General features: G+C 44.9%; 8 protein-coding genes and 2 long non-coding RNA genes across 15 annotated transcripts; 7 read left to right on the top strand and 3 right to left on the bottom strand.

Annotated features, from left to right (window-relative positions):
- The first annotated feature begins 1,980 nt into the window (after positions 1-1,980).
- Positions 1,981-8,612, top strand: LOC100826353 (MDIS1-interacting receptor like kinase 1). Of its 2 annotated transcripts, XM_024460673.1 has the most exons (4): positions 1,981-2,647; positions 3,944-3,978; positions 7,353-8,055; positions 8,153-8,612. In XM_024460673.1, exons 3-4 carry the CDS (start codon positions 7,392-7,394, stop codon positions 8,491-8,493), a joined length of 1,005 nt encoding a protein of 334 aa, XP_024316441.1. In that variant the 5' UTR covers positions 1,981-2,647; positions 3,944-3,978; positions 7,353-7,391; the 3' UTR covers positions 8,494-8,612. The 2 variants fall into 2 exon arrangements, with proteins under 2 accessions (XP_024316441.1, XP_024316440.1); XM_024460672.1 differs by lacking the exon at positions 3,944-3,978.
- Positions 8,613-20,615: 12,003 nt separating this feature from the next.
- On the top strand, positions 20,616-25,033 carry LOC100826042 (receptor protein-tyrosine kinase CEPR1). Of its 2 annotated transcripts, none has more exons than XM_014900223.2 (3): positions 20,616-20,770; positions 23,763-24,474; positions 24,574-25,033. In XM_014900223.2, exons 1-3 carry the CDS (start codon positions 20,627-20,629, stop codon positions 24,894-24,896), a joined length of 1,179 nt encoding a protein of 392 aa, XP_014755709.2. In that variant the 5' UTR covers positions 20,616-20,626; the 3' UTR covers positions 24,897-25,033. The 2 variants fall into 2 exon arrangements, with proteins under 2 accessions (XP_014755709.2, XP_024318003.1); XM_024462235.1 differs by lacking the exon at positions 20,616-20,770 and adding an exon at positions 21,646-21,889.
- Positions 25,034-25,187: 154 nt separating this feature from the next.
- LOC100825725 (receptor protein-tyrosine kinase CEPR1) lies at positions 25,188-34,226 on the top strand. Its single transcript, XM_024462236.1, is given in 4 exon segments — positions 25,188-26,008; positions 33,012-33,717; positions 33,829-33,982; positions 33,984-34,226. Coding segments are annotated over 3 exon segments (972 nt in total). The 5' UTR covers positions 25,188-26,008; positions 33,012-33,050; the 3' UTR covers positions 34,135-34,226.
- Positions 34,227-38,462: 4,236 nt separating this feature from the next.
- On the top strand, positions 38,463-44,627 carry LOC100825417 (receptor protein-tyrosine kinase CEPR1). 3 transcript variants are annotated; one of them, XM_024461838.1, is made up of 4 exons: positions 38,463-38,779; positions 38,854-41,666; positions 43,291-43,987; positions 44,083-44,627. In XM_024461838.1, exons 2-4 carry the CDS (start codon positions 41,592-41,594, stop codon positions 44,406-44,408), a joined length of 1,098 nt encoding a protein of 365 aa, XP_024317606.1. In that variant the 5' UTR covers positions 38,463-38,779; positions 38,854-41,591; the 3' UTR covers positions 44,409-44,627. The 3 variants fall into 3 exon arrangements, with proteins under 3 accessions (XP_024317606.1, XP_010234390.1, XP_024317605.1); XM_010236088.3 differs by lacking the exon at positions 38,854-41,666; XM_024461837.1 differs by having other exon boundaries at positions 38,463-41,666.
- An 8,882-nt stretch (positions 44,628-53,509) lies between these two features.
- LOC100841865 (U3 small nucleolar ribonucleoprotein protein IMP4) lies at positions 53,510-57,315 on the bottom strand. Its single transcript, XM_003573433.3, has 8 exons — positions 56,992-57,315; positions 56,794-56,903; positions 56,654-56,704; positions 56,362-56,505; positions 56,180-56,269; positions 54,073-54,179; positions 53,849-53,933; positions 53,510-53,752 (listed from the first exon to the last, which is right to left on the bottom strand). The coding sequence occupies exons 1-8, from the start codon at positions 57,185-57,187 to the stop codon at positions 53,654-53,656; spliced, it is 882 nt and encodes a 293-aa protein (XP_003573481.1). The 5' UTR covers positions 57,188-57,315; the 3' UTR covers positions 53,510-53,653.
- Positions 57,316-58,414: 1,099 nt separating this feature from the next.
- Positions 58,415-62,413, top strand: LOC100842157 (vesicle-associated protein 1-3). The gene is made up of 7 exons (XM_003573434.4): positions 58,415-58,749; positions 59,365-59,435; positions 59,522-59,603; positions 59,721-59,836; positions 59,949-60,149; positions 61,072-61,149; positions 62,006-62,413. Exons 1-7 carry the CDS (start codon positions 58,686-58,688, stop codon positions 62,114-62,116), a joined length of 723 nt encoding a protein of 240 aa, XP_003573482.1. The 5' UTR covers positions 58,415-58,685; the 3' UTR covers positions 62,117-62,413.
- A 4,848-nt stretch (positions 62,414-67,261) lies between these two features.
- Positions 67,262-74,220, bottom strand: LOC100841557 (protein NRT1/ PTR FAMILY 6.3). The gene is made up of 4 exons (XM_003573432.4): positions 73,950-74,220; positions 73,581-73,798; positions 72,298-72,896; positions 67,262-68,542 (listed from the first exon to the last, which is right to left on the bottom strand). The coding sequence occupies exons 1-4, from the start codon at positions 74,071-74,073 to the stop codon at positions 67,696-67,698; spliced, it is 1,788 nt and encodes a 595-aa protein (XP_003573480.1). The 5' UTR covers positions 74,074-74,220; the 3' UTR covers positions 67,262-67,695.
- LOC112272058 lies at positions 70,175-72,090 on the top strand. The gene is made up of 2 exons (XR_002965753.1): positions 70,175-71,241; positions 71,608-72,090. It is a non-coding gene; the product is annotated as an uncharacterized LOC112272058 (long non-coding RNA).
- Positions 74,221-87,537: 13,317 nt separating the features above from the next.
- On the top strand, positions 87,538-88,030 carry LOC112271924. 2 transcript variants are annotated; one of them, XR_002965463.1, is made up of 2 exons: positions 87,538-87,586; positions 87,671-88,030. It is a non-coding gene; the product is annotated as an uncharacterized LOC112271924 (long non-coding RNA). The 2 variants fall into 2 exon arrangements; XR_002965461.1 differs by having other exon boundaries at positions 87,541-87,591.
- A 6,800-nt stretch (positions 88,031-94,830) lies between these two features.
- On the bottom strand, positions 94,831-104,009 carry LOC100841250 (DNA-directed RNA polymerase II subunit 1). The gene is made up of 14 exons (XM_003573431.3): positions 103,690-104,009; positions 102,229-102,492; positions 101,103-101,405; positions 100,863-101,021; positions 100,593-100,754; positions 100,294-100,514; positions 100,068-100,209; positions 99,642-99,977; positions 99,279-99,565; positions 98,934-99,192; positions 95,701-98,843; positions 95,549-95,620; positions 95,386-95,445; positions 94,831-95,303 (listed from the first exon to the last, which is right to left on the bottom strand). The coding sequence occupies exons 1-14, from the start codon at positions 103,771-103,773 to the stop codon at positions 95,207-95,209; spliced, it is 5,589 nt and encodes a 1,862-aa protein (XP_003573479.1). The 5' UTR covers positions 103,774-104,009; the 3' UTR covers positions 94,831-95,206.
- Positions 104,010-109,118: the final 5,109 nt, after the last annotated feature.

The following is a 109,118-nucleotide window of genomic DNA, read 5'->3' as shown; positions in this document are numbered from 1 at the left end:
TCCCAGCTCGACGCCGCTTCGCCCTTTTTCCGGCCTCTGCAGGCAAGGAGGATGACGACGGTCATCAGAGCGTCGGAGTCCTCGGGGGTGACGGTGCAGGAAAATTTGTGGCAGCGCTGGTGCGTCCGGGCTGCACGCCTAGGTGGCGCACGACGCCGGAGCTCAGGAAGAGAGCAAACAATGGGCGGAGCTAGCCACTAGACAGGAGCGGAGTAGGAGGTTGATCTTGAGGGCGGCCGCGGTTTGGTGAGGCCCTTCCCTCTCTTCTCCTCCTCCCGCTTCTCCACCCTGCCGCCGAAAGAAGCCGAGTACATGGATCTCGAGGCCCGCGGTGACGAGAAACCGGCGGACTCCGGCGAAGGGACCCACGGGGTTGCACCCGCACGTGCGTGCGAGGAAGGGATCGATGAGGGAAAAAAGCTGATGCTTTCCGCGCCACTCTTTGCGCTGCTTAGCCCGACGCCATCACCCTCGCGCACGCGCTGTGATGCTGCTCTGCGCTTGCTCCCCCACCACCGCTTGGGAAGAACAACCGCCGCGACCCTCGCTCACGTGCTGTTGCCGGAACTGGTCATGGCTTGGGATTTGACTTGAGGGGAGAGTTGCAGGGGGGTTTCTGTAAAAATGTCATCACCCAATACCTGCCAGTCTGTGGGCCTTGTTTGTCAAAAAGCCGCCATGTCAGCAAAATACATGTCTCTCTGCCATATAGGATCGTATTGCACCGTATTTTTTAGTTCGATGACCCAAACAAGCATTTTCAGAATATAAGGACTAGATTGTACGGGCAACACAAGTTCAGTGACTAACGGTGCATTTTACTCGACCAAGAATATGGCCGCTCATCGAACATCCAAGGAAGTAGACAAGATAGGCTATGTGGCTCTGTGTCTCTCAAAACAATAAATAAAAATAAACCCGCTGCTCTTTTTCCTGCCTCTGTCTCTCTTCCCATGAATATGAGCTCAAGGTCGCCGTCCCCTCCCCCCTTCTCTCTCTGTTCCACATCGGCGCTGCCTTGGCCCGGCTTAGGTTTTCGTCGTCCGAAACGATGGGGCAGCCGGATCTGGCCAACCATGCCTCAAGGTCAAGGTCCCCAACGACCATCTTCATCTCCATTCGGTGGCGGCAGCATCAGCGGTGCTCAAGCTGCGTCCGGTGGGGGAGAGGAGAGACATCCGGACATTAGACAAGTTTGTCTTAATTATTCTAACTTCAGGTCAATTTCCGGGTCAATTCGAGAGCGTAAAATGGATAACATTATCGATCCTTATAGACTTGTACAATAAACAAGTTTTTTATTGTCACCCTAGGATAACAGTGTTGTTCATATATCCCACAGAATCGAGCAAATAGAAAGTGCACTGATGGCACCAATTTAGTTTGGGTTCCATCGACTACCTCGTCAAGCGTCATTTTGCTCTGTTTCGTGTTGCCGTCATGAAAATAAAATGTGACACATGCTGCTCATTTGTCAAAATTAACGCTATAATGAGATCCAGATCTGGAGCACCTACTTAGCACCACAATTACCTGTAAGAGCTTGTTTGAAGAAGCAACCTAAACTTGTTTCGTCTGGTCACTCTTGGATGGCAGTTTGTTTTAATTGTGTATATTGTAGCATGAGCGTTTGATTACGCAATAAAGCTTGACAGGTGATTATTTCTTCAACCCTTTTAATCTACTACTCTTTTCGTTTCATAATTTTTGTCTTAAATTTGTCCAAAAATGGATGTACTTATTTTAAAAAATCTCCAGATCCATATAATATTTCGACAAGAATTATGAAACGGAAAGAGTACTGTTTTGTTTGAAAAGATCCAATGGCCCACGTCGCCATGAGTAAAGGCCCACTAAAGATCCACAAGTAAACAAAAGAGGCCGCTAAATCTTGGCAAGAACAAGTAAAGGCCCACTAATGGTCCCCGTTACTGTACCCTAACTCGACTCAAAATTTGAGTAGCCTCAAATCCTGCACGGTCGGGAGCCGCCGCCTGTGCTTCGTCTCCTTGCTCTGCATCTCCCTCCCACCTGAAAACTGAACGGCAGCGGAGACGAAGCACGGCACCACCACCAAAATGATGAGCCAACACCTTTTCTTCGACGCTGTCGACCGTGGTCCGGCCGCCGGCTGAGCTCCACCGCGTCGAGGCGCGTGGGGTCATCATGTCCCGTTCCGTCGACCCATGTGCCATGTCATGTCGACCCGCCGCCGCCGGACTCGGCGGCACTGACCGGCCGGCTGCTGGTGCTACTGTCAGCTTGCCGGAGCTGAGCCTCCTCCCCTGGTAGGCTGAAGGCGCCGTCGGCCCTCCCCATGGTCAAAGCTGGGAACGGGATATTCTCTTCTTCAAGGGTAAAAGAGGGAGGTCCGCATTGCAGGCTTGCAGCACGGACCGGATTCTTTCGCAAGATGTCCAACTAATTGAGACGCGCGGGATCCACGTCCTCTTCCAGGTCAGCACCACCGAGCATGTGCTGCTGTAAAAAAGTGCTGCCGTAAAAAAGAAGAAGTATACTATATAATACTGGTGCGGTGGTGCCCCTGCGATACGGCCGTGGGTGTTTCTTCGGAGAAGGAGGAAGACGGGAGCTTCCAGATTGAGCGCCCTTGAGGAGCCACGGGTAATTGGCAACTTTATACAAGGTAACTATCATGTTCCTCCCTTCCTACTTCCTGATTCGCTCTGGCCGGTGTTTGTGGAGCTTCGGTTGTTGGATTCGCTCTGGTGTTATCTGGTTAATTTGGTTCTGAATTTGGAGCGGGGAACTCAAACGGGGCAAAGTAGTGGCTGGCGGCGTCAATCCGGAGTGGTTCCGCGAGCCGGTCGAACGGGAGGCGGGCCGCGCGGTGGCGGAGAGGTCGGGGAGGGCCTCCGCGTCGAGGAGGAGGAAGAAATGAGGAGCTCAAGCCTTCGTGGTGGGCGACGTCGCCGTTGGAGACGAGGAGGAAGAGATGAGTGAGGACTGAGGAGCTCAAGATTTCGTGGTGTTCGACGTCGCCGATGCTTGCAGAGGAGGAGGAAGATGCATGAGATGAGGGAGGCGGTCCAAATGTTCGGCGTGGACGGCCGACGGCGACTGGTTCGTCTCTGCGGCCCGCCGTACACGCGATGATCTTTGCGCCTTAGCCGTTCAAGTGCTGCTGCATGATAGCAGGGGATCGATCGATCATCACCAAATTCGATCAAAAAGAACATCGATTTAATTTTGGCCAGGCGTCGAGCTAAATCGCGCCCACGGTTTGCCAATCGCGCGCGCCACCGATTTCGAGCAATGCATGCATGCAACATGCATTGATGAGTCCGCATACAAACCCCTTCCGACTGGCGCCAATCTATTTTGGGTTCCGTCCCCTCCCTGATCAGATCATTAAGGCAGCAATGTTCTGTTTGGAGTTGCGCCCACGAAAAAACTAAAATGTCGACCCGTACACTCTTCTTTTGTCAAAATTGATGTCTCCATCAGATTCAGACCACCTGTTTACCTCTAAGGGACCTCTCCCCCGGCATTCAGCGTTCCTGTAGAGTCTACAGCCTAGATCATTGGCGACTCAGGTACTCTGTTTTGGAATCATGGTCAGATGGTCCCATAGACAGAGGCAACCTTGAAATAAAAGGAAATTACATTTAAGGCCACAAATAGTTTGTAGTGAAGTAGCATAATCACAAGTTCACTCAATTAATGTTGGATAACACTGTTGTTGTTTATACAGTACTCCACTACTAATAGTAGAGCGTCCTTCTATTGTGCACCAACACTTGAGAGGTGATTACAATTAATTACTCCTGTCTATAACAACCATTTAAGCATCTGCATTGAGAAAAAGCTTGCATTGGTTTATTAACTCCCCAGTGTAGCTCTAGTTGATTGGTTTGTCAGTCTTCTAATTTTGATTTTGAATCTTAGTACTAACTTAACTAGGATTCTACTACTTCTACAGACCTCACTGCTGAGTCCTAAGTAGTGGAGTACAAGGTATACTAATGCACGGCCATGTTCTGTACTTCTGTACTGTTGTAACTACATTCTTGGCTGGAATGTGATTGCCATGTGCATATGTGGTTTTTGCTCAACCAATGATGGTACTAGTGACATGTTGTATTCTTACGGTGTTAACTGAAATTCTGGGGACAAGCAACTCTGTGGCGTTATCAAATCGACTTCTTGGGCTATCTAACTTCAACATGAAATATTTAGTTTACCATGGCTCGGTGATTTGCTTAACTAAAATGGCTAAGGCGCACATGTGGACATTTACCCCTGTGCATAATCTGAAGGCTGGTTTCCGGGGTTCTGAACCTTTTTTCCTGGAACCTTTATATTTGCTACAGGGTACATCTATTTATTTAACAAGGAAATCTGCGATTACCTGTTCTGTGATCTCAAAGTAGTAAAGTTCAGTTATGCTATTCTTTACACTTTATTCAGATGAGTAAGCAAACAAGGCATTCATTCACAATGCAATCGCCACATCAGCTTTAGCTATCAGGAATAGGAGCTTAAGTGTATTTCTCGATTCACAGATGTGCTTGTGTATTTGTTCAGTTAGGAATCAAGAACATGTACTAATGGTAGTATCCATCTCTTGCGGATTTTGTGTTGCATATGTGTGCTTTTGTGAAGTTCGAAACTCCAGGGTGTTGGGCTAGTTATTGTTTGGTTCTGCTACTACGTAAATAGTTATCCCAGCTTTGCTAAAAACTCATCAACAACTGATACTACACTTGTCCTTATTAGTTTGGTGGTGTTGCTATCTGCTTTACCATGCTTTGCATAACTCTGGAGATATATGAATATGAGGGGTGCTAATGGAATGTCTCTACTGATAATTTTATATCAACCAGTTCATGCTTGTGATGCTGATTGCTTATTTTCGTCCCCTAAAATGCTAAATGCTATTGGATTGAGATTAGCTCTTCTAGTTAACTCCTCTGGATACCTAGTTACAACCTAAGGTGAATGATACTATTTCAAAACTTCTTAAGGATTGAGAGAGATTGATTCCTTGTCTCCTCTCCTTTTCGATCTTGCTGCAGATGCTCCTGTGATTCTTTGGATAGTGCAAAAGTAGAAGTTTTAATTAGATGGGCTTTGTTGACTCTGTCGATGGAGGTACTAATATGATCCAATAATGCTTCAGGTTGATCTTTTGAGTAACAGAAATTTAAAGTGCCTTTTATGTGCTTTTGAGCAAATGTCTGGACAGCGGATACAATAAATTTTCACATGACCTTGTTTAGTGTATACTGTTCAGCGTTTTTCTCTTCTTCTTTTCTCTTCTTTTCTTTTCTTTTCTTTTCTTTCCTTTTCTTTTTCGGCCTTTGCCTTTGTTTTGTTGCCTGTACTTGCGCTTCTTGTGCCCTTCTTCTTAATGGAAAAGACACGCCACTAGTAAATTTTCACATGAGTGAGTTGTATCTCTTTGGTGAAGGGAAGGCTAAAGCTGATACTTACAAACATATTTTCACATGTGACATTGGGTACCTTGCTATGAAATATCTGGTATCCCTGTTGATGATATTAGAATTAGGAACTCTTCCTAGAAAGCCACTGAAAACAGAGTGGAAAATAGTCAAATAAGGCCTAAGTAACATGCCCTTGTATAGTTGTATATGATGTCTTCCTACAGTTTACAAGTTGGTGTCAAGATTTCTTTTTTACCTTCTTAGGGCTTGCAGGAAACCAGAATGCGAGAAAGTATCATTTTGTTTGTTGGCCTTTCATTTTTTAGCCTAAATAACAGCGGGTTTGGGGTTTTAGATCTGGTGGTTATGAATAAAGCTTAGTTTGCAAAGTGGTTATGGACATTAGAAATAGAGAATGGTCTTCCGCGACAAGTTTTATTAGACAAATATGTCAAGAACCAGAGTATCACTGGTCTTAACCACAAGAGTGGAGTTCGTAGTTTTGGGCTGGCTGATGCAGATTAATGATGAGTTTTACAAGCAATGTAACATGTAAGTAGAAATGGGGATGTCACTATATTTCGGGAGGACTAAAAAAAACCCGACTTGCAAGAGGGGTAAGCCACCCCTTCGGTATTTGCAATAAGAAGAAGACCTTCTCAGGCAGGTTGAGAAACCCCCGAACCCCTACCCCACCCATCCACAACGACATCGAAGCTCGTGTGAGACCGGGCAAGCTCTGTGCTTAAGGCGTGGGACAGACAGAGGAAATTCGCTCCCATGGGGAGTCGAACTTAGGACCCGAGGAGTGATACTACAGTCATTCCCGTAACCATTATGCTAGGGGCTCATTTCAAGGATTAATATCTAAATGATGCACTTTTATGCATGTCTTTTCCTAGACTGTACAATATTTTCTTTAGCCATAACATTTCTGTGGTTAAAGTCTTTAATGACGGCTGCGAGATCATCCAGTTTAGGAGAACTCTCCGGGGGATACCTTACATATGTGGGAGCCAGTTAGACAGAAATGTGTTGATGTTTCTTTTTCAGATAGTAGAAATTCAGTGATGTGAACTCTTAATAATAGCATTTTTCTCTTGATATAAATAATAGCAGTGAAGTTCAGTTTATGCTCTACTTTGCACTTTTATTCAGATAAGTAGGCAAATTAGGAATTCATTCACTGTGCAATCATCATATCAGCTTTATCCTATCAGGAATAGGAGCTTGTGTATTTGTTCAGTTGGAAATCAAGAACATGTACTAATGGTAGTATGCTAAAGTGGAATAATTTCCTAAAGTAATATCCTTCTGTACACTATGCATTTCTTACATATTGTTTAGTGCATACGTGTGCTCTGTGGATGTAGAAACTTCAGGATATTGTCTTAGTAAACAGTTAGTTCTGTTACTTCATAAGTTATGCTCATTCCAAACATCGGAACGAGAAATCATACCACACTTGTTCTTATTATTTTGGTGATCTTGCTATGTGCTTTACCATGCTGTGCATAATTCTGGAGATATATGAGTAGCTGGGCGTTAATGCAATGGTCTCTACTAGTTCAAGTAATTTTGTACTAAATAGTTCAGGCTTGTGATGCTGATTGCTTATTTTGGCTCCCTAAATGCTAAATGCTATTGGATTGAGATTAGCTCTGCTAATGAACTCCTCTGGATACCTGGTTAGTGGTTACAAGTCATGTGCATATATGTAAACTCATCATGTGGTGCCCCTGTACCTAGCAATCTAGGATAATTGAGCTATGGCTGTTTTCGTGTGCATCCATTGTCGAGACTCGGGAGAGACCCTATTCTCTTTTATCTACATATATTTCCTTGTTATTTGTACTACTATGTTTTTTTTTTGGCTCAGAACTAATCGAATAATGTTAGGTATGCAAGTCAGTGCACATTGACACAAACCTGTTCACCTTGCAGGTAATTGATTATAGCAAAGCAGAGGTGCAGGTGCCGAAGATGAGTCCGGGATGGAAAGACTGCGCCGGCTGCTTCAAGGGCAGCGAGACAAGCAATGACTGTCACCCCCTGTTTGATCATATACTTAACAACCTTCGCAAGGACAATGTCATGAGCTGTATCGATGGTTGCACCTGGAGGTCGGAAGTGCACCGAGTTCAGCTGCAGAATCAATCCAAGGCGCTGGTTGTGAAGAAGGTGCAAAACGAGAGTGGAAATGCAGTGGATCCATGTCTTCACGACCACTGCCAGTCTGAGGTGAACCTGCTGGACAGCATTTGCCATGACAACATCATCAGTCTTGCGGATTATATTCGCCGGGACAACTTCATCCTGCTCATCTACGACCATGAGGAGAACGGCAGTCTTTACCATTGGCTGCACAACCCTGTTCCCCCCCAGCCGGCTGCAGAGGGGGTGGTGCTGGAATGGCCGACTAGGCGGGGCATCGCCATCCGCGTCGCTGACGGGCTCTGCCACCTGCATTACGGACGCAAGAACCCCGTCGTGCACCACAACATCAACTCTACCAACATATTGCTTGATGCTGACCTCAACCCCAAGATCGCTGGCTTCGATCTTGCTCGGGTCGTCAGCTTTGCTGGACAGCCGGTGCCAATCTCGGAGCTCGCTGCTAGCAACATGTTCGGCTACACGGCTCCAGGTAAGATCAATCCTCAACATACTTGTCCGCTTAATTTTACAAAACTGAACAATGTATTTTAAGTGAATAGATGGATGAATCAACTTAATTGCTGCAGAATATCTGACCACGGGGGCGACCGTCAAGGTTGACTCGTACAGCTATGGTGTGGTGCTTTTGGAGCTCGCGACCGGGCGGGTGGCCAGCAGGCCCCTGGTGACCAACGAAGCCATTGCGGATGGCCACTTGGGAATCTGGGCAGGGATTCATTCGAAAGACCTGGTGCGGAATGCTGGAGATTTCAGCACCGTCGTCGACATGGCCATCCCAGATCAAGCCCGATACCTCAAGGAGATGGTGGCCATGTTCAAGCTAGGCGTGGATTGCACCGTCGAGCAGCCGCAGGAGAGGCCAGACATGAATGAGGTTCTCCATCGCCTCCGCAACCTTGGCCGTTGATTCAGTTTCGCCTGCTATCATGTATCATCAACCTTGGCCGTTGAATGAGGCTGACTATTTTTGCTTGTGTTTCACTGGTCAGAGCAAAAAACACTGAAAATAACGTGTTTCTCGTGGAAGCCTCACGCGTGTTTTAAATTTGCTTTGAAGATTTGTCATCTTGTTTCGAAAGATTGTCCAAGATTTGACTCAAGTACAAAAATTCTAAACTGTATCTGAGCCAATACCCCCCCCCCCCCCCCCCACACACACACACACACAAAGTTCACCTGCTTTAGCTTTTCTGAACCGTATCACAATATGACCCAATTTTTTGGACCTTTTCTGCTTTTCACCTGGAGAATCAGGTAGTACAAACAACTAACTAGGTCACGAACAGATTTCCCACAGCATGGACTAAATGGAGAATGAACTTTGAACATTATTTACTGAAAGGTCTGATGCTTTACAAATATGCAAAATTTCTACAACCATTTGAAAATCAAATGCATCTGAAAGGAAATAAAAAATAAATATACAAATGAGCAATGTCAAGTAGTGAAGGACTACTAGTCATGTTGAATTTGCTTTGATGCAATTGAGTTTGGACTTGAAATTCTACACATATACTCCCTCTTTCAGAATATACAACGTATAACTTTTGTTGAAGGTCAAAATTTCTACACTCTGACCACGTTTGCCGCCAAAGAAATTAACATATAACATTTCAAAGGAATATACTACGAAAAAATATTTCATGATATATCTAGTGAGATTGATTGGGACGGTCAAACTGTAACAAGTTTGACAGTCAACAAAAGATATATACCTTACATTTTGGAATGGAGGAAGTATAAAACATCACTTCTCTAACATGTTTAATCCTTTTGAGAATTGTTTGATATGCCACCTAATATCCTTATGTTTTGAGAAAATAGCATTGGTGTTCCCGAACTTGGCAGAAGTGTTCGCTTTAGTACTCCAACTTGCAAAAGTCAAACCGCGGTCACTGAATTTGGTTGTGCCGAATCACCTAGTAAGGTCCAAATGAGATTTTTGATAGCTAACCCATGGTTAAGTGGCCACATGGCGCTGATGTGTACAAGGGGGGACCCACCCAAGGGCCTGGGGAAAGAGTGCCACCACACTTTTGCAGAAACCTCCCTCGATTTCTTTTTTGTCCAACCCACGGTCAATCCTCTATCCCCCAACCCCACAATTTGTGCATTAGTTCTATTTGGATTGCGGTAGTTAGGTCCAATACAGGTGTAACTTAAAACCCGGTAAAAAAAATTGCTCCCGTTGAAAAAACCCGATTGGATGGTCGTAACGTGACATGAAGGAAGTTTCCGTGTTTTCACCGAGTCCGAGCGTAAAACAAGACGCGTCGGGGCCTCCTTTTTTTTTTTTTCCTTTCCAGGGGTTTTATTTGGTGGAAATTTTCACCAAACTTCCAAGCGGGGCCTTAACAGGCGGCGTCTGGTCTGAGCGCCGCCGCCCCGGCCAGCGTCTTTTTTTTGGAAAAAAATAGGGTTGGCGCCGGGCGCACCCGCGCCCTGATGCGCTCCACGTCGCGATGGCCGCCATGTGCGCAGGCTTCGGATCGGACGGCAAAACGCGCGATGGCTGCTTTCCGAAGCGTCTCGCGGCTCGCCCAATGAGCCAGACGTGGATCGCAGCGGCTCGCCCATGGATTCCAGGACCTGATGAAGCCGACGCAGGGCACACGTCCATGCATGCATGTTTTGGGCGTGTAGCAAATTAGCAAAGGCGATCGAGAAGCGGGTGCTGGGCATCGATTCCGGCCGGGACTGGCGAGCGGCAGCTTTTATACCGGTTAACTGGCGAATTAGCAAAGGCGATCCAGAGGGAGTAGTTTCCAACGTTCTGGGTTTTCGATTCGGTCTGGTGTACTGTTGATGGTTCTGGTTTGGATCGGGCGTTGCAACTGGAACTCGCCGCCGCTCACCAAACTGAAATGCAGGCGCTTTACCTTTACCTCTGCTAGTTTGTCGAAATCGACGGACCACAATTGTCCATTGGATCTAGAGTATCTGTCAAGGGGACCTCTTCACCCTGCCAGGTGGATCGCCGCCGGCGTCTGTTTTGGTTTGGCCGCGTGAAGGGCGTCTGTTTCTGGTTTTGCGAATTAATGCAACGTCGTCGTCCTCTCCTCGCATTGGCAGACCTGCATACCGTCAGTGATCTGCGAAAGATGGGCAGTACGTAATTACAAGATCTGTTCATCACTAACAAGCCGCCGGTGGCATGGCATCGATCACCGACGTGCAAGTAGTGTGCGTTGTGTCATCCTAGTGCCGATCGGCACGCGCTCTGGGCGCGTCGGCTCAGGCTCCGCTGCTGCAGGCCAGGGCCTCGGGCTCCGGCTCAGCTTTCAGCTCGCCGAGGCGGCGTGTCGTTCTCGGCGACGCGCTCGTCTATATACGGGCTCTGGCGGCGGTCAATGCGCCTTGGGTCAAGCCGGGCCAGCAGCCTCCTTCCTCCTCGTGCTGACGGGCCTTGGGTCATCTTCAGTCTTCAGTCAAGCGTGTAGAAGGAGAGACGAGGGATAGGGAAGGCTTTGGAGGAGTTCCATGCTTATGGCGACGGGTTCAAGGTCGCAGGAGGGATGAGTGAGGCACCTCGGCGGCCGAGGCCGGAGCCGGACCATGGCGTCGTCAACTTGGGCAGGTTCATGTCAATGATGCAGGCCACGCAATCCTCAATCCAACTCCGGCTCGACTCTCCCTCGTACCCTATGCTCTGTTTCGCGTTCCTGCTCACCAGACTGAAATGCTGCTAGTCTGTCGAAATCGTTGCCGCCTTTGGATTCAGAGCATCTGTTATGCCCAGTGGATCGCCTCGCCGCTGGCGTCTTCGTCCTCTCCTCCCTCGCATTGGCAGACCGGCCCACCATCAGTGCAGTAGGACCGAAGTATTAAAATAATTAACTTCACTTTATAATTAACTTATCTCCCTCCGTCCCTTTCTTTATAATTAACTTCTCTCCTTCCATCCCTTTCTTTGCCTGGTGGACGCGACTGCCACGCGTCGAGCGGTTACAGTTGAAGCCCTGGATTGCACTGCCGGATTCAGGCCTGGGTCCGGCCATACCTGTCAGCGACCTCTTCGACTGGATGGGCTAATGGGCCGTCTTGTTAGGCTTGAATCCTAGGAATTGAACAACCTACATATACCTGAAAGAGGCTACGAGAAGAACCGGCTAGGAACGAATGGGTGGCGGCTTCGGCCGAAGGCATGATGTTAGCTTAGGAAGCTACTGTTCATCTTCCTCCTCTGAATCTCTGATCTCCACTTCCCTCTGAGTTTCTCTAGTGAATCGTCTTGTAATCATAAACCTTGTTCATTGAGTCGATCTAGTAGAGAGGTGCTCACACCTGGTATCAGAGCCATACACCACCCTTCCAAAATTTTTCCCCAAAATTCACAAATTACCACCAGAAAATCTCTCCTCGAGATCCAATCATGGAGCACGAGACCCTGCTGATGAAGGCTATGCGAGAGTTCGCCATGGCCGACCCCAACAACTGCCACAAGTAATGGGCTGCGTACATGGCGCTGGTGAAGGCGAAGGAGACGGCATCAGTCTCCTCTCCAACAAGCGCTAGCTCGGCCGTCGTCCCCGCCACCGGCCGCACAGCCACGGCCACGGCCACCAGGAAGGTAACCCACCATCATCGGTGAACATCACGGCGGCGAGGCTGCCAGCTGGCTCGAGGCCCCGCTGCTTCCCCGCCATCCGTTTGGGATCGCGTCCGTCCGCGAACTTGGGCGCAGGCAGCAGGCTGACGTTGTCGAGGGGCTGTTTGGTTTAAACAAAATTGGTTGTCAAAAATTTGGTTGAGATTTTTCTTGCCCATGAATTGGGCAACTTTGGTCAAAATAATGAAGTAGAATTGGTAGTGGAGTTTTGGCTCGCCAAATAGTTGTCTCTCATCCAAATAAGGACCAAATCTTGATTGATCAATGACCAAATTTGATAGGGTAAAACAGCCCCTCGATCAGTCGGACATTATGCCAAAGAATCCTTGCAGCAGTGCACACCTCCCATCTTTTACCCTTCCATCGGTCGCTGCCACTCTGCCCCATGTCCATCCCGGCTCTTGACAATCTCTTGGGCTCTTCTGCCTCAAGGATGCAACTAGATTGGAAAAGAACTTCAAAGACTAACTTGTTTAGTTACAACATTTTTGGACCAACAGTATTGATATGATTAAATAACTTATATACACTATTTAACCGAAAGCTCGTCCTAATGAAACAAATTTCGATGTGTGTTGGCATATTGGGATGGAGGTACGTATGAAATATACCTTTATGTAATAGGATCACTGGCCGAATCGATCACCTGATTTTACCGGACATGTCTCGCATCCCAAACTAGCAATCCTGAATAACATTACACCACTTTTCCAAGCCTGATCAATTTTATCATCGCAATCATGTTCCTCTATCTGACCTAGGTTCATGGCAACTGCCTGGTGACATCTATGACAACTAAGATCCTCATCTGCCTCCTCTTCCAATTGGCAACGTGAAAATTGATATACCAACCATTTATGCAAACTCAGAAGGGAAAACGATACTGGCCTAGAAGATTATAGACCACGAGGAGAACGAGCGGAGAGGAAGGGAGAGGTTAAGGGGAAATGCCACGTCATCCGTCAAAATCTCAATCGGCGGCTATTTAGATCAAAACCGTTCAAATATATACCATGTCAATTAAAAGGAAAGACATGGTTTACCCGGTATTACACATTTGAGGATGCAAATTTGACCATATCTTGTCGGTCTTTTATACCGGCAAGATTTGAATTGGTGTACCACACAACCAAGGATCACCGATAGTAACACCTGAGACACCGATTTATACAGTTCGAGCCCTCAAGTTCAGGTAACATCCTACTCTTTATTTGTGGCTTGTTTGTACTGATCTTGCCTCGAGGTGATCAAGCAACTCGGGGAGAGGATCCCCAAGGCTGCTGAGAATACTCACTTATTTTCAGTTTGTAAAGCCAAGAATTACTCTATGGAATACTCACTCATTTTCAATTTGTAAGGTCTATCAATTTTTTTTGGAAACATATATTATATTAAAATAAAGGGATTACAAGGTTCTCAAGAAGAGAGCATACATGAGTGCAACTTTGCACATTCTGAAAACTAAGACAGCGATTAGCAAACTAAAGATGGGGAAGACTACAACCGGAGTCTTCTGACGGGCCAGATGAGAGAGGTCTGGCGCGCAGCCACAACTGAAGTCTTCAAAGGCCTCTTTCGTGCTTGCCCTCCATAGCGCCGGCGACTCTCCTGGCAATCGAGAGGGCGTGTGCACTAGAGGTAGTAAGTGAATGAGCTGTAGATTTCGAAGAAGCATCACCGAGCTCAATCTAAAACTTTCTCGCTTGATTATGTGCCACGCCAAGTTTTAGTGTAACGTGCATTGTCACTTGTCCACTTCATGCATTGCTTTATTGGACAGCGAGAATGAAAATTATGCAGAAATCAGTGACACTTATTATGGATCGGAGGGAGTAATTAATTTTGGATATGCACAAAACAAATAGGATTACAAACTGACACTACTACAGAAACGGTTATCAGTAACGGTCAAAAAAGCATATCAGTAACGGGCGGGCCGCCCATCACTAACTTCCTATCACTAATGTACTGAACATCAATAACGAGCATACGGACCGTCACTGATGTGGTACACATCAGTGGCGGGCACAAGTAGAGGGACCGACACTAATGAGTTGTGGCCATAATTAAAAAACTCATGGCTAGCATATAATTATATGCTAGCCATGTTTATTTTGTTTTAATCGCACACAAATTGCTGGCATAATTGTATCAGCAGAGATAGTAGCCGAGTAAGAAAAATCAAAATTAAATCATCGGATGCATTCACAGCAGAACACGCTTAGCAATCAAAATGACTTCACATGGATTGACAACAGAGAACACAATTAAAACTACAAATTACATCGCCTCGTTGCAGCCGATTTAGAAACGACCTCCTCGTCTACAAATCGACGGCGACCTTCTCGTCTACCGGCGGCAGCGTCTACACGGAGGAAGCGGGGAAGGGCTCCTCCTATCCACGTACGGCGGTGGCGTGAGTCGGAGCCGTCTCCTTCGTCGATCTGCAGAAAGTGAGAGAGAACACACAAAGAGGGAGAGAAAGAGAGGTCACAGAGAGATAAATCAGAGGGAGAGAGAGACGAACCGAGAGAGCGAGAGGCGGCCGGTATCCGGCGGCGGGGTGTCGTGGCGAAGAGAGACGAACCGAGAGAGCGAGAACGTACGGAGAGATTACCTGCCTGCGGTGGAGGGAGGGGGGGGGGGGTGGACGGCAGCCGGATCCGGCGTCGTGGCGGCCGGATTTGGCGTCAGGGCAGCCGCATCCGGTGTCATGGCCATCGGCTGCTCCTCCTCCCGTGCTGCTGCTCCTACACGTGCTGCTGCGGCGCTGCTACTCCTCTATACGCGCTCTGCCGTCGCCGGCCGCCGGTGTGGGAGGAGGAGAGGGAATCACAGTGAGGGAGGAGGGGCGGTGGCGCTGGTGAGGAAGGAGATAGGGCTGTTCATGTATGAGGTAGACAGGGTGAGAGATGGGAAGGGCAGAGGGAGAGATAAGCATGTGGCGGCTGGGGGAGGAAAGATTGGGCATGGGGGAGATGAGGCTAGCTTTTATAAGGTATCCCTCCAAACCCTAGGGCCCTCGGGCTGGGCTGGGCCTAAATGGCCATTAGTGGCGGGTATCACAACATGAACCGACACTGATGGGTTCATAATTTGTATTTTTCATTTTCATATAATGCACAAATATTCTAAATAAGTAAATTGGTCTATGAGTTCATCAATGTGGTCTATTTCTGGAAACTTGATATGTGCCATTTTTAACCATTTTATTTGTATTTGCTTCACAAAATACCTCATTCCCTGAAACACATAAACATTCATACCTAATACTGGTACATTTTGTGCAGAATTTTCAAAACCTTTGGACATTAGCAAAGAAACAAGTTCTACTTTGTGTGAAAAGTGTATAGGTGCCATTTTGAACCATATTAATTTACTTGCTTCACAAAATATCCAATTTTTCGCATTTGGGAAATGGAAAATCATTTTTTAAAACCAAAAATTTGTAAACATCTTTAAAATATAGTTTGTCATGAGAACATGCACACTTGTGAAAAATATGAATACATTATCATGAATTATGGCATAGAAATGGACAAACTTTGGTCACTTAGTTTAAAACCTAAAGTTTAACTACGGGAAGTAACAAGATTGTATTACATAGGCCATTTTTCAAATGTCACCATATGGTATTATTGTTTCAATATGTTAATCAAGAAAAAATAAGACTTTAGCAAAAAAAATTCACATTTTTCTTATTTTTTATGAATTAGTTATGATTTTTTCAATCTTCATAGGTCCCCAAGGATCATCAGTGGCGGGCCTATACGCGAAGCCCGACCGTCACTGATGAACCACTATCAGCTGCGGGCCTGCTAGGGCGGTCATGAGCAAAGCCCGTCACTGATGTCTGTCAGGTCCAAAATTGCAATTCTGCAACTGTTTATCAGCGGCGGGCGCGTGACCATTCGTCACTGATGCTCGACATCAGTGGCGGGCTGGCTGCACCCGCCACTAATATCTCGTCACATATATGCATTTTTGTAGTAGTGTGAAAAGGAGTCAGGTCAGGCTTTGAGGCTTGGATTTCATCATTTAGATAGTTCATTTAGCTAGCAACGTCCCCGGCCGCCGGCGCGCGGCAAGCAGCGAGCTTGTACTAGAGCAGGTAACTCCTCCTCCTCCAGAGTGCTTAACTAGCGAGTTTGGGTGTTCGAGTTGGTCTTGTTTGATTTCGTGCGGGCGGGGGTCGAATTGGGGCAAGTGGGCGGCGGGGATCCGCCAATGCACCACCGGCTCGCCGGCGATGGAGGACGTGCCTACTGCCTGTGGTCGAGCTGGGCTCCTTTTCTACCTCCGGACGCAGTCCCGTAACCTGCCGCTGCCCATCAAATACGTGTTCGTCTCCGTCCTCGGCCACGGCATAAGGGGTGTGTGGCATTGGCCTCTGTTCTCGTTCTGGCCAACTTAAACAACTTCCTCCTCTTGGACTAACTTACATGCTGTTCAAGGGCGTGCACCCGGCAGCTTCTTCGCGCTCTCAGCCGACAGCTAGCTTCCGTGGGTGTGGCGAGCTCGTCAGCCTCGCGCTGCCAAGCTGCGTCGGCGTCTGCCTCGAGTGGTGGTGGCACGTACGAGATCATGATCCTCCTCCCCGGCTCTTCATTGGTGCTGTCTGCTTCCGTTATCACTAAGCGCCAATGCTCTGTTTCGCGCCGCGGACTGAATTCTCGACCTCTTTTGAAACTTCTTCTCATTAATTTGTCAAAATTGATGCTGCCATTACACTCAGAGCACCTGTTTACCCCGGAACTCACCGTGCCTCTGTGCCGCCGACCGACGTCTGTCTTTGGGAGTTTGGGGCCCGCCCCCGACGGGTTCCTTCTTCTTCTTTAGATCTTCGTACCGTGAGGCAACTTAATAAAATAAAGGAAATGTGCCAAGTTGGCCAAAAAGAGCAGGCTAAAAGCAAAGAGGTCAAAATGGTCGGGTAGGACGATTATCGGATTTCCCCCAAGGCACAGGACCCACATGCGATTAAATAAATCTTTCTTTTTTTATTATACAGCAAACGAATTGCTAATCTCATTATACGAACCGCTGCTCTGTCCAACGAGCTGCCGCGAACGTGTTCAAGGTGGGGCGCGGGTGACGCTGAGTCTCACAGGGGCTGACCAGAACTTGAGGTTGAGCTGTGTCTAGTAGTAGGATCATGTCAGTTTGCTAGGTTTGGAGCACTTGTTGCTGTTGCTCGGTCTAAGAGCATCTTCAAAAGCTTTCCATCAAATTTGAAGATTTTGGACAAAATAAGAGATAAAGCAGCTTTCCCATCACATCCCCTAAACCCCAGCCGATTCCTATATCGCCTTGTGAATCCCCCAAACGGAGCAGCCCGATGGGGGTAATCCCAATCCATCAACCACCCCGTCAGAAGGTTCCGTGTCCCACCAATTTGTGATCTTCTCCTCGTCTCCCTGCTCTGTTGCCACCGCCCACCGCCGCATCGTCGAGGATGGAGCCCGTCCCGAATCTTGGACGGAGGGAGAGGGGGCTCTGGAGATCGATGGCGCCGATGGGCGACGGCCATTGTTGTTGCTGCTGCTTGCTGGGGATGGGGAATGGGGATGAGAGCGGCAGCTCTAAGGCCTTGTTGGTTTAAAAATGCTTTTTGATTTTTGGCTATAAGCCACAAAGCACTTAAATAATTGATTTTGACTTTGGGTTTTTGCTTATACCATCATCTAACAATATCAAGTCAAATGTTAAAAGCCGAAAGCACCTAATTTAGTGCTTTTGTGGCTTATAAGTCAAAAGTCAGAAAGCAGTTTTAACCCCAACCAAACAGTGCCTAAGGGCACCAGCGGTGCTGGGCTTGAAGTAGAGGGGTTGCGGCGTTGGGCATGGCAGGGGCGGCGCTGAGCATGGTGACGGGCTGGTGCGCTGGGAAGGGGCTGGGGCGCGACGGCGACGATGTGCACGGACAGGGGCGCAGGCGGACTGGTGGAGGAGAGGAGGTTGGGGATGGGGAGAGAAATGGTTCGGCTGGGCCTGGAAGGATGGGAATGCACTGCTATTTGTATCATGTATGCATATGATTTTCTAAATTGAAGCAATTTTTTTGTAAAAATATCACTGCAATTTTTTAAAGATGGACTTATGGTAATTTTTATATATTATTTAAATAATTTGCTATTAATAAAATCAAAACATGTTGACCTCAATTATAAGCATTTCAAATATACGATTTCAAACCAACTCATTTGAAATATTCATGTTTGGAAAATCGGCTGGTAGATATGAATATAATATAGACAAATGAATTATAGGGATGGGATTTGGGATCTGCCGAAGAGAATAGAAATTTGAGGAAGAATCTCGGATAGGGAATCCCCATATTGAGGATTTTGGGATGATATTTGGGGAAGCTCTTGGAGATGCTCTAAGAACCTATGGTGGTCAAAACTAGCTTGATGTACCGTGTGTTTTTTTGTTTGTGTTATTTCGTCTCGGTGTATCAGACACTTGGTTTCCTTTAATGTAACCAGAGGAGTAAAACAACGATGTGGTTATTTCTCAGTCACTTAACTTTTAAATGAAAAGGTTGAATATAAATCGCCGACGTATTTGAACCATTGGGTTAAGATCTAAAGTGTGGACCGGTAATTTTAAGAAAAAGAGGAGAGGCCCCAAACTAAGCTTGGGGCGGTAAACCTAGCTTGTTTAGTGAGATGATTCCTGCCTGCCATTTGCACTTACTCCCTCAGTCCAACAAAAGATGTTTCAAATTTGTCAAAATTTAGATGTATCTAGATGTGACCTAGTGTATAGATACATTCAAATTTAGTCAAAGTTTTGACATTCTTTATTGGAAGGAGTGAGTATGCACATTCCTAACCAAGTGGGGCCCACCTAGAATCCGCCTCGGCACTTGTGCACACCCGGTGGAGTACCACAGTTCGCATGCAGTCGGTCGCCTGCACAGTCAGTAGGCCAGGCGCGGCGGCTGAATCCAGATCAGATGAACTTTCTCCTAAAGCACTGGCTCGCTCCGTCCCGAGGTGCTGTCGGAATCACACGTCCGTGCTCAAATTAGGCGTCCTCTGCTTCAGCCTTCAGTATATATAGCAGTAGTACTGCATGTTAGTTTGACGGTGAGCCAAGACGTCGGCGGCAGCGGCGGCGCTCAAAACAAACGCCGGCGATCCATGCCACATGCACTGTGGCGGCCGGGGACGAGGTCTAAACGTGCAAGTGCTCTGAATCTAATGGAGGCATCGACTTTCCACAATTGAGCGAAAACAGAGCATTTCCCGCTTAACGTGATTGGCATCGATCGCCGGAAACAGAGGCGATGGAGACCCAAGAGAAACCGAATTAAACTAAAATTGGGACACTGCAGCTGCAGCAGGGATGGATTGAGGTGTGCAGCAGCCAGCAGGCGAGCAGGGATTCTTTCGCACAACGTCCAGCTGACTGAGACGCCGGCTGAGTGGCTGATGCAAGTGTCCGAGCGGAGCTTAAGAGCATTTCCATCCGGCACAGTCAATTCGTTTGGGATGGAGCCGGTTCCCAGCCGCACCTCAAACATCGGCCACTAAATTTTGTTTGTCTCGCCGACAGAGGTGGCCCGTGCTGCCTTTTCGTTTCATCCGGCGCCACTAGCCCCCCTGTGAGTAGGGTGCGTATTGAGACGCAAACTAAATTGACGCGTCACGTCGGCTACTTTTTGGTTTTAGTGAGATGGACTGGATCGGTTTTTTGACGTCGGCGCCCCCATAACCTGTATGTTCTAAGCACCTTCACTAGAACAAGGTTCAAGATTACATGCCAAGTATACTGAAAAAATTTAGAAGAAGATTGAAATCAGAGAAAAAAGATTTTTAATTTTTAACGGAGAAAAAAGATGAACAGTAACTATCCCGAGCCAACGCCATGCTTGGGCTGAAGCCGCCTTTCCGTCTAGTTTTTTTTTTTTTGAGAATCCCTTTCCGTCAAGTTGACAGCCGCCTTCTCGGTGTGTCTTGTGTGATTTGATACCAGGCCGTAGCCCAATAGCGGTGGCTGACTGTCCAGCCCAGCGAAGGTCGCTGACAGGAGCGGACCCACGTCCATTCCAGAACCTTCCCCTCCATTATTTTTTAATTGGTTCTTTTATTGCCTAGAAAGTTGAGTAAGAAGTTATTTTATTCTATAGAAAAATCACTTTCTTGTTTTGTTTTTCTGAATGTATAAAGGGAATATCACGTGATAGAATGAAAGAACTCGTAAAGGAATTACGAAAGGTTCATAAATGCTATTATAGTCTCTCCATATAGTAGATAAAAGGAGAGTACTCCTTAATATTAAGGGAAGAGAAAGAGACAGGGGGAGGGAGCCGACTACCACTGTTATGTCGTGGGAAAGAAACTAGGTCACGCAACTAACCAAAGAAAAGTTCGACGCCCGGTGGGGGGGGGGGGGGGGGGGGGCATCGGACGGCTCGTGAGCAATGCAGAGCGAGCTTTCAGTACAGACGAGCTGCCGAGCATGCAGAGTGAGCTTCCAGTGCAGAGAGCTGCTGCCTGTAGATCGCGGTTTTCGACGCCGAGGAAGACGGCAGCGACGTCCCGGGCGGCGGCAGCTTATACGCAAGGTAACAACTTGCTACTGCTCCTCCTCTACATCGTTTAACGTAGTGGGGCATGTTAGTCTCGCACTCTCGCCCGCCAATCGGGTCAACTGCTGGTTCGGCGTGCCGGCCGCGGCTGTTGAGCGCCGCCGCCAACGACTCGCTCGCCGTGTTTGGATGGGTGCGTGCGGCGGCGAGGAGGTTGAAGGCGTGTTCAAGGTGTTAGGACGTCGACGGCGAGAAGGAGGAGAATGATGAGGGATCAAGGTGTTGGACGCGGACGGCGACGGCCTCATCTCCGCCACCAAGCTCAGGCCTGAGGTGCTGAAGCAGCTGGGGCTTCCGGAGGCCGGCAATTTCGCCGCCGTGAGGAGCGGAAGCAGCTGGGGCTCCCGGAGGCCGGCAAGTTCGCCGCCGTGCCGTGCGTGAGATCATCCGCAATGACGATTCGAGCAATACGAAGCGCACAGGTCGGCGAGTTTTCCGTCTGCGATTTGCTCCCTTTGACTCGCACCAAACTTAATTTGGTTCCCGTCGCCACCCTCATCGGCAAGCATCAATGCTCTGTTTCGCGGTTTCGCCTACACTGTTCAGTTGTCGAAATTGATGCCACCATTAGATTCAGAGCACCTGTTTACCCCTAAGCAGACTCTTTCCCCTGCCTGTGTGGGCTGTGGATCGCCGGCGACTGTTTCGGTCGGCGCCGCCGACGGCCGGAAATCTTCGTGCCGCTCCTGTGGTGGAACGCCAGTCAGCACTCAGCAGTACTAATTTGTTTGGAGATATATAAAAGGCGCCGATATACGATCACAAGGGCAGGAGTAGGACCCACCAGGATATATATACTCATACTCTTTTTGGAGATACTAGTACTAGGGAGTAGATAATCTCCTTTGACCACTGTCTTTTTGTCCCCATTCCGTCCGGATCGAGCGGCGGCGGCGGCGCTGCCCCGTCCTTAGGTTTCCGTCGGCCGGACCAATGGGGCGGCCGGCTCGTGTCCCTGACTGAGCTCCAGGTGTGGTGTCCTGCCTCCGAGCTCGTGGTGCCCCGCCGGCCGCTGGTCATGTCTCCAGGGCTCCAGGCCGTGGCGGCGACCATCTCGTCCCCGCCCTTCTCCATTCGGTGGCGGCATCATCAACGGTCTTGCTCGACCTGCGTTCGATTCCTTTTAATTGTTGAGACCCGGTCATAAGCTTAACCTTTTTCTTTGCTCGTTTCCATTTACACAATAAATGCAGGATAACGCTGTGTTGTTTATGTTTATACTCCTGTATGATTAGGCACCAACGCTCAAGAGCTGATTCTGTATTTTAAGCACACATACATTATTATTATTTTAAAAAAACACCTTCCTACATCGGGAAGCTTCCGTTGGAGTAGATAAAAATTTACCCAGGTGCTTGATAGGCTTGACAGTGTTCTAACTTGATTCTGAGTATTAGTTAACTTAACTAGTGGAGTATACTCTACTTCTGCAGACCTCGGTGCTAAATGCTGTATACTAATGCATATGCATAGCTATGTTCTGTACAGTTGTAACTATAGTCCTAGTTGGGAACTACCAATTCCTGGGCACGATTGATTAGTTCTAAAGGTTCTGGTTGCTCATCTTATAGCATAAGAAAATTCTGTCTAAATACTAGATTGAGGTCCTAGAACAACTGATTCTATTATTGGGTTAAGTCAACAGTTCCTGCCTGGGAGCAGTTACACAAAACCTGATTAAGTTTCTACTCCCTGCTGACACTAATTTTGGTAATCATATACCTACATTAATGGTTGTGATTGCCATGTGCATAAGTCATACGCATCTTATTTTTCACACGAGACACTGGGACTCTGGGTCCCTTGCTATGAAGTATCTGGGTATCCCTGTCGATGAGATTAGAATTAGGAATTCTGTCTGGAAAGCCACTGAAAACGGTCAAATCAGATATAAGTAACATGCCCTTGTGGTGTCAGGATTTCTTTTTTTACATCCTTAGGGCTTGTGTCTTGGCAGGCAAACCAGAATGTCGAGAAATTAAGATCTGGAGGTTATGAATGAGCTTAGTTTGCAAAGTGGTTATGGACATTAGAAACAGAGAATGACCTTTGGCAACAAGTTCTATTAAACAAATATGTCAAGAACCAGTGTATCACTGGTCTTAAGCACAAGAGTGGAGATTCGCAGTTTTGAGCTGGGCTGATGCAGATTAATGAGCACTGTAAGAGGTAGTTAGAAATAGGGATGGCACTATATTTCAGGAGGATTAATGTCGTAATGATGGCCTTTTATGCATGTCTTTTCCTAGAATGCACAAATTTTCTTTAGCCACAACATTTCTTTGTCTAAAGTCTATAATGGAGGCTGCGAGATCATCCAGTTCAGGAGTAATTTACTGATGTTTCTCTGTCAGATATTAGAGATGCAGTGAAGTGAACTCTTAATAAGAGCGGTTTTTTTCTTTCTTGAGATCAATATTAGCAGCGTTTTCTCAGTGAATTCGTTCAATAAAGCTTTGAAATGAGAAATGTTTGTATCCACATAAACTCTTGCGGCAAATCAAGCTTCCCTTAAATCGTTAGTGGTGAGGAATAGCACTTTAACCATAGATAAGCTGTTGTCGACAAGCTGGAAAGGAGAGAACATTTGTCAGTTTTGTGGGCAAGATAAAACTATTGATCATCAATTTCTCTACTGTTCTCTTACTCGTTTTGTTTAGAATATTATGCTCATTATGCATTATGTCATTGTCCGGCTGTGTGCAACTGTGCATCAACCGAATGCAGAGTTCCTGCCTTTTCGAAAAGATTAAGAAATAATCCTACCATTGTGGCAATCTGTTTGTCATCTTGGTTTCTCACTGAAAGTCGATTTGTTAGGTTTTGACGTCCATGGCCGGAAGAGACCCCTTCTCTTTTATATCTATATATTTCCTTCTTACTTGTACTTGAACATTTCGGCTCGAGGCTGATTGTCTGTTACACATGCAAGTGGTTGCACATTGACACAAACATCTTTCTGTTGCAGGTTATTGGTATTAGTGGCGTGGAGGTGCAGGTGCTGACGATGAATCCAGGACGTCATTTCTCGTTGCGTGCATGCTTCGGGCTAGGCAATGGAAGCGGTGGTGGCCCTGTGATTTACAATGAGCAAGATATACTTGATAACCTTGGTGATGCTGAAGTCATCAGCAGCATCAATATTGGTGGCATCTGGACGTCTGTATTGTACCGAGTTGAGCTGCAGGACACATCCAGAGTGGTGGTCGTGAAGAAGCTGCAGAACGAGAGGGGAAGCACAGTGGATGCTAGTCTTAACGACCGCTGCCAGTCGGAGGTGAACTTGCTGGAAAGCATTGGCCACGACAACATCATCAGTCTTGCAGGTTGCATTCCGGGGGACGACTCCATCCTGCTCGTCTATGACCACAAGGAGAATGGCAGCCTCAACCAGTGGCTGCACCCTGATCCCCCCCAGTTGGCGGCACAGGGTGTGCTAGGCTGGCCGACAAGGCGGGCCATCGCCATTGGCGCCGCCCAAGGGCTCTGCTGCTTGCACCATGGACGTAACCACCCCATCGTACACCACAACATCAACTCTACCAACATCTTGCTTGACACTGGCCTCAAGCCCAAGATCACAGGTTTCGATCTTGCGCGGATCAACCTCGCGGGACCTGACCAACCGGTGCCAATCTGGGAGCTCACTGCTGCCAACATGGTGGGCTATACGGCCCCTGGTGAGATAGATCCTAAACATACTTGTCTGCCTAATTAACTACAAAACTGAACAAAGTATTCTAAGTGCATAGATGGATGAATCGACTTAATTGCTGCAGAATATCTGACCGTCGGAGCCACCGCCAAGGTCGACGTGTACAGCTTTGGTGTGGTGCTGCTGGGGCTTGTCACTGGGCGGGTGGCCTACGAACCCATTGAGGATGGCCACCTGGCAGCCTGGGCAGGGACGCATTGCAACCGTCTGATGGAAAACACTGGAGATTTCAGCGGCGTCGTCGATATGGCCATCCCACATCGTGCGCGATACCTCAAGGAGATGGCCGCCATGTTCAAGCTGGGCGTGGATTGCACCGTCAGGGAACCGCAGGAGAGGCCATCCATGCACGAGGTTCTCTACCGCCTCCGCAACCGTGGCCGTTGATCCAGTCTCGCCTGCTATGTATCATCAGTGGTGCATGAGAACGAACAACACCAAACACAGGAACTTGTTTTGTGGAAGCCTCACGTATGTTTCAAATAAAAATTTGCCGTGGTCTTGAAGATAAGTCATCTTGTTTCCGAAGGTTTTCCAAGATTTGACTTACAAGTGTGTTTCATAGAAATTTCGCAAAATAGATTCCTTTGGATTTGTGGGGATCAAACGAGATCGAAGTAAAAATGAACAACGGTCTCACTCAATTCCTACTATTCCCTCTGATCGTTGCAGCAGGATGGTTCAAATGAACCAGGCCTAAGTGTACGGAACTCTTCCCCGGCGGCCAGGGTGGATGTGCCCATGGATCGCCGGCGTCTGGTGTGAGCCACTGCGGGACGTTTGGCACACCGTCCACGTCACCCAGAGGCAAAGCCTAAAGTGACCGAGACAAAAAAAATGTGTGCACAAGCAGCGAGGCGAGGAAGGTAGGTTGGACCAACATCTCAAGGTACCGGTAGTACTCCTAAAGATCAGTTCAAAGCAAGCACAAAGGCAGGGTGCGACCCCCATGCCAGCGTTAGCAAGCACAAACGCATACCTTTCCCTTCCCCACGAAGAAACCTTCCGTCGATGTTCCCCTGCCTCTCGCCTCCGCCGCCGTCTCCACCTTCCTCCCATGTCGCTGCCGCTGAGCCCGCTTAACGCTGTGGTGGGACATGTCGGTGGCCGGTTCTCGAGACCGGACGGCGCGGGGAGACTCCGAAGAATTTCACCTCGCCCGCTCCCACCAGGGCGGGAGGGGGAGGGGACCTGCCCTCCGCCATCTGCAACATCAAGGCCTATGCCACCCTCACCGACCAGCAAAAGGAGGAGTTATGGATACGGCGCGCTGACCTCTGGGTCGGCCATCGAGGGTGTGCCGACTCAAAGTCATGGGTCGCCCGACCGAGCCCAAGCTCCTTCCGAAGTCCAAGCTAAACCAGCGGTTCCGCGGCCTTCCGCCGCTTCCATTCAAGTTCAGTTGGAGGAGACGCTCGAGGTTACCGAGAGCAGTGAGCTCCTTGTCAGCCAAACGAAGTCATTGCTGGAGGCACGTGCTCGTCGGCTAGCCTTCTTTGGTACGGCATCTTCTTTCTTTGGTACGACGTCTTCCTTAGTAATGGATTCGTCTTTTTTCGTGCTTCTCCAGTCGGCTGCCTCGTGTAGTACCGGTTGGGACGTTATCGTCAAGGGTTTTCACCGGGAGCTCACCAAACCCGAAGACGTGTGTCCGACTCCCACAGATGCGTTTGCACTCTGCGCTGGAGGTCTGGAGTCTGGACACTAGTACTGGAGTTTTGTCTTAAGTACCGGTAGGCCTCACTCCCGCACCTGACTCAGCGGTTCCCTGCCCTTTGCACATGTACAACATCGTCGTGTATGTTTGTGTACTCTTACTCCTGGGCATCACATAATCCTGCGTACCTGTACATCCTCGGTCATCAGGAAACATGAGGTGCATGCAGCGGGTAAATTTCCATCGCATCCACCTTTTGGACGACTGTGTGTCCCGTAGCCATGCATTCGTGCTTGTCCTCTTTTTCTTATTAATAATGAATTTAACAATGTGTGAAGTAGACAAGTGTGCTCTCTGATATGGTAACCTTTTCTTTAGCCTTCACCTGGTCCTCGAGCTGTAACGAGAAGGGTAGAAAAGGACCCATGGGAGAAAAAATAAGCCGCACCTCAGGGACGATATATGGAAATGAATAAGAAAGTGTGTGCCAAGATACTACTCCGTAGTTATAGAACATAGGCGAGACCGCGAGAGGTTGCTTCGAGTGGAGACAAGCTCCCGCATGTGGCTACACGTACCAAAAAGAAATAAAGCTACGAGCCTGCGAAGCTCTTTGCTGGCGGTGGAACCCACGCACGTGCCACTGGCCCTCTTCTCTTCTCTTCCAGTGTCCGTTCAGTCTGCAGTACCAAATTTGACCCCTGTTTTATCGATGTTTGAACTCGAAGCAAAAATTACGCTACACTCAAATTTGCGGATGCTGCTGCTGCCCTCTGAACTCTGATCCAGAGCGGATCGGGCGATGCTGATCCAGGAGAGCGCCATGACCATCTATGCAAAGGCTGGACTCGCTGGCTGCAGCGTCGTCCCGGACTAGCACCTGCCACCGCGTGCACGTACGTGTATACGGAACTTGGCGGAAATTCACTCAACATGACACCAATTTATTAATGGACGCGACTAGCGAGCAAACGTTTGCTCGACTAGGTTTCCGAGAGGCCTTCTAAAAAGAAAAGTTTTCACTAGCCAGAAAAAGCTCCGCATATTCTTCATCGACTGTCCGTGTGCCGCGCTAAACTAATGACATACATGCAACCTGGTTGCATGCGAAGTACTAATACCATCACGTCAATCCTTTTCCTTTGAATTTTTTCAAAAAGGCATAACTTTCAAAATAGACGTCAAAATTCTAATCCGTTTTCACCATTGATTTTCTCATGACGAGCTCTTCAAAACTAGACCCCATGTGAGTATGTTTCGACAAAATTTTATTGGGTAGCAACTTTCTGTGAAAAGTAAGCAACTTAAACTGATTTTCGCAACTCTCACACCTATGCTAACAACTTTCGCTTTACCATACCCATTGAATTAGGCTCCTCTATAGAAAACGTTGGTTCATGTATTGTTAACTTTTGCTCCACTACGAGCAACTCTTTCTAGTGTAACAACTTTGACTATCATACTACAACTTTGGCCGTTATACCGGCAACTGTCAATCACATACAGGCAACTTTGGTTTTTATACAGGCAACTTTGACTATCATACTAGCAAGTTTGTTTTCTATACTGACCACTTTGACACACATAATAGCAACTTTAGCTGCTATATCACAACTTTCACTCACATACTAACAACTTTGACAGCTATGTAGGCAACCTTCAATCACATGCTGGCAACTTTGTTTTTTATATCGACAATTTTGTTTTTTATATCGGCAACTGTGACTATCATACTATCAATTTTTGCTGCTATACCAACAATTTTCACTCATATGCTAGCAGTTTTGGCTGCTATACCGGCAACTTTCAATCACGTACTAGCAACTTTGGTTGTTATATCGGCCACTTTATGTCACATACTAGTAATTTTGGCTTCTATACGGACTACTATACTGTCAACTTTGGTTTCTATCGACACTATCATACTATCAACTCTTGCTACTACACCAGCAATGTTCACTCATATACCGGCAACTTTCAATCACATACTAGCAACTTTGGGTGTGATATCAGCTACTTTGTCACATACTAGCAGCGTTTTCTTCTATACTGGCAACTTTGGTTTCTTTATCGACAACTTTGACTATCATACTATCAACTTTTGCTGTTGTACCAGCAAATTTCACTCATATACTAGCAGCTTTGGCTGCTATATGCCTGCAATTTTCAGTCACAAACTAGCAACTTTGGCTACTATATCAACCACTTTAAGTCACATACTAGCAATTTGGCTGTTGTAACGTCAATTTTGACTATCATAGTAGCACTTTGTCATCTATATTGGCAACTTTGACTCACGTATTAGCAATTTTGGTTGTTACATCGGCAAGTTTCACTCACAAGTAGCAACGTTGACTCTCAAATTAGTATATTAGTAACATTGACTTCTATATTTGCAATGTTGTCATTCATAGTAGCAACTTTGGCTTCCATACCAGCAAGTTGTAATGTTGGCTCTGATACTAGCAACTTTGGTCTCCGTATTGGCAACTTTGGATCACGTGCTAGGAACTTTGACTCTCATACTGACAATTTTGGCTCCCATGCTAGCGTCATTTGTTGCTCCAATTTATCAACTTTCACTCCATCACAGACATGTGCGTGTTTGGTCGCAAATTTTTCGTAAGACGGCTTTGTCTATTATGTTGGAAAATTTGTCTTATAAAGCCAAAGTTGCCAGTAGAGGAGTAAAGTTGTGAGCACATGAGTCAAAGTTGCCAATAGTGAAGCGAAATTCGGTAGAAGAGGAGCGAAAGTTGCGAAGCATGATAGAACATTGTTTGGCGAGAAGCTAAAGTTGCCTGCTATGCAACCAAAGTTGCTAGCATATGAGATATTGTTGTCTTTGATGTCATGGGGGAAACGTTCTCACTAAATGAGACAAAGTTGCAAAACAATTAGCCGAAGTTGCTTTCTTTTAACAAAAAGTTGCTTTTCAACAAATTTTTTTTTTGACGAAACACACCCATGATTGGTCTAGTTTCGAAGATCTCGTCGAGCAAAACGCAACCATGGAAGCGGATCGTAATTTCGACGCTTGATTCAAAAGTTATTGCTTTTTGAAATACTTTGGAAACAAAATTAAATGCACGATATCAATTCCGTTGACACAACCTCGCATGCTTGCATGTCGTGCACTGTACTACATGTGCGTGGACCAGTTGACTGTTCTAATTTTGGAGCATGGATGCTTAACGCGGAGATTTTTTTTCCTTTCTCGGGTGTGCGCCCGCGGGATGTAAAAAGTGCAGTTGCACGCCCTATCTGTTGGGTTTATTAATTGCAGCAAAAATACTCGAATGCTAGCTTGATTGCACAATATAACAAAACACATTGGTGTACTTTGAGATTCGGTTGGTTGGTTTATTGCGAACACAAATGAACCATCAGATTTTGCCATCTTCTATTAATTTCCTGATTTTAGTTGGATTAGCTGAGTTGATCTTCTCTTTCAGTTTCTTGGCTCCGCATTGTTCTTCGCTTTTCTCTCCTAAACACTTGTTGTACTGGCAGTTAAATGCTTAGAAGAAATGAACAATGATCAATGCTCATTCTCCTTTCTAGTCAGTAACGGAAATTTGTCATGGGTCACGCTTATCATCCGTTTCATTGCAATGGTTAAGTAACTAAAGTAGATAAGTAGTAGAATCTACCAAGGTGCATGTCAGATTTTTGCAACATCTAGTATTACTCCCTCCATCCCAAAATAAGTGACGTTGATTTGTATAAGAATTCATACAATAATTACACGTCACTTATTTTGAGACGGAGGGAGTATAAAACATCCGCAGAACCAAAACTTCTGCGCATCATGTAAAACATGTCTGAAAGAAGATGACACGTCTTCAAAAACATGATGAAACAAATTTGGAAACTACAAGACATCCAAAAAACAAGTATAGCACGTGTTTCGGCCCTCACAACTAAGCAGGGCCGTAATCAGGAATTTAAGGCCCCTGTGCGGAATGCAAAATAAGACTCTTAAATTAGAAAATTCATATAACAAACACATAAATTTTTTGGCATGATGGTAGCGACTAGCGACGGAGTGTAGTCCATATGTTGCTAAACATTGCAATCATTTAGAAATCACAAAACCCTAATTTTTTTTCTTCAGAAACACAGTACAAACACGGGAGATTTTGCACGTGGGCTCGCTGTTGACAGGTACATCACTTACCACTACAAGAATAGCGTAAGTTCAATCTTGAAATAAATCCAGTTAATGTGAACACCCATGTCAAGTTTAGGATTTGAATCTGGATGGGTTGGTTCCTAAGATCGAACTACCACTAGTCCTATGGTGACGAGTCCAACCTAAGACCGAATTCGGGCATGATGCTTACACTTGTCATTGAAGTTGCATGTGCCATCATCACATTCACATCACCGCCTCCGGACCGGCCGCAACAGGCATGAGTTGTCATGCGTAGAACCTTTTCCCGACAAAGTCCCCGCCTTCAACGAAAGAAAACAAAGCCAAAGCCCGAAAATCATCCGCTTTAGTTTTTCATTAAATTGCCATTGCGGTAGACTGAACCACACTATGACCCATGCATCATGCCCGAAAGAGTTGAGGATGACATCATGTAGAAAAAATAAAGGTTCAGGACGACATCCTGTAAAAATTAAAAAGGATTCAGAATGATATGGCACGTCCGATGAACCCCGCCGGCGGCGGTGCCCAAACAATAGATACCGGGAAGAGAGGCTAGATTTAACGAAACATGGACATGGTGCTTTTGTCCAGCACGGAGCGACCGATCGATCAGCACGTACGAAGATCCTCTTCTCCCGTTGCTTTTCTACGTGTAACTTGTTTTTGTTTTCCCATCTTTTCCTTAATTTAATGGGCTGCATTTCGTCCAATTTTCTCTAGCACCGCCACTGCATGCAACAAAGCACAAAGGACAATCCAGCCAAGCGCTGTTAGTGTTGCGCACGCGAGTCACTCTGGTGAAATTCATCGTACAAACGACAGGCTGGGACTACCGCTCCTTGTAAGTTCTAGCTCAGCTCACACACTTGGTCACGACTCCCAAAAAACTGTCCGCTGCGTGGAAGGGAAGGGGGCTTGCTTTGATTGGACAACTTCCAATGGCAAGCTAGTCGCTCAGAAGGTAAATTAGCGACAGCAGTTGGTCTTGTTTGGTTTCTAGCGGGCTGGTGATCGAATCGGGGTGGGGTCGATTGATCGATTGAGTGTAAAAATGGAAGGACAATGGGATGGCGTCTAGACGGACGGACGCGATGTCGCGATAGGCCCACGGCGAGCAATCAGACGGCGCGGATGCTTTGCACAAAACTTGAGACGCGGAGACGGGTGTGAGAGCACGAGCAGTGGCATTTGGGTCTTGTACTCCTACTGCCGATCTTTCTTTCTTTTTTGAGGGAACCTACTGCCGATCTGGTGCACTGTCTGTAGTAGCGTCTCCATTTCCCCTCGCAGGAGGAACTACCACGCCGGCGTCAGAAGCTTTCGAGGAGGAAGAGATGTGGGAGGCGTTCGACAGGGACAGCAAAGGGGGTCGGACGGTAGATAGGGGCTTGGCGTTCGATGGTGGTGGCGTTCAAGGTGGACGTGGTGGCGCGCAAGCTAGCGTACATCAAGGTGCTGAAGAAGCTGCGGCGGCCGCGGGCGCGACGGTCTGCGGACGCGCCCGTGGATTGGCGCATGATGATCACCGTGAGCGAGATACGTCAGTCTAGCTACATTTCTGACAAAACCACACTTAGTTTCTGCTCCCTGCTGTCACTAACTTTGGTAGCCATATAGCTTCATTAATGGTTGCGATTCCCATGTGTGCATATGTTGATCTGGTCGATCAATGGCAGCACTACTAAAAGCTCACATACGTATGCTTATCACGGTTCAGTTAACTGAAATTATGGAAAAGCCGATTCTGCAGCATGATTGAATTGACTTCTTGGGTGATCAAGCTTCATCATGGAACATTTCTTTTATCATGTCCCATTGATTTTCTGTACTAAAATGGCTAAGGAACTCATGCTGAAATTTTGCCCTTGTGGATAGTCTCAAGGCTGGTTTCCAGGAACCTGAATATCTGCTCCAGAAGTACCTACACTTACCTGTTGTCTGATCCCAAATTAGTCAAGTTTCAGTCTATGCTATTCTTTGCACTATATTCAGATACGTAGGCAAACAAGTCATCTATCCAGACCACAACGCAACCGTCGCATCAGCTTTATGCTATCAGTAATAGGAGCTTCAGAGTGTATTTCGCGGTTCAGAGAACAGGAGCTCAAGTGTATTTCTCGGTTCAGAGAATGAGAGCTTGAGTGGATAGCTATGCACCACTTACATATGCTCCCTCCATTTCATAATTTTTGTCGTGGTTTTAGTTAAAATTTGGAATAAAACCACGACAAGAGTTATGTATGGAAAGGAGGGAGTACTTATTAGCGCATATGTGTGCTTGTCTGAGCTTAGAAACTTCAGGATGTTGGGCTGGTTCTGCACTTGTTCTCATTAATTTGGTGGTGTTGCTATATATGTGCTTTACCATATGTGTGCTTGTGATGCTTATTTTGGTCCCCTAAATGGTAGACACTATTGGATTGAGATTAGCTCTGCTAATTGACTCCTCTGGATAGCTAGTTACAAGTCATGTGCATTTAAAATCAATCATGTGGTGCCCCACTGCCCCTGTACCTAGATATCAAGGATCATTGATCTATGGCTGTGGTTGTGTTCGCCATGGCTGGAAGAGACCCCTTCTCTCCATTCTATCTACATTTCCTAAATTACTTGTACTTGAAGGTTAATCGACTTCTGTTCCGCAAGCAAGTGATTGCACATTGACACGAGCATCTTCATGTTGCAGGTTATCGGTATTAGTGGCGTGGAGGTGCAGGTTCTGAAGATGAATCCAGGACGTCATTTCTCGTTCCGTGCATGCTTCGGGCTAGGCAATGGAAGCGGTGGTGGCCCTGTGATTTACAATGAGCAAGATATACGTAACAACCTTGGTGATGGTGATGTCATCAGCAGCATCGATGGTGGCACCTGGACGTCTGAATTGTACCGAGTTCAGCTGCAGGACACATCCAGGGCGGTGAAGAAGCTGCAGAACGCTAGTGGAGCAGTGGATGCTAGCCTCAACGACCGTTGGCAGTCGGAGGTGAACTTGCTGGACAGCATTAGCCATGACAACATCATCAGTCTTGCAGGTTCCATTCCGAGGGACGACTACATCCTGCTCGTCCTTGACCACAAGGAGAATGGCAGCCTCTACCAGTGGCTGCACCCTGATCCCACCCAGCTGGCTGCACAGGGGGTGCTGGGCTGGCAGACGAGGCGCGTCATTGCCATCGGCGGCGCCAAAGGGCTCTGCTCCCTGCACCACGGACGCGCACGCAACAACCCCATCGTGCACCACAACATCAACTCCGGCAGCATCTTGCTTGACGCTAGCCTCAAGCCCAAGATCGCTGGCCTCGATCTTGCTCGGGTCAGCCTTGCCGGACCTGACCAGCCGGTGCCAGTCTGCGAGCCCACTGTTCTAAACATGTTCGGCTTGACGGCTCCAGGTGAGACTCGATCTACAACATACTGAGTACTAAATTGTCCGTGTGCCTAATTATGAAGCAGAACAAAGCATGTTAACTGCATAGTTACATGGATCAATTTTATTGCTGCAGAATATGAAACTGTGGTGTACGCCAAGATCGATGTGTATAGCTTCGGTGTGGTGCTGCTGGAGCTCATCACTGGGCGGGTGGCCTACGACTACGAGTATGAAGATACCGTGGATGGCCACCCCCACCTGGCAACCTGGGCAGGGAGGCATTGCGACCGCCTGTGACATCGCCATCCGAGATCAAGCACGATACTTCAATGAGATGGCTGCCATGTTCAACCTGGGCGTGGATTGCACCGTTAGGGAGCCGCAGGAGAGGCCTTCCATGCGTGAGGTTCTCTACCGCCTCCGCAACCTTGGCCGTTGATTCAGTCTCGCCGACGCCTGCCATGTATCTACTGCTGATGTGAACTCGCAGGTTGAGTATTACTGGTTGTGAATTGTGATTCAGTCGTGAGAACGGGCAACAATAAACTTAACTTGTTTTGTGGAAGCCTCACGTATGTTTCAACTATCTTTTGTTGTGATCTTGAAGGTGCGTCATCTTGTTTCCCAAGATTTGACTCAACAGTGCTTCTCAGTGCAAAATTTTCTGAACTTTAGTATAGATAAGTAGATGCCACGCACAGAAAATGATCACCTGCTTTAGCATTTCTGAGATTGCCATTGCGAGAACCGTATCACAGTAAGATCCAAAATTTAGGTGGATGACTGTGGGTTTGTTCTGAGAGTAGGAGTTTTTCTGTTAGGGACTTTTCTCCCTCTTGTGTTTCTTTTCTTTCTGTTGTGGACTGGTTTCGTTTGTATCTGTCGGCTTAGGCCTTTCACCTTGATACAAATTTTGGACCATTCCCTAGGTAATCAGGTAGTACAAACAACTAACTAGGTCATGAATAAATTTTCCACTTGGACTAGGAAGGGAGAATGAAGATTGATCTTCTAACCATTTGTGTCAGTACAACTAGTATCTTGGAGAGAAAAAGTGAAGAACAGAAAGGGGCAAAGTAAATGGACGTATTATTTCTTCTCCAGCGCCTGACCCCTGAAGCTAGTAGCTGCAGCAAAGAATATGGATCGGCTGGTGTTGGGGGTCCGCGCCGATAACACCAGACAAACGACCTGCAGCAAAATAATCCAAACATATCAGCAACAAGTGTCAGACTACAAAGAAAAGCACAAGCCGAGTTGTTTAGTGGACATTTGCACTGGTACGGTACATTCCTGCCCATGTGGGACTAGCTAGCATCCCCCTCGGAACTTGTGAACAGTCAGTTCGCGTCAGTAGGCCAGGCGCGTCGTCGGCTGAATCCAGATCAGATGAACTTTCTCTAAAAGCAGTGGCTCGCTCCGTCGCACGGGCGTGCTGTCCGATTAATTTGGCGTCTCTGCTTCGTTGTAGTGATCCATACCTCATGCACGGTACCTGGCGCGCGGCCGGGGACGAGGTCCAAACATTCCAGTTTAACTCGTGACCCAACAGAGGGCGACGGAGACCCAAGTCCGACCTAATTAAACTAAAATTTGGGACACTGCAGCCTGCATATTCCGCCTTCCTAATCCAGTCTGCAGCTGCAGCAGCCAGCAGGCAGCAGGGATGGATTGATGTTTGCAGCAGCTAGCCAGCAGGGATTGTCGAGCATAATGTCCAGCTTACTGAGATGTCAGCGCGTATCAGCGCACAGTAAAAAATCCCATATCCCAGCTGGCATCCACAGGGATCCCATATTTCATAGTTCTTGGTCCAAAGTTCGATCGAGTCACGCATCAGCGCATAGTGAGAATCTATTAATTTCCAATGTGCTTGCATTAAAAAAAATCAATGGGTATTTAGGTTAAATGTTTATTTATGATTGGAAGTAATATTAATTCGCCCGTAGGTTCCACCCGTGGCCTGGAACACAAAATTAAGCATTTTAGCTTGGGTGGGGGTCCAACAGTAGAACGTGATGGAGCAGGGTGGGTGTGCCATGCAAGGTGGAGAACGTCTCATGTGGTCATGTGCATTACCGCAGCGGTGCACCGCTTGGGACTCGTTGCACAGGATTCGTTCTTGTGCTGCCGTTGTGCGTGCCAAAGGGGATCGAGGACATTACGACAACGTGCCACCGTGGTACGGAAGTGCCGCCGGCGATCCATGGAGGCCGGGGAAGAGGTCTCTCTAGCTTGGGGGTAAAAAGGTGCTCTGAATCCAATGGTAGCATCAATTTTGACAGGCGAGCAGCGAAACAGAGCATCAACGCCGGATGACTGGTGGCCTGGTGGCAGTAGAAATTAAGGGATAGTAGAAGAACTCATCGGTTGCACTCCTGACTCCTTTTATATTGCTCGCATATATCGGTGGAGAACGGGAAGCAGAGGCACGGTAGCATGCAGAGGCTGGAGCTGGTGCGGCCATGCGTGGAGCTTGGAGGCGGCCGCCGTAGATACTTCTCACGCAACCCAGACGGTGAGTTCAGTTCAGTACCACAGTGCCACGTCATCTTCCCCTTTGCCGGCACGCACAAGAACGAACGGCCCAGATCGAGGTGCACCGCTGCGGGAGGTGTTCCACATGACGACCTTCTCCCCGGGCCCTAGCTTGGGCGGCCTTCGCACGCTCTACCACGTCTGTATTGTAGGACCTACGGCCAAGCTAAATTGTTTAATTTGGTTCGTATTACAGCCAATCCCTATTCTTTCCTCGTTGCATGCAGTCTTGCATCGTCGGCAATGCCCTGTTTCGCGTCGTGCAGGTCATGAAACTGAAATGTAGGTCCAACCTTAGATTCAAAGAGAACCGAACCGGCCTGTGGTTAGCCACCATAACCGCACTTTTTTTTATTCAAGTTGTCCCAGTCAGCCCAAAACTGGGTGGTTTGCCGATTTTGCTTGTTTTTTTTTATTACCGGTGGGGTCCACCCTTCAGACGCCACGTCGGCCCTGGAAACTTGCAGGAGTGAAGTGAGAAGGGGCCGGGGGGTTTAACTGCGGGCCGATGGGTCGGATTGGGGCAGAAGTGACGTCCGACATGTGGGCCTCACTCGTAAGAAATCAACCAAAACCATCAAACCACTCGCTTTCGGGCTAACTTAACTTGACTCAAAAATTAAGTGAGGTTCTGCGGACGGTTTTCCGTTAACTGTGGTTCAACGACACGACTGCCACAAAAATTTGTGGTTTTGTGAAATTTACTATTTTTTAATCACTAGTGGTGTTGGTATTTGAACGGTTTGGGTGTTCACCCAGGGCAGAGATAGAGAAAAAAATATATCCGGGTGCACAATTTTGTCATTCACACGAAAGTATATGCAACTTCAACCGAAAATCGTTGAACCTGGTGCATTGCTACTGCTAATCACTAGTGTAGCATTAAAAATTAGGTAAAATTCCTCTCAAAAAAAATTAGGTAAAATTAACACTATATTTTTTTTTACCCTAATGCCGGTGCACCAATAGCTCCCCCTGTGTGTTCACCCAAAAGTTTTAAAAAACTATTCCACCCAAAAACACTAGTATGAAAAATGTTTTTAACTGATATAAGAAAATGAGATGTTTCTCAAAACTATTCCACCCAAAAACACTAGTATGAAAAACACTAGTATTTGAAGTTTCTGGTTTTTTATTTGAAAAGGATGATATTCTAAAAACAATAGAAAAATACTAATGCCAAACAAGGCCTAACGGACCTTCGATCACAGCCCGCCACCGTGCATGTGCATGGATTTCCGGCGCGGGCGCCGGCGTCGTGCGGGATCGACGTCGATTTCCCCGGCCATGTCAACCCACAGGCAAGCCAAAAGATGTAAGCCTAGTTTGTCTCTGCTCGCGTCCACCTCCCCTCCCCTTTTCTCAATGCTCGCTTTACTGAGCATAACAGCATCTTCCAAACATACAGAAAAGGCGTAAGACGGTTGGGTCCTGCTAACCTCGAGAGGAAGAGAGACGGCCTCGGGCCTCCCCCTCGATCACCTTTGTCTCTGCCACAGGACCGCGTCGTGGAGATTCAGGGGATACGCTAGCTGAATTGGCTTGCCAAACGGCCAGCCGTCCGATCGGCAGCGCGTCACGCCGATGACATATAGATGCCGGGCGTCGCACTCGCAGGAGGACGCGTCCATGTAACTTTATATAGGTATGTATATCCCACCAGCGCTCCTTGCTTACTCATACTTTCTTGTGAGGGTGGAGCAAAGCAAGACGAGAATTTGAGTTCGAAGCGGAGTGGTCGTTATCAACGTACTCCGGCCGGGAGCACGGGAATAAGCTCAAGCTCATACGTAGGTTGATTTTAGCTAGCGTTTTGATACCACCATTAGGTTGATTTTAACGTTTTGATCAACCTACGTATGAGCTTCATTGTGCGCTCCACACCCTTGTTCAAATTGATAGAACCACCATAATTAGATTTCGATCGGAGCTAGCGAACCCCTTCCCCGTACTCTGCTACTGCCCACCGTCTCACGAGTTGGTGACACACGCGACTAAAACAATGACGCGCTCAAAATATATTATATCGATGGCAGCCACGCGTGTCGTGGTGAATGGTGCATTTCCATGTAGAAATATATGTACACCAAGTGCTTTTTTGGTTTTGGTTTTGGCAGCGCAAGGTGTCGTCGTCCTCTCCCACTGGCCGACCGGCCCACCGTCAGTGCAGCAGGACTCGCATGTGGTTAAAATAATTAGTTTTTTTAGCACTCCGTTCCCGTAAAATAATCGACCGTCGCTTTCCTCTCAAGTCCAATGCAGCCGTGCCCCTCCTCGCCAAGTCACCAACCGGATCGAGCGGCGGCGGCGCTGCCCTTGCTTAGGTTGCTAGATCGGCCCGGATCTCGTGTCCCTGGCCTCCCCATGTCTTTTCCTGCCTCCGACCTCGTGCTGCTGCCCCGCCGGTCATGTCTCCACCCACCACCATGGCGGCGACCATCTCGCCGCCGTCCTTCTCCATTCCGTGGCGGCACCATCAAGTTGGTTGCTTGGTCGACCTACGTTCAGATTTGGTTTAATTTCTGAGACCTATCAACAAGCTTCAGGTCGATTCCTAAACTCTCTTTTTTTCCAGTTCCGTTTAAACAGTTACTGTATCAATGGCAGTTTGTTTGATTAGGCACACCTCCTGCATTGACAAGCGAAGCTGGTATTGGAGCAGATAATTTCTTTTAACCCAGATGCTTCAAAATGTAGCCATATTGTATCTTCAATTCACACTATTCATGAACATATTCAGGATGAATGATTGGACCTTTCTTCTATTTTGATTTTGAGTTTTAGTTCTAACCTTAACTAGTATACTCTACTTCTACACACCTCGGTGTTAAAATACGTGGTGCATGCCTATGTTTGGTACAGTTGGAATCTTGGAACTAACAATTCCCAGGCATGATTAATTAGCTCTAAAGGTCCTGGTAAACCTAGTTGTTAATCTAATAGCGTGAGCAAATTCTGTTCAGATACTGGATTTTTATTTTCCCTCTCGAACACACACCTAAACGTGTGCTTTTTTGTATTAGAAGAAAGCACCAAGATGGCGCCGGGTGTTACTTAAATACTGGATTGAGGTCCTCGAGGAAATAATGATGGGTTTAAGTTAATGGATTCCTGCTTAAGAACATTTCATTTAGACCAAAACCTGACCAGGTTTCTACTCCCTGGTGACACTAATTTTGGTACATTAATGGTTGTGATTGCCATTTGCATATGTGGTTTTTGGTTGACTAGTAACATACTCAAAGCTCACACAAGTATGCTTGCAGCGTTAACTGAATTTCTGGGGGACAAGTAATTCTAAGGCATCATTAAATTGACATCTTGAGTGACCAAACTTGGACATGAAATGTTCAGTTATCATGACTCATTGATTTTCTTGACTAAAATGGCCAAGTTACATAACCAGGGCTGTAGGCTAATCTTAAAAATAATCTCGTACGCTAACCACTGCTCTGTGCGTCTGTCTCTCTTCCCATGAATTTGAGACTTATTTGGGTTCCGTCCCCTCCCTGTCCTGATCGTATCATTAAGCGGCGATGCTCTGTTTCGAGTTGCGCCCACGAAAAACTAAAATGTCGGCCCGTACACTCTTCTTTTGTCAAAATTGATGTCACCATCAGATTCAGACCACCTGTGTACCTCTAAGGGACCTCTCCCCCGGCATTCAGCGTTCCTGTAGAGTCTACAGCCTAGATCATTGGTGACTCATGTGCTCTGTTTTGGACTCCACCGCTGCCGACTGAGGCCGGATGGTCTCATAGACAGAGGCAACCAATAAATAAAAGGAAATTACATTTAAGGCCACAAATAGTTTGCAGTGAAGTAGCATAATCACAAGTTCACTCAATTAATGTAGGATAACACTGTTGATGTTTATATAGTAGTACTAATAGTAGGGCGGTTTTATTGTGCACCAACACTTGAGAGGTGATTGCAATTAATTACTCCAGTCTATAACAACCATTTAAACACCTACATTGAGAAAAAGCTTGCATTGGTTTATTAACTCCAATGTAGCTCTAGTTGATTGGTTTGTCAGTCTTCTAATTTTGATTTTGAATCTTACTACTAACTTAACTAGGATTCTACTTCTACAGACGTCACTGCATATCTGTAGAAGTAGAATCTTAGTGGCCATGCGTTAGTATATCTTGATGAGCTTGTAGTTACAACAGTACCGTTTTAGAATCTTAGTACTAACTTAACAGTACAGGCTGGTTTCAGGGGTTCTAAACCTTTATTTTTTTCTGAAACCTTAATATTTGCTACAGAGGTATATATTTTTATTTAACAAGGGAATCTACAATTACCTGCTCTCTGATATCAAAGCAGTAGAGTTCCGTTTATGCTATTCTTTACACTTTATTCAGATGAGTAAGCAAAACAAGGCTTTAGCTATCAGGAATAGGAGCTTATATGCATCTCCTGGTTCACAGATTTGCTTTTGTATTTGTTCAGTTAGAAATCATGAACATGTACTAATGGTAATCTGCTGGAAGTTACACAATTTCTCCAGTACTATGGTTCTCTTACACATTTTTTTATTGCATATGTGTGCTTCTGCGAACTTTGAAACTTCAGGATGTTGGGCTACCTATTGTTTGGTTCTACTCCCTCCGATCCTAAATTCTTGTCTCAAATTTGCCCAAATATGAACTTATCTATTCTTAAAAGGTGTCTAGATACGTGTAATATTTCGACAACAATTTACGATCGGAGGGAGTAGTAAACTATTGGTTCTGCTACTACGTAAATACTTATGCCCAGCTTTGCTAAAAACTCATCAAGAACTGATACTACACCTTGTTCTTATTAGTTTGGTGGTGTTGCTATGTGCTTTACCATGCTTTGCATAACTCTGGTGATAATGGAATGTCTCTACTAGTTCTAATGATTTTATATCAACTAGTTCATGCTTGTGATGCCGATTGCTTATTTTGGTCCCCTAAAATGCTACTCCCTCTATTCCAAAATACACCTCATATAGATTTGTGCACTTGGATCAAGACAGCTCTAGTTTCTAGTGCCTGACCACTCATATTGGGTTAATAATAAATGGATGTGAGTTGTTATTGGCTGGGTGCGGGTACCAAGAGAAAAATGAGGTGTATTGTGGAACAAATGAGAAAAATCTATACATGTTGTATTGTGGAATGGAGGGAGTAAATGCTATTCAATTGAGATTAGCTCTTCTAGTTAACTCCTCTGGATTCCTAGTTACAACCTAAGGTGAATTATACTATTTCAAAACTTCTGAAGGGTTGAGAGAAAATGATTCTTTGTCTCCTCTCCTTTTCGATCTTGCTGCAGGTTCTCTTGTGGTTCTTTCGATAGTGCAAAAGTAGAAGTTTTAATTAGATGGGCTTTGTTGGCTGCGTCGATGGAGGTTCCAATATGATCCAGTATGCAAATGATACGATTTTCATGCTTCAGGTTGATCTGTTGAGTGCCAGAAATTTAAAGTGCCTTTTATGTGCTTTTGTGCAAATGTCTGGACACAAAATAGATTTTCACATAAGCGAGTTGTATCTCTTTGGTGACGCGACGGCTAAAGCTGATACTTACAAACATATTTTCACATATGACACTGGGTCCCTTGCTATGAAATATCTGGGTATCCCTGTGATGGGATTAGAATTAGGAATTCTGCTTTCCTGGAATGCCACTGAAAACAGTCAAATCAGGCCTAAGTAACATGCCCTTGTATAGTTTGCATATGATGTCTTCCTACAGTTTACCGGTTGGCGTCAGGATTTTTTTTGTTACTTTCTTAGGGCTTGTTTACTTGGCAGGAAAACCAGAATGCGAGAAAGTATCAGTTTGCTGGCCTTTCATTTTTACCGTAAATAACAGGGGGTTTTGGATTTTAGATCTGGAGGTTATGAATAAAGGTTAGTTACCGAAGTGGTTATGGACATTAGAAACAGAGAATGGTATTTGGCAACAAGTTTTATTAGACAAATATTTCAAGAACCAGCGTACGGTCTTAAGCACAAGAGTGGAGATTCACAGTTTTTTTTTAAGAAAACATAAGAATATATTGAAATCAATTCCCCTCACACAAACGTGAGTCAGTTACACGATTCACAGTTTTGGACTGGGCTGATGCAGATTAATGATGAGTTTTACAAGTACTGTAAGAGGTAGTTAGAAATGGGGATGGCACTATATTTCAGGAGGATTGATGTCTTAAGGATGGCCTTTTATGCATGTCTTTTCCTAGACTGTACTCCCTCTGTCCCATAATTCTTGTCGAATTATTACATGTATCTAGACGCTTTTTAGGAATAGATACATCCATTTTTGGGCAAATTTGAAACCAAAATTATGGAACGGAGGGAGTACAATATTTTCTTTAGCAGAACATTTCTGTAGCTAAAGTATTTAATGTAGGCTGTGATATTATCTAGTTTAGGAGAACTCTCTGGGGGATACCTTACATATGTGGGACAGTGGGAGCCAGTTAAGCATAAACGTGCTGATGTTTTTCTGTCAGGTAGTAGAGATTCAGTGAAGTGAACTCTTAATAATAACGGTTTTTTTTTCTTGAAACAAATAATATCATTATTTTCTCAGTGAATTCGTTCTATAAAGCTTTGAAAATGAGAAATGTTTATATGCAAATCAAGCTTCCCTTAAGTGGCTAGCGGTGAGTAATAGCACTTAACCATAGATAAGCTGTTGTGAACAAGCTGGAAAGGAGAGAACATTTTCAGTTTTGTGGGCAAGATGAAACTATTGATCATCAATTTCTCTAGTGTTCTCTTGCTCGTTTTGTTTAGAATATTATCCATTGTGTCATTGTTAGCTATGTGCATCAATCGATGCAGAGTTCCCACCTTTTTGAATTTTTTTTTAAGAAATATTCCTACCGTTGTGGCGATCTGTTTGTCATCGATTTGTTAGGTTTTGACATCCATGGCCAGAAGAGACCCCCTTTTCTCCTCTTTATCTACATATTTTCTTATTATTTGTACTTGAACATTTCGGCGCAAGGCTAATCGTCTGTTACGCATGCAAGTAATTGCACATTGACACAAACATCTTTATGTTGCAGGTTATCGCTATTAGTGGCGTGGTGGTGCAGGTACTGACGATGAATCCAGGACGTAATTTCTCATTCTGTGCATGCTTCGGGCTCGGCAATGGAAGCGGTGGTGGCCCTGTGATTTACAATGAGCAAGATATACTTAACAACCTTGGTGATGGTGATGTCATCAGCAGCATCGATGGTGGCACCTGGACATCGGTAACATGCCGAGTTGAGCAGGACACATCCAGGGCGGTGGTCGTGAAGAAGCTGCAGATCAAGAGTGGAAGCACAGTGGATGTTAGCCTCAACGACCGCTGGCAGTCGGAGGTGAACTTGCTGGACAGCATTAGCCACGACAACATCATCAGTCTTGCAGGTCACATTCTGAGGGAAAACTTCGTCCTGCTCGTCTATGACCACAAGGAGAATGGCAGCCTCCACCAGTGGCTGCATGCTGATCTCCCCCAGCTGGCTGCACAGGGGGTGCTAGACTGGTCGAAGAGGCGGGCCATCGCTGATGGTGCCGCCGAAGGGCTCTGCTTCTTGCACTATGGACGTGACCACCCCATTGTGCACCACAATGTTAACTCTACCAATATCTTGCTTGACGCTAGCCTCAAGCCCAAGATCGCTGGCCTTGATCTTGCTCGGGTCCGAGCTGACCAGCCGGTGCAAATCTGGGAGCTCGCTGCTAGCAACATGTTCGGCTACACGGCTCCAGGTAAGATGGATCGTCAACATACTTGTCCACCTAATTACAAAACTCAACAAAGTATTTTAAGTGCATATACGGATAAATCAACTTAATTGCTGCAGAATATCTAACCATTATTGGGGCCACCACCAAGGTTGACGTGTACAGCATTGGTGTGGTGCTGTTGGAGCTCGTGACCGGGCGGGTGGCCAACGAAGCCACTACGGATGGCCACTTGGCAGCCTGGGCAGGGAGACATTGCAACCGCCTGATGGGAAACACTGAAGATTTCAGTGTCGTTGTTGATATGGCCATCCCACATCGTGCACGATACCTGAAGGAGATGGCCGCCATGTTCAAGCTGGGCGTGGATTGCACCGTCAGGGAACCGCAGGAGAGGCCATCCATGCACGGGGTTCTCTACCGCCTCCGCAACCGTGGCTGTTGATTCAGTCTCGTGTGCTATGTATGATCAACTCCGAGGCTGGCTATCATTGCTTGTGATTCAGTCCTGAGAGCAGGCAGCACTAAACATAACTTGTTTTGTAGAAGCCTCACGTAGTACGTTTCAAATTTGTTTTACTGTGGTTCTGAACATGTGTTGTCTTGTTTCTGAAGGTTTTCTTAAGATTTGACTTGCAAGTGTTTCATAGAATTTTTTGCAAAATTCTAAGCTGTATCTCAGTAGGTACTACGCACAAAAAGATGTCACCTGCTCTCGCTTTTCTGAAATTGCCATTGCGATGACCCAACTTTTGGACAATTCCTAGATAATCAGGTATTACAAACAACTAAGTAGGTCATGTACAAATTTTCCGCATGGACTAGAAAGGGAGAATGAACATTGATCATTACTGTTCTTCTAACCATTTGTGTCATTAGAACTAGTATCTTGGAGAGAAAAGTGAAGAACAGATGTACGTATTATTATTCTTCCAACCATTTATGTTTGCACAACCAGAAACTACAAGAAAAGAAACCATCAATTTAATTAATCCAATAAAAACCAGATAGTGCTCAAAGTACAGCAATGTGCTTTGTTACAAGCAATCAAGCATTTGAGTAGTCTGCTACAGATAAAAAATGGAGTCATGTTGAGCGACGTGCCCAATATTGGAAAAAACAAACAAGTTGAAAGAGAACTACTCCCTCCATCCCATAATTCTTATCGCTGTTTTAATACAAAATTGAACTAAAACAGCCACAAGAATTATGAAACGGAGGGAGTAGTATATAAATCTATGCCTCTCCATCTCTTCCGAATTAGAGAGGCAATGTGATGTGTGAGGAGGCTTTCATGCAATGCTAATTTTGTGTTAGCATCAAGAAGGTTGCTTCCACAGTTCCACATGTGGAGCTTGAGCTGATCAAACTAGGCAGCAGTGGGATAGGACGTGGTTCTTGTTTCGAGCCAACTTTGTAAATTTTGTTGCAGCAAGATGTTGGTGTTTGTGCAACGAGATGCTGCATACAGGTACTGGTCCACAGAGATACGATGCATGGCTTCTCAGTTTTGTTGCATAAGGCAAATGTTTTTACTTCATAGATGAAGGCATGTTGCATTAGCTTAAACAATTTGTTGCAATCAAAAATAAATATGCTGCCCACATCATCAACATTTGTTGCAAATTATTTAACTTTTGTTGGTCCATATTTTTTTGCGACTAATTATCCTCCCTTCTTGATTCTTGTTTCTCCCCTCTTCTCCCGAGTCTTGAGCTGATCTCTGCCAGACGGGACATCTCTCCCATTGTCAGGATACTACTCGGTTTCCTAAATGGGTTGAAATCAATATCGACCTCTGCTCAAGAAAACAGAGCCATCAAACACCAAAAGAGGAACTGTACCACATTCTCTCTCAAGGACAGGAACTGCATGTCAGGACCTGAAGAACATCGTGGGTGTCAATGTTGAGCATACCGGTTCGTCAGTTATCCAACGATCCAGGTTGACCCTGGCGACTTAAGTGAAGATGGACGGCTCAGACACCTTGTCAGGTTTACTACAGGCTTTACTGTATCTGTTTTACCATTTTCGTTTCTTTCAGTTAAAACTGTTGTTCTGTTCGGTTAAACTCTGAACTACCTCGCTGTAACTCTGTTCCAGCTCGGGATGTTTATAACCCGATGCTCTGGAGGAATGAAGGCAAGAAAGAGAAAACCTATCTAGTTGTCTATCTTAGTTAGCTCGTAGCTAGGGTTTCCTCGTTCCTCACCCAGCCGTCTCTCGGCTTTACCCCCAATTCTCCACCAAATTCGCTGAGTTCGTATCCTGGATCGAGCAAATCGAGCCCGGGTCTTGACAAAGGCATCAGAGCGCAGTCCAATCCTTGGATTTGCACAACAGTTGGCGTTGGCGGTGGTAGACGGCGGCGAAAGAGTGAGTAACGGTGGCGCGTGGCAGCGATAGACCGGCGGCGAAAGGAGGCGGTAGACTGTTGGAGACAGAGCCACGAACCATGCCTATCGGTACCAGATCCCACGATGGTGATGCCATGGATTACCGTGCCGAGATCTTGGAGATCCACGAGGAGCTTCATGATCTTCAGGGCCTCAGGGGAGAAATAGCAGAAATCAAGCAGATGCTCCTCTCTATGGGAAAAAGACCTGCAGTTGAAGATGTTGGACCTTCGACTGGCAACAGATCGTCTGGTAATCCTCTGCATATCCCTCATAGTGGTGAACATATCAATCTTGAGATTCATGATGTTGATCCAAACCCAAACCCCAATCCAAACCCCAACCCAAACCCACATCCCAACCCAGCCCCTAATCCACACCCACCCCCAACTCCCAGAGCTTCCCGCACTCCAAATCCTGAAGGAGAAAACAGACAACTTTTCAATCCTTACCAACCATCCCACCATACTGCCTACCAAATTCCATTGAACCAGCCACAGAACCATACCCAAACTTTGCTTCACCAACATACTCATATTCCTAAAACACAACACCCACACCACCACACCCAGATCCTAGAAACCAATTTCCATCCTTATCATCCACCAGGACCCCATTTTGGCCATTTCCAACAACCCATGGGCTATTTCTACATGAACCCTGGAGTGAATCTTTATGATCAACAAAGGCATATGTATCTGAATCACACACATACCCAACATGGATATGCTGAAGCTGTTCTGAAAGGTCCTCGATTAGAAATACCACTGTTTAATGGAGATGATTGCCTCAATTGGTTGAAATCCTATGAGAGATTCTTTGAAGCTACTGGGACACCTTTTGAACAGTGGGTAAACTTAGCATCAACACACTGTCAGGGAAGAGCTGCTACTTGGCTGGAAAATGTGGCATTCCCTGGCAAATGATGTCTTGGATGCAGTTATGTGATTTTCTTAAAAGGAGATTTTCTACTGAAAGTGCTCATGATGCAGTAGAAATGTTACAAATATGAAGCAAGGGACCATGACTATCAATGCATACATTGATAAGTTTGAAGAGTGTGTTCAGTTGGTCAGAAGAGATCACAATTACCTCAGGGAGAATTTTCTTATGAGCTGTTTCATTAGTGGTCTTCGAGATGAAATCAAGTATGATGTGATAGCACACAAACCAATGGGTATTTTGGATAGTTACTGGTTTAGCAGAGTGAAAGAGAAGGCAGCAGCAGCCAGAAAAGCCCTCCATTTTCAGAAGAAACAATACACTCAGCCTTATGTGCGGAACTACAAACAGCAAAATCCTGTTCCTAAAAATACCCAATCCCAACTGACCAATGGTCCTCAGAATACAATGCAAACAAAAATGGTGCCAGACCTGAAAGAGCTGAAAAGAAATGCTATTACTGCAAAGGTCCCTGGCATTATCAGCACAAATGTAAAGTGGGTAATGTGGTCCACATACTCCAGAAGGAAGAATTTGATGAACCTGAGTATGAAGCAATTGCTGACGCTACAGATCAAGCCCAAGCAGAACAGTTGGCCCAGGCAGAACAAACAAATGAAGTACCTGACCAAACTGAAACCCAGGAACAGGTATTCCAGATTTCTGCAGTGGCAGTCTCTGGCATACCAGGCCCTCACACAATCTCTTTGTTAACTTCCATTGGTTGCAAAAGAGCAGTGGCTCTAGTGGACAGTGGCAGCACTAACATTTTCATGGATCAATCCTATGCTATAAAAAGTGGTTGCAGAATGTACAATGTGCCTGCTAGGAAAGTTAATGTTGCTGGTGGAGGCCAATTGACTTCTGAAGCAGAAGTGGACCAGACTGCTTATCAGATTCAAGGAATTTCATTCTGTAATTCCTTCAAAGTGTTGGAACTGAAAAATTATGATATCATCTTAGGGGTGGATTGGTTATACAAGTTTAGTCATATTGGCATGGATTTTCCTAACAGGACTATGAATATCACTAAGGATGGAAAATCTATTCAGTTCACTGATCACCTTTTTTCAAGCAAGCAACATACTATCAGACCAACAAGATTACAAAAAAAGTTGAATAAATGCATACTGGGTTGCATGATCAAGGTTCAAGAAGTGGAAGATCATACACTTATCAAACAAAAGGACACCATTCATCCAGAAATAGAGCAAGTTCTTCACTCTTTTGCTGAAGTGTTCCAAGAACCTACTGGACTTCCACCAAAACGACCTTGTGATCATAGCATTCAGTTACAACCTAATGCTACCATCCCAAATTTAAGACCATACGGGGTGTCTCATTATCAAAAGGCAGCAATGGAAGAAATCATTCTCAAGATGCTGGATAATGAAGAAATAAGGCAGAGCATGAGCCCATATTCTTCACCAGCTGTCATGGTCAGAAAGAAAGATGGAGGCTGGAGATTGTGCACAGATTACAGAGAACTCAACAAGATCACTAACAAGAACAAATTCCCAATGCCTATCATTGATGACTTACTTGATGAACTTCATGGTGCAACTATCTTTTCAAACTTGATTTGAGATCTGGATATCATCAAATTAGGATGGTGGACCAGGACATTCCTAAAATTGCATTCAAAACTCACTTAGCCCATTATGAGTATTTGGTCATGCCATTTGGCCTAACTAGTGCTCCAGCTACTTTTCAAGCTCTTATGAATGACATCTTTGCTCCACATCTAAGGAAGTTTGTATTGGTATTTTTTGATGACATTCTCATCCATGACGGCGTATCCGGTGAAAACCTTCATTCGGTGCAAACCGTGCAAACTTCATGAAAACCATGTTTAAATGTTTTTAAAAAAATCTAAAAAACATCATAGTTGGGAGTGTGATGTTCTACAAACCTGCAAAATTTTAAGTTCAAAATCAAAAGCATTTGGGAGGAATTAAAAAGAGAAATTTACAATGAATAATGTCAAACACTGAAAAACTACTATTCATGCAGAATTTGTTTTTTTCGCTGCTATCAGACGCCATTGAGTTTGGACTTGAAATTTTACACGTATATAAAACATCACTTTTCTAACACGTGTAATTTTTTTGAAAAAATTTCGATGGAGTTTTCACAGTTTGCACCGTAGAGGTGGTTTTCACCGGATATTTCGCCCTCATCTATAGCACAGATATGGAAACTCACAAGGAACATCTACATGCTGTGCTGTCCATATTACACAACAATCAGTTATCTGTAAAGATGAGCAAATGTACTTTTGCAGCCCCTACTGTGGAATACTTGGGACATATTATATCAGGAGAAGGAGTAGCTACTAAATCAAGCAAGATTCAGGACATCCTCAAGTGGCCTGTGCCTGTTAATGTGTCCAAACTCAGGACTGACAGGTTACTACAGAAGGTTTGTTCAGGGCTATGGCAAGATCTGTAGACCACTCCATGATGTTTTGAAGAAAAACTCTTTTTCTTGGGGTCTTGATCAACAGGCAGCATTTGAACAGCTCAAACACATCATGACAAACTGTCTTGTTCTTACATTGCCTGACTTCACTAAACCATTCACAGTTGAAACTGATGCGTGTGGTATTGGTGTTGGAGGTGTTCTTATGCAACAGCAGAAACCAATTGCTTATTACAGCAAGGCTCTTGGTCCTAAAGCACTGGCACATCTGTGTATGAAAAGGAGGCCATTGCTATATTAGAGGCATTGAAGAAATGGAGACATTACTTGTTGGGAAATAAGGTCATAATCAAAACTGATCAACACAGCCTCAAGTATATGACCGGCCAGCGATTAACTGATGGTATTCAACACAAATTGCTGTTGAAGCTTCTAGAATTTGATTATACCATTGAATACAAAAAGGGTAAGGAAAACTTGGTGGCTGATGCTCTTTCTAGAAGAGATAGCACTGATTCTACTTCAATGCACACTCAAGCCATAGTCACTGTCAATCCTGACTGGATGCAAGATGTGCTAGCCAGTTATTCAGGCGACACTCTTCATGAACAACTCTTACTCAAAGCCATGGATACTACTATCATTAACAATGAATATACAGTTCATGCAGGCATTCTCAGATACAAAAGAAGAATTTATGTGGGTACTACTACTGATTTGAGACAAAAACTCATGGAAACTTACCATGCTTCTGCATTCGGGGGCCATTCTGGCAGGAGGGCAACATATCATCGTATCAAGAAGACATTTTACTGGCCTGGTCTCAAGGCTCAGATTGAACAAGTGGTGGCTGAATGCCCAGTCTGTCAGATCACAAAGGCAGAACATGTCCACTCTCCTGGTTTATTGGATCCACTAGAAATTCCTGAGACACCTTGGAGTCAAATTTCAATGGACTTTATTGAGGGCTTACCAAAATCTCAAGGGAAAGATGTCATTTTAGTGGTGGTGGACAGACTCACCAAATATGCTCACTTCCTTCCTTTGACTCACCCTTTCATTGTCCATCAGGTGGTCAAGTTGTTCACTGACAACATTCAGAAACTTCATGGGATACCTGATGCTATAGTCATAGATAGGGACATAATTTTTACTAGCAATTTGTTCAAGGAGATTTTTAAGAATTTGAACACCACATTGAAGTATAGCACTGCATATCATCCTCAATCTGATGGCCAAACAGAGAGAGTGAACCAATGCTTAGAAGGTTATCTCAGAAATATGATATTCATGCATCCTCAGATATGGATGGACCATCTGGCACTAGCTGAGTGGTGGTACAACACTACGTATCACACTGCACACAAAGTCACTCCATTTCAAGCTCTATATGGTTACCCCCCAACACAAATTGGTGAACTTAATCTTCCTGGTTCAGCTTCAAATGAAGTGAGAGCTGAAGGGACGCGTAGAGATAAACAAAAAACTTTTCCTACGCGAACTCCCAAGATCTAGCCGAGGTAGAAGGCCACGAGGATTACCACTAGACGCGCAATTGCGGATTATCGATGCGGCGCCTTGATGCAGTGCAGTCCCTCGATCCGATCCAGCCGATCCAATCCCGCGATCGTCGAAGTGCTGAACGTACAGCACCTCTGCCGGTATCCACACGTGCGAGGAGGAGCTCCGGCGGCGGACTGCTAGGTCCGGTGCGACGGTTGAACTGAATCGGGCTAGGGTTCTCAACGCATGAGAGTGGAAAAACCGTGTACCTTAGGCATCCCACGCCCCTGCTTATATACCGAGTGGAAGTGGGCTCCAAGCCTTGTGGCCCATCCACCCTGCGAGTCCAACTCGCATTGTCAGCCCAATTCCAGTTCGGGTCCAACCCGACTAAATACTTGCTCCCGCTCTTAAGTGTGTGACCCCGCAGGCTCATGGCAACTTGGACACGATTGGAGTCCGACTCACAATCGATCAATCGGTAGCGGCTCCTAGCAGAACGTGCCGACTCCCAAGTACCATCGAGTCATGACGACGTACCTTCCAATGTGACATACGTCTTAGTCCCTTTTGCCTCACGATATACCTTGTCGAACTATAGGCGATTAATCGTCATCCCTTTAATAGTTCAACTCTCTTCTCGATCTGTGATATACGATTCATCCGACTAACTCTTAGTCGATCGACCCGGTTAACAGTTAACCAAGTCGCGCATGGCCATGCTTTCCAAATCATATCACTCGAGAGGGCCCAGATAATATCTCTCCAGTCGGAGGGGCAAAATCCCATCTTGGTTATCCACATCACACAGCTTGATTCTCAGCCAACCCGAACTCTGCCTTTATAACTGCCCTGTTACGGAACAACGTTTGACAGAACCTAAGTTGGTGATCCACAACTCGGATTGTGCGATAACCTCAGGTCTAAGGATTACATTGATTGAGACATGCAAATGACGACCTACTCGTTGCATCTCAATATGGGTCAGTCCGACTCGCTAAACTCTTTAGCCGAGTCCATGTAAGCTGGAATGACATCACCATGCCCATGACAAGTGGAACCGAGTCATCAGCCAACTTTCACATTAGTCTAGGTTATGTGTCCAGCACAACCTCAATGACTAAGGACAATTTAGTATGAACAACATGAATACATAGTTCCACAATCAAATCACATATTCAATGATACATATCAGATGTTCAAACAAGGACAACTTAATAATATTTATGAATACATTGGGAATTACATCATACATGATTGCCTCTAGGGCATATTCCCAACAAGAGCTACTTTACAGCAAAGAGAGGATGCTAGAAAGTTGTTAAAGGAAGAACTTCACAAAGCAAGGAACATGATGAAACAATATGCTGCCAGATTGAGAACTGAAAGAACTTTTGAAATTGGCAAAATGGCATATTTGAAGATACAGCCATATCGGTAGAATGCTTTTGGTCTGAGAGGTTCTTTGAAGCTCAAATCTAAGTATTATGGGCCCTTTCGAGTACTTGCAAAGATTGGAAATCAAGTTTATAAGTTACAATTGGCAGAAGGCTCTGGTATACATGATGTGTTCCATGTCAGTCAACTCAAGAAGCAACTTGGCAGAAAAGCTGTAGCAATGCCTTACTTACCTCTGGTGGATGCTACTGGCAAAATCAAAACAGAACCACTGTTCTCCAACGGCGCATGATACCAAGGACAATGCTGCAGTTGTGCAATGGTTGGTACACTGGCAGAACCTAGCACCAGAAGAAGCAACATGGAAAGATGCTCGTTTCATCCAACGCACGTTTCCAACTTTTACACCTTGAGGACAAGTTGAATCTCAAGGGGAGCTATTGTCAGGACCTGAAGATCCTGAACTAAAGAACATCGTGGGTGTCAATGGCATACCGGTTCATCAGTTATCCAACGGTCCAGGTTGACCCTAGCGACTTAAGTGAAGATGGACGGCTCAGACGCCTTGTCAGGTTTACTACAGGCTTTACTGTATCTGTTTTACCATTTTCGTTTCTTTCAGTTAAAACTGTTGTTCTGTTCGGTTAAACTCTGAACTACCTCGCTGTAACTCTGTTCCAGCTCGGGATGTTTATAACCCGATGCTCTGGAGGAATGAAGGCAAGAAAGAGAAAACCTATCTAGTTGTCTATCTTAGTTAGCTCGTAGCTAGGGTTTCCTCGTTCCTCACCCAGCCATCTCTTGGCTTTACCCCCAATTCTCCACCAAATTCACCGAGTTTGTATCCTGGATCGAGCAAATCGAGCTCAGGTCTTGACACCGCATCAAAACAGCCCAACGAGGGTAGAAACCCTTCAAACTTGAAAAAGATTTGAGGATGAATCAAAAACATCATCAGGCTATAATGTTACACATTACAGTGGGCAAGGCCGAAACAGAAATCAAAATTGCTGTGCAAGTCAAAATCAAATCAAGCCCCAAGAGACTTCTGCTTCTTGGCGGTATTGATGTACGGCCGTAGCACAAACTCGTTCTGAGCTTCACTTTGGTCCACAGTCCCTCTTTTGATCTGTGCCAAACAAAAGAAATAAATTGATATGATAGTCAGCGGCCAATGAAAAGCTTCAAACAGTATAACAATGGCCAGATGGAATCCTTTGCTCACCTGGTACAGCCGCAACTCAAAACGGGGCCCAACCTCCTTCAGGTCGATGGATTTGGGGCCACCATGTTTTTCGTAGATGTGATGCCTACCACAACCAGGCAAAATAAAGGTTCAATGGGAAAAAAAATCAGCTAGCTGCTTAGTGTATCTAGTATGAACCTGTGGAAGAAACTGCCAACAACAAATACCTCTATAATAAGGATGATAAAATGAGTAAGATGTACCTGAAAGAGATGTAGTCATCTCTATTCGCAAAAGTGATTAGTCGCTTTGAGTCTGGCTTGGGCACAGGAAAGAGATGCTTCATTATATTAGCAGTCCTTTCACCAGTCTGCAAGGATTAAAGCTAATCAGACAGAGACAACTAGCTGCCCAAGAAAGCACAAACAGAAAGACAGCAAAGAAAACTGTGTGATACAGAAATATAAGCTTTTTTTTACAATAACCAAGTATTGCATCAAACAAACAGAGTACAATTAATACAAATACACGCGGAAACTGCTAGACCAACCAAGAGAAGACAAGAGTCCGAGAAGCAATGCAGAAAAAACTCCAAGAAAGTAAAAAAAAGAAGACAAACAAGACAAGGAGCAAAACCCCAAGGTAGATCAATCCAATAATGCAATTAACTAAGCTAAATATCTATAGGACAAGGCAGGGAAAACAATTGTCTGACAGAATCAGGTCTCAAACCAAATACCAAAGTGTGTAACTCCTAAACGCAAGCCCAATAAGCAAGTGCAGAAGCTCAGTTCAATAGTTTTGAATGGTTTGAGTTTGTCTTCATATTAGTAAGAACATCTCTATCTCAGGTTAACGAGAAAAACATCACCGCAGACTCCAAACATCGCAACAAATGTAATAGCAAGGAACAAAAACTAAGGAATTTCGAACCCACATCCACACCTTCAGAAATAAATAGATAAAGCAATATCGCAAATAAAACTGAAGGTTCTGAGTCTAGTTTTTTTAATGGAATGGAGTATCTTTCATAAGAGTACCAAAGTGGCACACGTGCTGAGATGCAAGGCACCAAAACAATAGAAGGAAAATATTATTGGAAAAAATTGTACATCATCCTGTTACATCCTAGCATAATGACAAAGCTGCTCAGATACATAGTTTTGAATGGATATATATTATCCTCATAGGTATCAGGTTAACGAGAAGACCATCACTGCAGCCAGCCATCCAACATAAGAAGCAAATTACCAATTCTTTTAGGTGAAACAAGTAAACGTCTGTAATGAACATTACTGAACAATATAGGCCAATTATTACCTAGCTGCTCAGTTAAATAGTTTTGAATGGATAATATTATCCTCATAGTAGGTCTCAGGTTAACGAGAAGTCCATCATTGCAGCCAGCCAGCCAGCCAGCAGAACCAAGGAGAGAATATTGTCTGAGAAAACACAAGCAAAGTCCTAACTGTAGTGTGAAAAAATCTCATGAACAAAGGTCAACTAATACCAAAGCTGCTCAGTTAAATAGTTTTGAATGGATATTAATCCTCATAGTAGGTCTCAGGTTAACGAGAAGTCCATCATTGCAGCCATCTACTAAACCCACAAGCACTGTTTAGAGAAAGATAAGCAAACTACTAATTGCATGGTGAAAAATTCTTAACAAAAAAGGTTAACTAATGGCAAAGCTGCTCAGTTAGATATTTTGAATGATTAAGTTATCCTCATAGTAGGCCTCGGGTTAACGAGAAAACCATCATTGCAGCCAACAAAGATCAGAAGCAGACTACTATTTGTGGTCTGAGCTGCATAGACCACAATAATAGAAAAAAATGCATGCAAGGATGCAACCACAACAAATATGCAATTACAACAGCAACTACAGAAGAATCAGTGGAACTGGAGGTGCTCAGATTCTGATGAATAATCATGAATCATGATTCAGCTATTCACATAACAAATTGTTATGCCAGTACCCAGGAGTATATATGCATGTATGAGTACCCTGTGTAAGAGTGATATCACCCCCACAGGAACCAGAGAGAGAGAGAGAGAGAGAGAGAGAGAGTTAATCAGATAAGAAGTCATCACAGCAGCCTCCAGTTCCTGTTTGTGTGCACACAAGTGTGAATGAACTTATTTTTACATGGAAGGTTTTGGGGACTCTGATCAACAAATAGAAAAACCATTGTTGCAGCCCTCACTTTAGTATGTTCATCCAAACTCTTTTTAAAGGGATTCCATGTTCTGAAATGCTAACACATATCTACTTTCCAGGCACAAGGATAACTGTTTTCTGTGTGCACGAAATGAACATGGACAGATGCATTAGAACAAAGGGACCCAAAAGTTTCACGTATGGAATACCTTGGTTGTGAAGTTGTCCAGTATCAAATGAGGATAAGCTTCTGACATTTTGCCCATGGCCTTCCTGTCCTTGATATCATGTCGTGTCACCTGCCCAAGAATGTAACCTCAAGTTACCACCAAGCATGGCCTCATAAATTGTACACCCCCCAATATCAACCAAAACAAACAAGCATACTTACCACATTGAGTAACCCGAAGTATGCAGTTGGACCTAACGGCAGATGACAAACAATCAAACCATCAGGCTGCCCGCGATGCTCGTGCACCAAAATAAGATCAGTGATCTCATGCGAGCGGCAGGATTCGACGATCTCTGATATGACCTGCCAGTAAGAACAGGTTGGATCAATAAGATCCACAGTGGCTATCATAACAAATTTCATTTTGTCCACGTTTTAATCGTCCAAAACATTTGTAAGTGTCCATCTGATAACCGAAGTAAACACGATCCAGAAGGATTTCTCATTATACCTGACCACCACGGTTCATCCTCTGCGAGTTTGGGAACACAACTTTCAGCTCCTAGCAAACGAACAAGATAGAGCAGTCAGCATTCACGCTTTTGACCTCGTGGAAACATCTTCGAAGTCGCAGCATAAACAACAACACACCTTCACAAACTGGGTCAATGGAGCGCTCGGGTTGCGCGAAGTGGTCAGGAGGATCTTGGGCTCACGGAGCGCGGCGCCAGCGTACTCGTCGTCGATGATGCTCCTCGGAACTGCCACCGATGAACCAACCATTATGAGAGGAACAACAACAAAAATAAAAGAACATGAAATGGGAAGGGAAGGGGATCGGAGGGAAACCTGCCCGGTCCTGGTCGTCGAGGTCGATCTCGCGGCGGAGTGCGAGCTCCTCGTTGCGGAGCTCGGTGGGGATGGGCTTGCCCTCCTCGAGCGCCTCCCGGACGCGGCGCTTCTTCTCGTAGTGCAGCCGCTCCTTCCCCTCCAGGCTCTTCCGGTACAGGTACTCCCGCCGGAGCCGCGTGTTCCGCCGCAGCATCTCGCCTCACCTCGTAGAGAGCCCGTCAAAACCCTCGAAGCTTGAAGGCCATATAAACCCTAGCTAGCGGCTCCGAAGTTTGGCGGCGCGGGGCGAGCTCTGGACACGGGAGTGCTGGGAGGAGAAGAGAACGGGGTTTGTTTTAATAGCAACGGGTGTGGGCCTATATGTGCCTTCCCGACCGGGCTCCTCCTGGTGGGCTGAGATCGGAAGCACGGTTCGTGGGCCGAATGTGAGACTGGCGCAATTGAGCTCTTCGTGTCAACGAGTTTTCGTTTTAAATTTTGAACATTTGCAGTGACACAAAATCTAACAAGGAACTATGATAATGATAATACCAACGACACAAAAGGTGTGGTTCAAATGGTCGTAAAACACATGAGTTCATTTCATGTTAGATAATCAATACGGACTACCATGCAAAAAGTCAACCAAGAAACAACATCAAGAGAACAAAAAAGAAGTTTCTCCTTTTTTTGTCTTATTTCTCAATAAAGTTTTCATTTTCCTCAAGAAACAACATCAACATAAAGTTTTCACTTATATTTAGTTTTAACTTAAAACTTGAACTAACATGCGGTATTTAATTCGTCAATATTGTGAAAAAAAATCATGATAATTTGGACTGCATTTTTTTTTACATTCGTATCATGTCATCATTTGAAACTTTGTATCTATATGGCATAGTTAGAGTGTCCTTTTCCCCTCTTTACAAAAGATTGTCCAAAATCCTACCTGAAATCATCAACCACAGGGAAAAAGTCATGATTTCAGAGGGTACTTTAGCTTCCACAATTGCCATGAAAGGGTCCTTGCCTGGATATCATTGTACATAGACCTAACAGTAAAGCCTTCCCACAATTGCCCCTAAAATCTATAAAGAGATTCTCCCAAAGTGTGCCCGGAGCTAAATAAAACGATTTAAAAAAGATGAGTAACAGATCGAGTAGTACAGCAAGATCCAAAAATTCCAAATGGTAAATGATGAATGGATGTAATAAAGCGGCAGGTCATTTTTAGCAAACTGCCAGCTGCGCACACGCCCTATATTAAAGCGCCACGTCACGCTCACGCGCGCCCACAACTCAGCTGAAATACCAACTTTACCCTCCCCACGCACCCACAAACGCTATTCTCTTCTAGCTACAGCCCTGAGGGCATTACAGTCATTTACTCTCAACGAGCACCAGTTCGTCCGTCCGGTCAATAAACCATAATTCCATTTTTTTTTTATTACTACAACCATTTCCCCGTGGAGAACTGTTTTACGCCCGAGACAGCAGGAGGACAAAGAGAGGAGGGAACGAGGGCGACCAATAAATTCCTCTTCTTTTCCCCCACATTTTCCCTGCCCCTGGGATCTCTCTCGCCTCCGATCGATTAGCGGGCGCCCCCTTGTTCCTGGCTTCCCCGATCGATTCTGCGGGGAGCCAGAAATAATTTTTGTTCCCCTTCTCGCCGCGCCGCGTTCCTGATTCGTTTGCGAGGAGGAGCCACCATGAGCGCCGGAGCCGGAACCGGGACGTTCCTCGAGATCCAGCCCTCGGAGCTCGCATTCCCCTGTAAGTTTGTCCTCCCCAGATCTCGCATCCGGATCGAATTGCTAGGATTCGCGTTACGGAAGAAATTCTTGCCGCGGCTGTTCCTTCAGGTGGATCTTGGTCAAAGCTGGGATCTTGGGATGGCGACGGCGCCGTTTAGTCCCTGCCGGTTGATTCGCGAGTCTGATCAGCTTGATTTGTGTGCCGCGCCGTAGATTCCAGCTTAGGATCGTTGACGGATGCGTGTTCCTCACACGCTATACGCGTAGCGCGAGGTTGTTGTGTTCATTGGTCCACATGGTATGTGAGATTGTGCGGAGCGCATGCTTCCAATGTGCATTGTCGTGTAGAATCACCATTACGGTAATCATTTGGCCTTGCAAGAACCCAGGATCTCGTGTACAAATACGTGTCTGTTTTCTAGTTGCATTGATCTGGTATTTTGCGAGTTGCTTGAAATGAAATGTGCCTGTCAATTTACATGGCGTTTAGGATTGATCCTGTCTGATCATGGTTCTGTTTGTTCAGCTTGGCTGGCTTTAATGTTTGTGTTGGTTAGCTATCTTTGCATCGGATATATAGATGCACTGTCTTTGTTGATCAAAATGTGCCTGAACTTCTGCTTTGTACATGCAGTTGAATTATTGAAGCAGAGCTCATGCTCTATGCAACTCACCAATAAGACTGACCATTATGTAGCATTCAAGGTAATCCATTGTAAATGACCATCATGCTTTTCTAGCTGTTCATTTATGCTCTTCTGACAGATGCGAAATTGTTCCATGGCTCGCAGGTCAAAACAACAAACCCGAAGCAGTATTGTGTGCGCCCTAATATTGGCGTTGTATTACCTGGATCGACTTGTGATGTCACGGGTACCTGCCAATCCATTACATAGGGAAAGAACAGCTTAATGCATGACAAATCTGCTTAACTTGCTCAGTTTTCGAGTTACAAGTATTCTTAACAATTGACATTTTATCTGATGTTAGTGACAATGCAAGCACCGGCTATGGCACCTCCTGACCTGCAGTGCAAGGACAAGTTCCTAGTTCAAAGTGTTGCGGCTGAGAATGGTGCAGCAACTCAGGATATTACTGCAGCAATGGTAGCCACTCTGATTCTCTCCATTTTTGTTTTTGTCTTCTGTCAGTTTTCTGCTTTTATTCTTTTCTATCGCATTGCCCATATCTTTCGTTTATGCGGTTTCACGATTGCAGTTCAATAAGGAGCCAGGGAAGGTTATTGATGAATGCAAGCTGCGTGTACTTTATGTGCTAACAACTGCACCTGGCTCGAACCCAGAAGAATCTGAACTAGGGAGTTCTTCTCGGTCATTTACACAAGAAAATGGGACCCCTAATTCCACATTGCTACCATCTAGATCATTTGGTGAGACAGGAAAGGAGAAGTCCTCAGAGGTACCCTTTATCTCTTTATCTAACCTTCATGATTACGTCTCTATTTGATACAACCACTGCCCTGGAGAATTTGCATGAACAACTGGTTGATTGCATATTAATAAGAATTTTAGTATATGCCCTTACTTAGATCTTACCTAACCGTGTTAAGAAATTTTTGGATGAAACCATAGATAATGCTGATCCACACATTCCTCTGGAAGCATATGCTAGCTTGCAATCTGCAAGTGATTGTGAATCCTGCCTGCTGTGTAGCACGACCGGTTCAGTGACATCTGTTTGTGAAATAAAAAAGCTTTTGTACCCACAGCAACTAAGCACCACCCTTCACCTGGTGGGAGGCTTGGTCTGAACTCTGAAGTATTCCATCTATGATGTGCTATCTTCTTGGATATGGTTTGCAATCCCATATGTTTGTATCACATTCCACTTGGGAAGCTAAAAAAAATATTCATCATTACTACCGATCCCCATAATTTTGAAAAAAAGGAGGCATGGCAAGCAGCATATGATGCATTCTGTAATCTGTATTACTCCCTCCGTTCCATGTTAGTTGGCCCAGATTTAGTACAAGTTGTACTAAATCCGCGCCAATTAATATGGAACGGAGGGAGCATAAATTTAGTGCCCTGTTTTTCATGAATTACCTGTTTCTTGCAAACTTTTCTACTGCTTAGAGCCTTAGACTGTATCTGATGAATTGTAGTACATACAAGAACAGAACCATGTGATCTTGATTGTATTGCCTGCTTTATGTTGTATTGTCTGAAAATTCTCTGACAACCAAAGGCCAAATTACACGATGTAAATGAGTTTCGCTGTATTTTGGGTGTATCATTTTTATTTACTAGTTTTTATCTCAAAATGACTCTGAAGATATGTTTTGATAAGATGCGCTAATGTCGGTAATTGTTCATTCTAGGCAACAACCATGATCTCCAAGCTAACTGAGGAGAAAATGTCTGCTATTCAGCAAAACCAGAAGTTGCGACAAGAGCTGGTAATTCCTTTCACAACTGTGGCTTAATGTTGTATTCTGGGGCATAATCCTTGTTTTCCTTTTCTTTGTTTCGCTGTTTAGGCTAGTTTTTTTTTGGCGGGTACGCTGTTTAGGCTAGTTATTCATGTAATGTTCGACAATGAAATACATGTTCCTCGTTTGACTTTCTACATGTGGGTTGCTTACTTGTCCCAACAAACAGAACATTGCTACCACCATTGGTGTCTATTACGAGCCATGTAGATGCCTCTGTTTAGAGCATTAGTCAGATTGTCAATTGAAGGAATCAAGAGTTGCAAACTCATAATAGTATACACTTACAGTTAAAGGCAGTGTTCATTGGCCTAATATGAATATACGAGCCATGTAAATGCCTCTGTTTAGAGCATTAGTCAGATTCTCAATTGAAGGAATCAAGAGGTGAGTGCTCATAATAGTATACACTTACAGTTAAAGACAGTGTTCATTGGCCTAATAGGAATATATGAGCCATGTAAATTAGCTGTTTCTTTCTTCATGTAAGTGGTCTAGATTTAAAAGTAATGGATGGAGGACTTATCTATGGACTTCAAATTTGCAGTGCATATTTTGGAGGATACAAATAGTAGTATAAAAGACGTAATGGGTATCTGGCAAGTACAACATATATACGAAAAGTACTCCCACTGATAAATTCAGATTTTCATTTGCGGGGTTTTCTTGTTAGAAACATCATTTTCATCGATAAATTCAAAACTTACCGCATCTTTGCATGATGATGCACAATTGCATATATCTGTAGCCTGCATGCTTCTATGAATTTGAAAACCGTTTATCGCGTCATGTCACATAATCTCGACGTCTGTTTTAATTTCAGGATCTTCTACGGAAAGAGAGCAGCAAGAGCAACGGCGGTTTCTCGCTCACCTTCATGATCGTCGTGGGCCTTCTCGGCATCGTGGTCGGCTTCATCCTCAAGAAGACATAGAAGAGGTAGTCCCCCCCTACAAAGTTATACCTCGCAGGAAAAGGATACCCGCGTATGGGTATCCCCCCTTCTCATCCCTTGTGTTTTCCCCCTCCTAAAAGGAGTGCCTGTTCTAACTTGTAACAGCAGCCCGTCTAGAAGGTTTGGTTTGGGTGTGTGTGTGTACATTACATGGTGGTTTATTGCGATTTTTAATTTTATTTTTACATCGAGTAGACTCGGTTTTAATTCTTAACAGCCGCAACTTACGTCACATGCACCATAACCTTTATTCATTCTGATCTTCCTTCGTCTCCAGTTTCTTTGTTTGTCGGAATTTTCTTTGCTGATTCTGTCGGGTGCGTCGGCATATCTTTGGGGTTCATGAACCCCTTGATTTCCTCTGCAGTCCATGCATCCTGAAGTTGTAAATGTCTGACGATGTGTGTTGAAATTAGATCATTCATTCAGTCAGCAAAGATAGATATATTTAAAGTCAGGGTGATGAGTATAAGCAATGATGAGTACAACATGGTTCTGGTTTCTGCTCCGGCTGTGGGCTGGGCCGTCCGCTTGTACGACATGAGAGGATAAAAAATCTTCTTCAGGTAGGGAAGACCCAGACGAGTTCTTCCGGACGGCCAGGGGGCTTGAGCAGCAGCCATGCCGCCGGCGATGAACCCTAGGAGCAGGCAGGCGCACCTCGCCGCGATAAGCCTGACCGGAGAGCATGGCACGCCGGCTCGGTCCACCGCCGTAGCCTCGTTGTCTGTCTCAGCCGCCATAGTCTTCCCGGCGGCAGAAGCTGCCATGGCCGGCCTCTCCCTCTCCGTGGTCACCGTCGACATCATCCCGTCTTCTTCCTTGCTGCCTTGGCACCGGCATTGCTCGTTCCACGCCGCCGATTCTGTCACGCTTGATCCGCAGTCATGCTCGCCGTCGCTCCTGTACATGTTGCCGCCGTGGTCTCGGTCGCCGTCTTTCATACTTGGTAAAGTACTCGCGTCCAGTTTTTGCCGTCCGTCCAGACGCGCGTCCCCGCGGCTCTGCACCATCGGATCAAGATCCCGTGATCCGCGGAATCATGGCCTGATCCTTTGGGATGATGTCAACCGACACGGGCCGCTAGGATTTGGACCAGAAAGTGCAGTACAGTAGCATCGCAAGTTCACGGACGAGGGATCGCTGCGCGTCACGCAGGCCGGCCCGCTCAGTTCGTGCCTTCTATTCCCTCAAAAAAAAAAATCGTGCCTTCTATTATCGCTGGAGATTTCTCCGGAAAAGGTCAAAAAAATTCTCAGGAAAGTGAAGCTGGTTGCCAGGAAGCTTCGCTCCAGATTTCTGGTGGCCAATCCTACACCACCTGGATGCACGGATCATTCCCGGCTCAGTTCAGTTTCCTCGCGTCAAGCTTCCATTTTCTTTTGTGTTCCCGTGATGCTCCTGCACGTTCATTTATTCATGGTCCACGTTCTATGCACCGTTTCTGCTGTAAAATGTTTTTACAAGGCGTGGATGAATCAATCCTGGTTGGCTCCACGTAATGGTGCAAGTGGGATATCGCATATGTTTCTTTACTATTTCTTAATTCCCAGTCACGTCGGTCCATCGTACGTCAAACTCGAGCAAATTATCATCGATGCCACCGCGTCCTCGCCTCACTTCCCTGCCCCAGAAGAAAAAAAAACTTCACCCAATCCAAACCCCTCCTTCCCCCCGTGCCGCCCTCCCATCTCACCCGCAACCGCCGCCATCCCCATCTCCGTCCATCCCGGCCAACGGCGGGTGTCCTCCCCCATCAACCCTCGTCACACCGCCCTCCCATCTTCCCCGCAACCGCCGCCATCCCCATCTCCCCCAGATCCGCCGCCGCCTGTACGGCTGTACCGCTCGTACCACGAGCCTCGTCGCCGGCATCCTCGCCGGTCTTCTCCTCGCGCCGCCCTGCTTCCCACCTTCCCGGATCCAGGAGCTCGTCGTCGGCATCCTCACCCTCCCCTCCGTCCACCTCCTCCTCCTCCCCGATCTCCCCCAGGTCCGCCTCCCCTAGATTTGCTGCCCCCTCCCTGCATCCCTCCGGTTGCGGCCGGTTCTGTAGACGAGGTCGCCACCCTGCTGTCTAGGAGAGCGCCGCCGATCCGATCAGAGCTCGAGCATTGGTTCTCTCTATTTTTGCCATTGTCTCCATGTGTTTTTGCCACTGTTTTGGTCATTTTTCTACTTCGTATGTAAAAATGAGATGATGAAGGATTCCAGTGTTTATTGTTTGCTTCGTAAAAATTATATGGTGAATTTTGTTCATGCTATCTATCTGCAAACAATGTGCATTTTTGTTTCCTTAAAGTGTACACAGTGTTTATATATGATATTGTTGATCCTATTACCAATCTGATATTTGGCTCTGTTATAGACCCATCATATGCTGGTCAAGTAAGTTAACAAGGCATTTGGTCAAGTAAGTTGACTTCTCATATGTGATCTCATCTTCTGACTGTACAGCCTGAAATTCTAATACAGCGGCATCCATGCAGGGAAGATGGATATGTGAAATCAGTGGCCGAGTTAATTGAGAAGGAGATATCATTTTTTACAAATTCCGAAGAGGTTTGTGCATTCCTTTCTCCCTCCTTTTGTTTTGCTTTTACTATTTTCTGTTTATCAAATGACTTTCTATTCGATTTTTGGTAAAGTAGAAGGTAATAGCTGTTACAGATGTAACATGATCTTAGTGTTAGGCATCCTGTGGCATATCTCTTTTCAAAAAAAATTGCAATCTGGCAACTTTGGGAAATCATTTATTCATTACGGTTTTATTGGATTTTGCAAAATCTGTGCTACCTGTGTGTGTACATTCATCTGGCTTGAAGGTTCAGGTTATTAGGTTTCCTATCAGGCGTTCCTATCAGGCGTCCAGCCACAAGACTTAGCATTGTCTTTCCATTTGAAATTTCTACATGACTTAAGAAACCTTGCATGATATACTACTTTCTGCGTGTGTTGTAGATGGGAGAATTGACTCTTTTTAAGAGAAATGGTTCCAGTTTTGCCTTTACTCAGTACAATAATCATGGCACAAGACTTATTTATATGGCAGACAATATGCATCTACTTCCATCTTGAATATGAAAAAGATAATGTTGTTCTGGTGATACCTCAATACCTCAAAAGAACACGCGCCATCAAGTGTGAAATTCTCTGGAGCTTGCTTCAAGGTTTCATGTGATATTCAACGATGCATATTTGCACCGGATGCATCAAGCTCTTGTGCCTTAGCTTATTTTACAGTCTTTTTTCCTGAAAAGCAAATCTCTTGTGTTGATACACCAAGCCAGTAAATATTTTGTGCGTTTTCTGGCAGCAGATAGCGCTCATCCAACTCAAGTGAGAAGGATTGTCTTATATGCCTAGAGATAACATTGTATTTTCTCCAAGACTATGATGGTTTGTTCCAGCTGCAGGGTTGAAGTATTCTTGATCACTGACATGGTCTGCTGAAGTATTATAGAGAAAAAGGAGACCTCTAATATGATTTGTTGAGCCATGAGTTTTATTGAACGCGACTAATAGAAGAATTGGAGGTTTGTTCAGCTGGCCAGAGCAGAAAAACATAATTAGTCTTCTAAAACAATAATGTGGATGAAGTACATGTGTATTAGCCTCCTAATCATTTCTTTTATTTGTTCATTGCGTCAAGGAGAGTTTTGTTTTCTGTAGTCATACAACTGTGTTTGCGTTGTATTTTTGTATGAATCCTCCTTGCTCATTGTGTAGTATTATTTTTCATTAGAGAAGGTTTTGAGTTTTCTCTTCTATTTCATTTCCTGCTGCAACGCATGTAGTGCCGGCGGAAGGAGATGGGGCTGAGTCAATATAAAGGGAGAAAGGAAGATGTTATGAAGTAGAATGACAATGAAGTGAATCGATGTTGGAGAAAGAGAGGGAATAGAGTGCTACGGTGAACCAAACTGTAAGGATGTCGCGAGTCTTCTGGTTGTTGTAACATGCCTTCTTAATGTATGTTTTTTCTCCATCGCAATGCACGGTACCCACCCGTGTCATTCTCAAGAATTGTCATTAGGTTGACTGTTTTCGTAAGACTGCAAATTAAGCATGTACTCCGTTCCAAAATTCTTGTCGTGGTTTAGTACAAATTTGAACTAAAAAGTACAAATTTGAACTAAAACCGCGACAAGAATTTAGGAACAGAGGTAATACATTACTTCATATTTAAGCAAAGGCTGGCTATATTGAATTAACTTATGTACCTTGAATATGAGAGTAGCTCCAAATTTCGTTTGTACCTCTTTTGAAAGATTGTATTGTTTTGATATTTGATCATGGAATGGAAGCCATCTTTACCATATAAAAGAAACAATATATAGTGTGAAAATATTTTTCTGTGGTCTAACCAAAGGTCCTTTATGCAATGACTTGACTTTTTTTTGCGTATTTTTTGGATCCTTTTGAATTTTAAAAGCTACAGCTCACACAAAAAACTTTTCTGTACATAGGGAATTGTTTTCATCTGTTCATAGAAACACATTGTGTTTTACTCATATTTTGTTTTTCCGTTGCAACGCACGGGCACTTAACTAGTCGCTTCTAGTAGTTCAGCTTTTAAATGCACTCGTCAAGTTTTGAGTCATCTTTTTAAAATTTAAAGTAGCATCCCTATATTTTCCATGCCATCGTGTTTTCATTTCCTGTGCAAATCATTGAGATTGTAGTTAAGTTTGTCGTCACGGAGTTTCACTGTGTGTGTTTAGCTAGTTGATTTGTGATTTGTTAGGATTAATGGGCGACATATCCAGTGCAGATCTTAATTTGGTGCAAACTTGCAAACTTTTCATATGGACTGTCGGATCTAAAAGGTACGTGTTGGTCGAAATCATAACACCTGCTTAAAAACGTTTTTCACATAACCCGCTGATTTCGATTCCCACTTCTTATCTAGACCATGCATCAAAGCTCCAGTGACCGCGGACGGAAATTTTAAGTTATATTGTAAGAGTGCCCAGGAACGGAGAATGCAAAATAATTATAAGTTAGATCATTAGGAACTGCTTAGTTCTCTTATACCTAACTCGGCGTCCAAAGCGGTACTCGCCACCCCTTATTCCGAATTTTTGGCTCATAGTAAACAGATATAATTTGGACACAAGAATATACATCGACCATGAAGTTTGCTGGTCAATCAAAAAGCACACTTTTTTTTATCCTTTTTTTCTTCTTTGGAGCAATTTTACATTTCGGTCGAGGAACTTTCACAAAATGCAGCGACATTCAGTCACTGACACCCCTGCCCCTCCCCACCTCCCTTAATAAATTTATCACATTTTGGTCCACTAAAACCCTTCCCCATTTCACCGTTTTCCTTTTCCCCCTCTACCAAGTTATTAATTTCATTATACTACACTTAGACACACGTACGTGGACCCAGGCGGCGCGACACGTAAGTACTCCCGTGCCACGTCGACGGCCCATACTACCGAGTATGGTACAAACATCCGTCCCGGAGAAGAAGAAGAAACCAGAGCCGTCCGATCAACCGAATAACACACGAACGGACGGATGAGGGGGACACGTGGCGCGAAGTCAGGTCAGTGGAGGCAGGGCTCGGCGTCGTTGACGCTGCCGTCGGCGCCGGGGCGGCCGGCCTTGTACTTGTACCACCGGGCGGCGAAGAGGTAGACGACGAGGTTTGCCAGGCAGAGCCCCGCGAGGAGCCAGTAGAACTTGTGGAGCTCCCCCTGGTTGAGGTCGTCGGCGATCCAGGGCCGGCGGTGGGCCGTGAGCTTGTGGACCGCGGACACCAGGGCCGAGCTGACGAAGAAGCCCAGCGAGAGCGTGCTGAGGAACAGCCCCGTGCTCATCGTCTTCATCCCCTTGGGGCACTCCCGGAGGAAGAAATCCAGCTGCCCGATGTAGGTGAAGGCCTCCCCAGATCCGACGAGGAGGAACTGCGGGATCAGCCAGAAGACCGTCATGGGCACGACCCCGTCGGAGGTCGGGTTCTCGCGGGCGATCCGGAGGCGGCGGACCTCGGTGAGGGCGGCGGCGGCCATGGCGAGGATGGAGAGCACGAGCCCCACCCCGATCCGCTGGAGCGGGGTGAGCCCGTGTGGGTTGCCCGAGAGGCGGCGGGAGATGGGGACGACGATGCGGTCGTAGATGGGGACCGTGAGGAGGATGGAGCCGACGAAGAAGACGGTGAGGGAGCCCGCCGGGATCTGGAAGGAGGACCCGATGTGGCGGTCCATGGTGGTGGCCTGGGACACCGAGAAGGTGGTCATCTGCGCGTACACCGTCCAGAACATGATCGTCGTCGCCCAGATCGGGAGCATCCGCGCCACCGTCTTCACCTCCTCCACGTCCGTCAGCGTCGCCAGCTCCCATTTGCTCTGCTCGCCGGCGGGGTCGTTGTTGATCGCCGCGTGGTCCAGGAAGCTGCAAACACATTCAGATTCAGGTGCGTTCGTCTGTCAGAATTCAGTAACAAGAACTAATACTTTTGTACTAACAATGAAAGTTAACTGCGAAACCATCTCTTGGAGTAATTCTTAATTTACATTCAGCAAAGTGAGTTGGAGCATAGTTTTGCATAAGGAAGTTCAGGCATTTCAGAATATGTTTCGACTTCAAATCATTGGACACAGAAAGCATACATACATACATGCAAAGTTCCTTTCACTTTTGGGAATAAAAATGACCAAGCAGCTAGGCCGTGATGCAACTATACAAACTGAAAGCAGTGGTCACAGGAATCAGATTCGATTCTTGCACAGGATGGAGACACAAATCCAATCAAAACACCTAAACAAACAGCAAACATCATCTAAAGGAGTCCTAGCCAGCTTATATATGCTCCATTAAGCAGAGCATCTTCAGTCAAACAAAATTTAAAAAATCCCAAGTTCTTGGGGGTAATCGTCAACATGGGAGTATGGGACATGTATGAAACACAGGGGCTAAACTAGTGTGTTTTGTACATTTAATCAGGTGGCAATATTCTTCCCCCATTTGCACATGCTTAACTGGACTGACAGCCAATTAGGATCAAGGAACAACACCTGTTCATGTGATGCAACCAATGATGTAATACATTATCTGTATGTGCAGTTCCATGCAATCCCGGCCCAGGTAGAGCCTGGGGGGAATAAGTTTCATAACATAGTGATCCGCAAATTGTTGATAAATCTATGTGATTAAGACATATGATCATGTGATTATCCTTGGGTTGGCACTATCCTATCAAGATATGGGTTTTGTACTGCTAAACTGACCTGACCACCTAATCATGTGATTATGCAACAAAAGGAACAATATCTTGCCATGTGCACGTCACCATGAAACTGAATTCATGGCAGGGAGCTTGCCAAGAAAACACTACCCCAAACCCTCTAGAAAAACTCACCCTCAACAATGTCCGTGCTGAAACCGACCTCCATGGAAAGAAAAAAAAAAGATTTGATCCCGTTTTCTCGCTAACCATCGTTATTCTCGACACGTGAGGCACGACAAGTGTCGCTTGTCGTGCTCCACGCGGCTTTAAAAAAGTATACTCCTATATGGCAACAGCGCGTACGAAGTCGACCGTTCGTTCATAACCTTATTAGCAGTGCTCCATTAGGAGCTCGACTGGTCGATTAATCGAATAACTAGCCAGGGTAGTGGATCTCATTTCACCTCTCCCTCTCCCCATCAACCTCACCAACCCTAGACAATCATTTTTCAAGACTCAAGAGAAGGCAACAACCACAGGCTGCAAGCATACAGATCACATGCCTCCTGCCCTTTCCTTCACTGCTTTTAGGGGGGCCTCTGCATATCTGCAGCATGGTCCATGGAATGACCTCCATTGCTTTTCCCAGCACGAGTTGGACAGATGTGGCCATGGATCCTTAAGCTTCCTTCCAAGTGAGCCATGCCAAAAAGGAAGAGCAGATGCATGTGAGGGGGAAATTAAAGGCTTGCTTGGATCTCCTTGTCCCCATCAGCACCACTGCTCAAGCTTAGCTAGAAAGGAGGAAATTTGCTGCACACATACCACTAGTACCAGTTCTTATGTCTAGGTGTTTCTTGGCGAGCTTTTGTTCGTTTTTCTACTGCCCAATCATGCAGACCTTTCGGTATGCACACGTCTCAGTTCTCTGCAGAAACATCCACCTAATAATTGAGGGAATATGGCAGATCTTACTTGCTTCCATCTAGCTCTCTACTGGGGGGCCCACCATGAAGTATTAGTCAAAAAATAGCTACCAACCATTTCAAATTCTGTTTTGGTAATTCTCAGTTTGACTGAAACTCTTTCGTAAAACCTCGGTGACCTGCCTAGAATTCCCATACTAAAAGTGTGCAATCAAGCGTGTATCAAGTGTTTTAAAGCTTGAGCTCATTGTGGTTGGAATAGCATATGGAAAGCATAGCATAGCTTCTGACCTACTATGCTTTTATGTTGTGACATTCTGGATGTCAGTTTGATGTTGAGAAATGCATGTCGGCTTGATTGATTTGATAACAACAGAAAATATTTCAAGACTTTTGGAGGCCACATAAGACAATAGGGAAATAGGAGTCTCTGGGCCAAATCGATGTCAGTGGTGTATTGCATGCTTTATTTTTAAGTAAAAAAGAAAAGGCTGATGCAGATGGCACTGGCAAATCTTCTTCTGTCTACCCAAGCTAGCTTGTTTCTTACTTAGTGATGCACGCATTGCATTGCATACACCCTTGTCAAGTGCAGAAGCATTAATCCCCCCTTTGCCAGAATCCAAGCCATCAAAAGAAGACAGCAGGACACGGTCGTGCTTTCCACGCAAGTGGTCGACAATCTAGCTCCTCCCTATGAATGAATGAATTGGTACAGGCTGATTATGGGACGAAAACTGTAGAGCTCCTTTTCTTGATAAGCTTGTGCCAACCACTGCTACATATGAAGCCTAGGACATCTCAGAGCTCAATTGTTCCAACTGGTAAGCTTACCTAACAATTTGAGTTAACTCCCCCCTAATTAATTTATTTTCCACAGATCGTGGGCAGGCAGCAAAAAAGCAAACGGAGCACCATTGCTGTTCCTATTTGAGTACTACTACTCTCCCTATTTTTCAACACAGGAATTCCATGAGGATTCTTCTGACTTTTGAGAGGTAAGCACAGCAAGCAGTCGTTCTCGATTTCTCTTTGCATGGTTGAATTGACTAGGTTTCTTTGGAAATTCCCACAAGAATCCTCCACCCGTTTGCTTACAAAGGAGCAGCAGGTGGGAGGAAACCCCCCAGCCAGGAATCACAAACCGAATAGGAGTAGTGCTACACTTAAACAACAACTGTGGTGGTGGTGTTGCTGCTAAATCCCAATGCACTAGAAACACATGGGGGATCAAAATTAAAGCCGGCCAGTTTGGCCTCGCCTACCGACCAGAGCCCATCAGGGGACCTATCTCTATCCGATCCAGGACTACCAGTGTACCACTGCACTTGCACCAATGCTTATTTTTCTGAAGGTCAGTTCAGGTTTTGCATGCAGGTTCAGGTTCAGAGAAAGATAGGGACACAGACACAAGAAGAGGAATGGGGGACAGGAGCACGGGCCCGTGACCGCCCAACGTCCTATTCCTCTCCATTTGAGATTACAATAGCCTCAATTATTGGCTGGCTGCCCGCCAAATCTCCCCATTTGTTTTTCTGGGCCTTGGTTTTGGAAGATCGAGAGAGCTCGAGCGTTTGGGATACATACACACCATTGCCATGTGACGAGGCAAAGGCAGGTTGGGAGAAAACGATGAGCCGGATTTGGATTGGAACCCCATTTTTCTTCTAGCAGAGGAGAGGAAAGAAAATGGAATTTAGTGATCGGGAATTAAATGGCTCTCGCTAGCTACTCCTTGTTTCCTTGCCCTTTATGAGGCTCCTTGTCCTCTTGCTTCCCAGTTGCCTGAAAGGTGGGTCCCTGTCAACTATAGTCAACAGTGCCCTAATGTGGTCTCGGTTTCTTTACTGTCCATGTCCATGCAAGTTTGACTCAGAGATATGGATGCCCGGCCTCTACAGTCACTGGCTAAATCAATCTCTAGCTAGATAAACCCCTCCACTAATCCAGTATTATTAGAATTAAGCAGCAAATGAAGCAGTAATCAAGCAAACATAGCAAGAGAGTGAGCCGTTGATTAACTAATTTGAGCTAGCAGAGCTTAATTAGCTTACCGGAACTGCTTGGTGTGGGGGATGCGTTCCTTGAGCTTGCTCTTCTTGCCATTCCCGGCCTCATCGGCGGCGGCGGCCTTCCCTACGTCGATGTCGTAAAGCATGTCGGGCTCCGCAGGGAGCGGAAGTTTCCTCTTCCTCCAGGCAGCAACCACCACGGCGGCGATCTGTGTCAGCGGGCTGCCGGCGAGCTTCTTGAACCGGTACCGCCTGGTGCCGGCAAGGAAGACGACGAGCCCCACGGCGATGGCGGCGGCGCAGGCGCCGTACCCCCATGGCCGGCCCAGGTTGTCCTGGACGTAGACCAGCACGGTGACCGCCAGGAGCGACCCCAGCGAGATGAAGAAGAAGAACCAGTTGAAGAAGCGCATCATCTGGGACTTCTCCGTGTCGTTGGACTCGTCGAACTGGTCGGAGCCGAAGCCGGACACGCTGGACTTGAGCCCGCCGGTGCCGAGCGCCGTCAGGTAGAGCGCGGCGTAGAGGATGCCGAGCTGCGCCCCCGACGCGCGCGCGCACACCGGAGACGAGGAAGACGGCGTGCACGACGCCGGGCGCAGCCCCGGCGCCGCCGTCGAGATCGTCAGGATCGTCACGCCCTGCATGGGAGATGGACATATTTGTTTAGAAAATTTTACAGTTTCCTTATTTGCTACTGCCACCACTTCGACCGATTCAAAACTGTTTTTGAGGGATGAACGGATTAATCAAAGCTTAATAAAATGAGCAAAAATATCTGGGCCTGATCGATCTTATCTGAATTGGTAATAACTCTCAAAAAACAGACGAACAAATTTACTTTTGGGTAGAGAGATTTAAATGCTTTGCAAATTGCAACTGTGTGTCATGCTGTATGGACCCATACGGCCGGCATGGATGGATCGATCCATCCGTTTTCTTGGAGGTATTAGGCTCGTGAATAATCAGGATGAACGTGCCCATGATGAGTAAACATAGTAAGTAAACACTGTTCTTCTGTTGCCCGTTCTTTTTCACAAGAGCATCTTCGTTAACTAATTATGTACACCGTAAAAAGTAAATTTAAAAACGCCCAGATATTTCCCTTATTTAGCTAAAATAACTAACAACTAGTAGTAGCAGTAGTAGTACTAGTAACCACCTTCCTATGCTCTAGCTCAAGAGACAGAATCAATCAACAACAACAATAAATTAAAACGAATCTTTTAAAATCTTAAGCACGAGTCTGCAGCTTTCACGGCCGGCCGGCCAGGAGCTGGCAACACGAGAGTAGAGTAAAAGAGGGAGCAGTTGTATGTACTCACGGATGCCTGGATGGCGGTGAAGATGGCGATGGTGAGGAAGCGTCCGAGGAAGGAGTCGGCGACGAAGCCGCCGAGGAGGCAGAGCATGAAGGACGTGCCCATGAAGTTTGTGACGACGTTGGCCGCCTCCGCGTTGCCGACGTGCATCGTCGCCGTCAGGTACGTCACCAGGTTCACCGCGATCCCCAGCGTCGTCAGCCTCTCGTTCAGCTCCGCCACTGCAACGACCGAACAAAATTCACACATTCACCCCCCAAATTAATCAATTAAATCCCATCTCAACCAATCAATCAACGACTCCCTCGATTCAAATCCCCTCCTCGAACTAGAAACAGATTGTGAGGGAGGGGGTTCCGTGTGAATAAATACCTAGGATCATGGCGGCGGCGCCCCAGCGGCCGGTGGAGACGCGGGCGGCGGGGCGGCCGCGGTAGTCCCAGGCGTCGCCGAGCACCTCCGCCGCCGCATTGGTCTGCGGGATAAGCCCCACCATCTTGCCCTCTTTGCCCTTCGCCGGCGAGGATTAGGAAGAGGATCTGGCTGCGCCTGCGGCGAGCTCTGGAGTACCGTTGAGGACTTGATTGGCCGATGTTTGTGTGTTTGAGTTCTCTGTGGCGGGTTTGGGAGGGGCGGCGGGCTCGCGTATATATACCCGCGCCGCAGGGGCAGTTCGGGGAGAATCTCTCCTCCCGGGGGGTCGTCTCGCTTTTCTTTCTTTCTTTCTCTCTCTCTCGCGGGGGCGGAGGAAGAAGGGAAAGGAGTTAATTTACAGATTACGTTGCGTGGTTAAACTAAATAACTACTATTACTGATCATTCCTCAAAAAAAATTACGCAGTCCGTACTGTAACTACTATCCAAAACGGACTGATATATCTTTGCCTTTATCCGGGGTAGGGTGAGATGAGATAAGGGCTGTTCCTTTTATCCTGCAGGGAGGAAATTATAAGGGCAGTTCCTTTTATTTTGCCGAGAGGAAATAAAATAAGGGCGGTTTCTTTTTTTCGTTACGCTGCGCCTTCGATTCGCTGGGACGATAAGGGCTTTTGTTTGTTTTTGCGAGAGAGCTAGGGGGGACACGTGGACGGCTGGGAGAGTATCATGTTGGGGGCCTTGGGGCCATCGGTCGTGAGAGGCGTACGTATACAGCAGTTAGCATAGGAGTACAGCAGGACACGGTCACCCAGATACGTACGCACGTATGTCGCCGCGCTATACGCTCGTCCCCGTTGTACGTATATATACCACGCCCTATCCACAATAGTGTGGGCCCCCATTTTGTATACCTGTGCTACCGCTGTGTTAATGGATTTTCTTTCCTTAAAAAAAAGTGTGGGCCCCATTTTACGTGCGTGATGCACGGCAGCACGTGGCACGTGCAAACATTCGTGTTCAGAAAATTTAATTAGCAAAACATTCGAAAAGATTTAGCAAAACATTCTACGGAAACCGTTGGGTATTCAGAAAATTCGTGTTGCCGGCCGCCGAAACCTGTTTGAAAGTTCATACACGTGCACATTTCCTTCGCTTGTTTGATACTCCTCCGTCTCATATTAAGCGACTTTCTATTACATGTATCTAGACGTTTTTTAGGTATAGATACATCCATATTTAGCCAAATTTGAGTCACTTAATATGGGACGAAGGGAGTACGATTCTCGTTTTACGACATCTGACTCGTGCTTGTTTCATGGGCAACTCCGCCTACTTCTTTTGTCACATATTTGTCTGCTCTTCTCTTCATCATCATAGTGGGCCTACGATTTCAATATTGAATGGGACAAATGTCATCTATCCCAGCAGAGAATTTCAAACGGCGACCCCTTCTCTCGTGGCCCTGCACAAACCCTAGCCATTCGATCAAATGCAGCTCACCACTAGCAACCTCATTTTGTGTCGGTGCGTGCTTGTGGCATTCTTCGATGATGTGGTCATCCTCTACTTCCGCTTTCATGTGACTTGGACCTGCCAGCATGCGTGCATCCAACCACGAACCCTTGGGGTAAGTGAACCCCACCTCTCCCTCTTGGTTGCGTTAGCGGTTCTTCGCAGTGGCATCATAGTCAGGATGGACTATCAGGCTGATGTTGGGCCCTCTGGTACACCGTGAAGCTAGCCTACCATGCTCGATCAACGACCGCAAAGCCTGCATATGTTGCCATCAACTGATCTCCCAACCAGAATCAAGCACCACTACCCACATAATAGCATCTCATTGGTTGTCGTCTAAATTTCAGGGAGAGAACATAATGGATCTTGGATGCCCATCATCATCCTCCACACCGTTGGCAACTGACAAGCGGGATGGAGTCCCGTCACCACAATGACAAGTATCTTTGGTGGCCGGTGGGGGAGAAGAAGAGTTTTGAGGCTTCGACTAGGGCTTTTGCCCCCGGTGCCCCTCACGGGAGGGACAAGATGGTCGAAAGCGCGGGATGCATTGCCTAATTTTTTTGGGGGGAGAGTTTCACTTCCCCGGGTGCCTTCACACCATCCAACGAGTACACAACCTTTACATATGAGTATCAAGATCTAATCTTGGTAGAAGGAGTAAATACACTAACTCCTCCATATCACGTTATTTGTGTGTATCAAGATCTAATCTTGGTCATTGTGGAAAAAAAAGGAAAACACTCTGTGCAACGGACATATCATGTTATTTGTGTGTGACTTTGCACAACGGATTAGTGGTAAAAAAACATGATTGTGTTCTTACCGAGGCCTCTCCTAGTGCATTTATCTCTTATATTGTTTCTTAATTGGTGCACGATAGATATCAGGTACAACCAGACCAATGCATTGTCTGCTGTTGTATCTAAATTAGTTGTGTGATTTAATACATTCGAGAGAGAGATCGAGGTTTGATAACTTTTCTATTGATTTGTGCACACTATCTAGCGTAAGAAACGGTTTCATCATATTTCCTCGACGACTATATGTTACATAGGTACAAAACGCTGATATGGGCACTGTGGGTATGTCTGGTCCCTTGTCTGGTACGTAGACCCAAAATATCTGATGATGCTCCTTGGTTGCATGTTTTATAGTGTGATGAAGAGCAGCTAGCGTCCTTCGCCTGCGGGCGCAGCATTTTCAGCTCGCCCCAGCCTAGCTAGACGAAAAATATTCGAGCATACTTAGCTGAGAGGCTTCTCTTTTTGCACCTTGACTGTAGCTACCTAGCTACCACGGCCAGCCAATATCTTGTATCGCGGGTAAGATATCTTATGGGCAGAGAACAACTAAAACTACGTCTTAGCAGCACGTACGAGCAACGGGAGAGGGCAGAGATTTTGTATGCCGAGTTATTTGAAAGCTTCTGGAAGAATAAGCCCAGTTGCCCAGGGAGTAGGGCTGGCTGTAGCTAGTAGCCCGTGCCTCAATTTGGAAAGAAAAAAAGGTGAGTGATCTCACGTGCGAGAGCGACTGATCGATCGGGTCACAGATTCTGGATCAGACGGTCGAGAAGCTACCGACGATTCTTAGCCGCAGAATTATTATTTTTACGCTCTTTTTTTATATTTTTGTTGGCGGTAAAATATGAGGTTAATTTCATTGGCAGTCGATACGAACATTATCCGTAGCCAAATAACTCTACAGTAGCCGAAACTATGTTTAGGTCAAAATTAATGGAGAGGATTTTGCGATCTTATTTGTCTTAGAAGAATGCTGAAGATTTCTGTAGAAAAGATATATGCAACCAATATATACTGATTAATTACGGGATAAGGCCGAATAACAGTACTACTCCAAGAACATCAATACGCGTGTAATTATCAAATAATGACAGGCAATTCCTTTGTTCCCTCTAGAAATTGGTGTACTACTGGTGAATACGACTTTATATAGGGAAAAGAAGTGAACAGAATGTACGCATGCATGCCATTTTTTTTCCTGGAGCGTGTAATTATAGTGCCGGTGATGAGTACCATAAATCTTAACTACTCACTTTGTTCCTAATATAATGCTCTAGCTTTTGTAGATGTGGTACTCCCTCCGATTCTAAATTGTTGTCGAAATATTACATGTATTTAGAAGCTTTTTAAGAATAGATACATCCATATTTAAGAAAATTTGAGTCAAGAATTTAGGATCAGAGGGAGTAGTATATATTTCTATGAATTTTGTCAGACTTTATAAAAGTTTGACATAGAACAAAGTACATATCTCATACTCCCCGGGCGACACTTTTTATGGATCGGAGGGGGAGAATTAAGAACAGAGTAGTTGTTTATATTTTTGAATATAGTGAATATAGGGGGAGTACCTAGCTCTTCTGTAAGCACATTCGCTTGTCTTACACATAGCTCTCGTTGCTCACGTACTCGTTTTCTCCTTTTACCTTTGGCATATGCACATATGCTCGTATCGATCGGGAAGGCGTCCAACCTATCGAAACACTGCACCGGTCAATTTAGCTAGCGCAGTGGAGGAGTGAGGTAGACTGAGATCGAGAGCGATCCAAGGTAATTAAGCATATATGCGCTCGCAGGCCCATCGATCATCAGGTGCTCGCCCAAAAAGACTTTATTTAATTGCCTGCCTGCATGCTGCATACGTATCACATGCTTGGCTAGCTCAGAAGGACGAAATTAAAGGGAGCAGAGAACCACACGAAAGGGAGTTTTTTACGGCGATGCGATGCGTATATATCCATGAAGACGACCACCTGCACCGGCCGCAATGGTGGGCCAGCGTGGCTTTACAGCTAGGCGAAAGGCGGCCACGTCAGCCGGTGCTTGGTGCTGGCTTGTCAATGGCGGAGTGGCCGGAGCACGATGCGTTGTCTTCTACCTGGCGGCCAGCTCTGCAGGGGGGGATTCGGATTCGAGGCCCCGCTGGGGATGCATGGAGCTTTGCTTTGCTTGGTTGTCACCTTGTCAATGGATCATGTCGCCCGGCCCTGGCCTGCTGGGAAGCAGCGCACTCCTCGTGTCATCTTTATTAGGCCTTTTTTGCCTGGTTTGGTAAATTAAAAAGAGCACGTGCTACTCGTGCGTTTTTTTTTCTTATACTACTTTTTTTTTCGTGGTTTTAAGGGCTTCTTTCATTTGATTTGAAAGAATTTTTGTTAGGCATTTTTTTGGAGAAGTTGTATCTTTAGAAAATAATTATGTCGTCCAGATCGTTTGATTTTCAGGCAGATTTGTATCGTTGAGACTGTTTTCTCTAATGATTTATTTGTGGGTGCTGAGGTGTCCAGCCCCAATCTAGGTGTTGTGGTAGGGAACCTGTGGGGGAGTTTGTCCCCTCGGGTATAGTAGGGGGAGTGTGACGGGTCGGCTGCCGCAGCACAAGTACGGTCATTTTTCGTACCCGTGACATCGTTTGGATGCTTATTTGAAAGAAACCACGAGGGTTACGACCCCCGAGTAAAGTAAGGGTTGCCTCAGGTGCTGCTGTGGTCCTACCGTGGCAGAAAAACGGCCCCCTCTGTCCCGCCGCACTCATATTGCCTCAGAAATATGTTGCCTCCCTTCGTTTGTGTTGCCATCATCACTCCCACACGTTGTGGACCTTCGGTACCGTCCGCTTAATACACCCGTCGTGCTCTGCACGGTGGGATGTGCTTGTATGGCTTGACCATCATGGCTACGTTAGCGCATGGGTTGTCTTGGACCAATGTTTGCCGGCAGAACCCCCCCCCCCCCCCCCCCCCGCCGTTGTGCGGCCGAGTACCGGCACTTGTGTCCTATCAACGTTGCATGGACGGCTTTTACTTTGCTGTCTTACCGGAAAGTGCTTGTATGATGGTCCTCGACCGATGGAAGTGGTGCCTCGTAGAGAGTTACCTCGCCGCGGACGCCTGTTGACGGTGCGTCAAACACTTTGTTGTGTTAATTCTTGTAGTTTTCTAACCTGTTGTAGAAGTTAAGAGTACACAACATTCGAATCGTTTATTCGTTTTAGAGACCCCTTAAATCAAAGAGGCCCTAATCCTGAACACAAGTAGAGCTAGAAAAATTGTTTTGAGTGGCGGAGGCGACAAGTCATACAAAAAGCATATTTATATTGGTATCGATGATCCAGGAATATAAATCGATGTTTAATTTCACATAATATTTAAGCGAGATTAGTGGGATGCCATGGGGAGGAGGGGGGGGGGGGTAACCATGGCTTGCACTCTTGGTCCCTTCCTTGGGACCGATCACGAACCGACAAGAAAGAACCGCAAGAATGAAATTTGTGCCAAAGAAAGAAGGCAAAACCCATTGACCAAAAAGCTATATATGGACGCAAAACTATCAAGTCCTCAAATTGTCTCCGTGCATAAAATGTTTTCTTTAAATTGAAATTTCATATGAAGGAGCCATGTAGGTTCCTGCTCCTCCCCACTCCAGGCCCCTTCCCCAAACAATACTTTTTCAATTTTCACCATTTCTTGGTTTGAGTCAGGGCAAGAAGATGAGCACGAAAACCTGACTCAGCAAATTAAGTTCACTTCCAACCCACTGCGACCAGTTAGAAAATATCAGAAAAACAATTTCTAAGCTAGGATTGAAACTATAATTCCTCTCATAGTCCCTGAATTTTTTTCCTCTGGGTAGTGAAATATTGGCCATGAAAGGTAGGGCCGTTTAGATTCTACCCCCGTTGATGAAGAGATCCAAGAGCTGGCATGGTGTCTATGTTCGAATAGTCGCCTAAAAAAATCGAAGAGTCAATTCATTGCTCGAAGAGCCTCCAAAAATATTCTTTAAAAGGAGGAATATTGGTCATGAAAAGGTGGTACGTACATGCGGATTTCTCCCCCAGTCACCACCTCCAAACTTCAAAGGTTTCCAAGCCCATTCCTTCGCTGCTATCAACTAAGAGAACAAGAACACATGCAATCAACATGGGAGAAAGATACTTTGGTCCTGAGATGCACCGTAATCACACCAATTTTACGCATTTGTGCAGCGTCATTTTCTTCCATCGTCGTTGGAATTATATTCGAGCTAATCCCATTGGATTTGGAAGTGAGACAACTCGTTGCCATGGCCATGGAGTTGAAGGAACATTTTTTGTTTGAGGTTAGGACCACGCCATGATGGTGACACCAGAACCCTAGCTATAAGGGTTTTGATCCGGACACTGTCGACGCACACAAACAAAGTGTTGCTTCTCTCCAAGCAACAATGTGGAACCATTCCTTTTTCTCACTCTAATGGGGTCCATGCTTAATTGATTTGATATACCCACTAAAGGAGATTAGCAGATGTTTATTCTTTATTTTATTTTTCTTTGTGCAAAATCTCTATGCTTCTTAATATCAACATCTTTATTGAGGATTTAACTCTCATGATACCGAGCTGGCCACTGAATCTATCACATTAGCACAACCATCCAATGTGTGTACATGTTGAATCATCCATACAGAAGTATTTTGGATGGGGTTATTTTGTCTAACACGATGTATATTTGATCAGAATAAACCTTTATATAGTTCTAAAGGTAGAAGGTTGGACTAATTTGTATGGAGTTAACGGTTTAGGTACCCGTAAAAAAAACGGTTTAGGTAAGTGTGCATCGTATTATACCATGCATTTCCTGCTAAACGTATATATCATGCAAACGTATACTATCATGCACAGAAAAAGATAAAATATCCAACAGTAATAGTTTTCAGCAGTGCAAACTATAACTCACGATAATATCGTGCACTTACAAATAGTTATTCCTGGGCCACTTTAGAAATAGCAAAACCGTATGGGAAGTTTTTGCATGCACAAACCCGTGAACCATAACTTCATTCATTGCCCTTAATTACATTTATAGGTACATTTGCCTTTCCTTTAAAGACAGAGAAATTTAGTACGATGGCCATCTTTTTACCTGGAAGAAAAAAAAAGGAAGAGATTGCATGCCGGACTTTGGGCGATGATTTGCTAACACGCACGGCACGTGTGACATTAACTAGACGTACGCGGGACGACCTTATACCAAAGAAAGAAAAATAGAAGAAAAAGAGAGAAAGGAGATAAAGAAAATGAGAAGACCAAAGTTACATTATTGCCTGATATGTACATGCGTGCAATGGGAAAATGGCGAGACCGGTCGATGGAGTTTTACGGCACAATTGAAAGCGACATCAAGTACACTTTTTGTCTGGATATATGCTGCTGGAGCTATAGCTCAAGTCAACTTGGCGGTTGACCTAGCTAGAAGATAGATGGAATAATGTTTGGTGCAGGTGGCCTGGTGATACATACTTGCATGATGTGGAATGTATGTACTTCTCTCCGTTCAATAAAGGATGTCTTAATTTTGACTGAATTTGAATGCACCTATTCACTAAGACATGTCTAGATACATTCAAATTTTAACAAACTTGAGACATTTTTTGTTGGACGGAGGGAGTACAACACATGTCCACGGAGGAAGTTGCATGCACGTACGTGTTATTGGGCGTAAAAGAAAACATTTTTCATCGTTTTAAAATAAGAAATGTACTAAATGTAGCAAAAAAATATTCTTTTTAGACACTGCAAGACATGATTCGGACCAACATTTACTTCATTAAAATGCAGTTTTGTACAAATCACATTCATAAATACTCCCTCCTAAATCAGCGACACTTATTATGGATACATGGGAGTAAATAATTTTGAAATTACGGATCTAGTGGCATCAATTTTATGCCAACATAAGTTATATACTAATGGAGCAATTGTTGGTAAAAGTATCTTGCCTTGACCAATCAAATACACTATGTATACACAGAGGGAGTATGATTTTGAGGAATAGAGGGAGAATGTAATAACAACTAATCCTTTGTTCTTTCTTGCAGGAAAAACAATTAGTTGCTTGTAAAGGGAAAGATCTAAAGGGCTTACTTATTTATTCAGCTTAAGGTGTTGCCGTTGTTCGTGCTCTTATCTGTAGATCGCACTATGGCCAGCATGGTCCTTGTTAATGCATATTGCAATCACTTTCTTTTCCCTTCAAGGCATATCAGAATCATCTTTTTTCAAGGCATATTGAACCATGGTGTTTCCTTCTTTGGTGATGGAGCTTGCGTTCTCTTCTTTGGTCAGTGGTTGTGTTTGGTGATATGGAGCCGGGCTAAAATTGTTGCTCCAAATGCAACACCAATCGCATTCCTATTTTTCATGAAGAAATAAACTGCTCCAATATTTGGACGACTGAAAGTCATTCCGATCAAATTAGGATCAAATTATACTCATTTTGTTCTTGCCCCCCAACTTGATAAAAAAAAAAGCTGTGGTAGGATCACTTGTCCCAGAATAAGAAATTAGAAAAATTTAAGGAACCACACAAGCAAACTTAATTTGAAGTCTCCCACCATTGTTCTTTATTCCCCCAAGGAGAAAACGGAAAGCAAAGCGACTAATTTTAATATACATTACGCCAAAATCTAGTAAATGATATTTTCTTAAAAAATACTGTCAATGTCTATCTTGTCCGTTTCTTTCCAGGATTGTTAAGCTTAACAATCTTTTTGGATGCCCCAAGGAGCAATGGGAGCCTCCTTAAGTGTGTATGAATCAAAAAATAATTGATTTGAGTGTACTGTGCATGCCTAATATAAACATAGGAACATCTAGGTGTATGGCCTTCGTTCAGAGGGAATTTGTTGGCTTTAGCCTTTAAGCCCATTCCTTATCACCCCAAAGAATCATGCATCCTAGCACTATAAGTTAACCATTGCATAAACATACCTGAATCAAGTAGACCAATCTTTAGCAACTTTTCCAAAATATATAAAGATAGGTAGCCCACTATAAGGATTTTGAACCCCTGATTTTTTTTCCAGAAGTTGTTCATATATAGAGAAGCGATTTTCTTGCGGGAGAATGGTATACCCAGAAGCATCTACTTCTAGGTGAAGAACTATATTTTAAAAATATTAAATATTTTGTTACACATGTAAATGCTCGATTCTGTTATATAATTGTAAATTTTCACAGAAACTTATTTGAGTAAAATGCAACCGAGGTCTCTATTCTTTCTCAAAGGTGTCAATTAGGTCCCTAATCTTTGAAAATGCACGTTTAGGTCCACTTTGTTTGTTAAGTGGTTCATCCTAGGTCCCTCGCCTGTATGCACAGCTCCGGCCGCATGACGTGGCTGCCACCTAGGCTTTGGGCCCACATGTCAGGCGATGACGTGGCGTTACAATCTTACAGAAAACCCCCCGCGTGGTAGATCTTCCTAAGAAGAAAAATGTGGCTACCAAGAGAAGGATGAGTTCTGCAAGAGTGGTAAAAATATTCCAATTTTGAATACATGCAGATGTCACTAATTCTAGGTGGCAGCGCCACGTCGTCGCCTGACGTGTGCGCCCAAAGCCTAGGTGGCAGCCACATCATACGGTCAGAGCTGTGCATACAGGTGAGGGATCTGTGATGAACCACTTAACAAACAATGAGGAGCTAAATGTGCATTTTCAAATATTAGGAACCTACTTGACATCTTTGCGAAAGAATAGGGACCTCGGTGCATTTTACTTAACTTATTTTGGTGCCACTCACATGCTTGCCTGTATATTTTTTACTTTCGATAATGGGTAATTTATTAATATCAAGTACACCAAGACTCTGCAACAACACAATATACCAACACCAAACCTGGAGAATGTACGCAAGGAAAGAAATGGCAGAAGCGAACGACCACACAGAACTGTCAATATTTGGATTTACGTTTCACCGCAGTAGCACGTGCACCAAAAAGTTATTTTGCTGTTCTCTTCTTTTCTTAGCCCCCTAGATTTGTGGATAATATAATCAAATCTTCGTTGTTAGCCACTAGAGCCTACTTGGTTTGGCTAATTAAACTAATTGTGCAAATATATCATAATATGAGTAGTGCTACAACGGACAAATATCGATGTAATAACAATCAAAAGCAAGATGGTGCGCTGTTTATGTGGATTTAGGAAGTTTTCTGTCTTTTTCCGGAGAAAGTAGAAAAATGTGCAGAGGACATACATTTTCATGGTGCTAGTGATCATGAACCTAGATCGAATATAGTCTTAGGTGTAATTAATTAATTAATTAGCAATGAACTATTACTAGAAGAGCATCAGGCTTCAGAAAGCAAATATTCTCTTAAGAGAATTTTCTTTTGGAACACAAAGATAACTGCAAGGGGAACACTCATAGGTGTCATGAAACAAAGTAGGACATTATTATTTTTTTGCAGGGAAAAAGTAGGACATTATTAACGCAAGTCAGAATTAATTAATTGTGTGTGTTACTGGTATGTTGGTACGAGTGTGCATCTCTCATTTTGAAAAAATGTTTCATAAAACAGGTAAATATATGTTCCAAAAGAATTAACCATCCTTTGTTATCCCAATATTTTCTACTACATCAAAGTAGGTTTATGAAAGTTCGGACCGAACATATGCTATCACAAATTTCTAAACGGACGTTACATCAGCTTTTAGGTCAAGCCCTCAAGTCCAAGCGTAACTCCTAGTTTGGATCATTGCCATCTTGTTCTCTATGAGATCCGAAACAATGCGTATAGAGTTAAAGCCTCTCATAGTCTCATTATTGGGCTCTCTTGCCCCCACAACAAACAATGAAGACTGTCAACTAATAAGCTCACATAGCTGATCAAACGGTGGGCCCTGAAATCTCACCGAAACACATAGAACAATTGCTTGTTCACATATAATCCTAATTTTTCTGTGATGGTGAGCAAAATGCTGCAAGGACAGACATACTGACAAGATTCTGCGATTAACAATTTCAGTAGTGCTAGCACTCTGCATGGCATGGGCTCGATGGCATTGTCTAGCTTTCACACATATATTAAGAATTCTCCAACATAATTTACGTGTGCTTTTGACTAAGCTATTCGAATTAGCGTGCCTACGTATCATTTTGGATCGTTTCAGTTTCTGCAGCCGAAGAAGGATTTATGAATTAACCCATTTAGAATGGAATACTTGCTGGGTAATGTTAACTCCCTGCTGCATGATTGAGATTTTCTTTTGACTTCCTTGATGGTGATGCTAACGCACATTTCTGTGGCATAGCTGCAAGGCAATTCTTAGCTTGCATTATTGGACTAATCCACTAGTGACAGTTGTAGCTTTCTTTTCTTCTTCTGTGAAGCAGGACAGGCTTTCGGAGCAGCAGGGGCAGGGCACTACCTTAGTAGTAATAACCTTTTCATACCTGGATAAGAATTGAGAACCATACAAGTGTCCATCTGCATGACATGACATCTGGAACCCAGAGCATGCATTTGCTGTTCATATACAGTCACAGGTCAACTGAAAGTTACTCTCGTTTTTAGAGAGAGATGATGGCAGTACTGGCTGGCTCACAATGTTGCAAGAGTTGTCATGTTTGTATTTCAATAGGTTAAATATATATTATTTTTTATTTGAATAATAACTGATTAGGAATGCTAGATCGGAGGCAATGCTAATTGGGTGCTGCATTATTGAACAGATCCTGTTGACACATGCCTCAAATGAAAGCCACAAGCACTTGGCAAAAGTGCAGTATTTTTGCAGACACTGTTTTGAATGATGGACACTGTTTCTTTCAGTGATCTTCTTATGATTGCCCTTGTGATCATCTTTCTGCACCTTCATTTGCCTTATCGGATCATAATAGGTCTCTCTCGTGCAACAGAAACAGCATTGCAGTCTGCAATTCTGCGCAAGGTTCAAGGAGTCCCAGCTGGTCAATTGTGTCACTGTAGGAGCAAGTAGCAAGTCATCATCTCTACTGCTAAGATGATTTGTAGGATAGGATGAGTATGTGTGCAAAATTAGGCTTCTTCGGAAGAACTTCAGGCCCTAGACTGAGTAGGATTAGTTAATGCCTGGCATTAAGACTCTTGTGGGGACTTGCTTGCCACATTTTTCAAACGCAGAGACGTCTGAAAACATAAATTATGTGTCAAGTAGAGATGTAATTGGCGGTTGTAGAAGATGTTTGTGTACACAAAATGAAGTTGCATGTCATCCATCAGCAAGTCCCTGTTATGAACTAAGAAGACCATTTTGTTTGGTGACTGCAGAGGTGTTCTAGCATGTAATTTGATAACCTATCTAGCACATCTTCCAGGTAGGATGCCGGCTGAGTATATGATTTTGTTACTGCATTATTGGTCCTGAAATTGTTAAGTATGGCTATTAATAAGTATACTTGGTATTTGGGAAGTCCAAGCATAGGGTCTACATCACATCCACATGATGTATAGCTTTATATGATTAACAAAAGAACATAATAAAATGTGAAAAATTGTCACATCTCACCTCCACAAACTAGTATGCATATGAGAATTGGATATCATACTGTAAGAGATCATGACATCGTTCATTTTGGGTAATCTTTTCTGATGAACTTTTTCCATTTTCTTCCGACGGTATACAGTATACTTAGGCGCCACCATTACTGCTATTCTCAAGTACTTGCATTTATATTTATAACTATAGCTACTTTATGCATATTTTTCAACAAAGCTATTCTTGAGAATAAATATTTATGCCTAGTTTTATTGGATAAAACCTGATTTGCTTCTCAGAAGGTACCAGATGTGAAACCCTTACTGTAAATTTCCTGAAAAACAAACTGGCTGTAAATGTAGGAGTATAAAATAGCCTGATAAACTTCTTGGAGAATCGACTACCAAATCCAGGACGATCAATTTCCTAGAGCATTAAATTGATTTATTTTGCTAAGTGTCACGATCTTCTTTCAAATAGGACGCCTTTTCGGTACTACCATGTGTAGTTACCACTTCTTTTTCCACCTTCGGATACCACCGGCCAGATCGGGTACAAGGTTGTTGTATAGACCCGCTAACCCAACCGCGCGCGTCGATGCGTAGAACCTGGAGACAAAAAATTAGCTGGATAGAGTGCCTGGTTTTTAGGGAGGTTAGAAACTGCAACCAACGCCACCTATCCAGCAATATCGTTGGGTTTGGTGCGTACAGTACTTGGCTATATATATCGGGCCAGAGTGAGAAGGGTGGGCGGGTGGTGGCAGAGCACTTGGTAATCTGGCCGGCGATGTGAGTATGCATATCGACGTATGGTTAGCAGCTCTTATTCTAACCATGGCTAAGTAGTACTTTTGGTACAGTATGTGATGTACTGCCTTTTTGGTAGCTCAGCCATGGAGTTTTCCAATGACGTAACATGCATGGAGTCTGCAGGCCGGCCGGGAGTATCTAGTACGGAGTATACAGAATGTTGTATCAACACAAGGATGGAGTATATTGTATGTACTGAATATTGACAACAGATGTATGAAGTACGTAGGATAGAGTATATAGTATGGAGAATATAGCATGGAGTATGTAGAATGGAGTATGTACAATGGAGTATGTAGTATGGAGAATATTGTAAGGAGCATGTAGTATATAGGATCAACGATGATCGAGCAAATCTGCTACTACAGTAGGTACTTTCTTTTTTCGTTTTAGTAGAATCCAATAGGCAGTAACTAATTGATTTTCTAATTAAATAGTCTAGATAATCATGTACTAGTATAACAAACTTCTTCTTGGCCGGATGGATTAGATAATCATGTACTAGTACAACAAACTCCTTGGCATGGCAGAACACTGTTGTTTCGCCAGCAATCGATGTATATTCAACGTATGCATGTACATCTCCGGCCGGCCACACGCATGCATGTACAGCGGGGATTATCTTCATCGAGAAAGAGAATGGTCGTGATCCTAAATTTTTGATTCAAATTTGTTCAAATTTGGATGAGCAGGTAGAAGGTATATAGTACATATGCATGAGAAGGTAGAATGGAATATATATGAGAATGTAGAATGGAGAAGGTAGAATGGAGAAGGTAGTACATATGCATTAGAAGGTAGAATGGAGTATATATGAGAAGGTAGAAGGTAGTATATATGAGAAAAAAGAATAGAGTATATTGAATAAAAGCAGTATATAGTATATTCAAGAAAAAGAGTACGTAGGTTTCAAAAAAATAGTACGGATCATTATTTTAAAATAGTGTATGAAGTACATATCACAACAGAAACCAATCAGAGATAATCATCAATGTAGAACAGTGTATGGAGATAATTGATCAATCGTTGTACGTAGTATATCAAATATAGAAGGATCGAAGCCATGCAGTGAAAATAAAATGAATTGCCCGGTGTGTGGCAGCTGCATTTTCCCCGCCCCTAATTTTCCATCCGAATTTGCGTCTCCGCTCCGTCCCCAGGCCTACGTCGCTTGTGCCGTAGCTACATAGCATGTTACCGTTGGTCATAGCCGGATGCCTATGACCTCCATTATTTGTCCTGGCCGACGGCCACACCTCCCACACCCCCACCCACCTCTCCCACACACAGACGAGCCGCGGCGACGGTGCCCTTCCCAACCTCCACCAGGCGAAGCTGCCCACCACCGTAGGACGCCTCCTCTCCAGCAGCTCGGGGGGACAAGCCGCCGCGGGGGACGAGCCGCGGCGAAGGTGGCATTGGACCAGACCGATGGTCACTGGGTCCGGACTTTCTCCGCCGGTGCCCTGAGATCCACGAACACGTAGGTTCTGGGAGGACCGACCCAGAAACGGCTCCCGGTTCCAGGTTCGATTTCTTAGCACTTTGTTGTTTCCATCCTCATGGTGATGGGATTTTTGATTTTTGGTGCCTTGTTTCGGTGCCAGGCTGTTTGCTTGGACGCCCTGCCGATGCATTCTGCTTCGTCTCCGCTGCTGCCTACGAGAGCTCCCCATTCCCCAAGCTGCTGGCAAAAGTATGGCTGCCTCACAGTGCGCGGTTAGGAGACAGCCAGGTAGCATCGCTCAGTTAGGAACTTGCTGTACCGACTCCTTGGTGATTGAAGTACCAATTAGATGAATGTGGGGTACCGACCGATTATTCCGAAGTTATTCTTTTGGCCGTTGGATGATACAAGTACATTAACTCAAATGTCCAATGGGTTAGTGAAGAAGCATTCTTGCGTCCGGAGTACCGAGTCGTTGGACCGAATATTCTGAATGGGCAGTACATGTACTTCGAATCATGAGACAAGTGATTCTTCTACCCTCTGAATAAGAGAAGTGCATGCAGCTAAACATCCGGTGGGTAATAACATGAACCTGTAGTGAAAATCGTTTATCTTGCTTTGTGCAAAAGCATGTGAAGGTTGTTGTTCATTGGGTAATAAGAATATTCAATTGACTGGACAAAAGGTCATGGTTACTTTGTTTTCTTTAGAAAGCAACGCTAGCAAAAAAAAATCTTGAGCAACTGCTAGCAAATGTTGGATATTTTTGTCCATTGGTTACAAGAATGAAGGGATTTGAAACCAAAATTATCTCTTGATGCATGCAAAAAGGAGAAGATGACTGGGGTGGTCCTCAAGCCTTGTCGATGTGGGCCTGGGTGCTGGTCAAGCTCACATGCGCAGCATTTGGATTCCCTTGTTGACACGTGAATCGGTTGTTTTTCTTCCTAAAAGTATTGCGGGCTGCGTCATCGGACACGCACACGCACCATGCATGGACTACTGCTTTGGTCTTTTTTTTTCATGCCCTGTTCGGTTCCAACCCCACCATATTTCCTAAATAGGCCACCCATGTGCCACGGGATTCAAAGCCCTAGGCTAGTGGCCCATGGCCCAGACAAGAAAAACATTGGTTTTAATTTTTCATGTGGCTCGAACAAAACAACATGCTCGATGAGGCAAGAATCCAGAATTTGGACAGATGGTGTCATAAGCATGTAAGAGAAAGAATACTTTACGCTTTCTCACAACATTTTAGAAAGAACTAAAAGCAGAAAAAACGTTAGAATCCCAATGCAGATGGACGGTACCGATGTCGGGCACTGGGGAGGTTGGACGTACTAAAACCACTTCCTACCCTAGTGTAGCTGCGTTGCAACCACCATATTTAAAGTACCATTCGCATATTGTTGTGTTGTACAAGGTGATCAACCAGATCCTACCCTAGTGTGCTACAGATCACCAAAAACAAGTAGAGTTTTCTATCAAGGGACAGTTGCGGAACAGCAGAAGAGACTTCAGTGGTAGGACACTGTTGTCTCTCACATTTTGGATGTATAATGGATGAGAGAGAGAGAGGGAGAGAGAGAGAGGGAAAGAAAGTGGTGCATTTCTTTCTTTTTTTGCGAGGGGAGAGTGGAGCATTTCTGTTGCCCAGATTTCATGTCTGGGCTAGTCCCACAATAATGTCAAACTTTGTCTGCTGTTGTTCCTACGAGGATTGGTTGCAACCCTTTTTTGCCAGTGTCAATAAAAGACTACTGTATGGCTGCATTCTATCCATGATACAATTTGTTCTAACCACTACCAGAAGCATGAAACATCTGAAGGTCTCTTAAGGTTTAACACTGTCGGCTAATGTGCAATTCCACAGGATAAGAACATGGAAATTCACAGGTGCCCCCCAGAGTGCGTGCTCCCAGATGTATGTCTTTTTAATGTCAAAAGTTCTGAAAGGAATTCACTCGTAAAAATGTGCATGTCTTATGTCGACTTGTGAAATTCCGTGTAAAAGGATAAATTTTGCACCCTGTGTAAAAATGACAAAAGTTTGTGATCAAAATTTTGCTTAGTTTTAGTACTACTAAATTTTGTTTTCCTTGTTTAGGACACAAAAATGCTTTGTTTCCTGAAAATTTGGAGGGTCTTAGAAGACATGAGCACTTATACGCATGATTTTTTTTTTACATTTTCATTTCTTTTATGATTTTACTTTTCATACCAGGAGTATGGGCTCCTGATAGCTATTTTGCCTTTCTCGGAAGAACTGGTTGCCACGGTGTGTCGGTACACTTCTGAAAACTAAATTGCACAAATCTCAAAGCGACACGGCATGTATTTGCCTCGCGACTGGTTATAGACTTGGAATGGAATTCTCCGTTGGATATTCATGTTGTATTTGCTACTTGCAGTAGCTGCCAAAGCAAAACACTTTTGCCAAATCAAAAGTCTTTCATAGCTAAACTGCAAAACGACAGGTCACATAGCTGCACTCAGAACTTGGATATATTCCAGAACCAAACCATTGCAAATTTGACTCCTTTTCACCTTGAAATGATATATCACAGAAGAGCTAACATAGGACAATGAATCATCTTGGAAATGCTCGGTGATGAAGAAGCCTTTCACTGATGGCATTTATTAACAATGGTGTCTATTCAGTCATTCTTATGATATGCTGTGTTACAGACAATCTTGGAGGGAACTCTCTTATCAAGCAGTAATTGCCGTTATCTAATACAGTATTGTCTATACCTTTTTCCCCATCTTCATTTGTTTGCTTGTGTACCAATGGTTCAGCTTTCTAGATGATCATGTCGGTCAACAATACTGGACAATGCACATGACAATAAATTAATTCTATTTCTTTAATTTGTTTGATCATGTAAATATACAATGTGATACTCCCTCCGATTCCATAAAAAGGTACTAACTTAGTACTGAGTGGGCGACCATTTTTATGGATCGGAGGGAGTACCAGATTACATGGTGGAGCCCAAAAAGAAACTTGTGATCTTTGAATTTATTCTCAAGCATATTTCATATTACCGTTTTTAAGAAAAAGAAACTCGATTTATTTAATTTTATAATGCATAGTCAATTCAGTTTACAAATCTGAATCCAGCTTCTGTATAGATTTTAATCTCAAAATTGTAGTCTGAGAGTGGTGATGTTGAGGTGCAGATGCACATGACATGATCCCAATAATGGAGTGACTAAGCGATGGGGATAAGTCAAACCAGAAATGTTTTATTACTTTCAAAGATAGTGAAGTGTTACAAATGCATGTTACTACTAGGTTCTTTTCTTCAAGGAATTATAATACAGACATGCTGATAGGGATGGGGTCAAAGCATGAAAATAATGTAATGTGCTTATGAGATTATGTGGGCTCCCCAGTGGGTTGAAGATGAATGGCTAGCCTTTTTTGCAACAAATAAAGAGAATATAATTACAACAACAACAATGCCCATGCTGCTAGATTGAATAGAACAGATTTGCTTGCTAAAATTGCTTGCAATTCCTCACCAGCTAAAGTCTTCTCCGGGCGCTGAAACTCAGATAATTAATTAATACAAGGATTGGACTTCAAGAATTGAAGACCTAGCTAAATATATGTTTTCTTATTCTGTGATTCCTTTTTTCTAAAAAGAAGGACCTCTCCCGTGGCCTCTGTATTGATGCACGCATCCATAATTTTGCGATTATTGAGTAGTGAGATGTGGTATGCTTGTTTTTGCTTGTTGAGCCTAGACCAGGCCAGAGTTTTAGTAAATCATTCAAAACAAGCTTTCCTGGAATCGGGACAGAACTTAGCACAAATTACAAAAATCCCATATACTGGATATGGGACAGAATTTAACAAAAATCCTCCAAAAATTACAAAAAATTCGCAGGATTTCGGTGAAAATCATGCGGTGCAGAGGGAACCAGACACGTGAAATGTCTTATATGAAATTTATTTAACCATGCCACGAAACAATTTATTGCAATTACGCTAAGCAATAGGCATTAACACACCTGACAAGTGAACATATCAACTCAAGACATCCTGCCAATCGATCAAACAAAACATATGCAACTGCGAAAAAAGCTGTCATTTTCTCCAAAGATGCCTGTGAGTTGAATGACAAGATCAAGTAGTCAGTAGTGGAGCAGAGAGAAGGAGAGGAGAAATGTTGCTCCTAAAATTAGCAGCCAATCAGAGACGCGGATCAAGGCCGACATATCACAACAGGGGCAAGCAAGAGCATATACATCCATCGTTCCCTGCACCACAAGCTAACATCCCAAAGATAGATCCCAGACAACATGACCCCCTGATCCACTAATCCTTGATAATGACAATGATGATTAACATTTCTTTTCCTTTTTTTCTTTCTCCTCTTCTCTCTGAGATGATGATAAACTAATTAATTGCACATCATCCCCCAATTGCTTCTTCAGTGCCGACTTGTCAATACCGCACTGGCCGGTGTGGGTGCCAAGTCAGCGCCATGTCTGACTTGTCATGCCACGTTCGCACGGGGTGGAGTTCGGTCCCGTGGGTTGCTGACACGTGTGAGAGCTGGGGGCAGGTTCTTAAGGTTGGACAGAGCTTGTGGCTAGCAGCTGATTGGCGGTTGGTCAAGTGATATGCACACACACTACCTGGAAATCTTCTGGTTAGTGGTGGTGCTAAAGCTGGATCTCACTTTCCCGGGCATGTGAGAAGCATATGCACGTATACTACGCAAATGCATGTTGTTCCCAAAGTCTCTTTTGGTTTATTGTAGCTATACACCTTCTCTGCCACCCTTGGTGAACAGGAGTATTGCAACTTTAGTGTGCATCTGAGGAGTGTTTGACTTTGTTGAGAAGAGAACACAATATCAGTCTCCTACAAATATTTCAGTCTGTGGCTGCGATCCGTCTACCGTCTTTTCCAGTTTTCTGCAAAGTTTGGCAAAACTTTCAAAGACATGACGGGGAGCACGATAACAATGGCTAAACTAAACGTGTCAAGGTAATCTAGCGCAAACAATGGATAAACACGTCAAGAAATCTAATTTGATTAGTTTTTCCAACTGCATGAATCCTGATTACACTTATGGATGTTGGTAGTTCTTCTATAAACTTGGTCGACTTTTAGAAGTTTGACTTTTAGAACAAAGACGGAACATGTTACAAAAAGAAATGGAGTAAGTAATAGTTACAGTAACATTTTGCTATTTTAAAATTGTGAAAACTATGTTCAAAACCTTCGAGGCAAAAGTTGAAATATTCAAGCTACAAGTATGGAATTAACCAGATCAGGAAGCGAAAATTCGGAGCAGTGGGTTTAAGGAAGGAGTATGTGGGTGTAGAAGGAGAAGCCGACGACGTGGGAAAGGAACCAGGTAGGAATAGGATGAGTAGAACGAAAGCACTTGGCCATGGATAAGTTGCTGGCAACAGAGGACAGGACCTACAGGCATGCGCCACAGGCCGGTTACGAGGCTCATCGTCGGCCATACACTCGCCTCCTTGATGTGGCGCCCGCAACCGTTCACGCGTAATTTCGTTCCGGAGATTATTTGCACTAGCCTACAACTCTGGGCTGGGCCATTTTGATACACACAGGACTAGAACAAAGGTTGAGGAACATAAATAGACTGGCTCGTGCCCGTATTATTATACGGAGGGAGTAACATCAAAGGATACGAAAACGAGCGGGATCAACCTAAGAGGCGAGATTATGACCCGCAACGAAAATTGAGACCTTGCGATTGCGAGAACTCTTTTCTAATATTTATCCGAATCAAACAGGTCCTTTCCAAACCATTGCATTGATTGAACGACAGAAAAAGGAGCACCCTAGCTGCAATGAAAAGACTTGCTTTGAACAACAGCATTTAGCATAACAATAGGACCGAGATCAGCAACTTGTTTATTTCAAACAGCTGCTATGGACGCCGCTAAGCGGCGTTGTAGCGTCACAGGACTAGGAGCAGCTCACGAGCTGGCAAAGTTCGGTTCCTATGGGACTAATCATGCTATTTTAGCACACAATGAGTACATAATAACTCCCGATGCTCAGGCAGACAAGGCAGGGCTCTGCAGTTCCATAACCATAAAAAACACAGAACAAAAAAGGTAGTGCAGCGCAGTTCCTCATTAGCGCAGCATGCTCCATCAGGTCAGGGACTTCAAGGCGCATTCTCGTCGTCGTCCTTGTCAGTAGTTTGCGGTCCAGTGGACGAAGGGGAGTAGCCCGGTGCAGTGGGGGAATAGCTAGCGCTGGGGCTGAACAGTAGAAATTGAGATTGTCATAAACGCCAAATGCACTTTCATCGTGGGCAGATTACATAAAGCCTGATCCATTTACCTGTAGTTTGGAGAGGTTGGGCTATAATCCGGGCTAGGTCCACCAGAGGTTGTGTGCGGGCTGCACAAGTCATGCAAGTGTGTTAGAACAGAAGATCTAAATGTGTCACATCATCGACAGCGAGGTGTTCCTTCTGAATGATGATGAATTAAGACAGGCTCACCTTGTCGGGCTGTATGACGGACTTGGTTGTGCATACGACGGCGAGGTGGGCGAGTAAGTCGGTGATGTTGGGCTGGGGAAACAGATGTAAGCAAAATAAGTATAGCGAGCAATGAACAGAATACCAGAGGAGTGCCAGGTCACGGTCAGTACCTGTAGTTTGGAGAAGTCTGACTGTATGGGCTCATCATCCTTGGGCTGCTTGGAGAATAAGCATGTGAAGGGCTGTACTTGGCCGAAGAAGGATTGTAGCTCGGTGAAGTTGGACTGTAGTTTGGCGAAGTAGGGCTGTAGCTCGGCGATGTTGGGCTGTATCCAGGCGATGTCGGGCTGTATGCAGGCGATGTCGGGCTGTACGAGGGCGATGTCGGGCTGTATGATGGAGACGTAGGGCTGTATGAAGGAGACGTAGGGCTGTATGATGGAGACGTAGGGCTGTAAGATGGAGAGGTAGGGCTGTATGAAGGTGAAGTAGGGCTGTATGATGGCGATGTCGGGCTGTATGATGGAGATGTCGGGCTGTATGCAGGAGATGTTGGGCTGTATGCTGGAGAGGTCGGACTATAAACTGGCGATGTGGGACTGTAGCTCGGAGAAGTGGGACTATAACTTGGTGATGTGGGACTGTAGCTTGGCGATGTGGGACTGTAGCTTGGAGATGTGGGGGAGTATGACGGACTGGTTGGAGAGTACGATGGACTTGTTGGGGAGTACGACGGACTTGTTGGGCTGTAGCTAGGAGAGCCAGGCGTATATGATGGAGAAGTGGGACTATAGCTGGGTGATGCGGGACTATATGATGGAGAAGTCGGGCTGTATCCCTGTCCTGGCCCTGGACTGAAGACTGGAGAAGATGGACTGTAACCACCACCAGAGGATGGGCTGTAGCTTGAAGGGACAGGTGAGAATGCCATGCCCCCAACATATGGGGAGAACTGAGCATCTGAAATAGGGGAAGACCTGAAATTAGGACTCAACATTGGTGACATCATTCCTCCATCATGGTATGGTGTCCCAGAAGGCGAGGCACGCGCAGGTGTCATGCCAATATATTCTAAACCTTCAACATAGCTCGGGAGCTGAAGCTCAATGGCCTGCTGCAGCATCTGATCATTCAAATATAATCCACAGCCTCCTGTACCAATAGGAGCAAGCTGGCCAAGCATAATGTTCTCAGTGACGCCTCTCAGGTAGTCAGATTCCGCATAAACGGCAGCATCAAGCAAGATATCCACCGTCTCCTCAAAAGAACATCTCATAAGAGGCCCTGTGTCATTACGATTTATACCATGCCTAGTAATAGCCATCAGGTGACCTCTGTATGTCATCGTATCACAAAGAATAGCCAGATGCCTGTAGTTCACATATGACCCATCAAAAGATATGACCACCCTCAGCTCGTCCAAGAGAGATCTGCGGACAGCCTCAATTCCGAGAACCTCAATCACTTCAATCAAATGATTACTGGTAGTCCTTGTAGCATCAACATCCTCATGGCACATCACGGCCAAGAGATTGACACCTTCTGTATCAAGCATCCACTCATTATCTGGTTTGAAACCATCATTTTCATCAAATTTATTGATTTTCCCATATTTGATGAAGACCTTGTTAATATCTGGAATGCCTCGAAGGGCCATCTCGGTCAACATGTTACCCTCAATCTTTTTGAGGAAGACGTCATCCTCAGCAGACTCATCCTGTATTTCTCCCTTTGGGGCTTCGTCATTTGTAATGCGTACACGAAGAATGAGCTTATCTGCATTATCATCATTGAATATGCATGACAAGTCATCATCGAATTCATGATTGATCTTCTCTGCAATATCAGCCATGCTCAACTTCTTATCAACCATCATCTCACGGTTCAGTTCAATACGCAGCAGCCAAGGGGAGATCTTATCCGGGTCAATATCCTCATCAGGCATTTCATAATATGATTTGACAAAGTCCATATCCTCTTCAATGATGGTTCCTAGAGGATCAGGATCATACCATATCTCAGTAGCATGGGTCACACTGCGCAGTGTAGTGTACTCCAACGCACACTGAACATTCTTAGCCAATTCTTTCTTCTTGCTCACCTCAGGCTTCAAGAAAACAGAAAGAGATGGAGTCTTGATCTTCTTGGCAACGTTAATGATCTCCCTCAGCCTGGGAACACCAAGGGTAACATTCTTGGCACTGACACCAGCATAATGGAAAGTATTTAGCGTCATCTGAGTTGCTGGTTCTCCAATGGACTGTGCAGCCACACATCCAATCATTTCACCTGGGGCCACCAAAGACTGAAGGAATCTCGACTCAATCTCACCAATAACCCATTCAAACGATTCCTTTGTAAGCCTGTATTCTTTCAAGACCCTCTTGCTAGCAAATGTGCTACGGAGCAGGATATTGAAGAACAAAGTAGCATTCTTCTGAGCCTCGATACTCATTGCATCATCGCCAGGGACAACCTTGAGTCTTTCTTGCAGCTTATCTATTGCTTCCACAATTTCCATCGGATGCATGTCAGAAGGCCTTCTCAAATCAATCTTGAATGTCTTCTGAGCATTCCAGATAAGCCGCTTGAGGTTGACAGGCATAGGCCACGAATTGTCCCCAGTTGTGGTAATCTCAGTCCCAAGCTGCAACCGGTCAGCTTCTAACTTCTGAACTTCTGCCTCAAACACATTTCTGAATTCACGAATCGTCTTCAAATCATCAACGTGTTCAGGCAGCATGTAAGTAGGCCTCCAATTCTCGTCATCCAGTTCATAGCGGTAAACATTATCAAACTCAGCCTTTTTCATCTTCAGTGAGTCCAGTTTCTGTGTTTCAATCCAAACAGCATCCATACCGTCTTCTCCATATAAGAACTGAATGACATCACCGAGAGAATTTCTTACAGTGCCATCATATTTCACCATGATGTCTTCCATAGCCTTCACAAGCCGTCGCTGAATATATCCGGTCTCAGAAGTTTTCACAGCAGTATCAATCAGCCCTTCTCTACCACCCATAGCATGGAAGAAAAATTCTTGCGGCGTCAGACCTCGGAGGTAAGAGTTCTCCACAAACCCACGACTTTCGGGACCATAGTCATTTTTTGTGAAGTGGGGCAATGTCCGATCAACAAAACCAAACGGTATCCGCTTGCCCTCAACATTCTGCTGTCCGACACAAGCAGTCATTTGGGAAATATTAATGAAACTGCCTTTTGAGCCTGCAGTGACCATGGCTTTCAAATTGTTGCTCTCAGACAAACTCTTCTGAGCACTACTCCCGGCATCATCACGAGCTTTGTTAAGAACCTATCATGGAATAATGACATATGTTAAAACAAGTCGACCAAGAGTGCTAGTACTTCCCAAAAGAAAGATCAAACAAAAACAGTCGTGCACCTGATTTACTCTATTTTCGAATGATTCCATCATTGTGCGTCCTGGCTCAGGTTCCAACAGCTTGTCTTGTGCTTGTTTAATAAGCTCCGTGACCTCACTTTTAGCTTTTGAGATCGTCTCATTGATCTTTTCCATAGTAGATGCATCTGCAATTGTATCGCCAATTCCAATACTGAAACCATTTTGCAGGAGCCAGTAGTTGACCAACCATTGTGTGTGACCCAAGAACTTCCGCGCAGCATCTGGCCCAACCTCTTCCCTGCAAACAATTAAACCAAAACACATTAGCAAAAGATCATGTGGAAAGTATTAGAAACTACAATGCAGCTTCTACAAGAAACTTACCAAATAACATGAATAAGACTTCCAGTTCCTGTCCCAAGAGTTTTTTTGCAAAGTGTGCCAGATAGAAGCTCTCCCTTTTCTATCCGGACCATCGTATCACCAGGAGTAATAAATCCACTTTCAGATTCAGCATGCCAGGCTGAAAACCTAATCAGGTTGATTAGCTTGGGGATAATCAAGTTGAAAACTTGTTTCCCAGTCCAAATTGGCCTCGGTTTCAAAATGGCAGGGGCAGGGACCTTCCCATCAAAATCTTCCCACCACATTAAGATGTTCATGAATACATCCTGGAAGAAATTTCAGAACTGAGCTATAACACTAAGAATACTACTACTGAAGGTGTTTAAGGAAAGTACTGTTAACCTTTTCAATGAGGGTATCCCTTTTGGTGATTTTACGACAGCCAAGAAGCGTGTCCTGGACAATACCCATAACAGGTCTATTTGCTTGAGGAGACACAATACATTTCGGCACCATCATCAACTCAAGAACTTCAGCTCTGGTCTCAAAAGACTGAGGAACATGCATATTCATTTCATCACCATCAAAATCTGCATTGTATGGTGAAGTAACAGACAAGTTTAAGCGGAATGTTGAGTAGGGCATAATTTTAATCCGATGCCCCATGATGGACATTTTGTGAAGACTGGGTTGCCGATTGAAAAGAACAAAATCTCCATCATTGAGGTGCCTTTCCACCTGAGAAAATCAAGCACAAAATGAGTGAGCTAAAAACTTTTGTGATGTCTGAATTAAAACAACAGCTACGACAACAATGTTGGTACTAACCTTGTAACCCAGCTCCAAATGCTGATCACTACTTTTCTTCACATAACGAAGATCCAGCCTCTGACCATCTTCCCTAATGATGTACTTCGCACCTGTCTTCCCGGGGGGAGGGTGAGGCCCATATTCGACCAGTTCTTTCAACCTGGGATCATCAGATTTACACACAGTTTTCAATAAAAAGAACAATGATTTCATACCATGCCTTAACAACAGCAGATTAATTTACCTCTCGATGTTATATGGAGTGACAGTTTCTGGGTATGTCAGATTCAAAGCAATACTCCATGGCACCCCCAATTCATCAATGTTGATATTTGGATCTGGTGTGATGACGGTACGAGCTGAGAAATCAACACGCTTCCCCATCAAGTTACCTCTGATACGGCCTTCTTTTGCTTTTAGCCTGCTGCAAATTGACTTAATAGGCCTTCCAGAACGCTGAGTGGCCTGAAAAAAAATCAATAGAAGAGAATTACGACAGCTTATCCACCAGTAACTAATATGAGAAATGCACTGCCTACTCACCCTTGGTTGGCCAGGAAGATCATTATCAAAGTACGTTGCAATGTGGAACTGCAACAACTGAGCAAATTCTGTTATAATGTGAGCTGGGGCACCATTTCGCTCTTGCCTCCGCAAGTTCTCATTATGTCGAATTATCATAGCTAATTGGTGAGTCAAATCATCCTGTAGAAACAGAAGGAACGGCAATATTATACAGTCAGTGGTTAGAAAGTGTGCTCCTTCCAAAACAATCAATTGGACTCATATGAACTTTAGTAGTACTGGGCTAACCTCACTTCTGGAAGAAGTATCCATCATGACAGATGGTCTCACAGGCGGTGGAGGAATTGGAAGGACTTGCAATATCATCCAATCAGGACGAGCAAATTTGGGGTTCAGGCCCAACAAAAGACAGTCCTCATCACTTATACGCTTGAGAACATTGAGGACCTGCTCAAACAAACCGACAAGCCATATGGTTAGATGAATATACTTAAAACTGCTTGAACTGAGTAAAGAGAATGTAGATACCCTCTCAGCAGAGAGAATTTGCTTCCGCTCCACCGGTTCGGGGAGCTGATCCTGATCATCATTTTTCTTCTTCGTCTGTTTAAACTCTGCAACCATCTTCATACCGTCAACTGTGATGTTTGGCTGCTGAGCACCACAACCACCTCTTTTTTTTTTCACTGGCTCATCAGTATCCTGCTGATCCTCAACTTCAAGATCATCACCCCCAGCGCAAATTTTTTTGCTCTTGCAAGCATCATATATTCTTCTTAATTTATTTTTTGGATTCCTGATTTTCAAAGCCTGCTTGAACTTGGCATCATCCTGCAAAAATCATTCATAAATAACATATGCCAAGACCAAGACACGTAACCATAAATGGTCACACCATAGGATGTGCAGTAGTTAAATGCAAGAACCTTTTCAGGATTATGGAAAACACTGAACTTGGTACATAATCAGGCTCCGCAGTTCTGATTATTTTACCAATAATATTATTTAATGAAATAGGAATTGGTACGCAGATTTATCAGGCGCAGTCGCGCAGAGTATAATTTAGCTCATCAGTTCATAAGGAAGCCATTAGCAGTTTTGAGAAGGCAGGCAAGTCTCTACAAGATATGCAAACCAAGAGAACACTATCTTTTTCTTTGGTGTAGTTATACCAATGTCGAACTTATCAAAGAGATAGAAATTTCAAACAAAAGACTTGGCTTCAAATTTGAGTTGCAGTTACCGAATCGACAAGAATAAAGAAACGGTTATCTACAAGTTCATCATGCGTACTCCCTCCGTTTCATAATTCTCGTCTCAAATTTGTCAAAAAATGGATGTATCTATTCCTAAAAAGTGTCTAGATACATGTAAGATTTCAACAAGAATTATCGAACGGAGGGAGTAGCTCAAAAGATTCTATAAATTCCAGAATTAATATTACGAGGGAGTAGGGGCAAAATTGCACAAACTTAAATAAAGTGGAAAAACAATTGTAGTTGCATTATGGACCAACGGTGAGAATAAAGCTCGTTATGAGTTATAGCGTCAGTTTAGCATGTCTGGCATATTAAGGACTCCTTTCAGTCTAATAGCCTAGCAGTAGAATGAACACGCCTGAAGTGACAAACCAACCAACAGAGGGGCCATGTACCTCATCCGCGAGGATCTTGGAGCAGTTGAAACATACACATCGCATTATGGAGAGCACGGTCTTGATGAAGCCAATATGGAACATCGGCTTGGCGAGCTCAAGGTGGCCAAAGTGGCCTGGGCACTCAGCCATTCCAGCCATGCATGTATCACACTTAACCTTCCGGTCAATAGTACCCAACCGAGGGTCACTCAAACCGCCAGGCTTTGCCTTCCCCTTCTCCATAGTCTCTGCATACTCTATCACCACCACTGACATTTGTCTCTACAAAGAGGTAAAACAACACAAAATCTCCATCAAATTCAATCCTAAAATGTTTGATTCTTTTGGCACTCCATATGCCCTAGTTAATGAGGAACTCCGTTCCCCTCACTACAACGGTTATTTGAACCCAATAATCGTACTAGTAAAACCTGTCAAGTCCATCTTATTATTAACAACAGAAGTGGATTTTAACTCCAAAAGTTCACAGCATAACACCGTGCACCTTCAATTCAAACTTCAAGCATACTTAAAATCCGAATATATCAGTGTTTATTTATAATAGTTAACCTAATATACTCATATCTCACAAGTAATAATAGCAGTAGTTTTCCATTAGATGGTACACGGAGTACAGCTGCACAGTTCAACTTGACCGAATATCCTACAACTGACAACAGTTTCCATATATTGCTCGAATTGATAATACACACACAGAGCTCACAATTTACAAGTACGATGTTCCAATTTAAGGGCCGTTTTCCTAGTACGCATTCTAGTTCCCCCAAAGTTAGCAAAGCACCGACTGAGACAAACGGCATCCGTTTTCCATATATTTGTAACCAGATGCGTGCACCTTTAATTCAAACTTCAAGCATACTTACAAATCAGAATCTATCACTATTAAGTTATAATAGTTACCAAGCCCAAAATTAACCAAATGTACTCATATCTCACAAGTAATAATAGCAGTAGTTTTCTATTAGATAGTACATGGAGTACAACCACACAGTTCAACTTGACCGGATATCCTACAACTGGCAACAGCATTCCATATATTGCTCAAATTGTTAATGAATACAGAGCACAACTTCTCTAATCCATAGAGCTCACAATTTACAAGTATGAAGTTCCAGTTTAAGGGCCGTTTGCTTGTAACTTGTAAGCATACTAGTTCACCCCAAGTTAGCAAAGCACTGGCTGAGACAAACGGCATCCATAGATACGTTCAAAGTGTCAAAACCCTTGGTTAAGTTATGGTCAGCTGTTAAGCTCTACTTCCCAGATCAAATCCGCCCAGTTCGCTACCCAAACACCACAAATTGGACCGAACAACCACCGCCAATAAACAGTTCATCCTCCATCCAGAACTCCAAACTAAGCAACCAGCCCACACACAACCGGCTCCACTCACTCCCAACTCGAGACCGAGAGAGAAATCAAACAGAGGCGGCGGCGGGGGGAGGAGGCGGGTATTACGATTTCATCCGGGCTGAGGATGCCGAACTGCACCAGCTGCACCTTGGCCACCTCAGCCGGCGAGTACGGGAACCTCGCGTCCATCCCGGCCCCTCGGCGCCGCCGCCGCCGGCCAACCGCCTAGGGTTTCGGACCGGGCAGCTGCCCAGCACCGCTGCGGGCGCGCCGCCGCCGCCGCGCGAAGCTTCGGCGGCCGTACGGCTGCTCACTGTTCGGAGCGCGCTCACTTTTGGCGGCTGAAATCGACCGCGACCCGGATCGATCGATCCGAGCAGATCGCCGCCTCCTGAGAGGAAAGGGGATCTGGGAGGAAGGAGGGTGCGTCTAAGAAAGAGGGCGAGAGGGAGGGGGTAGGGGTTTATTTATAGGCGTATCGTGCACCGGGTCGGCTATCGTGAGCCGGTGGGCGCGTGGACCCGTGGAGGCGGTGTATGGGGTGGGGTCCTGTGGGGGTGACCGCGGTCTATGTGGACCAAGTGCGGGGAGGGGAGGAAGGGCCGGAAGAGGGAACCGACTATGGTACGGGCGCCATGGAGCGTTGGATGCGCAGACGACGATAGAGATGAGATCCTTGGCTTCGATTCTACCTGGTCAATGCGGAACCGACCAGCGAGGAGTTTGAGTGGTCCGACTGGCGGTGGGTCCGACTGCAGTGGCATCTTTCAACTCATGGTATTGACATTTTTTGAAGAATCTGCTTTATTATATTGGTATTTTTTTGAATTCGACAAAATTGCAGCGCCATATGTCAAATTAGTCCTGATTTTAAAATCCAAATCAAGTCTACACCTTTGTTCACAAAAATTAGACTATGAACAATTACATTCAAATCTGCATCCGCGACTATTCATGGTCAAACTTGTATTTGGGTGTAAATTTTTGTAATAATATTATATGCATATTGTATTAATGGTGGTGTCTTCTTGTTTTTGAAAAATTGAATTAAGTGGGTGATGAAGTATTGACTCTGTTCCTAACTACTATAAGATGTTCTAGTATTGCTCTAAGTCAAACTTCTTCAAATTTGACCAATTACAAAAAAAAATTACTATATATATTCTCTCTGTTTCTACCCTTAGGGCGCTAGGTAAGTTGCATTCAAATTTGAACTAAAATCATGACAAATTTGAACTATATATTCTCTCGATGTTTTTTCAAGAAGGAAACCTACCTGGCACCACACGGCACAACGCAAGCTCGATCGATCGGTGCCGAGCTGCAGGGCCGTATAGTGGCAGGTGGGGGGTGGGCAAATGTTCAGGGCCTCCAAAAATTAGGGCCCCCAAATCTAACGTTAATACTAATTAACTACTAAATTAACAATAGATGCAGATTTCTAGGCCCATTGAATAGAAAAGAAAGTCTCCTAAGGGGAAATGAAAAGGGCAAAAGATCTACTTTTCTCGTAGATGTCCATCACGTTCAGCCGGCAACATGTCTTAACCGTCCTGGCTTATCGATTAAAGTATTTGATTTAACTGATTTTTCTGTGATTTCGTCGGCCGCCACCTTGCCGGCTTGCCCCAGTCATCTTCTGCTACAACCGAGAAATTCACATCGCAGACATCCAAGATGATTCTTTGTCCGTGAGTTTTCCGGGCTTCCATAAATTTGGGGCCTCATTTTACATTTCGCACCAGGGCCTCGAATTACTAGATACGGCCCTGCCGAGCTGAGAGGCGATCGAAGTGCAATTTTGTTTACAAGAAAGAGTACCATATCCGTAATTAATTAGCTCCAATAAAAGTCTGTTTAGTAAAATTCACACGTCTCGCTCCGTTTTACATCCCTTGTTAGCTCCTCGTAACTTGCCGTGCATGCATGCAGCCAGTCATCCATCCATATGCATGTCGCATGCAAGGGGTCACTACTACAGAAAAGATCATCAGTAACGGTCGAAAAAGTGCATCAGTAACGGGCGTCCCGCCCGTCACTAACTTCCTTTTATTGATGATGCATCATCAGTAACGGTCGTTCTACCCGTTACTAATGATGCCACCATCAGTGGCGGTTGACACCCATGACGACAGTAATACATATTTCGCGATTTAAAAAAAAAGCCGGCCACAAGCCAGCATATTTTGATCGTGGCCGAATAAAAAATCCCAAATCACATATTAAGCACCCCAAATCACGGATTACAGCAGTAAAAATCGCAAAAAAATAACGAAAAAAGATCCGAAGCTCTCCCTCACCAGATTCAGCCACATCGCCCTCCATGGCAGCGGCGGCTCCTTGGTCGAGGCCGTGAACGCCGGATCCGCGCGGTCGAGGCGGGCCGGAGCCGGAACTTCCTCCTCGCGCGCGGTTCTTCGTCGTTGGCGACGGCGCCTCCCTCCGGCTGCAGAGAGAGAGAAAAGAGAGCCTGAGAGAGAGAGAACGAAGAGAGAGAGAGGGAACTTACCGACGGCTCGGCGACGCCCTCCTCGCCTCAAGCGGAGGTGGCTTGGGGGATCCGATGGCGCCGCTGTAGATGGCGGCGGACGGTGGGGAGGAGGAGCCACGGCGAGCTCGCGCAGAGGGCGACGACGCGGGCTTGCGCGGAGAGGCAGCAGGGGGAGCTCGCGAGGAGTGGCGGCAGGGCGAGCTTGCGCTGAGAGGCGGCGGGGCGAGCGCGCGCGGAGGCGGTGGGGCGGCGCGGGGGCTCTCGCGGGCGCCGGTGGAGGAGATAGAGAGAGGGAGGCTCGCGGGAGGAGGAGGGAGGAACGAGGGATGCAGTGGGGGTGGCGGCGCAGAGGGAGAGAAAAGGATAGGATGGATGGGTTAGGGTTATTAGATCCTTTTATATAGAATGAAGGAGTGGGTTCTGTACTTGGACCCAAAATGGATTGGCCCAAATAGTATCACTGACGGTCATAACAGAGAGCCCGCCACTGATGGCTTGGAACATGATTTTTTTTTATAATTTTATGTTTCACATAATGTACAAATATTGAATAGGACTAAATTGGTCTATATGTTTATAAATATGGTATAATTTGTGTGCAAATTGTATAGGTGCTATCTTGAACCATATTCATATACTTGCTTCACAAAAAAAACAATATTTGCATTTAGAAAATTCAATAAAAAATTAATAAAAAGTTGTTGACCTCTTTTACAATGTTGTTTGACATGGAAATATGCACCTCTCTGCAAAAAAATGAATACACATCATGAAAATAGGCATAGAAATGGTTGTGATTTTGATCATTTGGTTTGAAAGTCATAAACATTCATACTTAATAAGCCATTTGGATTAAAACCTAAACTTCAAATATGGGAAATAACAAATTGTACTACACATGTCATTTTTCAAATTTGACCATATGATATTATTATTCCACTATGTTAAGCAAGAAAAAATAAGACTTCAGCAAAAAGAATCACATTTTTCTGATTTTTTATGAATTAGTTATGATCCAAAGGTCTCAGGGGGTCATCAGTGGCGGGCCTATATGTAAAGCCCACCACTGATGTGTGTTTTTGTGATTTTTGCAATTTTTCATATTTGGCCATTAGTGACGGGTTTTACGTGACCGTCACGAATGACGGTTCATCAGTGACGGGCGTGATGCGCCCGCCATTGATGAGGGATTATCAGTAACGGTTGTTTTGTGCCCGTCACTGATGAGGAGTCATCAGTGACGGACGTGATGTGCCCGTTATTGATGAGGTTCATCAGTGACGGACAGAGAAGACCCGTTACTCGTGACCCGTCACTTATATCCTGTTTTGTAGCAGTGGGTCAAGTCAAGGAGGCAGAGGCTGCGCCTGGCCCTGCCTGCCAACTCTCCAACATTCCCAAGGTTTCTAGTTTTCAAGGTGGACCGAAAGGCTGAGATTCAAGTTGCGAGCGCAACGGATTTGTGAACTCTCTTTTTCGAGCTAGCCCCCGGCCATTCTAGCTAGTGGTCACCATCCATGCCCAAATGCCCCAATGACAATGCATGCATCACCCAATTAATCCAGCTCCAAAGTTCTAGTACGCACGGAGTATATACAACCATCAATTTGAAGTTGAGGAGTAGTACTGAATTTGTTTTTTTATTGAGTGGCGCAGGCTGTAGTACTGAAAACTTATCTGTTCTTCAATCATCAAAAAAGAAAAAAGAAAAAAGAAAAAAAAAAAGGCTGGAGTATCTCAGATGGCAAGAAACTTTTTTTTTTTAGATACCTTCTATATATGCTCGGGGCGCGCGCACTCTGTCGTCTTACAATAACGAGATCAACTAAAGAAGCTGAATTGATTGCTCTACCGAGAAAGAAACTAAACAGTCGCTTGTCAGATAGCAAAAGCCAGCGCAAACTAATTCAGCATAATGCTTAATTCTGAGACGTAATTTCTCTGAAGCACATGGAATGGCAATAAGCAATTTGGAATTAAAGACACTCGTCTTCTTCTTTGAAAAGTAGGGAGTAACGCCTCCCGGGCCGCATTTTATTATCGGAGTGCCAACAGCAAAGACACTCTTATCTATAAATCTATGTATAGTACTCTTCTGTCCTAAAACAAGTGACGTGGATTTATATAAATATCTATCTCACTTATTTTGGAACCGAGAAAGTACCCGTAATCTATGTATATATGCTGGAGATAAAATCTAGCTAGCTATATAATGGAGAGCTTGTCGTCTGTCATCGACCATGCATTGCATGGTGTAGCTAGTTGTGTTGCGGAGGGTGCGCCTTGGGCGGCGCGTAGTCGACGCCGATGTCCACCTCATCGGTGACCGGGTCCGGCGTCGAGCCTCGCGCCGGCGCCATCCTGGACGCCAGCAGATTCTTCTCCAGTCCCGCCACATACCAGTGCTGCTCCAGCTGCATCTATACACACATGAGGCAATGCACAGACTACATCGATCAGCATATAAGAACACACGCTTGCAATAATGTGCACTGATTAAAAGCTCGTTGATTGATTAATTCTTCCTGGCTATAGCATTGGGGAACGAAGAAGGCGACGGGGTATCATCGTCGGCGCCGGAGCAGGGGCGGCGGCGTGGGCGGCGGAGGAGAGGTGGAGGAAGAGGAGGAGGCAGGCCCAGAGCATCTTCATGGCTTTCTGCCGGCCAGCCGATCCGTGGTCGCTAGATAGCTTCTCTCCTCTCTATCTGGCCGCCCTTGGATGTTAATTAGCTTTCTCGTGGCCACGGATATCTGGTTTGGTTCTCGGATCCGGTTATATATACTACTCGATCGATCCTGAAGTGTTAAGTTTGGGGCTTTGGGACTTGAAGTACTGTGGCCGGCGACTTCAGGGACTCAGCTGGCTGGCTGGCTGGGAGAGTAATTGCTAGCTGTGTCGTCTGTGTGTATTAATTCATGAGACATGCGTAAGATTCATGCATGTTTCCGTAATTTAGGGTACGACTATAGGGGCATTGGCAGATAGGATGGTTTAGTTATGCCACAGTGGAAATCTATAATTTTTCTACTGATTTCTATGA

Source organism: Brachypodium distachyon, chromosome 3, assembly GCF_000005505.3.
Source record: "Brachypodium distachyon strain Bd21 chromosome 3, Brachypodium_distachyon_v3.0, whole genome shotgun sequence".
In the NCBI taxonomy this organism is placed as follows: Eukaryota; Viridiplantae; Streptophyta; class Magnoliopsida; order Poales; family Poaceae; genus Brachypodium; species Brachypodium distachyon.
Note: the sequence above shows the minus strand (reverse complement) of the source record. Positions and strands in the feature narration are given on the sequence as shown.

What these genes read in the sequence shown, in the direction of transcription:
- LOC100826353 (XM_024460672.1), top strand. Translation starts at nt 7,392, where the DNA reads ATGAGTCCGGGATGGAAAGACTGCGCCGGCTGCTTCAAGGGCAGCGAG. An exon ending in GTTCGGCTACACGGCTCCAG is followed by an intron (nt 8,056 to 8,152) that starts GTAAGATCAATC and finishes TAATTGCTGCAG; the next exon opens with AATATCTGACCACGGGGGCG.
- LOC100826042 (XM_014900223.2), top strand. Translation starts at nt 20,627, where the DNA reads ATGCAGAGCGAGCTTTCAGTACAGACGAGCTGCCGAGCATGCAGAGTG. An exon ending in GGCGGCAGCTTATACGCAAG is followed by an intron (nt 20,771 to 23,762) that starts GTAACAACTTGC and finishes TTTCTGTTGCAG; the next exon opens with GTTATTGGTATTAGTGGCGT. An exon ending in GGTGGGCTATACGGCCCCTG is followed by an intron (nt 24,475 to 24,573) that starts GTGAGATAGATC and finishes TAATTGCTGCAG; the next exon opens with AATATCTGACCGTCGGAGCC.
- LOC100825417 (XM_024461838.1), top strand. Translation starts at nt 41,592, where the DNA reads ATGGGCTTTGTTGGCTGCGTCGATGGAGGTTCCAATATGATCCAGTAT. An exon ending in ATACGATTTTCATGCTTCAG is followed by an intron (nt 41,667 to 43,290) that starts GTTGATCTGTTG and finishes TTTATGTTGCAG; the next exon opens with GTTATCGCTATTAGTGGCGT. An exon ending in GTTCGGCTACACGGCTCCAG is followed by an intron (nt 43,988 to 44,082) that starts GTAAGATGGATC and finishes TAATTGCTGCAG; the next exon opens with AATATCTAACCATTATTGGG.
- LOC100841865 (XM_003573433.3), bottom strand. Translation starts at nt 57,187, where the DNA reads ATGCTGCGGCGGAACACGCGGCTCCGGCGGGAGTACCTGTACCGGAAG. An exon ending in CATTGACCCAGTTTGTGAAG is followed by an intron (nt 56,705 to 56,793) that starts GTGTGTTGTTGT and finishes TTCGTTTGCTAG; the next exon opens with GAGCTGAAAGTTGTGTTCCC. An exon ending in TGGACAACTTCACAACCAAG is followed by an intron (nt 54,180 to 56,179) that starts GTATTCCATACG and finishes TAATCCTTGCAG; the next exon opens with ACTGGTGAAAGGACTGCTAA.
- LOC100842157 (XM_003573434.4), top strand. Translation starts at nt 58,686, where the DNA reads ATGAGCGCCGGAGCCGGAACCGGGACGTTCCTCGAGATCCAGCCCTCG. An exon ending in CTCGGAGCTCGCATTCCCCT is followed by an intron (nt 58,750 to 59,364) that starts GTAAGTTTGTCC and finishes TTGTACATGCAG; the next exon opens with TTGAATTATTGAAGCAGAGC. An exon ending in GAAAGGAGAAGTCCTCAGAG is followed by an intron (nt 60,150 to 61,071) that starts GTACCCTTTATC and finishes TGTTCATTCTAG; the next exon opens with GCAACAACCATGATCTCCAA.
- LOC100841557 (XM_003573432.4), bottom strand. Translation starts at nt 74,073, where the DNA reads ATGGTGGGGCTTATCCCGCAGACCAATGCGGCGGCGGAGGTGCTCGGC. An exon ending in CGCCGCCGCCATGATCCTAG is followed by an intron (nt 73,799 to 73,949) that starts GTATTTATTCAC and finishes CGGTCGTTGCAG; the next exon opens with TGGCGGAGCTGAACGAGAGG. An exon ending in TCACCGCCATCCAGGCATCC is followed by an intron (nt 72,897 to 73,580) that starts GTGAGTACATAC and finishes TCTCCCATGCAG; the next exon opens with GGCGTGACGATCCTGACGAT.
- LOC100841250 (XM_003573431.3), bottom strand. Translation starts at nt 103,773, where the DNA reads ATGGACGCGAGGTTCCCGTACTCGCCGGCTGAGGTGGCCAAGGTGCAG. An exon ending in CAGACTTCTCCAAACTACAG is followed by an intron (nt 95,621 to 95,700) that starts GTACTGACCGTG and finishes CTGTTTCCCCAG; the next exon opens with CCCAACATCACCGACTTACT. An exon ending in CCGTCATACAGCCCGACAAG is followed by an intron (nt 95,446 to 95,548) that starts GTGAGCCTGTCT and finishes TGACTTGTGCAG; the next exon opens with CCCGCACACAACCTCTGGTG.